Raw genomic sequence first — 143,631 nt, forward strand, 5'->3', positions numbered from 1 at the left:
CTTTGATGTATGGGTTAATGGAAAATCTGCCAATGCAAAACCTGCCAATGAACCCGAGCTCTGCACTGCTTCTGTGCCTGAAGCCTCCAGCTGGCCAGGCTGTTTCACTTCCATCACTGAAGCCCTGGCTTTTTGCTCAGTTTGAAGTCAGATTTCCATTTTCCCCGTGGATGCTGGATGTGGCTTTGCCCATGATCCTGCACCCTTCAGAGCAGCAGCCTGTGCTCAGGGTCTGAGTGTTTGCCAGAGGAGGGCACTGACAGCCAGAGTGTTCGTGAGGCTTCCTTCTAGACATTCTCTATCTGGGCTGTGAGGGTTTCAGCCACCCTTGGTGGAAGCTGTCTTTAAACACATTTCTGCATCCTCTTTTCTTGCCTCATCCTTTTCTCTGTCACCTTTTCCAGGGTGGACAGCTGAACAAATCCCATCACCTAGACCAGAGGAGGGGTCTCATGATGCCTCACACAAATTCAGGTTTCTCCCTAGTCAGAACTAAGGATTACTTGTGATAAGAAGAGCAACAACATTAACAAGCTTTTTCCTCTCTTCTGCTTTTCTTCTATCCACTGCATCCTGATCTAGAGGGATTAGTTATTGTGAGACCAAATGTATGATGTTCCCCTCTGTATCAGACACAACCTTCTCACAAACAGGATTCTTAACCAACACTAAGTTATGAGTGATGGCTTCCTGACAGCAGCTGCTCAAATTGAAACTTCAGCAAATGTCAGACATGAGGTAAGAATCTGTTCCCAAGGAAAAGGAGCTGCACTTACAAGGGAAGAGCCTGTTTGCTTCAGAGATGTGCTTGTAGTCCCTGTGCATGTGGGTGTGCATGTTCTATTGTGCCTTTTATATGCATTTTATTGCCTTCACAAATTGTGCATTAATTCCAGCCACAGTATCTTTGGCATGTCAGTTCTAATACACAAAGCCATAGAGCAGTTAGGGCTGGAAGAGCCTAAGGGATCATCCAGTTCCAACCCTCTGCCATGGGCAGGGACACCCTCCACTGTCCCAGGCTGCTCTGAGCCTCTTCCAGGCTGGCCTTGAACTCTCCCAGGGATGGGGCAGCCACAGCTGCTCTGGGCAGCCTCTGCCAGGGCCTCAGCACCCTCACAGGGAAGAGTTCCTTCTGTAAATCTAATCTAATTCTCCCCATTTGAGTCTGAACCCATTCCCCCTTTTCCCACCACTACAGTTCCTGATGAAAGTCCCTCTTCAGCTTCCTTTTCAGCCTTTTCAGACACAGCAAGGCTGCCATGAGGTCTTCATGCAACCTTCCCTTCTCCAGGCTGAACAGAACTTAATTGGTGCTACCCCAGCAAGTCCCCTACCCCTTTGAGCAGCTGTTTTTGTGAGTAAGCCCACTAACTGCAGCACAGCTCATAGAGCTGCACAGGCAGGAATTTCACCCAGAATCTCCAGGTACTTGCTTATCTTCACCTTGCTGCTGCTCCTGCCCACCCACCTCTTACATGGGCATTTTCACATGCATTAAATATGCTAAAGAGGCATCCTGAAGCCAGTGCTGTAGAACAGAAGTCTGGTTTTTAGGCATTAAAACACACTAAAGAGGCATCCTGAAGCCAGTGCTGTAGAACAGAAGTCTGGTTTTTAGGCATTAAAACACACTAAAGAGGCATCCTGAAGCAAGTGCTGTAGAACAGAAGTCTGGTTTTTATGCCTTACTTCAATAATGTACAGCAGCAATGGTAAGGTGGTACAAATTGCCTGTGTAGGAACACATAAAATTCCATTTTATGAGAAAACCTTCTTTCCATGCAGAACCAAAAAGCAAAGTACCTGTGGCTAATGCTTTGACACATTCCTTGTCAATTACTCCTGCATGTTTTCACTCATTCTTGTTCCACCTTTTTACCAGCCAACACCACTGTTAGCAGAAAAAGATGTTTTGAAAGTCCTTTCAACACTGCTCGTAGAAGAGGTTCTCCGCTTTAGAGAATGAGCTCTGTCTCTCACCAGTAAGTCATTCTCCCCCATTTTATGCTTCACTCTGTGCACTCTGACTCCTCTGTGCAGCTGGAGGGATGAGTGCAGATGTTGTCACAGTAATGGTACTATTACAGCATGACAGCTGAGGGGAAAACGTGGCAAAACCGTCTTTGCATAAAAAATAATGTTTTTTCAGAGGACTGGTGCAACTGGTACAAGCCAGGTAAAAACTGGTTAGCTTTTGGACACCAGGACTTTGCAGGAATTAATCTGATATTGTAGTTACAATTCTCCCCTTTAACAGGATTATATAAAACTGTCTGTCAAATTAGGGGCTTAAAATGCTTCATCAGTGAGAATGTACATTTGTGGGTGGTTTCAACAGAGCTGCAGAGTAAATTCTGATAGGGAGAGGCATAGTGGGAGTTTGCCAACAGGGCAACTGTGCCTCCATTCATACAGTTCAGTGTTTGTGCTGCTCTGAGATTCAGATGCCAGTTTTAGACGAACAGAAGGAATTCAGAGAAATCAGCTTGTTCACAGGTGACACCACACAGAAGAAATGATAGTTCAGACAGGTGATGACTGCTGAATATTTTTGTGTTGCACATTGGGTCAAAAAAACCATACCCAAGGAGCACTGGCTATTTATGGCAGTAGGGAATAAGGGCTGGGGTTCCACACGGAGTGCTTACTTTTCTTTCAGCTTCGTTTTCCCTTGAAAAATAACATCCAATTTTCATATAGACTCTACTAACACAGCATGAAATACTTGCAGAACAGAGGGCACAGCAGAGCAAGGAGGTTTAGGTAAGGGGTGCACTGGGAAGGTGGTGGATTTGCCAGGTATATGGCATGGTGACATTTCCATCCACTAAAGGGATGCCAAACCCTGAAAACTGATTCCAGGGCAACTCCTCTGCTAAATTCTGCAGAACAGAGAGTGTGTGGGATGCTGAAGTGCAGGGAAATTCCCTGTTATTTTGAAAGTGAGAGAGCTGAGAGAGTGCAAAGACGAGGTACGGGGGGATGCCTGTAGGAGTGCACGATGCTTCAGATTAAAGCAGGCAAAAGCTGGATCTTTTGGAGGATGCAGTTCTAATCCTCGCCAGTGCTTTGGGCTGGGAGCAGGGGAAAGAAAAAAGCCTGGAATCTGGCTGGGCAAGGTGTTGGCTGAGCAGTGTCAGCTCCACCCGCAGGGGCAGCGCAGGAACGCAGGGGATCCTGCTCTGCGTTTTGGGGAAACCGGGAAAACAAGCACGGCGTTTCCTTCCGATCCGTGAGCAGCACGCCGTGTCACCTGGAGTTTAAAAGGCGTTTTATTCCATGCTGTCCTTGCTTTTCCCTGTGCTGATTTTTAAAGGCACCTCTCAGAACAACTTTTTTTTCTTTCTGTAGTGGACAGACCCTGCCCAGGATTACCTGGCCCTTCTGGCTGGGATCTTGTTTGGAACCAAGTAATGGAGATGAGGTTAAACTCACCATCAGTTCTCACTAAAATGGAGTTCAAAAGAGTGGAATCATGCCCGAATACCAATTTTATGTTTCAATGTAAGGATATGGATTGTTGATCACACCATCTCTGTATCTCCTCAACAACTGCAAAGCGTCACTGAAGTGTTTCAGGCTACTTGCTCGTAAGCAAGGTTCATTTTTGGCACTTTATTCTTACTCCTGTTTATTGTCCACCCTCAGGCGTTTCTGCCAGCAGAAAGGAGCGGTGTGCTGCTCCTCGGGGCTCACTGCCAGGGGAAAGGACAGTGAGGGATGACACTGCACAGAGTGCCAGACCTGGCTCTGAGCTTCTCCTGGCGCGTCTGCAATGCCCGGCTGTGCAGGGCAGGGCAAGGCAGGCATCTCCAGCTCCAGCCCCAAGCCAGGGCAGCACGAGCAGCTCTGCCTCGCCTGTGCTGGTCTCGGGGCAGCAGGCAGGGCATGGAGCTCCTGCCCTGCACCACCCCTGTGAGCTGGACTCCCAATGGACTCACAAAATGGGGCAGGAAATGCTTAGGAGTCTCCCACAAGCCTGCCTGGGGGCTCCCTGCTGAAATGGACTCACAAAATGGGGCAGGAAATGCTTAGGAGTCTCCCACAGGACCACAAATAAAAGATATCCCAAAATCTTGTGTATATTGGGTGCACTTTAACTTAAATTATTGCAAGCAGTTGGCACATTGAAAGGAGAAGTCATTCCTGCTTTCTCTTGTTCTTTTCCACTTTCTCGTTTCCAAAGCAGTACAGAGCCTCCAGTCTGTCTCTTCTCAACCAAAGGTGAGCAAACAGCCAAGACCTAATTTGGGATACAGTTCTGTTCATCTTTTTTTCAATCACTTTCTTTGTTTTACTTTTAATGGTAAAATTTGAATTAGTCTACAGAGACTGAATGGTTCTGTTTGTTTTTAATAGATGTGACTGAACAGATTCTGGTTTATTCTGCTGTTGGTAAATAATTTTCCCACCAAAATGAAAATATTTACCTGGTTCTAAATATTTTTTCTAGAGGCCAACCAAAATGCCTTACTCAGTTTCTTTTCCCAGTTTTGTCCAGAGAGAACACCTATAACACTCCAGACAACTGCAGCATATCAAATATGAATGAAAATAATATTTCTTCTGCAATTACATGTTTCTGGCATTTTTATGTTCATTAGACATCATGAAGTAAATGTTCTGTTTGTCAGTGTATATTTCTACACAGCAACATGCTGTGAATGAGAATGTTATTCTTTCTCTCAAGCACTGAAAGCGCATTGAGATTTCCAGGTTTAGTTTTGCAATGAGAACTAAGCATATTGGGATCTCGAGCTGAAAACACTGTTGAAACACCCAGCTAGTATTTATGGCATTGTATTGCTGCCTTAGGCCCAGGAGATACCAAAGTAACTGTATCAAACTTTCTTCTCGATTCCCTTCCTTCACCCAATTACCCCTTAATTCCCTTAATTACTACTCAGCCCTGAAAGTTGCCCCAGAACAGCCAAGACTCAGTGTGCTGAAGGTCTGGGAAGCAGCTGGCTGCTCACCCAGGTTATGTGGCAGTCTGCAGTGTTTCCAGTGGGTCTGAAAGGTGTGGTTGGAGATGGATGGAACCAGCCTGGGCTGGATCTGCCTTTGTGCAGGGACTAGAGAGTGGGCTGTGAAAGGCAGATCTGCCACTGAGATGCTGAGAGAAGTGGAATGTGCCTCCCATGTTTCAGCCTGGTTATCAGAGGTGCTTTCCACTGCTGGGGTCACTCTGCTGGCATCAACGATGGCACTGGTGGTTTAGAGGCCTGAGGGCTGTGGCACCCTCAGCCTGGTGGCCGATGAATTCCCCATGGGAAGCCTGAGCTGGGCACTGCCATAGGTGTGCAAGGGTCATGCTGCTGCTCCTCGGTTTGTGGGTGGCTTCTCTGCCAGCTCTCCCTCACTGTGAGCACGGCAGCAGCAGCCCCAGAGGGCTGGAGCACCATCAGCCCCTCACTGTGCTCTCTTCACAGACCCAACCACCCCAGGGGCACGGACAATCAGGGAATATCCTGAACTGGGAGAAACCCAAAAGGATCATTGAAATCCAGCTCCTGCTTCTGCACAGGACAACCCCAAGGATCCACCGTGTGCCTGAGAGTGTTGTCCTAATGCTTCTTGAACTGTGTCAGGGTTGATACCACGAGCACTTCCCCGGGGAGCCTCTTAGAGTGCCCAGCACCATCTGGGTGAAGAACCTTTTCCTGAGATCCAGCCCAAACCTCCCCTGACACAGCTCCATGGCATTCCCTCGGGTCTCTTCAGGGTCACCACGGCGATGAGAGCAGCGCTTGTCGCTGTTTCCCCTTGCAGGGAGCTGCGATGTGTGCCCCGAGCCCCTCATCTCGGGGCTGGAGAGAGCGAGTGCCCTCCGCCGCCGCTCTCAGGAGCTGCCGCTGCTGGCAGGGCTCGCTCTGCTCTGGGGCTTGCCGTGCTCCCGGCTCGCCGCATTCTCCCGGGAGAACCCTAACGCGCAGATTTTGCCCTGTGCTTTCTGTAGGATGTCCTTCGTGCGGGGCGCGCTTTGAGCGGGCGGGGGCGGCGGCCGCGGCCCGGGGCTCTCGGGGCTCTCGGCCGGAGCCCGGGCAGGTCCGGGGCTCTCGGCTGGAGCCCGGGCGGGTCCGGGGCTCTCGGCCGGAGCCCGGGGCTCTCGGGGTTCTCGGCTGGAGCCCGGGCAGGGGTCGGTGCCGCCGGGCGCGCTGGAGCAGCTGCGGCCTCTGCCGGGAGCAGAGCCAGCGCCGGGAGGGAAGGGGAAGGAGCGGGAGAGCGGTCGGTGGGAGCCGGGGCGAGAGCGGAGCGGGACCTCCCTCCGAGCCCGCGATCCTCCCTCCGCTCGGTGCCCGCGGAGAGGGGGCCGGGCGCGGCGGCGGAGCCGAGCCCGCAGCTCTGAGGTCTCCGCTCCCTCCCTCCCTCCGGCGGGCCGGGCAGCGAGGCCGGGGCGCCCCGCGGCCGGGGCGGGGTGGAAATTTACCGGGTCGGTCCTCAGCGAGGGGCTCGGCAGGAGGCGGAGGGAGGGCGGGGAGCGGCGGAGCATCATCTGGCGGGGAACGCGAGGGACCAAATGACTGAGAGGAAGGGCGGCAGCCGCCGAGAGCAGCGAGCCGCGGCGCAGCGGCAGCAGCAGCCCCGCGCCCCCGGCGGCGATGGCGGCGGGCGGCGGGGCTGAGCGGAGCTGAGCCGGGCCGGGCCCCCGCCCGCGGCTCCGCATGGCGCGGGCCTGATGTGGGAGCGCGGCCCGGAGCCGCGGCGGCGCTGCGGGAGCAGGAGGAGGATGGCGGGGCTGCCGTGGAAGTGGCCGCGCACCCGCCTGCCCGTGGGCGCCAGCGCCCTGGGCGTCTTCGTCCTCTGCTGGCTCTACGTGTTCCCCGTGTACCGGCTGCCCGACGAGAAGGAGATCGTGCAGGGCGTGCTGCTGCAGCAGGGCAAGGCGTGGAGGAGGAACCAGACCGCGGTCGCCCTGTTCAGGTACCGCCGTGCGCGGCCCAAGGGCAGCGGGGACGGCAGCGGCACCGCCAGCCGGGCCCGGCCCGCTGCCAGCCCCAGCCACAACTTCATTCTTTCTCCCCCGACCCTTTGTTTTGTCACAGCGGGCGGCAGGCGGGCAGGGCTCCTTCTGCCCGGCAAAACTTTTTTCGGGGTGTCTCCGTTGGCTGCGGGGAGGAGAAGGGGCTCGGCGCGGGGATGGAGGCTCGTTCCCGCAGGGATGGGTTCCGAGGGGGCGGCGGCCGCCTGCACAAAGGGATGCTGCTCGCTGCCCGGGTATCAGCGGCACCGGCAGCGCCCGTGGCTGCGAACAAAGCCGGGGCTGCAGGGAGAGCGCGGCCGTGGGGCTCCGGGATGCGCAGGGATGAGCAGGGATGTGTGTGCACAGAGCCCGGCCCCTGGGCTCCGGGATGCCTGCGCTGGATGCAGGGATGTCTCCCCGGATGCGCATCCGAGCCAGAGCCCGCTCCAGCAGCCTCGGGAGGCTCTGCGCCGCTCCTTGGCTCCGTGCGGTTTATTATAGAAGCCACGTGAAAAGGCACCTTTTCTCTCCCCTTTGCTCTTGCCGTGCCTGGGAAATGGCGATAATCCTCCCTTGCCCAGCTGCACAGGAGAGGGGGAATGCCGCGACCGAGCTGCCACAGCTGCGAGCCGGGAACACCGGCCGGCTCCCTGCGCTGGGCAGGATTTTTTAATCAGTCTCTTTGAAAGCGTCTGCAGTGGAGACTTGCGTCCTCTCAAAATTTTCTCACATGTTGGGTACAGTACAGGCAATTGCGAGAAAGGCAGATTTCCCTCCCTTTCCCAGAGGGAAGCTGTTTTTTTGTCCCTGTCCTCCAAGTAGCAAATTAAAGATCAGAGTCAGTGGTAATCAAACAGCCTCCAGAAATACCCTCTTCAGTAAAATGAATCAGATCCAACATTCAAGGGACTTATTGTCCCCCTTTAAAAATATTTTTGTTTGTTTTTAAGTGGCATACAGTTTTATTTTAAACTCTTCAGTATTTTCTGAATTTGTTTGCCTTTGTCATGAAGTGGAGCTGATGTTAATATCAAGCTTAACATCTTGTCTGCTGAGATAACAGGAACCTTACAGTTCTTGGAATGCACGTTTGTTGGTTAGCCCCCAAAGCCTGGAGGAAATCTGAGCAGTGATGGGTGATGAGCAGCAATGTGCTGATGCTCTCTCATTAGGCAGGCCTGGAAGAAGTCCTGCCTTTCATACAGAACTGGCTATAAGGTCCAAGGCAGGATCCCTTTCCTAAAGCAACTAACACTAGAAGCTACGTTGATCTTCTTGACTATTAGTTAATCTTGATCCTGTGCACCAAATTCCCCCAGTTTTGGGGGTAGATGAATCCAGCTTTTTTTTTTTTTTTAATTGCCCCCCAGGTTATGTAGGAAAGAGTTTGGTCTATTAGTTGTCAAGTTAGTAAACCAAATGTTGTTTGAAGATTGGTAGTGCTGCTACAGTTTCAGTTTACAAAACAGTTTTAGACCATTTCCACCACATGGTTTAGTAACAAAAACTCTGCGTGGCTTATCAGCTATTCCACTTGCCCATATGTTTTTCCACTCTCTAAACATAGTGATTATCTCAGAGATGCTATTGAAGAGAGTCTCATGCAATAAAAGGAGCTGTTGTTTCTTTTCTGAGCCTCTTGATGAGTTGGTACAGCACTAAATACAATGAACTTTAAATCAATCTGCTTTAAAAGTAGTTTTTAAGAGAAATTGTATGCTGGAGATATGTAGTGAGTATAGTAAACTGTATTATTTCAGCACTTGTGAAGTAGAACTCTATTTTTGCTGCTTTAATTTGCTTCTCTTCCTGAAAGAAGATTTTGAAGCTGAAGTCCATGTCAGGCAAGCTGCTGTATATTTGAGGTTAACAGAAACTCTTTGCTCTGGTCCTGATGTCCCTAAGCAAGCCAGCTGTAAAAACTCCAAATTTAACTTTCTGCTGGAAAATTCCAGAGAATGTCAGTCTCTGTTGGAATGGGAAAGGAGGGATAGAGCTTCACAGAAAACCTGCATCTGAACTTTCAAATAATATGGCTTTCCATAATAGTTTAATATTAAGCGTGCTTTAATGTATTATTAATAAAATATTATGTAAGGACAGTGTTAATTGCTGTTCTCCCTAGCCCTCCTGCCAGGTTCTGGTTAACAGACAATGTTGGTTTCACTCAGTTTAAAGCATAAATTGGAATTAATCTGGGCTAAAAATCCAGTGCTGCTTTGTGTAATAGACTGGCATTTTTGGTATTGCATCACCAGGTTCTTGCTACACAGAGCAAACACCTGCTAGGTTTGGAACTTTCTCCTCCCATGCACTCACGAGACTCCTATTGCTGAAGGGGATGTTGGGTAATTAATTGATGAAATCATATCTTTCAAACCTCAGAAAGACTATTCCCCCTTTGCCTTCTGTACGTGGACCAAGGACAACTTCACTGAGTGACTTAGCAAGCTCAGCACCAGCATCGGGGTAGTTTGGGGTAGTTTGGGTTGAACCCTGGCAACCAAGTGCTGGTGGGCCCTCAGTCTCCAGTGCTGCTTCCTTCTCCTCTCAGTACAGCCACAAACCTTGTGGAAAGATCTGACCCCTGTTCTTCCTTACGCAAGAACCAGACTGGCCTGGTTCTTGTGGAATGATTCAATGGGGGTTTTGTGTTTGAATGGATTTCCAGAACAGCTTTTCAGATATAAATACCTGCATAATTAGCAATGGATGCCTTTACATTTCAAGACACCAGAGGTTCAGGGTAGTCATACAGTGAAAACATCTCCTGTCTGACAAATGCTGAATGTTCTGTCAGTCAGATGGTAAAACTGCTCAATTTTGAGCTGCAAAGTGGTCAAAATAGGAGTAAGACCATCATTAGAGCCACTAATAGCTAATGTGTCTAATCTGCCTACAGTATAATGGCTTGTCATCCTCTGAGGTGGTTAATGTTATTGAGCCCTAATTGTTTTTCCAGATTCATTAGGGGTTTTTTTAGGGCCTAGTGCTGCTGAGATTATTTAGGCAAAAATGTTTTTACTTGTTTTCTGTTATTTGCTGAATAAATTGCATACAGTAATACCTTTAGGATGATTTTGTTTAAAATGCTGCAATTCATTAAAGGCAGAACTTGATCTTTTTATCTGCCTTACAAGCTCCATACACCACAAATCCCAAGCACTGCGTGTTATGTGACCATTCTTTCATTTGTTTGTGGAGGGTGGAGCTTTAGGGAGTGGGGTGCTGTGGGGACAGTGGGTTTTGGACTGCCAGGAGTCCCTGGAGGGGCTGGATGATGGTGAGAGCCTTAGAGGCTCTTCAGGAGGAGATGGGACAGTCCCTGTAAGAAAGGCTTCACTGAGATTTAGCTGTGTTCCTGCTTCTGCTGCTTCAGTTTTGGGTGATGCTGAAAGGTCAGCAGGGATGGTTCTGGGGGTGCCTTGATCAAACTGGTGGCAGATGTCCCCTGTGAACTCACTGCTCATGACCTGACTCCAGCCCAGAGCATCTGCTGCAGCTTGTCTTTACTCTCCAGTGATGTCCCCTCTGGCACTGGCCGTGCTCACCTTGGCTGGTGCCTTCTCCCCTCCTTCCCAGCAGGTTTGTCCATTTTCCATGGCAGAGCAGAGAGGCTGCTGCCCTGGACTCACACAGGCTCAGTGCTGGGCTGACAGAGAAGCCAGGCTCTGTGCTGGCAGTGGGGACGTGCACAGGGTGCTGCTGCCCTGCAGAACCCTGCTCTGCTCCCGGGTGCCAGAGGGCTTTCCCCCCTGGAAGTGCCCCTTGCCAGCTGCTCTCTGCCCACTGCTCCTGTGTGCCCCTGGAGTGCAGGCACAGGAGAGCAGCCCCTGAGCAGCACTGCTCATCCTGGCCTGCCTGGGCACAGAGCTGCAGTGCCAGGGCACTTCCCCAGCTGGGTATGGCAGATGCCATTGCAGAGGCAGCAAGGTTCTCCTTAGTTCAGATGACTTTTTTTCCTTCTCTTTTTATGGCAGCACTGCAAATTACCTGAGTCTTGGGATCCTCGTTGGGCTATTTCAAGGCAAATCTGAGATTAAACTTTGTATTGCTCAGGTTGACTTTAGGTAAGAGTTCAGCCCTTCTTAAACAGCTTCATCAGGTACAGAATTATCCCTGCTTTCCCTAGATGCTTATGAAGGACAGAGCTAGGAGTAGACCTGGGAGATGCTGGATTAGGTCAATTCTGCCTCTATGCCCTGGGAAGCCCTGCCCTGAAACCAGTGGATATGCCCATGTGTTGAGCCAAATCCAGCTCATTTTTCTGTCCTTAGTGGGTGTTGCTACTGCCTGGCTGTTTTCATCAACATTTTACTTGTTTTGTTGTTGTTGCTGTTGTATTTGCTTCACTGGGGATAAATGGAGTATTTGCAATTTGTGGTTTCCAGCTGAGAAGTTGTTTTGGTGAAGAGGTACAATTTTGAAGAGCAGGTTAAAGGTGAGAGAAATGTTCTTATGGCAAGTTATTATTTGGAGGCTGTGAAGAAATCAATCTGTAGAGAGGCTTGGCTCCATATCTTCAAGGTGGATACCTGAATGACATGAAAACAATGAGAAATAATTGTCTGAGTTAGCTCACAGTGTTTTTGCAGGGGAGAGCTGTGCATGGCAAGACAGGAGTTGATTTCAGTTCCTGAGTTCCAGCTCCTGCTCTCCTCCTTCCTTGACCCTAAGAAGCATTTTCTTACAGACTGCCTCGCAGTCCTGATGAAACAGACTGCTGAGATCCCTGGTATCTTGCACCCTGTTGGATTGCTGCTTTCCTTTGGATTTGTAAAAACCCCAGTCTGCCAGTAGATATGGGAGCATGTAGCCAGCTGCCTGAGGCTCTTTTCCTGTTAGCTGGGAGCAGCCAAAGGCCCTCAGCCAGGCACTGGGGAACAGGAGGAGCAGAGACTTTGCTGGAATTTAGGTTACCCAGCTGGGGCCCCGAAAGTCTGGTATGTACACACCAGACACTGCTGGATGTATGGATTTTCCCACTTAGATTTTCCTTTTCTTTGCCGTGCAGTGGGCACTGAATCATCCAGACAATGGAACAATGAGCGATTTATTCCTCTCGTTGTAATTTTCATCTTCAGCCAGAGCAAGATTGTTGCTCCCGTTTGATGTGTGTTCAGTGACATATATGAAAATTCCTATTTTTGAGGCTAGTAGGTTGCTAGTAGGTAAATGCATGGAAAATGAATTGTCTTTCACCCTTTAGAATTTGTCTTTCCCCAGTGTGGATAAACCTCACTGAAATGAAGAAGCTGTTTGGACTGCAGTCTTCTGTTGTTCCAGTTTTCTGAGCACCAAAAAATACTTACATTTTAAATCCCTGGATATACGTTAATCTTTTTCTGAATGCTGCGTGGGGTTCTCAAAATGCAAGGAAATTGCTCCTGATGCTAAATCATTTTAACACAGCTGCACACAGTTCAATTCAGACTGAAGCACATTACTCCAAGCTAAGTAGTGTTTGTAAACCTCAGTGTAGATTCAGCTTTTGTCACTTCACAATTTTTACAAACAGAAGACCAGAGGTTCTTCTCCCAGGTCTTGGAATTTAACCTAATTAGATAAACAACAGATGGGGTGGGACAAGGCACTGGTAAGTCCCTGGACCCTGGCAAAGAGTTTTTTCCTGTGAAGTGTTTGCTACAGAAGCTCTGAGCTTCATGAAGAAGCTGTGCCCGTTGCCTTGACCTTAGTGGTATTGGAAATTTTTAACAAGGTGAATTATATTGTGGAGAACTAAATCCCAGCTTTCACCAGGATTCTGGAGGTCACTTTCCCACTGCTCCATTTAGGATAAAGGTGAAAGTTATGAAATTAGATTGTTCTACAATATTTTATGGATAGCAGAATGGTGTGGGGTTTTTGTTGTTATTGCATTACATCAACACTTTTGTTTTGACTTCTGTTCCATTTGTTGGAAAAGGCCCTCCTTAATTTCTTGGTTTAGAGATGCTCTTGTCAAATGGAGATGTGGCTACAGTGAGGCTTTTAAAGCTGCTGGGAACAGCTGAATAGAAATGGTTAACATTTTTAATGTCTTTCATGTTTGCTGAGAGCATCCCGAACATTTCCTGAACAACCATTGTGTTTATAATTTTTCCTTCTTTTTTCCTCTCCACCTCTTCTTCAGTCTTTTCCCATTCTTCAGCTGCTTGAGGCCCTCCTCTGCTTTAAGGGGAGCCCCAGACTATTGGAGTGGCTCCTGTTATAATTGTCCAATTAACGTTCACAGCAGTGATACAAAGAACTCGTGTGAAATTATTTACTCCTCTGTCTCCTTCCCCATCTGAACTAACTTCCAGTATGACTCCCACTGATCATCAGGGCATCTGTTGTTTTGCATCCTTGATGTTCCAGCAGCTGCTTTCCAGGCTTTCCAGGTAAATTGCAGGCTTTGCCTTCACGTACTAAAAGGATAAAGGCTTTACTTATCAGGCTGCCTCTGCTCCGAGGAAGCACCACCAGCTTTCATTTAATCGTTGCTATACAGATCTCCTGTACTTTAAGGAGTGCTGGGAAAACAGATCATCAGCTATTTTCCCTGCTTTCTTGTGGGAAACACTTGCTCTGCATATTTCTGGAATGCCAGGAGTGGCTGTTGCTGTAATAGAGAAATAACAGCTTTATATTTCCTGTCAGAGATGGAAGACAAACAAGACATAATTTTTTTCTCCAGTGAAAAGATTTTATTATTTTCCAATGTGGTCCATCTTGGCCAGATGTCAGTTCTGGGAATTCTGTTCCATCTGCCTCAGTGTTTGGGATGAAGACTATTGGGGTTACTCAGCTGGGTTTCAGAGCTCCTACTTCTAAGTGCAGGTGACCCTGGGCTTTGGCTCCCCATGTACTTCTGTACAGCAAAGGAAGCAGAGTTATAAAGGGAATTAAGGAAATTATGTACATGGCATGGTTATCTCTTATAACTGAACTTCAGGTCTAGGTCACCACTGGTGCTGGTTGGGAATTCTGTGAATAATTATCACTGTCCAGAAACTATTATTTTTACAGTGCTTTAAGCTTGCAGAGAAACATTCTGTGCTCAGAAGGATTTTCCTTCCAAGAATGTGTGTAGTGAGACCCTGGCTACACAGATTATGAATTTTGATGAATGGGGTGGGTTTCCCATGGGTTAGTGCAGTTTTTAATGCACTAAAGGAATTTTAAAGGAATGTTGTAGGCACTGAGTTAGTGGTGCCTGGGGTGGGGCTGTGGCTCATCCCTGAGTGGCTGCAGCTGTGCAGCACAGGTGAGCAGCATTGCAGGGAACGAGCCATGGAGTGCCCAGGGGCACTGACCAACCACAGAGGGCACACAGGGCACACAGGTGCAGGGCATTGACTTGGGGGTATAAAAGGCTGGGCTGAGGGACAACACGGAGCTGCAGACCCTTGAAGCTTGTGTTGGTTGTGGCTCCATTGCTGTTCCAGGAAGGGGCTGCCTGGTGAGTGATGGGCTGTGGGAGTGCTCCTGGAAGGATGCCCCAACACCTGTGCTGAGGCTCTGGTGGGTGCTGGCTCCTCCTGCTGCTGGAACCTGGGCTACCAGCTCACTCCCTGTGATGTGTGAAATGCATTTGTTTTGGTATTGTTCTTCTTTCCATGACTTCTGTTGAAGCATTTATCTATTTCTGAGGGAGTAGAAAAACTCTTTATTTCACGTATGGCATTCACTAGGGCTATGAATCCCTGTTCCTGGATAGTAGCTCACAGTTACTGTATAAAGGATGAATTGTCAGCTACTGGTGAATTTCAGATTTGCTACTGCTGCTCCAGCTGTGAGTTCTGTCACAAGTGAGCCAGCAGTAGTGAGTGTTGCAGCAGACATTCCTAATTGGAATGCAGTCTTTAGATTATCCCTGCTCATCGTGGGTGATTTACTGCCATCCACTCAGGCAATGCTGCCTTCTTTATTTGTCTGGGTGAGGTTCAGACTCTGCAGTCTCCTGTGTTGTGCTATTTAGTTCTTAATGGCAATGTAAAAAGCATGAGAATTAATTTCTCCAGGGTGTGGCTGTAACGTGGGGTAGAAAGGAGATGCAATATTTATGAGGCAGGCGCAGAGGAAGGCTGTTGGATCAGATGAGAATGGGAATGATGAAGTGAACATTCTGTCTACAGCTTGCTAAATGATTGATTTGAAAAGTAATTTTGAGATAAACACATACTGTATTTAAATTTTATTTGCTTTTAGACCTCTGTAGTTTTTATGATATAGTTAAGAAATGGTTTGAGAAACTTTGGTCTGTCTACCCAAGTCTATAGAGCAGATAGCTCACCTGTAAGTTCTCAGAAATTTTATATATCTACCACTATTCCTCAGTTATGTGGAGAGGAGTTTAAGGTTTATCACTGTGCTGGTTTTAATTTAGGATTGTGAGGCGGGCACCTTTTGCCAAGGACCAGGATTCCAGCTGTTTTCAGGCTCTGGGGCTCAGCAGGCTGGGGGATGTCCCCCTGCAGAATTTCTCCTGGCTTGGCGATGCTCACTCCTCCCTCAGGGCAAAGCAGCAAGGGATGCTGAATGATCTGTTTGGAGGCTAGGGGCACTCAGTGTAATTTGGAGCATGCCCACCCTTGTAGAGCTGTGCCAGCTCCTGCAATCAGGTGACTTTGTGACAGTCTTGCTTTCATGGGCTAGAAATGAGACTGAATGTTTCACCCCTCATAACTGCAGGGAAGAGCTGTAAATGTGAATGGTGACTTGCCCCCAGAAGGCAAGTAAAAATCCAGTGTGGGTTGTTGTAATTCAGATGCCTCATTTCTGTGCTTAATCATCATTTTGGGGGCCTGACTCACAGTTTTTAAGTGCTAGGGATTGCTATAGTGAGAATTACATATCAGCCTATAATTAGATGCATTTTTTAATTAAGGAAGCTGCAACAGTGAAGGGAATAAGAGAAACAAAGCCAATCTGGGCATTCCTTCATAGGTCACATTATTGAACATTTTGTCTTGGCAGCCAGCAAGCACCCAGCACAAACACGCTTGCTGAGCCTTATGGACAAATGCTGAACATCTCCAGGTTTATGTGTGCCCAGCTGGATGAAGCAGTGGAAATGCACATGGCATAGTTATTCTTCCTGTCCTGTTTCAGCCAGTGCCATTAAGTGTATCCAGAAGGGAGTGGCAGAGTGCTGTTGGAGCTTTCTGATCCACAAATGGTAACAACAACAAGGAACTTTATCAATAGAGAAATTGTGTGTTTTGATAGATCTGTTTAGACAACAGAACAAGTGGAAAACACTTATTTAGTGTAGTTCAGTAACTGCTAATGGGTCCAGCATCTGAGAACATGTTTATTTTTGCCTTGGCTCTTTGATGCTTTTTCTCATTTACAAACTGTTTCTCTTGCAAACAAACTGTTTTGTGTTTCACTTGTTTAACAGGCCATTGCTACTGAAAGTCTTGTACTAAGAGGGTTGAGTTTGTTGTTGTTCCCCACCTAATCTGTGGGAAAATGTTGAGTTGGTTTTACAAATTTAGTACCAATTCAGTTTTCTCATCTGCTGCAGAACAGCGGATTTGCATCACAGAGAAAAGCTGAGTCCCTGCTGCTGGGCTCTTCTCTGTGGCACAGCCAGGAGACTGTGGGCAGGGTCTGTCACCTGAAATCGGGGCTCACCTCAATGAAAATGAGCTTTCTCAGCAATTTAGAGCTTAATCAGCTCTTTCCCAGAGGACTTTCAGCTTTGAGATTTGGTTTCAGGTGGTGTCTCGTGTGGCCCTGCAGTCTGCCTGGTGAGAATCTTACTCTTTTCTATTCAAGATCAATAACTTGTTTTGCCTTAGAGAAATTAAAAATAAACCACAAAGTCTTGAGAAGTTGTTTCCATGCATGAATTGCTGCCAGTGTAGAGGTATTTCTCAAAAACCTGCATAAATGCTAAGAACAGACTAGCTTTAAACACGTCTAAGGAAGAAATAGCCAGGCATTGTCATTTCATCACCACCTTTTTGGGTCTAAAGTGAATGGGCTGAATGTATTGCAGAGGAAGATCTCCCAAAACACACTGGACAAGGGATTGAGCACATAAACATGATTTAAAAAGTGTTTTAAAACCAACTTTCAGGCAATATTCCTGCCTTAAGATGCCTTGTTGCAGGACTAAGTAGGTTGAATGATTTATTTAGTGAATTTTTACTTTTATCCTCATACTGAGTAGATATCTTGGATAAATTTCCTGAAGGATGTTTAGGATTTTTGCTTACTCTTTTTAGCAGTAGCTTTTAAATGTTAATACTGTAAAAGACCAGAAATCTTCATAAAGTTAACTCCCAGTGAAAAGCACTCTGTGTCCTCTGGGCTTTTGCATTCCCTGGTACAGCTCCTCTGGAAAGAGGAGAGGGGAGGCACCCTTGGGAGTTCTCCCTCCTTTCCTTGGTGCTGCCCTCGCATCCCTCCCTGCTGGAGGTGGTGCTGTGCCTGCTGTCCCTTGGGAATGTACAGGTGACACACAGGGGTGCCAGCTCCAGAATGATTTGTGCCCTGGTGCCTTGGAAAAGGATTGCCTTAATGCTTTGGATCATTTCCAGAACTACCTCAGCTGTCACCAGCAGCTCTTCCCATTTCAAAGAGTAATGTGTTCTATAAATAGTGGTGCAGACTGGGCTCTGGTTGTGTCCCAGATCCCTCAGCTTCTTCCATGCCCAGTGACAGGAGGGAGAGGCAGCAGGCACTGCCCAGCCTGGGCAGGGGCACAGCTCTGCCAGCTTTACCCTTCTCCTGGTGCTCTCAGGGCACAGCTCTGCCAGCTTTGGCCCTGTCCTGGCTGCTCTCCAGGTGCCTTCCTTCATATATTCTTATTTTAAGGCTGAGTTTTCTCCTGGAGAAGTGCCAGAGCCCTCCTGTCAGCTGGAAGGAAAGGATTGCAGAAAGGAGTGCTCCAGAAGAAAGGAAAATGCTCTTGGTGGGCAGGCGGGAAGGTGGTGAGATGGAGAAGCCTTCAGAGGTGGAAGATTGATAGAGGGCTTAACACAGTAGAGACAAGGAGTTTGTAGCAGGAGGGGCACTGCAGAAGAAGAAACATAAAGAGGAGAGAATAAAATCAAGAAACATTTTTGGGAAGCAGAATAGCAGAGAAAGACCATAGTTAGGAAATCTGAGAGCAAGTATTTGGCTGAATCAGAAAAGCAATCAAATAAGGGTAAAACATTCAGTGAAGTGGACAATTTAAGGACTGTTCTGTTGGTTAAGCAAGATTACCCAAGGAAGTAACAATTAATTGAAACAGCGTGAGGTAAATTATAATTTCAGTGAAGAAGCTCCAGTATCAGATGGAAGCAGGTCACTTGAGTAAATTGAGGGTCCAGTTTCAATGGCCAGAGGTATAAGAGAGCCTATGAAACCATAATAGAGTGCATTTTCATGCCACAAGAGAGGAGAATCATTTTGCTCTAGAGATGACTGCTGAAGTGGTGAGATTTGGAAGTGGAGTGATGAAATATGTGGAGTACAGCCCACTCACTGCAGCTATCTCTGGTACCTGTCCTACTTAAGAGCTGTGGTAGGGAAAATGTCCATATGGTTAGCAAAAAGACAGGAAAACAACATTTGTTGCTCTGTTTTTTCATTCTCTGATTGCTTTTTGCCAACTAGACAGTCCACAGGCTTGGCATCTAGTGAGCTTTGTTTTTGAGGGTTAGCTTGTCCTTTGGGGCACCAGCAGCTCAGGCTGAGGGATGATGAATTACAGCATCCCAAAATGGGGTTGGTTACTATGGTTTTGGGGTGAGATTTCAGAACAAAGGCATGCTTTGTTCTGTCTGGATGCATTTCTGATGAGGTGACTCCTCACTGTCTGTTCCAGTAGGATCATGCACACTGCTGGCATTAAATGGATGCATACATAACGTGCATTCAGGGAGCTCCAAGCTTCACTCCTCTGGGGATGTTCAGCTACTGCAGAGCTCCTTGGCCACGTGCACTCGGCCAGTTCTGGCTCCAAGCTTTGAGCAGCTCTGGGGAGGTGAGGGATGTGTGGGGGCAGACAGGGACGTTTCAAATGTCTGGTGTGCAATGCCAGCACCTCTCCAGGGTGGCCTGGCTGTGCAGAGCAGGGACACCTTGGGGCTGGGTGCTGTCCTTCTCTTTTCTGCAGTGCTTCCATCTTTTTACTCCTGCCCCACACATGCCTACTTCCCAATGGTTGTAGGACCCCTGTGGGATCTGCAGGAGATTGAGAGGTGTGCAGCATAAATCAGCTGATAGTGGGTTTTTATTGCAGTGCACAAAAACACAGAAATGTCTTTAGCAGCACTAATTACTGCATCAGGTCCTTTTAGTTGAGTTTCCTATCTCTGTCAAGGCTTGGCACCAAATGCTGCAGAGAAGTCATGCAATAAATGCAGTAGTAGTATGATGTCCCACATAAATCAATGTCTCAGGTTCTTAGCATTTTGAGACTTCATTTAGCCTTCATTAACTTAGTTCAACACCTCATTTCAAATTACTGTTGTTACTTACATCAACCTTCCATGTTCTTAGAGCTTACATAAACAATCAATTCCTTCATTATGCTTAATTAAGAAAGTGCAGGTATTCTTGGAATGGTTAGTTCTTAAATATGTTTCTTATTCTTATGCTGCATTATAATGTTAAAAATGTGTTTCTCCCTTGGCTTGTACACCCTTTTTTGTACTAATTTGCTTTTTTGTCTGGTTGATTTTTAGATTTTGATATTGTACCAGAAAACAAAATGTCACCATGCTGTTGAAAACTAAATAGCTCATCTTCAACCCTGTAGTAAATAGTTTAATTGCTGTGGAAACTGAATTATTGCTCTCTAAAATTGTTCAGTTGTTGCTTTTGAACTGATCTTTTTTTTTTTTAAATAATTGCATGATTTTCTTGAAATGAGTAGCATAGACCAACTGGCTGTGATTCAGTAGAGCTCTGTAACTTGTCATGCATTCTTGGGCTGCAAAGTGAATTTTCAAGATGAATTTGAGACCTGGAAAGGTGGCAGTTGGACTGCCCAGCTGGGGGATGCTTTCAAATCAGCTGTATCGGGCCTGGGAGCTGAGGCTGGGTCAAAGAAAAAAACATGTTGGATTAACTTCTGTGCAGTGCACATCCTGTAGGTGTCAACATGGGAGTGTTCTCATGCAGGTCAGGAGACTGACATTTATCTTCCTGTTAGGGCACATTTTTTATTTTTATCCAGCAGCAGGAAGGAAAACCACAGATTCAGTCAGTTCCCTGTGCCCAAGAAGCTGGGGACAAAGGGGTCAGAAAGAGAGCATGTCCTGGGTGGCCAGCTCCCGGGTCTGAGGGGTTCTTCTTCCCAACACGTAGTTTCCACAATGTTCCTGAAGGATTGAGCTTCTTCCAGTGCAAACTGACGAGTTCAAGGTCAATCAATACAGAGAATCTCCCACCTCACTCCCCTCAGGATCCTGAATGCAGTGTTTCATGGTCCAGTGCTTTTATTGATTATATATCCCCAATCAGGGCTTTCTTGTTGGTGAGTAGTGGTGCCAGCTGACCCATCAACACCTGTACCAAAAGTGATCCCTGACACACCCCAGGAATCTCCCAGGTTGCTCACATGGCTCTGTGTTGCCCTTCCTGTGGCTGTCAGGGACAGGGATACAGGTCTCCCAGGGGACCCAGAGTTTACCCAGGGATTTCCTGGAGTCTTCTACAGGAGGATTGTCCCCAGCACTGTGCCTCATTCTTTGGGACTTGTGGATGTGGATTCCTGGGTGAAAGCAAGCTCAGGCTGGATGCACTAGCCTGAGAGACTGCATGGTGTGAGTTTTATGTCTCGTTGGAAAGAGCTGGTTTATAAATTCCTCCCTCAGATCTTTTCAGAACCTAGTTCAAGTATTTTTAATATTTAGATTTCTTTGGATTACGGGTAGTCTGTGAAATCTGGAGCATGGCAGCTAATTAAACTTAGGAATTCTGCAGTACTTCAACCCAAAATAGTTTCCTGTGATGTGTGGCTGTATATGTCAAACTCTTCAGGCTTGGCTTTAATTTAGAATTTCACAGTGTTGCAATATATATAACTCTTGCAGGCATTTCAAGGTGGCGTGTTTTGCTTTGTTGTAGTATGCTTGGCAGCTCCCTGAACAGCAACAGGTCTTCTGTTTACTACCTTTACTCTAATGGATCCTGTAACTGTGTTCTCTCAGAATAAAGGAGTCTGTAAAGGATGGGAAACTCAGAAAGAGGAGGGGAAGGAGAAACTCCAGACGTAATTTCTGCCAGGAGCATTTCCTGTAGCTGTCCCAGAGCACTGGGAAGCCCAGGGATTCCCAGACCCACCCTCTGATGCCTGGGGATGCAGGGCAGATGTGATGGTATAGCTGGGGGCACATCTGGCAGAGGCAGGAGAAGTGGATGGAAAAGAAAACATCTTGGCAAGATGTGTGGGAATCAAAACATGTCATAATCTCTGTGGTTTGAGTTTGACAGGCTTTTAGGAATACTAATCTCGTGTGGAGTGTTAGGTTGTTAAGGGCCACCGGATTGGGCAGAGGGGGATGTTGGATAAATTACATTTTCTGCCAGGACTTCAGGCCTTTAAGAACTTAGTACATAAATCATGTTTATTCCCTAGGAAGCTGTTTGATTGCTCTGGGTAGTGGGGTTTTTGCATTCCTGATTTATTCACAGCAAACTGCTTAGACTGGGACAGACTCAAATGTGCTTCCTGTCTTGTGCTCCCCTCTTTTTTTTCACTGCTGGCTCTGTTTTCTACTGCTGCTGCCTCTGTGCCTGCACAGGAAACCTCCCCACCCCAGAACCACTAAACACTGGTGTGTTGTGAAACTCCCTGTTTGCAGTGAGTGCTGCCAAGTGTCATTGGCTGAATGGCAATGGCAAAGCAGCGTGCAGTGGGTTGAAAACTGTAAATATGTGATGACCTTGATGGCTGGAGCTGTTTGGATTGTATAATGTATGATATATAAGGACTGTTTCAGAGCCCTGACAAGTTGTAGTGGTGTCTTTGAACTTCTGGGTGCTTTGGAAGGGTGACTTTTGGAAACTCTGCTTTCAGCACTGTGTTAATATTTGTAGTGAAAGCCAGGTTTATGTTCCTTGCTTACACTGGAGAATTCTTTCTTGTGGGTTGGCGGAAGTTCTGCCATCTCTTTTTAGGTCTGGAATAGCTCAGATGATAAGCCTCAGCATGTCCTTTGTTAAGGAACAGAAATGTGGATGACAGGTTTATATGCAAAAGAGTGCTTAGATCCCCACTGCTTCAGTCCAGCCCAGGGAATTCCCAGTGTTTTGTGCCTCCTGGAATCCAGGAGGATGCTTGTGGTGAGCAGGGGATGTGCTGTGGCTGAACAGAGGGACTTGGCTCAGGTTGGGTGGCCAGTGAAGCAGTGGAGGACTCAGAAATGAGGAGATGTGGGAGGAAACTCAGGAAACATCTCCTGGACTTTTCCCCACCTGCTGTTGGAGGCTCCTGGGGTTTCTTTGCCATAGGGAGCACTGGACAGAGGAGGTTTGAGAATGCTGTGAGTAATCACAAGAGGCATTTTACAGAGTTGTTGGTAAGCTGGCAGAGCTGTTGAGACCAAATGGCAAAAGATTACTTCTGCACCAGCATTTTGTCCTTGCTAATGTGCTGCTAGCAGGAGTAAGGCAGTGTTTGCTACTGAGATACATTCAGAAAGAAAAAAAAACTACTTTCCTGAGTGCAGAATGGAGCTTTGACCATCTCAAATCAATGAATACAGCACACAGCTGTCACTCAGCCCTTGGGAATGGAAGTAGGAGAGTAGCAAAAAGAAACTCTGTGATCCAGCATTTGCTTCTGCTTTTGTTTCACCATAATGGAGTCCCCAGTGATCAATAAACTTGATTTTCTGGGTTTCACTGGACCTACAAGAGAGAAAGGTGTGAAGACAAACAGAGTATGTGGCCTCTTGTTCTTGGGACAGGTGATGGTCTGGAGGTGATTTGTGAAAGCATCTCAGCTGATCCTCCCTGTAAGAACAGACTCATTTCAACCCAGATCTTACCTCCTTTCAGTAAGTCTGTAAAGAGGCAAAATAATCCAACTGTGATGGTGTTTAATATGAGTGCAAGATGGCTACCATGTAACTTTTTCTGGGGCTTCACCAAAAGACTTTTAAAAGACTTGGAATTTGATTTTCTGATAAAAAGAGGTTCCAGTTTAGATATCTTTCCTTGATTTTAATCTACTTAGTGCCTTTAGCAAAGTGTTTGCATCAGTAGAGCTGACTTCACAGCACCTAGGGCTCAGGCAAGGTTTAAAACACATTAGCATAATTTCAAAATTTAAGCTGTTACCTGCAAACAGAGGAATTGCAAGTTCAAGGTGTGTTTCAGATAAATGGCTCTGTGTTTATCTGTGATAATTTCACTGTTCCTGTTTATCTGTTAGAAGCCATCTGTCAGCACTCAGAAGGAGCAGTGAACTCAGCTCAGAAACATCTCTGGGTCCCTGGCCAGCTGGTGGTCAGCTGCTGGCAGAAGTGATGTTGGAGGTTGCAGCAGCTGGGGCTGTGAGTGAAGTCCAGTGTCAGTGCTCGGTGATGCATTAAATCCTGGCTTTCATCCAAAATCAGACTATTACAGCTTAACTGGTGTATCATTCTGGGTGTGCAGAAGCAACAAAGAGCACACTGTTCTGTCAGTGTCCACTTCAAGGAAGCTAAAGCAATGCATTATTTGGCATTTGTGGATTATTTTTGTCTTTTCAGTCAGTAGGAAATGTGATAGAACTGAAATCTCAAATCGTAACCCACTCACTTGAACAAATTTCTCTCACTGGCAGATTTCATCCAAATTAAACAGAATAATAGAAGTCTTAAGGGTAGTGAGTTCCTACCAGTTTAATGAAAAACTGGATAAAACAGAGGTCAAGCCCAGGGTTTCCTATTTTGTTTGGCATCAGCTGGATGCTTCCAACCAGGCAAAACTCCTTCCAGCTCCTGAACAATTGTGGGTTAGGGGATGTGAGAAGCAGTTTCTGAGAAACAAGAGGAACAAGTTTCACTTCAAAGCTGGGCTTCCTTCAGGTTTATTCATCCGTCTTTGGTGGGTTAAAACTGTTTTCCAGATGTGCACCTTCATCTGCACCAGATGACAAAACCTTTTTCCAGATGTGCACCTTTGAAAATACATTGGTTTTTCATGCCTTTTCCTGTGGTGTTTTTACATATTCTTGTCTCTGTCACGTGTGTAGGGAATGGCTGCCAGGTCACATCCAGTTTTTGCATCAAAAACCACTTGGAGTGACAAGTGCAAGAGGATTCCTTTCCTCTGCATTTCTGTTGTCTCAGCTTTTAGGAAATCTGCGTAACAAAGGGAGTTTTTGTTTTCTTTCTGTCTAGTTCACCTTTTTTATCAAGGGGCATGACTGAACTGATCAAATTAGTGAAAAGCACTCTGTAGGCTTTTTTGGAGTGGAGCATAGGGGCACTTTTGCAAGGAGCATTACTTATAGGGCTTTTAAGTGGGTTGCAGAAGCAGGTGGAGAAGTCACTGTGGTGTGATAATTGACTGCTAGGATCCAGGTGGGACCTATCAACCCTTTAGATAGTGCAAGCTCAAATGCAAGATTAGAGCTGCTCAATTAATTTTTAGTGAATCTCTGTCTCCTGAAAGAAAACAGCCACCCTGTGCCCTTGTTGAGGCCAAATATTTCTCTGTGCTTGTGGTGGCGCAAAGCAAGCAGCAATTTCAGTGGAAGGAAGGAGGGAAGGGGTGAGAACAGTTGATGTTTCCCTCATGCAGTGTAACTTTGTCTCTGTTGATGGTTCTGCTGTTTCGCAAGACAGCTGTTCATTAATTTCCCCTCATATCTGTGAAAATGGCTCTCCTCCTGCCAGGTTTATAAGATTTAAAAAAAAATAAGATAGCACATGTAGCAATTAATCTCCTCCCCTGCCCTGCTCCTTTTGCCTCTGAATTCTCTGTGACAAAATCTCCTGTCAGTGCAGCTGCTGCAGCTCATTCTGTGAGGGATGTGTGAGCAGAGGTGACAAACCATCCGATGGGGCTGCTGGCAGGCAGGATCCTTCCATGGGTGCTGCAGTGCCTTTCTCAGAGCTCACCTTGGCTGCAGAAGCTCCCCTGACTTCCCAGGGTCTGGAGCAGCTGGCCTGGCTTCACGGGCTGGAATAAAGCACGAAGCTGTCAGATGCAGATGTGTTTATCTGAGGCAGCCCTTCGTGCTCAGCAGGGAGGAGGAAGCTGTTGGCTGAGATGAAGCCCACCTAAAGGGTGTGGTGTCTGTGGGGAGGCTTGGAGTGGCCTCAGTCTGCATTGCCAGTGCTGTGGGTGAGATGAGCCCTGTGTCTCTGTGGCACAGCTGGTTTAGAGGCTGCTGCAGGTGACACTGGCACAGCAAAGGGGCACTGCCACTGATTCCAGGAGGTTTCTGTCTCTGCCACCCAGAAACCATCACCTGAGCTCAGCTCCTCATTCCCCAGGAATGTGGCTGCTCACTGCAGCTCCCAGGTGAGATGCCAAGTCCCTGCTGCTGTCTCTCCTGGATGTGGTTGGGAACAATACAGGCAGCTCAGGGACATCCTGCATTCCAGTAGCTCTCACTGCGTGACTAACGTGGATATCTTCACTTCTGCTAGTCACAATTTGTGGTGGTTGCCTTATAATACAGCTCTTTTATACATCTGGTGTGAGAGTCTTAGAAAAACTTCATCTGACCAAGTCCTAGAATTCATAATCTACAAGTCATACCTTATTTGTATTTCAAAGCTTGCAAGCAGGCTTTGTGCATAGGAATTTGAGACAAGTTTGCACGAATCAAAATGTTTGTCTGAAAGGAAGTGAGCAGTTCTGTGTTTCAGTAGCTTTTCACATCAAAGCTGTTCCATATTTAAGTAAAAGAATTGGGAGGAGGGAAGGTAAACTAAAAGCTTGTCAGGTGATCTGGTAGGCTTTTATTGGCTCAGTTACAGAATCACAGAATGGCCTGGGTTGGAACAAACCCTGGGCAGGGACACCTTCCCCTGTCCCAGGGTGTTCAGAGCCCCATCCAGCCTGGCATTGGATATTCCCATGGATCCAGGGGCAGCCCCAGCTGCTCTGGGCACCCAGTGCCAGCCCTGCCCCACTCACAGGGAGGAATTCCTTCCCAATATCCCATCCAAACCCATTCTCTGTCAGTGAAGCCATTCCCCTTGTCTTGTCACTCCAGACCCTTGGAAAGTCCCTCTCCATCATTCCTGTAGGTTCTCTTCAGGCACCAGAAGGCCATAATTAGGTCATCTCAAAGCCTTTTTTCCTCCAGGCTGAAAAATCCCAGTTCTCTCAGCTTCATATCCTGGTTTCTTCCAGTTCACAAACACTGTTCAATCAAAAAGGTAGTTCCTGGCAAATTTTAGCCTCATCTCTATTTCTCCAACCTAAATGTGCCTAAACGTACAATCAAAGTAGAATCCTCTGTTTTATAAAACATTTTGAATGTGTCTGGAAGAAAAATGTATCACTTGTATATTTAAAAAAAATAGAGTTAAAGAAAATCAGTCAGATGAAGATGAGGTGCAGTGACTGACAGGTCAGATTTTACCTTCTAGAAGGCAGCAGGATTTTTTTGTTCAAGGCCAAGGCAGCAAGGCTAGGGTAACCATCTCATCCCACTGGATGGAAAAACAGTTTAATATTTCTTTAGCAGTCTGGGAAACAGAACTGTGAACTCTACTGTGTGTGGGTGGCACCAGATCAGTGATTTTAAAATAGGTAATGAAAACCCAAATATTCTCTGGATAAATCAAAGTAGGTAGTGAAAACTATACTATCAGGTTAAATAAAATACTTTGTTTCCCTTTTGGGCACCTTAAAAAAGCCTGGAAAAAATTCTGAAAAGATACTGATGATGCAGAAAAGGTGCAAGTTCTTGATTTCACAGTTTCCTCCCCAACTATTAATTTAGCAATTTTTAGCAAATTATTATTAATTTGTAGTTCAATTTTTACTTTTAAAAGTCACAGCAGCTCTGTTGCAAAGAAAATGAAGATGTTTTGCATCAATTGTCCTTATTCTGTGGTCTCTGCAATGCAGCCTCTTTCCTTTCATGCAGGTTGCAGTACCAGGCATGATTTACTGTCTGCAGCCTTTCTGTTGTCCTGACAAATTTCCTCTCTTGAGGAAGTTGGAGAAATATTGTATGATCCTTGTAAAGTCCAGACACCAGAAATTGCTGCAGGTGGCATTGAAACAGGCTGAAGGCTTCACACCAAGAAACAATATAATAATAAACGTGAGGAGGAATACTGTCATGACTTCAGTCTTTGTAAAATGTTACCATATTGCAGAGACCTTGCTGGGGAGTAAATCAGATTATCTCTGTTCTGCTCTGTGCTGTCCACTCTTGTCATATTTCTTTTTCATCGCATTTAGACCTATTGTTCAAACTCGGGTAACTGGGTATTTTCAGGAGTGAACCTCTGCACAGCAATGTATTTTGATTTAGATGTTGTATTTGGCAGAGCTCTTAGTTGTAGCTAGAGCTTTAACTATGCCTGTTGTCCCAAAATCCCCATTTGGTATGCTTTTGTGGATACCAGGAGCATTTGCACTGGCCATTCTCTTATTCATTTGGTGCTTGTCCAGCTGATCTTTCTTAGGGGGGAGGTTTTAGGATCACATTCCCTGACAATTGTGCTGAGGATAATTTTCAATTTCATCTTGAGTGGGGTAGGTAGCATGCCTGGAGTAGTAAGGTGCTTTAAGCACTATGAGAACCTCAGAGTCTCGGTGAATTCTTCAAGCTAATCCCCAGTTGCAATGATTAGATTGAGCTGTTTAGGAAAAGGGAATTCTAGGAAAGAGAAATTCAGTGTGTGTGACCAAACCCAGCAGTGTTTTCACAGAATATTCAGAAGCCAAATGTCAGCTGCAGTTCCAAGCTCACTGACTGCAGTAGAACCAGTGATTTTGCTGTTACTGAATGGCTTTGTAGAATTCTGTAGGGTCATAAAATTCCCAGACTGCCAGCTTGGAGCAAAAAAATGGCCAGAAAAATGGTCATTATGTGGTGTTTGAGTGGGCTCTCTTACGGCTGCAGGCATTGGCTGCTGCCTGCTCTGGGAGATGGGACATGAGCCCAGATTTTGGTCTGTTCTTGGATGGTGTGGGATGTGTGACTAATGAGAGGTCAGCTTGCCTGTAGCTAGCAGGGGGTAGCTACCCTAGAAATAATATTTCCAGGCTTTATTTAGAATGTGATATTTAGGGGTGGGTCTTGAAAAAGAGACTAGCCACAGGAATTATGGAAAGAGTAAAAAACTTTGTTCATAGCAAGAAATTCAGGAAACTCCAACCATTCTGCTCATCAGAGGGGAGGCTGAAATTTGAGCAGCTTCCTTTAAGGATCTCTTAAAGGAGGGAGGAAAAATAATTTAAAAATCAGCACCCAAAGTGCCAAAAAATCACACTCTGATCAGAGTTTCTAAAGACAATACCCTAATACATTTTTAAGCAGTGGTTTTTGGTTTCTCCCCTACCACCAAAACTTCTTGCAACAACATGGGGATGTGTTAGCCTTATGGAAACATTGCATCCAAGACATAACGAGGAGAATTCCAGATTTTGAAACTGTTAGAAGTTGTCAAGCCTGATGTGTTTCAGAGCCACTAGTGACTTTAATCCCTGAAGTATTTCCAGCAGGGGATGCACATCCTGGGAAACAGCACTGCATGAGGCCCTTGGTAGGGCTTTCTGCCTCTGCTGGGGGGGTGTGCAGATGGAAGCAATAATAAATGGCAGTGAAATGGATCTGTGCAACTCTTCCCCAGTAAACCCAAGTGAATCCTGTACTCTGGATTCCAGCAGCTCCTCAAAACCCTCTTTGTGAGTGAAGGCCTGGTGGTTGTCTTTACACCAGCCAAAACTCCAAAGCCAGGTGCTTTTTTTTTGTTTCCCTGGGCTTTCATTTGATCCCAAAGCAAACCAAGGGAAGTTGAGGCAGATGGGAGCTGTATGTAAAGGGAAGGTTTGTGTCAGGCTGTGCTGTCACCTCCTGCTCTGTTTTGCAGTCACCAGATCAAGGTTAGCATGATGCCACCTAAACCCAGGCAGCTGAGCAGAGTCTGACTAAAGCAGTTCACAAATTATTTTTATCTCAGACTTGGATGTGAGCCTCAGTTGTTATTTTAACGCTCCATTAGAGCCATAATGTAATGAAATATTAAGTCTCATGTTAACATTTTTGTGCAATGGTTGAATCCATGCCCTTGTTCAGTGAGGGCACTGCTGGCACTTGCTGGGACCTGCAGGAGCAGCACCAAGCTGTAGTCTCGCCTGTCCTTTCCCCATCCATGTGCTCTGGACCATCCTTGTTTTCTGAACACCTCCAGGCATGGTGACTCCACCACTTCCCTGCAGAATGTTTGTGAAGGTGCCTTCCTCTTGCTGCTGCCCCAGTGGCTCCCCACCAGTCTGGTTTCACGTGAATGCAGCACATCTCACTTGCATGGACTGAAAAGGGAAAAGCTGGGAGGAAGAGCTTTGCTCCCCCTGCCTTGCCCAGTGCTGGGGGTGCTTACAGGCTCTGTGCAGGACAGCATCCAAGGCAGCTGGAGAAATGGTGCCATGCTGGGGAGACAGGACCCCCCACCTGCAGAGAAGAGACAGCTCAGGAGCTGTGACCTCCTGGCTGACAGCCCATGCCATGGAGCTGTCCATTTTTAATTTTAGATACTATATTTGCTGCATTTGGGATGTTCAAAATAGCTCCTGTGTCATTATTGACTGGGACATGAGTCACACCAGGGTGCCATTGAGCATTAACTGTCTGCAAGCTGACATCAGACTGCAAAGTTTGTTAGCTTAAGGTGGAGAATTATTTGGGAGTTTTATGAAAGTTTTGTGAATGAATTCAGGTTAAGATCTCATTGCTGAGGCTGCCTTTTGCTTAATGACCTGCCTGGTGCCCAATTACAGCTGAAATCTGAGGGCTTGAAGTGAAATTTCCCCAAGGAACATTTCTCCTGCTCCTCTCAAGTAGAGATTTGCCCCCTGAGTGCTCCTGGGTCCGAGGGCCCCCAATGCCTTTTCAATCCCAATATTAAGTCCTCTCACCTACAGGTCTTCTCTGGAGAGAACTTTGAATCAAAAGCATATTGTTTTTTGTGTGAGTGGAGGAATGCTTGCAGAGAGCTGTGATTGCTGTCGGAAAGCTGCTGCAGTTCTGCCCATTCTGTAATAACATTTATGCTGTATGTCTTAATCAAGCTCAGCAAATAGCTCAGTCTCCCTGATCCTGCAAAGTATCCTGCTATAGTTTTGTATTTGAATCCATTCTGCTTTTCAATTTTCCTATGAAGCTTTTCTTGCTTTGTGATGTTGGGATTTGGATCAGAAAGAGATTTATAATAAATTATTCTTTTCTGATGGAGAGCACACATGAGTGCACAAGATTTGTGTTCCTACACACAGCTTCATTCTTGAACAAGTGGCCTGCCTATTTGTGGCCTTTCCAGGCGACCCCTGCTGCTTTTCAGAGTAGGTTTATTAATGAAGCATTCAATGGGAATTGGAAGGAGGAGTTTGAGGGGATGGGAAGGAGTAGGGATGTATATCTCGCCTAATAAATAGGGTGGGACTTGTACGAAGGGCTGCTCCTTAGCTCTTCAGTCTACCCTGGTACCCTGGCTAAGAGAGGATTTATGAATGTAAAACATTCCCTAGATAATTTTCCACTAAGTTATTTGGGGGTTTCTTTGTGCTTTTTGCTCAGACCAGACTTCCAGAGGAGGTGTGAGTTGAAGAATTTCACTGGAAAAGTTTAATTGTGTTATACAGTTTTGTAACAAATGGCTCCAGCTGATCTTGGATTAATTTACGTTTTTTTGTAAGAGTTGCTGTGGGGATAGAAAAATACTCAGAATTATTTTCTTTCCACTTGAGAGAGAAATAATTTTCCAAAATCTGCAAACTGGTTTGCATATAGCCAGAAAAATCTCCACTGAGAGATCTTGTGTTTGGGACAGTGTTCCATGCCTGTTTTACAGTTTTGCAAAGGTTGTTCAATGAGAGATTTCAAATTTGCTGTAATTTGTTTTTCACTGTTCTGTGCTGAATTCTTTATGTGGGCATCAGCAGGAGGGTGATGTGGAGCCTTTCCTTGGAGGTTGTGGATGAAGCCATTGGTGCTCTTGGAGTGGGAATTGCTCCTCTGGCTGGCACAGTGCTGAGCCCTGCTCAGAGGGACATAAACCAGCCCCAGAGCCACGCCTGCCAGGCTGGGAAGGGGCCTCTGATGGTCACCTGTTCCAGCCTTTTGGGGAATCCCACCTGGATGGGAATGTGCAGCAGCTCCTCCTCTTGAGTGTGGAGCATTGCCAGCCTTGTGGACTCTGCCACTTTCTGAGGGATGTTGTTGCTGGGGATTTGTTGTTACTCCAGTTGAAGTGTGTCTGAAAAATAATACTCGCACATTTGCAGAGGATTATGGCAAAATTAATTTGTGACAGGGAAATACAACATTTTTTCAAATATCAATTTCTAGAGTTGAAAAGTAGCTTTAAAACTTTAAATATGCTTAAATTTCAATTTTTGTGGATCACTTTATGGTTTTTAATAAAATCTCTAGTGCAGAGAACAGCTATACCAACCATTTTAGCACTAATAATTGATGTTTGTTAATTGATAATTGAGGCTTTGGAAATACAGGATATTCTGGACCTTTAGAGCTTTCCATCAGTCTGTGGTTTAGGATATTAATTGCTGAGTGTGCTGTGGTACAGAATTTTCAGGATAACCTTCAACCACTTCACCAACTCTCCAATTTCTACTCAGGCTGAGAAGTATTTTTGGGCCACGAGGGAGTGAGAGGATATGGAGTTTCAGCAGGGACACTAACGAGTACAGGCACTCTCTATATATATCCATCACACTGGGTGACTCAGGCTGCCCTCCAGCTGGGAGGCTCTAACCCTGCTGGGAATGCAGCACAAGGACAGGCAGGGACTGGAGAGAGGTGCCAACACTGCCATGCCCAGCTAAGGAACTGTGGGGCTTTAGGAGACCTGCTCCTCATAAATAATGTTTGGTACTGAACATTTATGTACCTTGGATCAAGTTTTCAAATGAGCTTATGGAACTGTGGGGCTTTAGGAGGCCTGCTCTTCATAAATGTTTGGTACTGAACATTTATGTACCTTGGATCGAGTTTTCAAATGAGCTTATCTGATTTCTGAATGTGTTGGAGACCAGTTTTTTACCCATTAAAACAGGCTGTCTAGGATGGAGTTTCTTTTGCTGAATCTTGGGGTTCTTTTGTGTGTCAGTCTGAATGAAAATTTAGATTTTTTTTTCTAAGCTTTTCTGAAATAAAATGTTTTTTTTTTTGCTTACATAAGAGCCAGAAGAGAGCCATGGTTCATCTGCTGGCTGGGAAGTGTGGCTTGGGATTACCTGCGGGCCTAAGATTTTCTGAAATAAAATGTTTTCTGGCTCTTATGTAAGCAAAAAAAAAAGAGCCATGGTTCATCTGCTGGCTGGGAAGTGTGGCTTGGGATTACCTGCGGGCAGCAGGAACACGGATGTGAGGGGTGATGATTAACAAAGGTGTGACAAGGCTCCAATAATAGCCCTTACTCTTTTGTTCCCTTCTCTAGGAAGCTGCTGGAAGAATGCTGTGACCCTGGGCAGCTCTTTGCCATGACAAAGATGAATTCCCCCATGGGAAAGAACCTCTGGTTTGATGGGGAATTTTTATATTCTGTCACAATTGACAATGCAACTTACTCTCTCTTCCCACAGGTTAGTAACCATGTTTTATTTTCATTTTAAGTATTAAAATGCTAAATGGTAATGGGATTCAAATAAGTATAAATAGGCTAAAGGGTAATCAAGGAGTTGTATCTTCACTTCTCAATACCAAACAGCATTTGCTTTTTGACTTCTGCATTCTGAAAATTTTGGTTATGTGAATGTTAATACTTCCCTGGCTGCTTTTTGGAATGTACACAAGGGGTGAAATTGGGTCACCTGTCATGATTTCTGAAGAGTTTGGCTCTGGCTGTTTCAAGAGGGTGATTTCTGCCTTTCAGTCAGGGGGTGCAGTCACTGTGAGCCTGATCCCTCACCTGCTGTGGCTTCAGTTCCGACCTGTGCAGCCAGGAGGGGACACAGCTTCGTGGGAAGGTGTCCCCAGTTACTTCCAGGTTAATGAAGTTCATTGGTGGCAAACAATGTAAGCCCAACAAGAGGAGCAAGCAGCTTAACTTTGTTGATTCTTGCTGTGATTTTGAATGTTGGAAGGGGTTGGTTATTAATGTCTATCAAAGGTGCTTTGGGTGAAGTGCAGGGTTTTGTGAGAGCTGGCAATTTGTAATACTGACCTAGGCTGCTTCTTGTATTTTTAATTAATACAGAAGCTGATATTAAATAGTGAGTTTTTTATATTGAATTTTGTATGTTGAACACAAATATTTTATGTAACTACACACTTAAAGAAAGCTGAACTTCTGGCTGTATTAATTGACTTACCGGCTACTTTAACCTGTCAAATTCAAGGTATAGGGATTTATTCAGCCTCCCAGTGTTGAGTCATTCACCCAGGGCTTCTCATTTGTTGCTCTTTCAGTTGAATGTGTAGTGGAGTCCTTACATGTTAACTTCATCCTGAAAATTAAACAAAAAATGGCCTAAAAGTAGTTTTTAGATCTCAAAACCAGGGTTACTGCTTTGAATGAGTTTAGTTTGATGGAGAAGGAGTGAGGGGTAGCTACAGTGTGGGGCAGAGGAGATGGCAGCAGCCCCTGTCTGTGCTGACACTGTCCAGAGGAGCTCTGTTCCAGCTGAGCCTTGCTCAGGGTGCCTCGATGTGGCCACCTGTCCCTGCTGCTGTGGGCTGGGAGATGGAGCTCTGCCCCCTCAGCCTGCCCCAGCTCAGCACAGAGCAGGTGCTCAAACCTGCCTGGCAGGTGGGGTGTCCCAGCTGGGAAGGGATGTCCCAGCTGGACTGGGCTCTGGGCACTGATGGGGAGTGTGACGTGTTGCAGAGCAGTGGCTGTAAGCTTTATTTATGATGATCACTGGGGTTTGTTGCTGCTCTGTTGAGAAAATCAGGATCCTTGGCAGAGCTTTGCACCACAAGGTGCTGGCAGGATGTGCTCAGAGTGTGTCCTGTCCAAGGCATCAGGAAAGCCCCACCTGGGCTGGCAGAGGGAGGGTGCTGGTTTGTGACAGATGGGGATTTCAGATTTGAGGTTATTTTGATCAAAACCAAGCACTCTGCTTGGCCACAGAGGTGTTCTGCCTCCTTTCACAGCACAGGGCATCTTGCTGGATGGGCTCCCTCACAGAGGTTGGAGAGACATGGTCTTTGCAGCTCCACTGGTCCCCAGGACCCTGAGACCTGTCCTAAAGTTCATCAGTAGAGATAAAGAGTAAAGGTCTGGGAAATCCTGGAGAGGGAAGCTCCTGGGGCCCAGCATGGGCTAAGCAGCTGGGATTTCATGTCCTGAGGCTTGTCAGGCTGAGGAGCAGGCTGCAGAGGGGGTGGCTGGGTGCTGCTGGAGAGTTGCTGTGGAAAAGGGGAATTTTCATCGTGTTCCAGCCCTAGAATGTTCCACCCAGGAATGCTGTCCCTTTGAGATGATGGGCAGCTTGTTTCTGACAAGTGCTGCTCATTACTGCTCCTTTCCTTGCAAGTACCACTGCCTCGAATTTGATGTATTGTTCCCATGCATTTTGCCCAGAGGAATTTTGTACGCCTTCATCAGACTAAATCCTGGAAGGCTTAAAAGCCAAGGAGGATTTATTTGCAGTAAATTTTTAAATGCATTTTTCTGCTTCTGTATTTGTTTCAAGAGAAGTACTTGCCTAAATTTTTCAGGCTCCTGCTTTGAAGAGTGGTGTCTATTATTAGCTTGCTCGCAAGCAATTTTCCTGAAGATTCCTTTCAAAAGTATCCAGAAGCTTAAAGCAATTCACAAAACACAGTTAGTACTCTGAAATGCCATAAGGATGTAACAGGAATGTAAAGGGCTACAGCTATGTTGATATAATCAAAAAATAATTTCCTCTGAAATAAATAAAAATTACTCCATCCTCATTGCTGGGCTTGAGCAATTTGATGATTGCAGGAGATTTCTCAGTCCTGAACCAGTGACTAACTTATAGGATAATTTAATTCAAAACTAAATAAGGAACTTGCTGTATTTCATGTTATAGAAAAATAAATAAAAAGTTAACATGTAAAATGCCAGTTATTTCTGAATGTGAGCAATACAAAATAGAAGAATTTTTCTTCTGAGCAGTCTGTAGATAAAGTTCTTACAGCTGGGTCAACATTTTTTGACAGAGTGCTTTTCCACTAGAAATGCTATTTCATGAAAATATAAATTTAGAATCACTTCATTAGTTTTTCAATTTTTCTTTGAAGTGAAAAGGTGGAAAGGTTTTGGTGCTGTTACAACATTTCATTTTAACTTTTTTTTAGTGTAATACTTCAGCTGTTGGGGTTTCTTTATCAGCTCTGTTGCTGCCTCTTTTTTCCTCAGACTTTGAGTGATTATATTACTACTTTTCTTTTTTCTAGTTTTTGAACCACCAAAGGAGAAATTTGCAAAAGAGAAAAGCTTTTATGTGGAAATAGTCATTCAGTGCTCCATTTCAGTTTATGAGGACAAAATTTGATGAGGCAGGGTTTTGTATGGAGCACGAAGTGCAGGCGCTGGAAGCAGCTCCAGGGATCCTGCAGGGGCTTTCAGCTGCTCTGGGAGCCAGGATGTAACTCCAGGAACAGCTGGGATGGGACAAGGCTCCAGGGAATCCTGCAGGGGCTTTCAGCTGCTCTGGGAACCAGGATGTAACCCCAGGAGTGGCTGGGATGCTGGGGCCAGGCTCCAGGGGTCCTGCAGGGGCTTTCAGCTGCTCTGGGAGCAGGGTGTAACCCCAGCAGCAGCTGGATGTAACTCAAAACCCTGTGAAAGATGTGTGAACCAGCACTCAGCTGCTTTGGAGTTAGGAAATGCACCAAGCACCAGTTTCAATTGGTTTTTTGTAATTATTTTTTGCTCCATGCTCTCTTTGTCCTCCTTAGTTTCAAAACCAAATTTGAGACTATCTTTATTATTGGAGAGGAAAAAACTCTTCACCCCGATAGTCAGGTTCCTGTGCAAATATTTGATTTTTGGTGTTTGTTGGCAAAAGCCTATAGCAAGGAATAACTGAGGTAAATATCTCACACCACCCTTCTCCACCTCCCAAGAGGTTAAAACCCCCAGTTAAATCAAATGTAACTTTTCACTCTGCTATGTATTGTTTTGGAGGGTAGAGGAGTGAATATACATTGTAAAAGACATCTCAAAAGTTAAACTTTATCTTTTTAATCTGGCAAAATGAAATTAATTAAAAATTCTGGCTCCATTGTATTTCACTTAAGCAGTTAGACACTTTAGGTACTAGTAAATTATTTTAAATTACTAAATTATGGTTCCTCGGCTGCTCAAATCCCTTGTTAAGTTTCACTTGGAGAAGATGTCTGTTACAAGAGTGGCTACCTGCACTGAGCTCCTCATGAACAGTCATCACAAATGGTGCTGGAGAAATGCAAAGGGAATAACTGCCAGCCACAAAAAAAACCCTGGGAGATGTGGCATCTGTTTCTGGGTACTTTGTGATCAGGAGAAAGATGACATTTTTCCAAATCACACAAGCAATACAAATATTTGTTTAAAGTTTAAATTCCCACCATTAATATAAAGGCAGAGAAAAAGTTGCTCTAATTGTAAATGGAAAATGGAGACATTCTCTGACATGTTCTGGATTTTCTGTATGGTGTGTTGGGTAACAGTGACTTACTTAAAGATTGTGCTGTGTGTGTTGTATTTTTCATTCTGGGTACCTGTTAAATTTTGGGAGCTTATTTGGTTTTTGGTTGCTCACAACATCTTTTGTTTAGCTAGAGATTTTGTGTTGCCTGCAGCAAGTAGAATAATCTGTAGTTATTTCGCGGGGGGGAAAATCAGGTGTGGAAAGGGAGTTTGGTGTAGAGTCTGCAGGCTTTTTCCCTTTTTGCATGCTGAGAACACCAGAAAAAACATCCTGAGGAAGGGAAGGACCCTTTGGTTCCAGCAGGAGGCTCCAGGTGGGCTCAGGGGAGCTGCTGGGCTGGACTGGAACTCCGGAGCTGTGTGAGGGAAGTCAGCCCCCCCAGGAGGACAGTGCTCCCTTCCTTAGGCAAACACTGATTTGAGACCCAGGTGATCCAAAAGCTGGATCAAGTGGGAAACCACCCAATTGCCTCCTGGCAATGTGCGCCAGGGTCTGATGGCTGCAGGCAGGAATTACTGCCCTGCTGTTGATTTTGGATGTGCTCTGTTAATTTTTTGCTAGCAGTGTACTCGGTTCTCAGTAATGCTCTGTAATTAAGAACTGCTTGGAGAAATACAGTGAAATATTGGCTGTCATTTGTGGTACTTTTTCTTGATGCCTTGGATATGGATATAAATTTTAGGTCTACAGACATTCTTTTAAGCAGCTTTAATTTATATTTCCCTTTATTCTGTTGCCTAAATAGTATCTCCTTGTGTACATCAGAGTTGTATTTAGTTAGGATTTGGGGAAATTTCTTGGTGTTTTCCCTTTTGATCTTTTTTTTTCTTCCTTCATCTTTTTCCTGCTCCTTATGCCTACATTAATATGCAAACTCTGTTCTTTACTGGGGCTACATATATTGACTCGAAATGAAAATGTGATAAACATTAGTTGTTGAAAATGTGGAAAACATTGTATAGTAAAAGGTGAAGAGGTATTTAGATATTGTAAAATGTAAATTGTGTTTTGGGAAAGCAACTGATACATTTTATTATTCAAGCAATTATATTAGACAGTGCTTTTTGTAAACTGGAAATATAATACTGTCTGTAGGTCTGACAAATTGTGCTCTTTTGGAGCATGAGTCCACCCTTTGGTGCCTTGAGAGGCTCCCTAGAACAGAGGCTGGACAGAGTTGAAGAATAAAGCAGGGGTTGCTGTGCTCTTTTGGAGCATGAGCCTTGAGAGGCTCCCTGGAAGAGAGGCTGGACAGAGTTAAAGAATAAAGCAGGGGTTGATTAAAAGGCCTCAAAGGATGCACCTTGGGCAGTGCAAGAGCCTGGCCAGCGCTGCACCCAAGAGAGATGATGGGTCAGGAGTTCTCACACTTTTATAGGTTTTGGTCCATTTCCATATTGGGTTAATTGTCCAATTCCAGCTCCAGGTGATGCAGTCCCACCCTCCCAGGTTGCTCCCCTCCATTCCCTGTTGTTTGCACTTTTTGGGCTGAAGCTGCAGCAGTGTCCTTGGTTCTGGGGCTGGAAAAGGATTGTTCTGTGTGACTGAGCTGTGAGGAGAACTGCTGACACTTGATATAGAGTTCAGAATTCAGAAGAGAGTCTGGATAATATGAAAGCTAAAACTTAAGGCATCACCTTCAGCCCTGGATAATCTTTAGCCATTAGCATCAGGTTTATCCAAACAAAAATGTGGCTTAATATGTAGTTAAGAGAAGCCCCTATCTTCAGTATGTTTCCATCCTTACTAATGAAGAGCTGTGTAATTGGACCAAGTTGTGTGGCATGTTAGGGTACCTGTAGTAGAGCATCCTCTGCTCTGGCTGCTCAGCTGAGCAAGAGTCAGTGTTTGTGACACTGCTCCCTAGAGACAAGGGCAGACGTACCTGATGGTGAAAATCCAATTTGTGCTGGAAAACTTGAGCTGGAACGTGTCTAATTTGAAGTAATTAAATGAAGGAAGGGCAACATGCCCTTGTGGAGGTGAGCTGAGTGCAGCAGGAGCTGCTTTCTGTGCCCTGTTGGTGTGGGCTTTGGTCATGGCTTGCTGAGTGTCTGCAGCCAGGCTGCCTCTGGTGAGCCTGGTGTTTGTGGGTTTATCTGCAGTAATGCAAGGCCAGGTCAGTGCCAACACATAAATAGAGGCTGACCTTTCCACATGTGACAGAGAAAGGGAAGCCTGGATCTGGCTGCAGTGTCAGTTTGCCCTGCAGGCAGAGAGGCTGGCTGCCCTGACTCAGCCTCTGCTTCAAACCAAGGCTGACTGAGCATCCATCACTCTTTCCTGGGTAATGCAGGAGCTCCTGTCTCTGCTCACTGGCTGCACTGCTGAAATGCTCTCCCTGGAGGGTCATTTTACAGTACCTGCTGGTCACAGCTACAGATGTTATGCTGTGGGATGGCCACGCAAAGAGGAAAAAGGCTGAACTCGAAGAGGAAGTGGGAAGTGCAGAGAGGGACAGAGAGGCCCTGGGAATTTTATGGGTTTTTTGTCAATGCTCATCTGCTTTATGAGGACATAAACTTGCTGCTTTAGAAACAGGAACTGTTGCAAGCTGCCAAGCACAGAGGAAAAAGGCTGAACTTAAAGAGGAAGTGGGAAGTGCAAACAGAGAGGGACATAGAGGCCCTGGGAATTTTATGGGTTTTTTTGTCAATGCTCATCTGCTTTATGAGGACATAAACTTGCTGCTTTAGAAACAGGAACTGTTGCAAGCAAAAGAATTAAAGCAAATGGGCACAGATGAGAAGCTGCAGGGACACCAGACTTGTGATGGCTCTAAGTGACTCCAGGGCACATTAGCTGCCTGGCTGGGGGTGTAAAATAGAAATAAGGGTGGGTTTGTGTCTGCCCAAAGGCAGCACGCTTTGCTTTGTTTTATTGTAGTTGTATATACCTGGTAAGATACTAAAAGCAGATTTTCTCCATGCAGAGGTTTTTCTGGCAGTGAACTTGTTATATACTGAGACTTCCACCTACAGGTGCAGTGTAACCTTTGCTTCTAGAGAAAGCTTTACCCTTTATATGCTGTCCACCTCTTGGCCTTTATTTTATTTATTAATTTTGTTATTACAAATCATCTTGTTCAGTTTAAAGATGTCTTACTATATATGTGCCTATATATTTGAATTATTCAGTGATCAGCACATTACATTAATTTTCTCTCTGCAGTAGTTGGCTGTTTTGGTGAGATGCTGCTTAAAATAGGCTTAATACCTGTACTGGCTTATTTGAGGCATAGGTTTGGGTCCATTTCATGCCCAGCTCTTACACCTGGCAGAATAATGAGTAGGAATTTATGGAATGTTACATAACTTTTACTTGGTGCTGTGATTTGATTTCTTGATATGGCTCATGTAAATTTTACTGACTATAGCAGGTTGTGTTCAGAAGGTCTTTATTGTGTAGCAGAGATGCAGCTCCCCCTTCTCCCACATATTCCTAAATACAGATGGAAATGTGGCTTAGTGGAGTCTGCAGGCTTGGACAAAGTTAGGGAAGGTTATGCCACTGCTGAAGCTTTAAGAAGGGGTAGCAAAGTTAAACATCTTGTAGGAAGATTATATAGTGACTTTGAAGAAATCTTTGTGTTCTTGCTTAGCAGGGAGTGTAAGCCCAGTTGTACATGTAATGAGAGCTGTGCTGCATCACAGGTCAGAAATGGACTTAATGTAGCCAGGCATTATTGCTTGAGAGTCCTCATCACCTGATATGACATGGAGGGGAAGGGCTGTGGTTCTCTCCTGGAGCTGCTTTTATCACCTGAAGGATTCCCATGCAGCAGGCACTGGCTTCCAAGTGGCATTTTGGGCACAGGAAAATAATGCACAAGTGACTTCCTTCCATCAGGGTGCACTGCATGAATCCTGCATGTGCAGTCTTTAAGGACAAATTTGGCAGTTAAATCTGTGCTGCAGATTGTCTACTGGCCAGTCGCTACCAACCTGAGGTGGCTTTGGAATGTGGTGGCCAAAGGGTTAGTCTGTAGTGTCAGGCAGAGGCAAGGAAACTGGGAGTTCTGGTGTGAACTGAGCCAACATTTGACATTTAATGGCCCAGTGAATTTGGACTTGTGTAATATAACTGTAAATCCCAAGTGCAGAAGGAAATAGTTCTTTTCAGTGCAGAAATGGTGTCGGGTTTTTTTCCCCCTATAATTTCTTTTTCAAAGACTGTCCTAGAGATTTCTGCCAGCCATGGACAATTGGGGCTGGGGGCAGTTGGCAGTGCCAGTCTGGGTACGTTGTGGAGAAGAGCAATTTTCATAAAAACATATCTGGCTTTGCAGATGGTTGAAGTCCAAGACCATGGCTTAAATTCAGCTCATGAACCCTTCATTAATTTTTCTCTTCTCTGCCCAGCTGTGGCAGGGAAGGAGTGAGTGAGTGTCTGTTGTGGGTGCCTGGTGCTTGGCCAGTGCCAAACCCCGACAACGAGGCAGGGCTGCACCAAAACACAAGGCAGACCATGTGGGATCACAGTGGAACCTGTGCCAAGCCATTGTCTGCAGGGGATGCTCAGAGGCCTCTGCCCCAAGGCTGGCAGCTCTGCCAGCACATTGGAATGCTTTGGTTGGAAGGGACCTTGACAATCCTCTCGTGCCCCATGGGCAGGGACACCTCCCACCTGCCCTGGTTGTTCAGAGCCCCATCCAGCCTGGCCTTGAGCACTGCCAGGGATGGGGCAGCCACAGCTGCTCTGGGCACCCTGTTCCAGAATCCATTTCTTTTTAACATCTAATCTAAGTCTACCATCTTTCATGTTTTTCAGAAATAATTAATAATTTTTGCAGCTTCCTCATGGAAATTCCACAACCCACTAGGCTGTCCAATCTAGTAAGTTGCTGCCCTTATGCACAGAATACATTTCCTGACATCTAGCTTGAAGTGCCCCCTGGCTATAAGTTAAGAGATGTTTTTTTTCTTCTCTTTTCCACATATGACTGCTATCAAGTCTCCCCACAGTCTTTTTCTCTAGGCTGAGCAACCACAAGTCTTTTACTCAAATAGTTGGGTTTTTTTTAAACTTCTGAATATTTTTGTTTTTCTAATGGTCTGTAAGGAAAATGTTCCAATTAACCATGTGGTGCCCTCAGAAATATATTCTCAGATTTATCCTTTGGAGCGGTACAACACATCAGTACCAAATACTAAAGCAGAGCTTAATTCTGCTTGGACAAGCTTGTATTTAGTGTTGCTGATTATTCTATGTACAGTGTAGCTTGGTACTGTGGAGCAATGCTGCAAATATAAGTGTTGGGACTGGGCTCAGTAGGAGACAGTTTAGGTGAAAGAGGACCATAAAAGCAAAGGCTACAGAGATCTGCTCTGTGATCCAGTATTATGCCAGTCAAAATGAGAAAGCCAAAGAAATAATTCTTGTATTAGTATGATGCCTTTATAACAATTCCCTCAGGCACTTCATGGTCATTCAAATTCAATGCATGGTGTTATTGCATGGGTAAATCTATGCCTGAAGATCTCTGGAGAAAATTATAATGAGGATTTCTTCAGGTAGAGTTTGTGGGGGAGAAATATTGCAAAATCCCTTTTTCCCACACAGTAAGCAGATAGAGATGTTGGACCATTATTCATTTTCCTTCACACAAAGAACAAAAAAACAAAAAAAAAAAGGAAGAGCAAGAGAGCCCCTGTGATAATCTGGCCAATATATGAATACAGAAGGAGCTGTGGTGGCAAAATGAGTAATAAAGTATGTGATAAAATAGGGGAAGTGAAGCCTGGTTACCTCTGAGTCAACAGAAGAGTGTTCCAGCTGACTTCAGCACAGCCAGGATTTAGCCCTGTAACCTTTTGCTGAGTGCAATTCTGCTAAGGACTCATAATTTTGGTATTGTGGCTTCTTGTATAACAAATAATGTTACTTACTTGGTTTTCCTTTTCCCCTGTTTCTTAGCCTTTATTAGCCATAGTTTTTATGTAGTGAATGTCTAGTGTCTCTTTGTCTAGTGTGACCGGAGGAGGATTCCTTCATGGCAAGGACATGGGCTCATTGGAGTGAGTCCAGAGTTGATTACAGGGGTGGAGCAGCTCTGCTGGGAGGAAAGCAGGAAGAATTGGGGTTGTTCAGCCTGGAGAAGGGAAGGCTTTGGGGTGACCTCATGGTAGCCTTGCAGTGCCTGAAGAGAGCCCACAAGAAAGGTGGAGAGAGACATTTTGCAAGTGCCTAGAGTGACAGGACAAGGGGGAATGGCCTCATGCTGACAGAGTGGGTTTGGATGGGATATTGGGAAAAATTCTTTACCATGAGGGAGGTGAGGTACTGAAACAGAAGTTCTGCATATCCCATCCCTGGAACTATTTAAGGATGGGGCTCTGAGCAACCTGGTCTAGTGGACAGTGTCCCTGCCCATGGCAGTGGGATTGGAACTCGATAATCTTCAAGGTCCTTCCCAACCCAAACTATTCTCCAATTCTACATTATTTTCTGCAACATTCTCATGAGATACAATCAGATACTATCATCTTCAGGTGTGCATTTACACCAGATTGCTGTCATAGAGCCAAGGTAGTCCCCATGTTTTGTGAATTTCATGTTGAATATCTGTTTGTTTGAGAGTAGACCCTCTGAGAGACAAGGGAGTTGTAGAAAAAGCCTGTCTAGTGATAATTAGCAATGTTGGTTTCCCTCTAAAGTTTGATATGTGCTCCCACTGAGCACTTGTAAGGCTGAGTACTTTTCTGAAACCTGCTGTTATGTGAAGCCTGCAAAATAAAGAACGTTTCCAAGTAGACCAGAAACTTGCTTTTTGTGCTTTCAAAGGGTCTTTGTTCATCAGAGGTAAAAAATGTCAAGGCAAAGTTAGAAAGTGTTCAGCATGGGTCTACTCCAATGTAAATTAGATCCTTCTTGCTTGCTTATTAGCATTTTGATCCTGCAAGGAACTCCTCATTCACAGTAATTAGCTATGCAAGATATAGTACCTGGTTTTATTCTTTTAAATATAAGCTTTTGGCCCTTCTTTCCATTTTTCCTGTACTCTGAAGTTTGATATGCCAGTTACCTCCATGCAATATTACTCTTGCTAACCATGTAAACTTGATTTTCACACTCATTTGGTTTGTAAAATGCATGTTAATAACTCTGTCCCTGCTATATTTTCTCTTTTCTTTCCCCTTCCTGTGGGCACTGCTGGCTCTCTCTTTATGGAACACTGCACTTGATTCTCTCTGCCAGCTCTAGTTGAGGGTGATGTTTGCCCAGGGTAAGGTGACCTGAACTGCCACCTCGACCTGGCAGGGACCTCAGTGTGGTGGCTGGTGCCCACTCTGCACTGGTGGCTGTGAGGGGAGCTGCAGTGCCAGGGATCTGGTGGAGCACCTCTGCCAAGTCATTTCAGGCACAGATGTTTACAGATAGGTGAGTTTGCAAAAGTGCAGCCCTTTTTATTCAGCAGAGCTTCTTTCATATCCCACTTAGTTTTGTCTTCCCAGTGATGAGCTGCATTTTCATTCCTTCAGAGCATCTCCAGCTGCAGAAACGCAGGTTGGGCTGTAAGTTGCCCTGCTCCTAAATAGTGTTACCAGCTTAATTGGGTTTTTGTCATACATTTGTCAAGAGCTAATGTTCTACATGACTGTGCTACCCTTAATTTCTCCATGGAGATGACAATGTAAAAGAGATCAAAATCAAACCTGATTTGCCAAGACACCTCGCAGAGAGGTCTTGATTACAGAAGTTCTCATGAGAGACACTTTGTCTTTAAATCTGCAAGAGCAAAACTCTGGCCTGTCAGATGGGACAAGATCTTTCCATGCCTGAGCTGAACTTGGAGCTGGTGTCTGACTGAGAGGGGGAAAATTGTAAAACAACAGCAAATACCCCTTTTGTTGACAGCAGCAGGGACTTTGGTAATATAGAAGTAAGGTGAACTAGCATGTACATTCTCCTAAAGGTGTATTTGTGGTTAATTCTGTTACAGGTAAAAGAGTGAGAGGAAATCAGTATTTTTTCAAAAGTCTCTCATTCCAGTGTACTTTTGTGCTGGCTTTTGTCAAGGACATCTGATACCCTCAGAATTCCTTTACATCAGTGTCCCCTTCTCTGGTGCAGAATGATGATGGCTCCCTGCTCTGCTGCTTCAGTTCTTTATCCTGCTTTTCTCACCATACTTTTGTCTCTGTGTTCCCTCCTAGGCAGCCCCCAGGTCTCCCCACCTGCTGCTGCTGTTCTTCAGTGTTTATCAGGATCTCTTTCTGGCTGGCCTTTTGCTCACAGTGAGGGGACCAGGTGACTCCCAGCAGTGCTTTCTGGGCTGCTGCCACGCTGTGTGCAGTCCCTGCACAGACCTCAGGGACAGAGTCCATGCAGGGATGCAGGCAAGGAGCACAGATCCCATTTTGCTCCCGTTTCCCACAGTGTTGTGCTTTTGGCACTTCTGCTTTGTGCTGCTGTGGGCACAGGAATCCTGCACAAAGACAGGCAGCCCCCTTCCATGGGAGTATTACTCCATTGGTCCAATACCAGAGGAATCTGCACACCTGGAGTGAAATTCAAAGGGTTCTAGAAAATAACTGTTCCAGAAACGAGCTGTTCATGGTCAGTTTCTGAACTGTAAAGTGATTTGCTCATTGTTGGTGTCAGGCAGGAGCTGCAGTTGCTTTGCTGCTGCCTATTCTTTTGTTGTCTAGATGGCTTTTTTCTCCCTGTAGTAACACAGTGAAATAATGTTCTCATGTTATTCTGATTGCTCTGTTGTGGCTTTGAAGGTATAGGAACGCAGATACAACAAACTTTGTCAGGAGAGGTAGCATTTTTTTTATAAAAGCCAAGTGCTTTTATTAAAAAACATGGTTTTTATATACTTGGCTCTTGCAGGGCACTCCTTCTCTGCAGATCCCACGAGGCAGGTTTCACTTCTCTTCTGTGGTTGGGGTAGCAGGCAGTTACGTCAGGGGTGAGCAGAATCTGAGTTTGCTTACTCTGAAGGTTCACTGGTGACACAAAGCTGGGAGGAGATGGCCAGCCCTTCAGAAGGACCTTGACAGGCTGGAGGGATGGGCAGGGAACAACAGTACAAAATTCAAAGGCAAATGCAGGGTCCTGCACCTGGGGAGGAGCAGCTCCAGCACAGGGTGGGGATGGCCTGCTGGAAAGTAGCTCTGCAGGGAAGGACCTGGGGGTCCTGGTGGACCAAAGGCTGTGCAGGAGCCAGCAGTGCCCTGGAGGAGAAGAAAAGCAGTGGTGTCCTGGGGTGCAGTGGAAGAGCAGTGCCAGCAGGTCAGGGGGTGATGCTGCCCCTCTGCTCAGCCCTGGTGAGGGTCACCTGCAGTGCTGTGTCCAGTTCTGGGCTCCTCTGGACAGGAGGGACATGGACAGGAGTTCCTGGAGGGCAACCAAGATGGTTTGAGGACTGGAGCATCTCTCTGAGGAAAGGCTGAGGGAGATAAGTTGTGCAGGATTCCTGATTTGGCAGCAGTCCAAGTCAGTCGCTTCATAGCCCTTTTCCCTGTACATTTAGGAAGTTTCTTCCATCTTCTGGCAAATATATTGATACCCTGTTGAGCTTTCAAAGAAGCTAAATACAGTACAACTTGTAAAAAATGTGAAAGATATGCAGTTGGCTTTGAGTAGCCTTTCCACCAGAACTGATAGTCTTTCAAAGAGCATTTCCTCTGGAGTGATGCTTTCAGAATCTTCTTCCTTTCACTAACATATGCCTAACTACCACTTAACTTGCAGTGCACTCCAAATTCCTGTCAGAGTAAATTTAAAAACCACGGGTTTTACTTTAAAATTTGTCTTTTGATTGCCATGTCTTTGTTTTGCCTTCAGTGGATGTCTAGCTACTTGTTCGAGGGATAAAAAAAGCTCTCTGCAAAAATGATGAGCTGAGTGAAAATTATTTTTGTCTTTGCTGGTGTGTTAAGAGCAATTTACGTTGTACTTTTTATATTCTTCCCACTCTTTTGGGACTTGCAGTAGCTTGGTTTGGATGGAGGAGAGAAACTTTGATTTGAGGGAAGGAACAGAAAACAAAGCAGATGCAGTTGAGGCTGTATTGCAGCCTGTAGGTTCTCTGGGTTTTGGAATTCTGTGCTTAGAGTGCCATGGAAAGGCTGCTGGGAGATCAGATCCCAGGCCAAATCCTGGAAAGCTGTGAACAATTCAAACGGAAATTACACATACCACACATCCGGATTGCAATCAGAATGCTGAGAAATGCTAGCCTAAATTATCATCTATTTGGAATTCATACAGAGATTATCTCAAATTTAAAATTCACTGTAGAAATTACAGATTTTTATGGAGGAAATTATTTTAATTTCTATCCTCGCAGCTGCTTGGGCTGTTAATTGAATGACTGAGCTTTACTCTTGTGCTTTAGGTTCTTTAAGGCTGTGGCTGTGAAAATGGATATAAATTACAGCAGTGTTTAGAGAAAATGAATTCAGGCTTATCCAATCAGCTGTGTGGGCTATTACCTCATCTGCTCGGTCAGCACTGAGCACTTGCTCTTCTCATATATTTATTACAATATCATGGCAGTATTTTTTTCATTAGTGTTTGGAGTTTGTTGTCTTCTCTGTTTATTGCTTATTCCCAGATGTTATGGTCTCTAATTGCATTTTTATTGCTGTAGCCTCTCTTTGTAGATGTGTGTGATACATAGGAATATACAATTACATCATTCAGCACTTTGGAAGTAACTGACAATGTTGTATCTACCAAGGAAATCTCTGGTGAAAACTCTCCATGTTAGAGCTTTAGATGTCTTCATATGAACACATACTTTGTTAGGAATTAGAGGGGGGTTTTGTCTGACTGCAGTGTGAGCTTTTGCCTTAGAGGTCTGTCCTTCACAGCAACCTCTGCCACAAGCACACAGACAAAAAACCCCTTTCTTTTGTCTGCCTGCCTGTGTGCCTTCATCTTTGGAGCAGGTTGTTGTGTGTGGCAGCTGGGAGAAAGGGAGAAGTGCTGAGTGCTGGCTGCCTGGAACCTTGCATCCTCCTATGCAATGCTCTTGGAAAGGGGATTTTTTCACCTTTTACTCACCCAATACCCCAAACTGTGAGGAGCTGTTCCCTAGACCATGCCCTGGGATGAGTGGCATTCAGAGTGTTTGAGACTGCAGAGGGAAATTCCTGAGGGAATGTTTAATTTCCACCCCTGGCTGACTGACAGAGTAGAGGTCCTGCTCTGAAACACGTGGGGTTTTGTTCTTGTTCTGTGTGGAGTCCTGGTACATATGAATTATTGTGAGTTCAGTGGAGCTTTTGCATTTCTTTGCTGTATTGAGTTTGGATGTCTGAATTTTAAGTAGGAGTGGGAGAAGTGATTTAAACAAAACAGTGTAGCCTGTGACCCACCACATTGCCAAAATCACTGTGAAAGACTTGCCCATTTTGAATTCTGATGTAGAATCATTGCTAATTTATCTTTAGCAAAGTGCTGTAAAACAGCCTCCTCTTCACTGGAATATTTGGAGTGCAGAGTCTGCCAGTCAGTTGTATCTACAAGTATCCTCTTCAGGCTTAATGAAACCTTGAAAATTCTCACTGCTTAAGTTGGAGCTTTGCCACTAAACTATTTCATGAATGAAAAATGCAGGACATTAATTTATTAATAATCCATAAACTTTTCAATTGAATCTTGATTTGATTTATGAAAGACTACAAACTTCATAGGCCAAGATTTTCATACAAAAGCTCAGTGAAACTCAGTAATTCTGGGAAGGTTTCTCTTTGAGATTTAACCCTGACATGAGACACCCAAATGTGCCATTGCTTTGCTGACAAAGGGGAGAAGCTGAATGAAAAATAAGAGGATATGTAGGCTCTGGCAGTCCAAGACAGTCCTATGTGTTTGTGGTGAGAAGAGTACAGATCTATGTTGAAAGGTAGGAAAATGTAAGTAACACTACAAGGGGTCTGCTTTTAAAAGGAATCTGTTTAATCTACTTGGTCTCTGCATATTCTAGAGTCACTAAAATCTTGCTTGCTGGGGGAAAAAGCACAGTATTGTTGCTAACTTGGTTGTTAGCAGTGGGATGGTCTATTATCTGCTGGTTCTAAGCATTGTGAGTGACATTGTCAGAGGACCAAGACAAAAAATGGAAGGACTAGGTGGTCCACTTGTGTAGAATATTTACTAGTGATACAAAAAAGAGAAAAGGACCTGAACTGACTTTCTGATTACAGGTCATATTATAAGAGATTCTATGCCTAGGGGAAAAAAACCCAGTTTCTGCAAGTGGGACGTTTTTGGCTGGACATAACTGAGAATATACTGTACAACAGTCAAAGTCATTTTGCAATCATTTTTGTCTGCCCTTTAAAGGCTATCTAAGCATGTGTGGAGAGCAACAACTCTTCAATATCTCTCTTTAATTGACTTAGAGAGCTCTAAAAAAATTAGAGATCCTTTGGGAAGATGTAACCTGAGGGCAGAGTTACATGTAGTGACAGGCCAGGAGGGAATGGCTTCCAGCTAACAGAGAGTAGGTTTACATTGGCTATTAGGAAGAAAGTTTTCACTCTGAGGGTGGTGAGACCCTGGCACAGGGTGCCCAGAGCAGCTGTGGCTGCCCCATCCCTGGAAGTGTCCAAGGCCAGGCTGGGTGGGGCTCTGAGCAACCTGGGCTAGTGAAAGGTGTCAAAAAAATGACCTTTAAGGTCTCTTCCAGCCCAGGCCATTCTGTGGTTTTATATATATCTTATCAAAAGCCAACGACTAACCTGTGCTGTCTTCCATGAGGCCCATCATGTGAATAAAGAAAGCTAAGGGAAAATGTAGAAGCTTAATTCTGGGGGAGAATCAAAATCAGACAACTCAGGTTTCAAAAGGTGAAAGATCATGACATTTCTTTTATGACATATCTCAGTAAAAGGATGAAAACTAAAGCAGCAGAGTGAGTATAAGAGGCAGAATGGAGTAATTTTCTCAGCCAGAGAAACAAGTCTGGCCTAAGGATGTCCTGGGAAATGCTGCATGGAAAGTGCAGCCATCATGTTAGTGTTACTGTTGTATGTTGGCAAGTACTGACAGTGGGTTCAGCATGAGCCTAATTAACAACCTCTCATCCCTGCTGGGACTCAGATACTCCCTGCTGCCACACTCCAAGCTGTTTGCTCCTTTACCCCATCTTCTTCCAGGTCACCAGGCTCAAATGTTTGCTGATAGGAAGCTGTCCCTCCTCAGCCTAACCATTAAACTGAGGCTGAAGTAGGTCCCAAAAACAAAGTGGAGGGAGAGGCTCTAGGCTCAAGTAGCTTGCTGTTGTGTAGTGCTTATTACTCAGGGAGTATTCAATCCATTCCCATTGTGCGAACAGCATCCTGCTGCTCTGGATGTTCATTAGTTTACCCTGGATTTGCAGCAGGTTTGGGAATTGCTTTAAGTGAAAAACAAAATTTGTTTTAGCTTGATAGGAAGCTCAAAACCTACCTTAAAAATAACAAAATATGATGTCCTAGCAGCTAGGACTATGTTCTGTGATTTCCCAGAACCATAGAATCATTAAGGTTGGAAAAAGACTTTCAAGATCATCAAGTCTCACCTTTGACCAATGACCAGCTTGTCAATTAAAGCTTAGCACTGAGTCGTGTCCTGAACTCCTCTGGGGATGGTGACTCCACGCCTCCCTGGGCAGTCCCTTCCCATGCTTAACCTCCTTTCCGTGGGGAAATCCAGTCTGGAGCTTTATTTCCAGGGCTGTTTGTTCAGCTGGCAGAAGAGAGTTGCAGTTTATTGAGACTTCTGGTGGTGTTCTCCAGTTTGAGCCTGGAGCAGGGGTAGTTCCAGGCTCTGCTGGGGATGCAGTCACCCCGGCTGAGGGAGGCCGGGCCGGGATCCCGGCGCTGTCCAGGGTCCTGACACCAACAAACCGCACCAGAGAGCCCGGCTGGAGCGGGAGAACGTGTGAGTTCTCTGGTGCTAAAAGCAAGGGAAGCACCGAGTCAGCGAGGAGAGGCCTTTGTGCGAGGTCAGATTTCAGATCCGAAAGCAAATTGTGCAGTCTTGGCTTGGGTTGGGTCCCTCAGGCCTGGCCCCCGTTTGGCTGCCCTCTCAGTAAGGGATTAGCCCCAAAAATACTTTCACAGAATCACAGGATTGTTTAGGTTGGAAAGGACCTCCAGGAGCATCAATTCCAATCTTTGAATGGTTTCCACCTTGTCAGCTAGAGCAGAGCAGTGAGTGCCACAGCTGGGTGTTTCTTGAAGGCTCCTAGGGATGGTGATTCCCCCACCTCCTGGGCAGCCCACTCCAGAGCCTGGCGAACCCTTCTGTGAAGAAATTCATCCTGATGCCCAACCTGAACCTTCCCTGGCACAGCTTGAGGCCACTTCCTCTTTGCTGTAGCTCATTACGTGGGAGCAGAGTCCAACCCCACCTGGCTGCATCCTGCTCTCAGGTACTTGTGGAGAGTGAGAAGGTTCCTCCAAGCCTCCTTTTCTCCAGGCTAAACACCCCCAGCTCCCTCAGCTGCTCCTCACAGGACTTGTGCTCCAGACCCTTCCCCAGCTCTGTTGCTCTTCTCTGGATAAGGCTTTGTGTAAGCTTGCTAAAAAATGACATTTTCTGATTACTTTTTAGGGAAGCTATACCCTTATATAATGAAATGACACTTCTCCCCATTTAATCTTATGTTGCTGAGTGTTTTATTATTGATGTAGAAGTGACTGCTGTTCATTCAAATCAGTCATGATAAGTTATTCATTAATTATTCTCGTGCCCCTATGTGATAATGTTTTAAGGTGTTCTGTTTTCATTACTAGAAAATGAAGTAGCTAATGGAAACTTCATTGGTTCTGTAATTGCAGTAGTTATTCCCCTTTACCTCCTTGGCCTTCTAAACTTCTGTTTTCGTAACCTTTAGACATGACATTACATAGCACTGCACTTCCCTCTAATTGCTTCCTTATTTGGTAAACATGGCTTTTTAAACAAGTCGGTAGTCACTCGTTATGTGTAAATCCTTTGCTGCTGCTGACCTCCTTTCTGGCTTTCCAGCAAGGGCTTTTAACCTTGCCCCTGCTTCTCTGCAGAAAGACTGCCCTGAAGAAAGTGTTCTAAATGCAGACCTGTACCATTGCCTGATGTGCAGTCCTTCAAGGTCTGTGTTGTTCTCTTGGTGTGCTGTTATTTGCTTTTCAAGCCTTGTGTGTCAGCTTTTCATGTCCTGTTAGTTACATCAGCCAGATCATGTGCCGTATGGTTTTCTGTGTGGATAGACTAAAGATGTAAGATGCAGGTTGATACGTTGTTAAATAACCTCCATATCTGTTGTAAAACTTAGAGTTTTTGATGTCTGAAATTTGTCTTAAAAGTTATGTTTTGCCTCCTTATTGATAAGGTAAGTGGAACTTTAAGAGGCTTAATTTTTATCATTAATAGAGGAGAAAAAAATGGAAGTGTGCAAGTATTAACATAAGCAGTCTTTTCACACTGCTGAGAAACCAATCTCAGTGTTTAAACTCTAATTCCAAATTTCCTGGACAGCTCAATCATTGCTACTTGTCTTTGATGTCTTTTTTAACCAAATATGTCAGTGATTCATCTGAACTGTTCAGAGGTAAGGGAAAGGCAAGGATCACTTGTTGATGAGAGGATCTTTTCCTTGTAGAGGTTCATTGTCTGATGAGCTGTCAAAATGAAGTGTGTTGCTACTTTGATACCTACCATGATAACTAAATCCATATTTTGATGCCTCTAGGAGCTGATTAATTACCTTTGCTGTATCTGCTTATTCATATGAATGGGATCAAGAATTCAGAGATCCATTCCTTTCTATAAGTGTTATTGTCCTTTCTGCAATTAGGATTGGAAGCCCTTTTTATTTTTTATAAGCTGAAACAAGCCTTATTTGTTGCATACACTGTGTCTTGCTAATAAGATTTTGAGGAACATGAAGTTGTTGATAAACCTTTTGTAAAACTGGGAAAAGTAAACAGTACCCCTTACTGAGCAATAATTGCTCTTGCAAAATCTGCACATATTTTCCTTGCTGACTGTGTTGTCCCCTCCTGCCACAAGAGAACAGTTCAACATTCTTTACCTTCCTTACACCAGACATTAGTAAGCAGATACCTTGCAGTTTTCCCTGTTCTCTTCTGGTTTCTGCTTGCTACTCAAACTGTGCACCTTGAAATCACTGGGGAGAACGTACAGGCAAGAGTTGGAGGACTTTGTCATTCGGTAGTCATATATTTTGGGTTGATCTTAGTTTCTCTGCCTGGAATGTAACAGTTGTTCACTTTAGCTAAAGCTTTTGTGCGTGAGAGTTAGTGTGTGCCTGCAGAGAGTAACTTCCTCAGCCAGGATATTGTGCACTGTAAGGCAGGAGATGAACTGCCTTGAAGTTTATATTGCATTTTCCCAGACCTGCAGGAAAACTCATTAAACTATCATAAGATAACTGCTTGTGTTGTTTAATAGATTTGCATGACATTAAAAAAGTAGCTTTCCTCCCAGAAGTGGAAATCATCCTTGTTTCCATGCAACACAGTCACAACTTGAAAAGGTTTTGGTGCACATTTTTTGGCTTAGGCTTAGAGCACTTTATTAATGCAGCCCTGGTGTTTACAGGTTGATACACAGCTTTTCTGCTCAGGCTTGGAGCAGATTGAGAAACAGAAAAATTGCTGGAATACCTGCTGTTCCTCTGTGTCTTTCTGCCACCTGGTGCCAGCGTTCTGGGAGGCAGTGCCTGGCCGGGTAAAGCCTGGGCAGTGCCTGTGTTTAACCTGAGCCAGCTGCAGTGGGAGGGAGGCTCCTGTGCCCCTGCCTCCAGAGGGGCTGGCAGGGCAGAGCAGCGCTGGCAGTCCCACCCAGGGGATGCTGCTGCCCTCCCCGTGGCATCTGGGGTTGTCAGGAGCTCAGGGAAAAGGAAAGGTTTGCTGAGTGTTGCTGTGGGTGTTGGAAGGGTTCAGTGCTTTGCCCTGTGACTCCAGGTTTAGCCTTATCACCCAGGATTTAAACAGAAGAAATCAAAGGAAGCACCCAGGAAAATGAGAAGGGGGTAAGGGAAGCCAACAGAGACAGTTGTTTGTAGGTTCTGGTCGTGCTAATTCTCAAGGAATTTGTACACTGTTTTTCCTTTTTCTACCATTTCCATGGGCCTGGGGCACTCCACAGAGCATTTAAATGCAGCTGTTTAGGAGGCAATGCAAGTTGTTCTTGAGACTTCCCAATTGTGGAAATGTTGGAAACTGTAACATCTCCTGGAATAAGAGAAACCCTCCCCACCCCCACAATATCACCAAATGATGTTTTCTTTTTATAATTTTAAATCAATTTTTGGGATCATAATGCATTGCAGGTTGTAAAGTTTGGATCCAGAAATCTTGCAGATCTTTGGAATTTCTCACCTATTTATCCTTTTTGTCTTGTCAGGGAGGATACCCTTGCCATTGCCAGAGCATTCATTGTTTAAACTGTCTATGAAATACAGTCAATAGTCTGTTCCAATCTACAAATGTGCTTTTTTTGGTTTACTTTTTCCATAATCCCCACACTGTGCTGTCCTGGCGATATGGAGGCTGACTCTATTGAATTAAAGGTCACATCAGCAATTTGAAATGTTCTCTTAATTCCAAGCAAGTGCTCCCTTGCAGTGACATCATGCTGGGTAGAAAGCTGTTAAAGATCACACCATTTTGAAGTTCCTACTTAAAGTACAGCTGGAGCTAAAAGTGACTGCCAGCTTAGTCACTGCTGCTCCATGCTTTATGTGAATAATGTTGCAAAGCGTTCTCTCTTTAGCGTGCTCTGCAGTTCATGGATCCTTTTGGGTAGCAGAGCTTTTCCTGCAGCAGCACAGCACTGCATTTAGTCTTCCAAGTGGTCTTTTGTAGCCCCTGTCCCTGTGTAAATGGTTCCTGAGGTTCCAATCTTGTGAAAACAGTACTGCCTGAAGCACATATTTGTGGAGAGCACAAAGCTTGTGTAAGCTTGAATGAAAATTGCACCTCAGGGCTGCATAAAGACACTGCTGTCATGGCTGAGACATGGGGACCTGCAGAGGACCTTGTCCCACCTGGACAACTTTTCTTTGGTACAGCACCGAGCTGCAGGTTTCAGCATGTACCAGCTGGCAGTGCCAAAATCAGCTGAAGAAGGTAGCTGGAGGTCCAGTGTGGGATCTCTTTCTCTTCTTTCATGGTAACTGCCACCATCTCTTTGTGCAATAATCACATTTTAATCAGAGTCCTGTTCACAGGAGAGAGCGAGTGAGAGACAGTAGGTTTAGGCTAGATAAATGGAATTTGAGATTTATTTCTGTGAGGGTGGTGAGGCAGTGGAACAGGCTGCCCAGAGAAGTTGTGGGTGCCCCATCCCTGGAAGCATTCAAGGCCAGGGAGGTTTGGTTGGGTCTGGTGGAAGGTGTCCCTGCCCAGAGGTGTTGGAACAGGATGGTCTCAAAGGTCCCTCTGAGTCAAACCAGTCTGTGGTTGTGTGCCTGTTCCCCTGCTGCCCCTGGGTCCCTCCTTACTCTGGGCTCCTGCACCTGGTCAGGATGGAATTGGCAGCTGGCTGGAGAGAAGGAATGGGAGAACCAGAGCCCCCCATTTCCCTTGGGACACACCTCCCCTGGCACTAATGGATTTTTGTGGCCAAGCTGTCGTGGCTCAGAGCTCTGTGGGTGGCACAAAGGGGCCAAACCTGACCTGTGCCATGGGGCAGGAGCTGCTGCCACCCTGCAGTGCCTGGCAGCTGACAAGGCACTGGGACTCTCAGGGGTCAGCTGGCTCCTTAGGGAATTCACTACACCCTCACCCTTCCCATCAGGATACTGCCTGCTCAAAAGGGACAGCAAAATCACAGCATCTCTTTCCAATTCAAAAGGCTTATTAAAAGATAAATTATTCTAATTTATGTTCTCAGCGCTTTCAATGATTTTTGTATCTTCAGCATTAAAGCAGAGGCTGAATACTGTAGTTCTTCCTGTAAGAAGCTGGTTTCTGATTAAAGTCTTTGTCAGTGAGTGGGCAAAAAATTAGTGCATTAACAATCTAACAATGAAATCAAAGTGATTTAGAGTAGCATTATCTAAAATTATTTTTTGTTAGTATGTGTAATGTTCTTTTAACTGATGACAATGATTTATTTCTACTTAGATGGATGATGAAACTAATCAGTGCATTGCTTGAGAGATGCTTTGTTAAATTACTCCCATATTCAATTGGGAGTCTTTAATCTATTGCTCCGTGTGCTTATTTGTCATTGAATTTGCAGGGGGATGTGCAGGTTCTTTTGTTTACATGAATATTGACTAGAATGCCTTCACTGAGTAGAGTTTCCTTGTTTAAAAAGGGGAAACTGAGACAATGGGGCCTTCCTGTCTCTGGTTTTGTTGGGAGATAACTTTTTTAAAAATGCTTCATGTAATTTGTTTAATAAATTACTTGACCTATGTTTACAAGGGAATTCATCCTGCTTATTTCCAATACACAAGGTGTTACTATTTAAAAGTATTTGTAAATTCTATGGTAATTCTTGCTTAATAATGGGAATAAGTTTGTGGTTTTCTGGTACATTTTCTCTGTCAGACGAAATAAACTGAGGCTGTTTTTTTCCAGTCCACCCACAAGACTCTGGCCATTCATAAAAATTTTATGAATGAGGAAAATAACATGTGTTGACAATGAAAATAACAGTTTCAGGAAGATAATATTAGTGGAAATGCTTTTGTTACAGCTCTGCTGCCTAAAGCCAGCATTTGTTAGGCTAGCTTAGAATTCTAAGGAGAAACAGCTGAGCTTTTTGTGACCATTTAGCATAAATGACAGCTGGGTCCCTTTAATGTGAGACTTTACACACTGTCAACTATGAACTGATAATTTGCCTAGCAAAGTGTTGTGATGTGGAAGGTAAAGAAGGAAAGCATTAGAAGGCTTTGTGGAGAGGAAGAAACCCCCATATTTCATGGTTGCTTATGGGCAACACTTGAGTCTAGGACTTGTATCAGTTTTGTGTGACCAGTTTTGTGTTTGTTTGGACAAAGAGCTGCTGGAATGCCCCTGCAGTCTCAGCAATAACACAGATCTGTGATCAATAGTCATGTGCAGGGTTCTCCCTGGTCACCCTGAGTAATTGCTCTTCTTTGAGCCCAGAGCACCTGAAATGCCACCAAGCAACACAGACAGTTGCTCCTTTGGACTTTGCACCCCTGCACGCTGGTAATGGCACTGGAATGATGCCTTTTGCTCAATGTAGGAAGTTTAAAGGTGCTATCTTGTGGAAGAAAGGCCATTGAACATTTTAAGCTAATGTCTTGAGTCTTCAGTACTTTGCTGGGGGAGGCAAAAGTGTCTGTGGGCATGGTGGCTTTCCACCAAGAGCTGTGTCCAGCCTGGTTTTCCTTCTGTGTGCACAGAGCAAGTGGATCTTCACAGCTTAGGCGGAGGGACAGCCACCATGATGGTGGAATCTGCCCCTTCTGCTTTCCTTTGGCTTCTTCAGATCACCCTGTCAGTCCTGACCTTGTTCTTTGGCTTCTTAGACTCTCTCAAGTGTTGGCTAGTCCAAGATGTGATCCAAACTTGGGGATTATTTTGTTGTTAATCAGTAGCTATACCTTGGCAGGTGTGATTAAGTAGTTGCATTGTGAAACGAAACTTTTGGAAATTTATAGGCTAATCCTTTGTTTCAAGGGGAAGGGAGTGCTATTCTGAAACTAATAGGCTGTTTGGACAAAAGCCACTAGGAGTGAAGTTAACAGGACTAAGCAGTAAATGGGGGGAAGAAGAATTAGAAAGATAAAAAGCAGCAAATAAGGATTTGATTAATGAAAAATGAGTGTAAGCTGGAACCAATGTGTGTTGATGCCATTGTCTTTAGAATGTAGAAATTGTGTCTATTTTCACAGTGTGGGTTCCCACCAAGCTCCCTACTTTGTACAAAGTAAAATAAAAAATAGAACTACCTCATCTTGGTGTGGGAATCTTTTGTACACACCGGGTAGCAAGGCTGTGTTCAGGATAATAGAAGGACAAGAGCTTCAAAATTTCATCAGCTTGTGGATACCAAAGTATGTATGCAAGTGAGAACTGGTACTATAATCTCTGAGCAGAACAGGAAATAAGCTTCCCTTGAAGGATAGCAAATCATCTCAAGAATATTAAAGGCTATTTGCAACTCAGAATTTGGAATCAATTAACCACTGTTTGTTTGGGGGGATCTAAAGGCACAGAATTTGTGACAGTGACCACTACTCTTAAAAGCAAGAGTTAATGTCTGCTGCCTTTGTGGTCTGGCACAGCCTTTGTATAATCAGCTGTTTTGAAGGGAGCTTTGATGTATCTTTAGGCTAGGTACTTCTATTTATAGAACACATCTAGTCTACCTTTCCTCTGCTTCCCACCCCCATGCCTTTACAGAGAATGTGAGTTCTCATTTGATCAGGGTCACCTCAGGGGTGAGATGTCCTTTGAATCTCAAGATATGCTCCTGATCAGTAACTGTAAGTTAACTCCTCTTGAGAAGGCAGATGCAGGACAAGAATGCAGCTACATATTCAGTATTGCTCTGCTGTGCTATCAGTACATTCCTAACCATGGCTGACCCTCAGATGCTAAAACTTTTCTGCCTAAGCATATCTTAATCCAGAGTTAGTTTTTGCATTAAAAAGCAGGTTGTGACTGTATGAAAGCTGAACAGTCTAGTTTGCAGAGAAAGGTAGACAAAACAAGTAAATGCAGGAAGAAGAGAAATAAGACAGAAGGAATAAGTTCTAAAAAATGCAGAGTCTGTGCTGTAATCCTGGCTGTGCTTTCTGGACCATGTCCTGTCTTGCAGTGCCTGGTGAATGTATGATGCAATGGCAGAGGTTGCTCTGTACATGCAAGTGAGGCCACCCAGAGAGAATTGTTCTGTGCTACTGCATCCTCTCTCCTTGGCATCTGTGCTCTCTGAGGCCTGTGCAGTAACTCCTGTCTCTGCTGCAAAGTCAGGCTTTGACAGGTTTGATAAATAAAAATCCCTGCACATTTTTTTTTGCTTGAGGAGAATATTAACTCTTGTATTGCAGACAAATCACATTCTGTGACTGAATCACACTGCTTTAAATTCACATGTCTCTTCACCACCTTTTTTTTCATGTGCTGTGTGACGCTTACATGGGTGCCCCAAGCTCACAAGAGGCTTGGGGCTGACAGGAACTTGTCCCATCCATAGTTTGGGATCCTCTGGAATGAGGACTATGCAGATCTAGTATATTATGTGTATGGTGCATGGGATCCCATGACCATTTGACTTTGCAATTTCATGCCCTGTTGAGCAGCTACAAGAGCTCCTCAGATAAAATGGTCCCATTCTAATTTTAATTTATGCTGATACTAATTGTAACGTGTCTGGGCAGTTGGCTGCTTAAGGAGCTGCTGTCAAGCTCCAGATATCTTTGCCTAAGGCTCTGGACTGACCTGTCCCAGCAACAGAGCCATGGAGAGAGCAGGGTGACTCTAGATTCCCAGTACACTTCTGTCATCACAGCCTTCTGTGTTCCTTCCTTCCTTCCTCAGAGGTGTCTTTTGTATATCAGCTCAGGAAGATCACTCTCATGGATTGTTTTTCCTGGTTGCCTTGTTTCCGCTGTGTCCTTGCAGCTTGCCTGGAAGGCTTGTGAGCTGCCTGACTTTGACCAGCTCTGCATCAGGAACAGGCAGTTTTGGTTTTGCAGAAAATAATCTTCTGCGTAGGGTTTGTTGCATCCTGGTTTGGGGAGTGGGGATCAGACTGGTTCTACATGTACTTACCAGCTCATTTCTGTACTTTTTTTTTTCCTTCACTCCTAATTCTCCTTTTTACTTTGTCACTTTGAGCTCTAACACCTCCCTGGGTTCTCCAGGAATGGCTGCTACAAAGATGTTTGTGTTCTCCTCTGTAACACTGGTCTTGTTTTGTGTTGCTAGGCTACTCCCTTCCAGCTGCCACTGAAGAAATGTTCCGTGGTGGGAAACGGTGGGATCCTGAAGAAGAGTGGCTGTGGCAAACAAATAGATCAAGCAGATTTTGTCATGCGGTAAGACAGAAATCTCAATGACACATTATCCCCCTTCCACCTGCTCAGCCTCAGCCTTTTCAGAGCTGTTCAGCTGGCATTAATCAATGAGCATTTGCCTTGTTGCCCTGCCTTTGCAGGATGCTTTGCACAAGCAATTTGGGTCAGAGTGTGAGGAGAGGCAAAAAAGGAGTTTGGGCTTGGTTCTGTGAGGGGATATGGGGTGAGGGGACAGTGTGCTGGCCAGTGAAGTTGGGAGGGCTTGTGCAGTGTCTCAGGGAGGTGCTGAGGAGCTGCTTTTCTCATCATTTATGCAGTGGTAGCCAGGGTGCTTCATCCTGCTCTGTGCTCTGTCCTCTGAAAGTAAATGTAATCTGTGCAACCCTCAGAATGAGTAGGGGCTGACTTATGGGGCAAGGCTTCAGCTGCTGCAAGCCAAAATCTTCCTTTGTCTTCCCTCAAGACTGAACTGTGGCTGTCTGAGGAAATGCCAAACTTCCCTTGATGTGAGGTTTTTGTGATTCTTCACATTTCCTTTCCCTCCAACTTTCCTTAATTTACAAGAACCTGTCAGGAGGGATGTTGAACCAGCTACTGCTTTTGTGATTAACTTTGGCACTTTCTAGCTCTGTGATCCTTAAGGAAGAAAGACAGAAATTAGTTCCTCCCTGATAAACATGAACAAGAGAAACACTGTGGGAGAGAAACTGGAGGACTGCTCCAAAAGAGATGAGAAATGGAGTTTCTTTGGGTTTCTGAGGGATGCATAATGAACACCCACTATAACAAATCTCCTTATTAGATCCTGATAACTCATTATAAAACTATACAAATTTGTTCTAAACCATTCCTGTAATTTCTGGTTTGCCTCTCAAAGACCAAAAATGCCTTCATTATTAAATGCCTGTTAACACAAAGAAACAGAACAAATTAAAGGCATAGGGAAACATTTCCTTGGAGCACTTAGAGAAGAGAAGATGTAAAGCACAGGGGAGAGCAGCACTCTGATTGTAATTACTGCAAAACTCCTTAGGTGTTTCATAGACTAAATACCAGAAACTGCAGCAGGTATGCAGTTTCTTGTATTCTATATTTTCTAGAAATTAAAATGCTGTAGGAGCGACCAGTTACAAAAACAGAAGTTTGAAAAAAAAATTAAAAAATCAAGAAACCAACAAAACAGCAGATATTTTAGCTTGATCATAAAACCCTATTTCTCTGCAGGGAGACTAAAGCAACCATTATATGTACAGAGCTTGTTTTGTTTTAGAAATAAGTGATAGGGAGAACCTGCTCAAATCCCAGTCACTGTCTGCAGGCTCTATTATATTAGTGATATGAAGTCATTTTTATGGAAAATTTAGTTGATCTTTTCTAAATCGCATAACACTTCTCATTTTTAAAAAAGAAATATGTATAATATCTTCAAAGTATTTCTGCAGTGTGAAATGTCCTGCCAGGTTTTGCCCTTGTTTGTTAATTCCCTTCACATAGTTTTCATTTCACTTATGTATATTTCCATAAGCTTTGTCATGTGAGAGAAGATGGCTGCAGTCATATGTTGTAATTGCTAAGGTTATTTAATGAGTTTAGACTCATCTGGTTGCTGAGCATCTTCTACAAACAGTTGTTCCAAGACAGATATGGAAAGAGCAGCAGTTTTCAGCCCCTAAGGCATAGCAAGCTGCATATGCAATGAGAAAGCTGCAGATGGTCTCCATGTTTAGGTGTTGTGGTTGCAAAGGGCTCTTCTTCTGATTTTCAAGTTTCTAATTCTTATTTCTAAGGAAAAAAAGTTTTCCCCACTCCCTACCTGCTAATGCTTATTTTAAGAGAGAAGTGTTGGGTAGTAGTCCTAAGCCATGTCTCTAACTCTATTTTTCATGTACTTATTTCTCAGTACCAGGTATAGCAGTAAGAGAATTAAAAATTAAGTTTCTTAGTATGAGTCTTGTGCTTCAGTGTGTTCCTCACCTGCAGAACACTCAGCTCTCTGCTGACCAATCCAAGAAAATTATTGGGAAGGTCAAGTGACAGATTTCCTGCAGTTTCCTGTGGATACTCAGGCCATTACTTAATGTTTCCTGCACTGTAAAGTGGGAATCAGACTTACTGATGATGTGTTTAAATAATGCATCTGTGACTGGCTTATGAAAGAATTGTCATTAACTTGATGCTGAGATGACAAAAACTAGGGTGAGGTCTTAGCCCTTCATAGTGCTTTTAAATGAACTTGAACCAAAAATGATTTTTTAAAAGCGTGCCCTAAGAGCTTGTGTTTATTCAAAGCAGAGAGCATAAAATTGTGATCTGCCAGAGATATGCCACCTCTCTACCCTAGAGCAAATCAGCTATAAGTCTTCCTTCACAAATATTTGTTTGACTTTTATTTTACTTTATTTTAAGGAACTTTTTCTTGTTAAGATTTTGAAATTTATGTCTGAGAATTAAAATTTCCCTATGCTTCTGGCCTTTCCCTTTCCTATTCCTCTACTCATCAATGATTGCAGGTTCTAAAACCTCTGATTTTGATTATTTTTTTGTCTTCCTTTGAATTTCTCTAGCTTCTCTTAATTTGTGTAGAGTGAACTACAAGCTGTTTCCTGACTGAATTTCAATACATTGTATACATCTTAACAAATCCAGTCATGAAAAGGAGAAAATGTTCCTGGAAATTTTGTATTTCTTGGTGAATTATGTTTCATGTAGTTAGGACTTTGCTGTCCTTTTCCTTGGCATTTTTTGATGAGTGATTTAATTCATTATGTTTCATGTAGTTAGGACATTGCTGTCCTTTTCCTTGGCATTTTTTGATGATAATTTAATGTTTTGAGAGCTGGTATTTGTATGCAGATAGAGGCTGATATAGCACCACTGTGGTTTTGGTTGGGGTTGTTTTGTTCTTGTTGTTGGTTGATTGGGTTTTTTTTACTTAAAAATTGCAGAGAGAAAACCCCAATAACATAAACATCTAAAAGCCTTTCTCTGAAAGAAAATCCAAATTATGTTTGTCTTTGGGAATCATTATTTCATTTTTGCCTTTTAAGCATTCCAAACACTCTTCATGTCTTTGTTTTAAAGGAGAAATTTTAAATTAATAGTGTTTGGAAACTAGTTTAGTGTAATTTTTATGTATTGTGTAGATTTCTCCTGTCTGATTTTTGGGGCAGTGCACAGGGTTGGATGTTGTTTGAATGTAAATTCATCTCTATCTCCTGCACCTTCCTCCTTCTCCTAGGTCGTTAAAAAAAGAGCTTTTAGGACTGTTCACTGTGTGCATGTTTCCCTCTACTTCTGGTTTGAGTTTTGATTCTCTGCTTCCCAAAGTAAATTTGGTCAATTGCTTTGGCTTTATCCCATCACTACCCTGCCCACCAGAACAAGCTTGTGAGCAGAACTGAGACACACATGTCTAAAAAGCCACCTGATTTCTTTTTTTTTCGTTTTCTCAGTAAAATCTATAAGATGATGGTACCCCACAGTGTAATATTAAAAATGCCAGTTGTAATGCCTGTAATAGAGTGCCTGAATATTATCAGTCTGAAGCCTGATACTGGTAACAAGGCAAAGCAGAGTGAAAACCAGAACTTTTAAAGAGTTTGGATTTTTTAAAAATGTTCTTCTGTAGGTACTAACAGCCTCTCCACAGCCTGTCAGAGATGTCAAGTGCATGCCTTTGGTTTTCCTCAGCAGCTACACAGATCTCATCTCTGGAAAAGGTTATAGTTCTCTATTTCCCCACAATCTGGTACAAAAATGCTCACAGGTGTGGTACAGTAGGAGCAATTGTAGCCTGGTCCAGTAATACACCACTGAAGCCTATCAGTCCTGAATGTCATCTAAAATCTTGACTGTCTTTGTGTGCAGGTGCAACCTTCCTCCTCTGTCCAGTGAATACAGCAAGGACGTTGGATCCAAAACCCAACTGGTGACTGCAAATCCCAGTATAATTCAAAAAAGGTAGAGAGCAGATTTTTTTTTTTTTCTGGTTGGGGGTAGACAAAAAGAAAAGTGCTTCATCAGTGTTATAGAAATTGGTGCATCAGAGTTGTGTTCCTGATAATCTGATCCTGGAAGGGGATCTGGAAAAGGTGCAGTAGGCAATGGTTTGGTGTTAGGTAAAATAATTGAAGGCTAAGCCTCTGATGCTTTCAGTGTAGGCAGGGAGCTAAGGGAGGGGTGTGCTGGTGGGTGCCCCAAGCTGCTCTGCTGGCCAGGCCAGCTGGCTGCTGCATCCCACAGTTCATGAGGGTGCTGATTTGGGCTGCTCTTTGTTTCAGCACACAGAACCTCTGAGTCTCACTGCCTTTGCATTATGTTTGATACTGACTTACAGAGTATAAAAGAGGTTAGGGCAGAACTGCTTGGCAGGGTGTGATCATACAAGCTTTGCTTTCATAGGGAACTGGGACAAATTTGCGTTGTTTATTAGAGTTGGTTGAAATTTTCCAAATGTCAGTTGCTGATGAGAGTGGGGAAGAGGGAGTGGGGAAAAAAATGTCAGTGCTATCTCTGAGTTTGTCTTCCTGAATTTTAATTGCCATGTTCTTTGTTTATCCTCTGGAATGAGGTAGGTTGTTCTCAGGCAGAACAAGATCTGGTAGTAACCTGCCATGTTCACTGAAAAACACAAGAGGAAAAAATATGAACCAAGGGGATGAGCAGGAAATGACTAGGCATAAAGAAATGTATAATGTGAGTACTGGCAGGTGAAGGCTTGTGAAAGGAAGCAAAGCAGGGAAAATAAATGCATGGTAGAAAGCCAGGTGTTTTATAAAGAAAGGCACTGGCTTGGAAATGGATGTTTGATGGTATTTAAATGTGATATTTTTCCTCTCTTTGAGGCATTGAAGGGTTCTGTAGTTTAGTGTGTGGCAGAGATGACAGTCTTTGACAGAGTAGAACAGAGAGGACAAGCAAGAGGGAAATGGAATAATAATAATAACAATGAGCCTCAAGAGCTGATTACAGGCAGAGAGTGCTTGAGTAGGGGCAGGCACAGAAATGCTTGTGGGATGAGATCAAACCAAACCAAGCAGAACTGGCAGGGGATGGCACCAGGTGCCAGGCAAAACCAGGGAGTAACCCAGGGCAGTGGATCTGCAGACAGGGAGTCTGAAAATGCTGTGCTATGTAGATGGCTAATTGATTTAAGAAGTGGAATGGAATGGCCAGAGCATCCCATCAAGGGAAGATCAGTTTGGGTGTGACATTTGGGATGAAATGACGAGGAGCAATGTGAAACACCACCTTTCAGAGGGTTTTGCAGTTTGCAAGACAGAGGATTATTTAACTCAGGCATGTTTGTTTTGCACCCTCCCCTCTATCAAGGCCTGGAGTAGAAAGCTGACTGTAGCTACTATTTTTGAACAGAAAAGGGAAAGAGTTTTAGTGATGCTTGGAAGAGACTGTGGAGCCACACTGGAGAGTCCATGGAGTGTTCCAGAAAGAGGGGAGGGATGGAATGAGGAGATGGTCAAAGAAGCAGATGGAGAGAGCAAGGTGCTACTTTGTGAGGGGTGGATATCTCAAGGAGGAGTGGAGGGGGGTGGGAAATGGGGAAAAAGAGAGAAAGGAAACAAGATGGTGATTAATGTCAGGTGAAAGTGAGTGGACAGTTCCTGTGATGCGAGACCTTGGATGAGAGTATTGTGGAATGTATGTGCATGTGTATTGATTTGGGAGGGATACACAGCCAGTAACTGAGAATGACACAGGGAACAAATTCACAGCACTGAAAATTGGCAGAAGCCTCCTTTGAGGCTTTGCTTCCTCTGCCTGGTCAGGAAGAAACATTTTAATTTTTTTAAAAAAAATAATTGACTGATGTTTCCTGTGTGCTGCCCAAAGTAATTGTTTTATCTCCTGTGTGTTATGTTAGAGTGGGGAAATAAAGGTTATATCATGGAAGTTAAAATAGAAAAGAAAAATACTACAATTCTGTCATCACTTCTATGGAAAGAAGTTTTTTTAGGAATTAAGGTTACTTACACTTTTGATGCAATTCAAAGACTTTCATATTTGTGACTGATGTATCTGTTTCTAAGCTGTGAGTTATCTAGCATCACATAATGGGATTATTCATTGCCATTCTTCCCCTCTCCTCTTGTCCTTACTTGAAGTATGTTGATGTTGATGAGACTTGACATCTCAATTATCTCTCAAGTGTCTTATGGCGGGTTTAGTGAATTGGTGCTGCAATGCCATTAATGGTTTCTAAAAGGTTTACCCTTACCAGATAATTTATGGGGATGTTGATGTAGGGCAAAGTTTTCATACCAGGGATGTGAAAGCAATTTTCTGTGTGGTTCTAAAACCAGAATCAGTGCCTTTAAAAAACAGAATTGTTGGCAGTAGTTATTGCAGAGATACCATTTCCCTCTCTATTTAGCACCTTATTATGGAAGAGTCACAATTTAAATCTAGGAATACCTTGACTTTGAAGATAACTTCTAAACATTGCTGTTGCAGAACTTAGAGATCAAGTTCCTTCTCTGTTTTCAGCAGGAAATGAGGCTCTGCAGGTGGTGTAGGCACAGAGTCAGTGGTGCTTGGGGTGGGGCTGTGGCTCATCCCTGAGTGGCTGCAGCTGTGCAGCACAGGTGAGCAGCATTGCAGGGAACGAGCCATGGAGTGCCCAGGGGCACTGACCAACCACAGAGGGCACACAGGTGCAGGGCATTGACTTGGGGGTATAAAAGGCTGGGCTGAAGGACAGCACAGATCTGGTGCCTGAAGCCTTCTCGAGTGTTGGTTGTGGCTCCACCATTGTTCTGACAGGCAGTACAGTTTTCACTTGTGAAATATTTTGCTCTGTTCTCATTTGGGTTTGAATGTCCTACTCATTTGGGTTTTGGGAATGTCCTTCCCTAACTTGAATTAGTGTAATACAGGAGAACTGACAACAGATGTACTGTGGTAGAAATTTTCCAGAGTAAGAGGATGTGTGTTGACTGTCCCAGTTTCTTTTTTTGTCTAAAACTTTTCACAGTTGTCTCTCTTCAGTTAATATTGGAACTCACAGTCCTTCACTCCTGTGTGAAACTCCTTTTTCCACTTTGCATTCAAAGCATAACTTTTCTGTCAAAGCCTGTGTCAAGGTTGCAGTTGAGATTGAAATGTTGCATAAAGGTGCTCCTGGAGCCAAGGTGACCTCTCCCACCCTCTAGCCCTGAGTATTGTTGTGGGACTGCAATCCCCCATCTTTGATGTTTCCAGTTCATTCCCCTACCATCCTACTCAGTTTGGCTTCATCTGCAGGGAACTGCTTTGTAGGCAGAGGATTATTTTGTATTTGTCCTGGATTTTATTTTCTTTCCAAGCCTAGCTGCTGTAAGTCCTTCCTAGCAAAGAGGCAGTGCAGTAGCAGTACCTGTGATGTGCCTACAGCCATTCTTAGGACTCTGGGAAAAATCAGCAAGGTTATGTCACTTACAGAGGTGGTTTCCATATTCTGAACCCTTGTCTACAGCTATGGAGAGGGACAAGTCCGTGATCATAAAAATGCTTAAGAGGCAGTGCTGATTTTTGACCAATGGCATAAGATTTTTAACTAGGAAATACAAAGTTTTTGGATGTGGATTATTACCCATTTCTAAAATCACTGGATCTGGGCTGTTTAGGAGAAGCCAATTTTATGAATTTCTTATCTCCAGCAACTTTTGCAAATGTCATACAATAATAATTTGTCTGAGCTTCTAATTAAATCTGCAGTCAGATGCTGTTTGCAGCACGGTTCCTTTCTAGTTCCATGTCGGTTTATCTAACCTAGGCACACTTATATCATCAATTACATGGATATAATACTCCAAATAGATGTTTCCCAGCATACAGGGAGTTTTAGACCAGCTGATGTTTTCTGGGGAGTATTTTATCCATGAGCTGTGTGTCCATGGCCTGTGTGGAAGTATGAACTTCCATCACTGAATGGGAACATTTTCCTTTGAGTGAATTAATTCACCTTTCAGTAAAATAATTTTGAGCTGTGGTATTTGAAAACTTTTTGCTGTATCCAGTGTTTTGCACTAAACCTCGATGAAGGAATGAGACTGAAAACTAACAAATGCAATGATTCTGCCTCTCAGCTTGGAAATGCCAGTTAAATATCACTGCTGTTTATTAGGTTCCCATGGATTTTGAGTGGGCTTAAATTTGCTTTCCAGTGTCCCCTACATTTTAGAGGCAGCTAATAATCTTTCCTGGATTCAGTCCTGAAGACATTTCTGAATCCAGCTGATGTAGACTATTAGGAATAAAAAGCTGGAATTGAAGCAAAAATTTAATTTGATAAAAGCTTCCTTCATTTTTGATCAAACGAATGTACAGTTTTATGCCTGTTGCTTAAATGTTTCATGACAATTCCTCTTCAGCATGTCTCCATGTAAAAACAACCTATTCTGCTCCTAGGTAGTTACATTCTTTTTTGATAATTGCAAAAGATCAGAAAAAAAGAAAGGTAGAAACCACCCATAAAATATGTTCTTGAAGGAAATCCCTTTGTGCTTATTTTGTGCTTTCTATACAAGTCAAGTGATGGGAAGATCTTTCCCTGTGAAGTCAGTTAGTCACCAGATTTTTAAACACTTCATATTGAGGTCCTTTTTTCCATTCCTGGTATCTAAATATATCTCAGATTACTTAGTTGATAAGAAGTCCAAAGTGATAAGAACAATTATTTTAATTCATATTCCATGTTCTTCTACAAAAGTCTCTGAACATCTGTGCCAACAGCAAGGGGATGATATTTCTGGGAAGTACTTCTTAAGAGGCAAGACTGTGATGAACTCTTCTGTATTTGGAGGTTGCTTGAAGCCCCATTTCTTGGTAATCAATTTTTTCCCTCCTCTAATACGAAGTTTGTTTAAAAACATTTACATTTATAAATTTTGCCTTACTTTCTCTTTGTGTGGGGCATCTATTTTTGTCCTTGTTTGAACAGAAAAGGAAGCAAAACTCTGGGGCTGGAGGGGACTGGCCCAGTGCTATCACCAGGCCAAAGGCAGAGCCAGGAAAGAAAATTCCAGAATTTCTGGTTTGCTTTTGTGTTTTCTTAGCTGATGAGCAGAAATACCTGGAGTTGGAAAAAAGTCCTGTGATGGGAACAGTTTGCTGCTATTTCAGCCATGCTTTGACCCTATTTTAAATCAGGGGCTTTTCCTCTCTTAACCAGGAGATACAGCAATGAGCAGGAGGGAGCTCCAGGAACCCTCAGCCCTAGGAAAAGGACTGATGGGTTTAGAGCTGTCTCAGAATGCACCTTTGGCTCCAAAGAGAAAGGCCAGGTGCTGTTGCAAAGGGGTGAAATTTTGGCTTAGGGAAATGGGAACTTGGAGGGAAAGTTATTTAATCTGGGAGAAGGAAAGACTGGGAGAATAGGGAGAGTTTTCTGAGGGCACACTTAGGGATGGTAGCTCATCAGCAAAAGCAAGTGCTGGATGTTAGGAAGAACTTCGCAGAAAACCTACAGAAGACTCCATCTTCCAGTAATTTAAAGGGCAAATTGATGTGGAGATGAAATGGAAAATTATAAATGAGATCTCATGAAATCATGGTTTGATGTTTTTTCTTGAAAATAAATGTTTTATTAGTAGTTGTCATAAAGTAGAGATAGAAGATACGAGGATTAAAAGAATAATCCATTTGGATTTGTGATTGAAATAGCCCCACATTACAATTCTACTGTGTATTTATTGCAGGATTTGAGAGGAATAGGATGTGTTACTTCGCACATGCATTTCTAGGTTTCTTGTCTGGGATTTTGGTGATAATGATCATTATCTCCATTGTGAATGACATTTTACTTGCAAAATCTTTGCATTACCAAAATCGCCAGTGCTTGCTTATCTGTGGGGATATTCATTAACACATTGTCTCACACATTTTCATTTTCTTGGCAAGCTATGGCAGGAAGGCTGTTCCTTTTCATTCCTCCCCCCTCTCCCACCTCCTGGTGTCTTCTTAAGACCACTGTATCCAAGAGCCTGCCAGCCTACCAAACAGAGACAGCCAGCTGTCTGATTTCCATTATTAGGTCTGTGAAAAGGGAAAGCTATCCATGTCCCTGAGCAAATCATGCTTTTAATTAACATGAGGTTTTTTCCATCCTTCTATTCCGGCAGTAGGACTTGATATGAGAGTTTCTAAATCCTACTACCAATATGTGGCATAGCTAATCAAGTGCCTTATGTTTGAGTGTGTGACTAGTATCTTCAAAATCACTGCAATACTTTAATGTCTTGTATGGACAGCCCAGGTTTTTTCAGAGTAACTTCTACAAAGATTAAGTGCTTAATCCATGTTTAGGTAATGAGTCTTTCTTTACAGTCTTAATACTAAACCTAGATTTTTTTTAGCAGTATTGCATTTCTTGGATATTTTCAAATACTGATTGGAAAGCAAATGTGTGTATATATACATTTCTTTTAAATAGAGATACAAGGCATCCTGAAATCTGAATAACTGTAGATAATGAGAACACAGAAGATGACTACTTCTCTGTAACCTGCTGGGTTGTGACATTCCCACTTTTTTTGTTCCTGTCTCTAAATAATTTCCACAGTTTGCAGCATGTGCAGCCATGTGATCCCATAAACTCCCAAGAAAACCTGCAAATGCAGGAGATGGGCATGGGAGTGTAGAAGTTATCCTTATGGAGAGCAGGCCAAAAGCTTTAGGTTAAAGCATAGATGTCAGAGTCAGAGGGATTAATTAGGGTCTGTTTTCTCATTAAACAGCTGGGGATGGCTGAGAATGAGATAAGCACCTGAGAAGGCTGAATTAATTTTAAGTAGCACTAGGAATAGATGCTGAAGGAAAAGATGAATGGAGAGAGAAACACTGGTGTGGAGTCCTGTAGGGGAATGGACTCTGCAGTGTAAATCACTGTAGTGCTTCACAGACTTGTGGGATTTTTCAGTAAACCAGAAAGTAGATGGATCTTGAGAAATGTTTTTTTCAGGAGTTTATAAATAAATAGAGCAATATCAGAACCACTAAGGAAGAAATTTTGGGACTTTGTCCCACATGTTCTTAGGAGATGACAAAAAAAAACAAAGTAGTGCCTTAGAGGCTTAGCTTAGATACTAGGAAAGATTTATTTTTTTTTTCACTGAAAGGGTTTTTAAACATTGGAATAGATAGCTGTGGGGAGCCACCATCCCTGAAAGTGTTAAAAAAATGTGGCTATGGCACTTAAAGGACATGGTTTAATAGTGAAAATGGTGGTGGTTGATGGCTGGATTTGATTATCTGGGAGATCTGTCCAAATTTTTGGGACTTTTTCCCACATGTTCTTAGGAGATAACAAAAAAAAGCAAAGTAGTGCCTTAGAGTCTTAGCTTAGATACTAGGAAAGATTTTATTTTTTTTTTCACTGAAAGGGTTTTTAAACATTGGAATAGATAGCTGTGGGGAGCCACCATCCCTGAAAGTGTTAAAAAAATGTGGCTATGGCACTTAAAGGACATGGTTTAATAGTGAAAATGGTGGTGGTTGATGGCTGGATTTGATTATCTGGGAGATCTGTCCAAACCTTAAGGATTCTATGATTGTCAGGGCGTGGGGTGGAGGAAATCAAGGGCAGAAGAAATCATTATTCTAACTTAGTTTAGTCCACAGAAAGAGAGTGGAAGTGGTTAAACATGGAAGAAATATCTCCATTCTCACAGGCCCTTTGTAGGAGGTGACAAAGAAGTTAAATGGCACCATCATTGAGGAGAAGTATTGTCAGGGATTAAAACCTATTTTCAAAGCCAAAGTCTGCAAGATATGAAAACCAAATTTCCAAGTCTGTCTCAAACTTGTGAGTTGCTGATCCTGATTGATTTTTGTTCCATAAGAATCCTTGTAAACAGCTTAGTTCTGACCATTCTAGAATGTGCTTTTAAGCTTAGAGGCAGGCAAGTGGGAGAAGAAAGTGTTGAGCAGCTCTGCCCACAGGCTCATTACTGCTCATTAAGAGGTCTCTGGAGGAATTGTTCTGGTTTTATTGTCTAGATGTCTGTTTCACTTGTATGCAGGCTGACAGAATGAACAATTAGGTAGCTGTGTAAATGCAAAATGGGTAGAATATTTATGGGAGCCAACATTTCAAAATGGCATGACAGGGAGAAAAAGACATGTTTTGGAGGTTTTTTTACCCAAAATCTCTGCTTTTCTCTCCTGAGTTAGTTGAATTTCTGAAGGTGGTCTCTGAGCAGCCAAGACAGTGAGTTGTGATTGCAGGCTGTTGCTCTACTGGATTTCCTTGGGCTCAGATGGGATTTTGTGGTGTAGAGAGATTGAAATAAACGTGCAGTGCGTGGCCTAAAGGGGCATCAGCTCATCTGCATCTTCCTCCAGAGAGCCTAAAGCAGGAATTCCTCTGCCAGAGGGCAGGAGGACTCAGAAGGTGGGTGGTGGTGGCAGGGGAGGCAGATTAGTGAAGAAAGAAGTCCTGCTGTCTGTGGTGCTCTGGGGGTGTTTTGGTTCTCCCAAATGTACATGGAGAAAACACACAGCAGAGATGTGTCTGCATTTTGGGGTGGGATGTGGGAGGCTGTTGGGATTATTTGTAAACAAGGAAGACTCTTATTTCAATTTCTGGTTCTGTTTTCTGACTAAGAATAACCACAGAGGCTTCTCATGAATTCCACACGGACATTTCAAGGGATGGTGTGTAGATTTGAGCTTTACTTCCTGTCAGTTTTGTCATCCCTGTGAGACTGAAAGTTTTCAGTGCATTTACTTGTGTTAATTAAAGCCTGAATATCTGGGGAATAATAATAAAATAAGCTCAGGTTTCCATGAGTTTAAATTTGAAAAATTAGAATACAAAGCCAGGTCAGAGTGTGTAGACAGCTTGTAATGTTGAAGTGTGTTATTAACAGCTAATAAAAGATGGACCTGTAAAGTGGGACTGGAAAGATCCAATAGTGTAATTTTAACACTCCCTTGGGCGTGTGCGGACACAGTTGTAAGATTTGGCATTGCTGGTTTTGGCAGCTGTCTGTGCATTTGGATCACTTGTGCACTTCTCCCTGAGGCAGGATGGGTGCTAAAATCAGACCCTTAAGGTTCTGACTCTTTAAGTCAAATTGCACACTAAAATTAAAGATCTATGTCACATGAGTTTTGAAACAATACACAAGAGATTTCTCGAGTAACTTAAAATAAGAAATTTTAGCTACTTTGAAATTTTTGTTCAGGAAATCTTACTATTGTTTTTAACTTCATTTGTGCCAGCCCCCATACCTAAGGGGGTATGGATACTTTGTATTTAGAAGGAAAAAGGAATTCATTTTTCAGAATAGAATGTTCCACTGTGACTATCCTACCTTTTTTCTACAAGAATAGAAAACAATGTCCAAAATGTCAGCCTGGTCTAGTGGAAGGTGCCCCTGCCCATTGCAGTGGGGTTGGAAACAGATGACCTTCAAGGCCCCTTCCAACTCAAACCATTCTATGAGTCTCTAAAAAATGTGTATTATTACATTTCTAATTAATTTATTCTGTTATGTTGTGGGAGGGTGTTGATGCTTGTGTGGAAATTATTACTTCTGCTACTATTGGCAAGCCTTCCTTACAAACAAGAGAGTATTTCTGCCTGGGTTTATGCCCAGAGCAGCATTTCTAATTAGTAGCAGTGCTGAATTTGTACTCGGAATACTCTGAGCTGAATTTTTCAGTGCCCTGCCTGTTTCATACAGCAGATTGGCACTGAGTAACACTGGTATGAGGCACAGTGTTAGAACAGAGAGCTGAGCCTGTCACTGTTTCCATGGCAAAAGTTCATCCTGTGGTTTAAAAGACTGTAGCTCATTAAAACTTCAGTCAAGATTTCCTTTCTCATTCTGATCTCTTATCAGCTTCAGTCTCTGTTCTCCTGTACTATCTAGTAGTGAAGTACTGTAAATCAGTAGTGTAGACTTACACCAGATGGTTGTATCTACTGTCCAGCTAAGAGGGACTCATCTAATGCTGCTTTTTCCAGCCCCATTCCAGGCAGAGACTGGCTAAACACTGTAGGTAGACTTTTAGATCCTCACATCTAAGCACATAATTTGTAAAATTCATCTTAGTTTCTGGAAATCTGCATTGCTGAGATGACTTGCCCAAGTCTTGACAGTGCTGCAGATACACCATGAAAGCAGCTGCCACCTCAGCAGGTTTGGGTTGAAATCTTTTTGTAAAGCTAAGCTTGAGGAGGAGTCACGTAATCATGGAATGGCATAAATTGTGAGGGACACCTGGAGATGAGCCTCTGCTCAGCCAAGGCCACCAGTCCTGGCAGCCCATGTATTGTTTCAGCAGTTTTTAGAAAAATTGAAATTTGGTAGGTAGACATACCCATAGCACTTTACTGTTGTCATTGGGTGTGAATAGAAAAGACTTTCAACAAGAAAAAAAAGACAAAATAGAGTAATTGGATAAAATTATGAAATGTGACTCAGTTATCTTTTTAAAAAGGTCAGCTCAGTAACAGAAAAGTCTGCTCACACTCTGAGGTAAAAGGGTATGATTCTTAGATTCATTAGGCTAAATAAACTTGCTCTTGATATGGTAGAGAGTTGCTTTTCAGGTATTTCTGACCAATCTGTCCTACCTTCCATTATGGTGATGCCACACTAGTGTTTGGGCAAGAGGGCAGTACAAGAAGTAGCCAGATATGTATCCTGACAGTGGGCTTGTTGAGCAGCAGCAATGGGAAGAAAACAGTAAGAGTTAAGCTTCATTTTTTTAAGAAAGCAAGTGACTTATAAAACGAAGTTTTAAAAAGCCCTGCAACTAAACACACCATTCTTTTATAGCAGTGGCAGTGATCAATTTTGTGAGACCTGGGCTTTGCAACATAAGACACAAACTTACTCAGATATATATCAGAGGTTGTCAGTTAAATACAGCGAAGACCTGGCATCAGTGCTCCCATTATTTGTGGCAGATAGGAAGGATGAATAGCCAGGGGAAAGCCTTGTAAATCTGAGTCAGAGGTGGAGCTTCTGTGCTGGTCTGAGTGTGAACATGCTGCATGTACAGACCCAAGTGCTTTCGTGGATTAAAGCGCAGCTGTGTTGGCCAGCAGAGCTCTGAAGGGTCTCTGAAGGGCTCATTCCAGGAGAGGAGCTGCTTATCCTCTGCTCAGGCTCTTCCCAGCAATCCTACAAGGATCAGGCAAGCTCGGTTTACTCTGGGCTGGCCCAGAGGGAGCTTTAGCAGATGATATCCCAGGAGTCCCAGCTGTGTTCTGTTCTCAGGTCATCCCCCTGTGCAATGCAGGCATGGACCAGCGGGTGCTTGGAGGCAGAACAGCTCTAAATCCAGGGGTTCACACTGGCAGAAAGGGGCCTGGCTACTGCTGAGGAAAATAGAGGCATTTCAGAAACGCAGCTCCTTCCCAGCTGTCTCTGGCTGGACTCCACTCCGGTCCTGTCCCAGCCACCCTCCCAGGGAACGACAACTGAATCTCGCCCTTCTGTGTCAGGCAGCAAGGAACCTTCAGAAACGCTATGAGCTTTTGGGATGAAGGCATGTGTGACAGCAAGGGACAAGGTTTGAGTTGGCCTTTGGGAAGGGCTCTGGCTACTGGTTCTGTAATGGAGAGCAGGGACCAAAGGGTTTGTTGGTAGGGTGTAATTTAAAAGATTTGCTTCCACTTTAGAAGGTGCATTTTTTGTAAGTTGTAAGTCAAGCTGCTGTTTACAGACTGGTGCAGAGACACATTTAGGAAGGTGGATGAAATACTCCTGTCCCTCATTTTCAGACAGGATAACAAACATTAGGGACCTGTCACAGCCCAGCAGTGAGCCAGCAAAGCCCAGAGCAGTGTATCACTGGGTTTTTGCCCAGTCTTTGATCAGAGGTGTTTGCTGAGTTACCTTGTGTGAAGACTTCATGTTCTCGGCCACTCACACAGTTTCTTTCATGAGTATTAAATCTGCATAACGAGATTAATGAGATCTGCCAGAAAAATCTGTTTCTGTCCACAGAGTTGCTAATTGCTGTTCACACAGTGTCAGGATATTGCAGAGTTTGGCTCTCATCTCTGATGCTTCTTCCTCAGGTGCAGAAGTGCACATCAAGTGACAAACTTACTGTCCAGACATTTTCCTCTGGCATGGGGTGGCAGGACCCTGAGCATCCTGCTTTGCTAGGATCCAATGATGGCTCACATCCCATCAGGGATGTGTCTCTTTGTTAGTTTTCTACAATCACTGAGGAGCCACAGCAGACAAGGACCTTCAACATCCTCCTTTTGTTCGTCAGTGTTCCTGTGTGTTGCTGGGTCAGCTAAGTTCCACAGCACTGTTTGCCCTTCCTCTCATTTTGCCCTTTGCTATCTTGCATGAAAATAGGTCTCTGTGATGTGAAGCCTCACATAACCACCATCAGCAACAATCCTGGGATCCCAAGGGAAAAAACCCAAAAAAGTAAATTAATAGTGATTGATTATTTAAAATTATTTATGTGGAATAAAGTGGGTGTGAGATATCAATGGGGTTTTTTCCCTGTGTGTGCTCAGCAGTTGCAAAGGAAGGTTTTTGTCCTGTAGAGTGAAGTACCTTTTAAAGGACTTCTTCACACAAAGGAAATTCATGTTTGACAGCTTCCAAATTGTGTTTTGCTGTCTTCAGGTGGCTCTGCTGAGGCTCTGCTGGCAATGTTTAGATAACAAAGGTATGAGAGCTGAAGCCCTGAACCAGAATTGGCCATATAAATTTTATTTACCTTGCAGTACTCATAAAGGCTTCTCATTCCCTGAAGGATGTAGTAGCAGAAGCAGCATTCCAGTGTTTGTAGTGGCAGCAGCATTCAAGAGCAGAAACTGGGAAGCAAGGTTTATGTTGTGTGCTAACTTTCAGATGTCAGTAAAGATCTTTTGCTTTAGATTATTTGTTTGAGAAATTGGCTGTAATGATACTGGCAAAGAAGGGGGTGGCTCTTAGAGTAGGTGTGCAGTTCCTGATGACCTTGATTAGAGCTCAAATCACATCCTCTGGTTAGAATTGAAGTGAGACTGGTTTTGACTCTGTAAACAGGGTGAGTTCCTAAGTTGAACTGGGATATTAGGTACTCTATCTCCCATTTTCTGGTTTATGAATGGTTATTCAACCATTTATTCTGGCTTTCAGTGTGAAGTAGCATTGTCTGACTGAGGCTGTGTATGGGGGCTGAATCCAGCCTTTGCAAACCTTCTGTCCAGCCTCACTTTCAGTGGAGGAGATGGGGCATAGCTGGTCCATCAGCAGTCTGAGATAGCCAAGTGACTCCTTCCCAGCCCAAGGCAGTGAAAATTACTTCTGCTGAAACCAGGGAGGAGTGGGGTGCACTGGCAGACACACAAGGTGCAGGAAGGGGATGGGGCTGTTGGCAGATCAAGATTTAAACCCCAGATCTGCTTCTCCTCTTTCTTGCATTGCTTTCCCCTTTCCTCACTGAAGATGCAGCACCAGATCTGTGTGGAAGGCAGCCAAACTCTGTCAGTGCTGCAGGATAGCTGGCCAGGATAATGTGTGGGGCTGATGTGTGCCCTTAGGAAGGCACCTGCTCCCTCTGTGCTCAGACAGACCTTGGACACCCTCGGCAGAGATGTCTGGGAATGGCTCACAGGGTACTTTGCCTTTTCCTCTCGTGCAGTCTGCCAGGAGTTGTGAGCCATGCAAAGTGACACAGCAGCTGCATGTATAGGCTGTGTAAGTGCAAGCTGCTCTGGCAGCAGCAGCAGTCTCAAGAAAGAGGACAGGATGAAGGGACAGCTTTCAGAAGGGTGGCTCACTGGCAGAGCCAGGTGTATGGAGTCACTGGTTTTCTGTGCATGTCCTTCCACTTGGTGAGAAAAGCTGGTTCTGACCTAGATTTTCACTCCTTTTGTACACTCGCTCACAAGAAATTAGATTTCTTTTTAAAATATTTGCTGTGAATTTGCCCTAAATTTTAGGGTAAAGGAGGGGGGGAGGGGGAAAGAGTGGCTGAATAAAGTATTTTAAGAGTAATTTGTTTGTAAAGGTAGAAATTCATCAACTATCTCCCATCTTGCAGCAGCTGTGGACTTGGAATGAGAACAGCTTGAATATGGGGTGTTCAGTGCTCATAACAAACTGCTTTCAAAATGCACAACATGGGTCATTTCAACAATCAAATTATTCCAATGACTTTTTGATGTGCACATGGATCACTCAGTGGGGTTTGGATCACTTAGTAGCCCTCCTAATAACTCTGATCTTGATTTATTTGCTCTGCCATATTCACTTAGCTCTGAGTCGTGAGCTGATGTATAAATTATCTACGAGTCTCTTCTTGATAAATGATATTAAGCAGCATGCTTTGTGCCATGTAAGCCTTGACTCAAAGATCTGGCTGGATTAGCCATGCTGGCACAGCTGGAGTTACAGATGATGGATAACATCCTCAGCTGCTGCACTGTAGCCATATCATTGTAGGGAAGCCAGGGGAGCTGCACTGATTCTCACCATCTGAACAGCTACAGTTCCTGCTATTGCTCTTGCTCTCAGCTGCCAAAGCTCAGTTTGTGCCTTTGTGTTTCCCCAGCAGAACTCCATGGTATCCCTTGTGCCTGAGTGGGGCAGAGTGCCCTACAAACAGCAGGCTTTGTTTGGAATGATGAGTGTTAGTGTTGGGAGCTGCCTTTGCTCTTCCTCAAAGCTGAGGAATGTGTGCAGATTTACCTTACTTGGGAGGTTTTTGTACTTTTTACTGCACCCTTCATTTGTGATGGAGGTAGCACTGAACTAAGGCTGGTTATTTAAATTAACAATTCATAAGCCCATTTCATACCAGAGCCCTTAATTAGAGACAGATTCCCCATTTGCTTTACCATTTAAATTATCTGTACTTGTGTCTGCTTTCCAGCTGTCCACAGTCAAATATAGCCAAATACAAATTATTACAGAAATCTATTACATAAACAAGCCTGTACTTCTAGAAAAAATGCAGGTCAATAATTTGAGTATTTTTCAGAAAAATAGGTGTCACTGGGAAAATGTTCTTTACAAAAATCCTGCACTCCAGCATTATTTATGGTTTTGACCAAATTTATTTAAAAGAAATTGTTTGACCTGTCTTAGCCCTCCTGTGAAACCAATCCTCTCCAGTCTCTCAAAGACAGGAGAAGCTGCTTTACCTGGTGAACAATGTCTGCAGCTCCTGTATTGTGCTTCAGAGAGCACCTTTGCTGACTATATATGCATCTCAAGATTTGGAATGGAAGAGCCCATGGAAAATGTTGCCTAATTCCCATCAGTTATGGTCAGCAAGCAGAAAAATGCTGAATCAAACTCTTAGTAGCCTTTATTCTCATTGCAGTGTTCTATCTCCCAAATCAGTTACTCTGGATTTGCAATTCTGTAATTAAAAGCAGAATTTGGCTTTGTTTTGTAGGAAAACTGAACTTATTAGGAACCAGAATCTACTGGTTACTACCTGAAATTGTAATTTCTTGTTTTTATTCAATTATGAACTACAGAATTACTAAGATGGCCCTTCTGGCAATGATTAACATTGATAGAAACCTTAGTGTTTCCAAAAGCCTCTCACTTGTTTTGTGTTTTCTAATGCCTCTAATGCCTACGCCTTAAATTTTGTAACTCTCCTATAAGAGAGTGTGATGGGATATTTTTTTGGTGGATAGCAGGGAAGGCTGCCTCATTTTGTAACCTGACATTATCATGACTCCCCATAAACCACCAATGTGCTTTTGGCCACCAAAACACCAGCATTCCTTTCTTGAGGAATCAGCCAGTCAGCAATGTGTGTGGCTGCACAGTGTGGTATAAAAAAGGGACTCTGTTATCCCATTTTTAATTTCCTGCTGATTCATTTTGCCCTTGCCAGGGGACACTTGGAGCAGTCTGAGTATGAGGAAAAGCTCCTTTACCTTTCCTTGGATGTAAATGCCCAGCATGGTGCAGTTTCACAGCTTCACTGATAGTGAGAACAGTTGAACCTGGTCAAAGTGTGAGGGGAGAAATACAAATCTTCCAGCTGAGCACTGAGAACTGAAAGCAGCACCTGGCAATTGTAGGCTCATACAGAGCAAATGTGTGAAGCCCAAGAGCTGGTGGCTGAGCTGGACAGACAGACAGCTCATGTGTGGCAGCAGTGCCTGCCTCCTCTTTCACCCTGATCTAGCAGAAGTGAAACAGGAATTTATATCCTCCCTGTAGGACATTAGGAGATCCTAATCTCCACCAGCTGGTCACTCAGTTCTGCTCTGAAATGAGAAAATACTTTTTCCTCTTTATGTACTGTTCTAATGAATTAAAATTGAGATAATGAGTTTTAAATCTTTAACTTTGGATGCTTAAAAAATTCTGATTAAGAGATAACCAGCTAATTTAGGAGTGACTAATAATTTTCTCAGAAAAAGTATTTTTACACTAGTTCATTAAATCTCTCAGAATAATCATTCTTCAGGCACCCTTTGAATTTTTGGCCCCTTTCCACAGAGACACTAGGGCCTTATGCCTTACATGTGTATTTATTTACCCAGTGCTGTACAGGGATTGAAGTGCCTCATTGCTAGCTGCTTGCTACTGATCCAAGATGGAATTTGTGGAGTTTGGTGCATGTTCCATACCTCAATTCATCTCCAAGTGTGGCTTTGGCAAAGTTGCAGAGCTTTGGGTTGAACCAGCCTTCACAAGCTTCATTTTCCAAATTTTCCTTGGAGTTTGTAACCCCTAGCATGAGGTGAGAACAAATCCTTGTGAGAGCAGGTCATTACATTTTGAATCATCTTAGAATGAATGTGAGTCAGAGCCTCTAGCAGTTCTGAAAGTCCCTCCAGCTGTTTCTGTTTAGCTTTCCACTGTGAACTGTAACCTCTTTTAAAGGGACATCTTTGGGCTTGTCCTTGCAGTCATACATCAGACCTGGGAGGGTTGTTCCTGTCACGTCAAAACCCCTGGGTTTTGAAAGGAATCACCCCTGAAGTGCATTTAAAAGTGAGAAGTCAGAGGTGATTTGAGGAGAAAACCGCACAGGTGCAGGGAATTTGGGGTTGTTCAGGGAGAGATGAAAGGACAGATGGATTGGGCCAGGCTGTGATACCTGGAGGGAACATTACAGTCCAGAGTTTGGAATGCTCCACAGAGAGGAGAAGTTTTTCAGTCAAGTGGCACCAGTCTGTTTGCCTCAGCACTGCAAAAGCTTAGATGATGGCTCTAAGAGTTCCCTGGCATGGAATGAGAGGGAGAGCTTACAGTAAAGCTTTTTTTTAAATCAGCAAAAGGGGGAAGTTGATCCCTGAATTACACAACAGCCATGCCAGCTAAAAATGAACCGGAAAAAGCTGTTTTCAATATCAAGAGCTTTCTTTCCAGATAACCACAAATGTTCTCTCATTCACAAAAAAAGAAAATGTAGGGGGTTTTTTTATTGCCCTGATAAGCTGGGACAGACACCTGGTTCAGTGTGCTCCGGACTTTAAACAGGGCTCAAGGTCCTTGTTTATCTCCCCCTCTCTTACAAGGAGCCCTTTCTTCCCCTAGCCCCAGGCCAGAGTAAGAAGTCTGGTACATTTAGCAGAGTCACAGAGAAAGGGATGGTAGGGATGGTGTGTCTGCCTTGTTTTTGGTGTAGATCTACATTCAGGAAAGAAATATTTTATGTGACATTTCAACTATGAGGGTGAAAAGCATTAGAACTGCTTGGCCTTTACATGCTGTTCTGCACTCACTTCTCCTTGGTCTCAGTGAAAATTAAATGAAAGAAGGTCAATAAATGAGTGCTCAAGAGATCTGAGAGTGAAAGCTATGGTTTGAAATCCCAAAGATGCTCAAAGCTCATTTCCTTACGGAGTTTGGACTGTTCCAACAGCAGGTTTTAGTTCCTGCCAGGCATGGCTTCCTGGGAAGCAAAGGTAGGAATGCCCTTGGCTCCGCAGGGAATGAGGCAGCTCCTTGTTGTTCATTGAGGTCTTGTTTCCAGCCAGGCAGCAAAATCACTTGATGCAAACACTGTGTATGTTGCTGTGCATCATTTTTTTGGTAAAAGCCACCTGTGTATTAGTCTGCTGTGGATGATGTTAAAAAAGAAAAAAAGGAAGTCTTGGAAAGTGGTCTTGTGACATCTGAGAGTTCATGTGACTTGGGAAGTGAGAAAAGGCAACAGGAGATCAGAAGGGAGGGAGAAATGCAGTGTAGGTGCTTGTGTTGTGGTTTGGCACTGCCCAAGGCCAGGCACCCACAGAAGCTGCTGGCTCACCCTCCCCTGCCATGGCTGGCCAGAGCAGAGACAAATTTAATGAAGGGTTCATGAGTTAAGGACCTGGAGGAAACACTCCAAGGGAAGAACAGGCTCAACTTAGAAATACAAAGTGACTGTATTTCTGACAAAGAGGATAATGAGAAGTAAAATCAGCCCCTAAAAATACCTTCTCTTCCCCCCAACTCCTCCCTCCTTGTCCTTGAGAGCACAAGGGACAGAGCCTGGGCGTTTGGTCAGTTCATCACCCAAGTTCTTCTTTCACTGCTCAGGGAGAGGAAGAGGAGTCCTTTCCCTGTGGGGCCGTGGGTCCCTTCCCATGGAGACAGTTCTGCCTGAACTTCTCCAGCATGGCTCCCAAAACTGCTGCAAGGTGAGTCCCCCCATGGGCACACAGCCCTCCCAAAGCTGCTGTGGTGTGGATCAGTCTTCCACAGGGTGGATTCCTCCAAGGACAGGCTGCTCCAGCCTGGCAGCAGGGTCTCCTCTCTCCAACAGGTCTCCCACTGGAGCACAGCCTCCCCCAGGTATCCACCTGCCCCATTGTGGGCACCTTTGCCACGGGCTGGGGGTGGATCTCTGCATCCCCCATGGATCCCACAGGCTGCAGGGGCACAGCTGTCTCACCCTGGTCTCACATGGCTGCAGAGAAATCTCAGCTCTGCAGCACCTCCTGCTCCTCCTTCTGCACTGACCCTGGTGTCTCTAGGTTGTTTCCCTCACATGTTCTCACCTCCTCCTCTTCTTTGGTGAGAAAAAAAACAGTGCCCCACTTTGATTTTCTTTTAAATCTGTTACCACAGAGGCATTACCATCATCCCTAACTGGCCCTACCAGCAGCAGGTCTGTCCTCAGAGCCATCAGGGACTGGCTCTGCTGGATGTGGAAGCTTCCAGCAGCTTCTCACGGGAGCCACCTCCATGGCCCCCCTGCTACCAAAAACCAGGCCCTGCAAAACCACCACAGCTTCCTACAAAATTATTTATCAGGAAATGTTATGAGATTTTATTTTTTGCTGTAAGTCAATTGACAAGGGTGCTTTGGAGAGGTTTGTGGGGAAGGAAGCATGGTACTGAGCTGCCTCAGTTTAATTACTACTTTGCTAGTGTTCCCATAAGCAAAATAAATGCTCTTGCTGTCATGGTTTCAACTTCCATTTATCACTGAATGAAATGTGAGAAATTAAATCAGAGTATGCATTTATGTATTTATAAATCCATGTCTTGCAGAATTAGGCATCTGAGGTAATGGCTAGGCTTGCTTTTTCTTCCCCAGAGCTTTCCTCTGGAATGGATGTTCCAGAATTTTCAACCTCCATGAGCCCCATCATCTGTTTGAACATGGATGCAGGTGTGAGTTTCAGCACTCTGCAGATTAATCTACAAGATCTGAAATGGGAAATGGGAGCAGCCTGTGTGGGTTCACTGCTGTTCACTCATCAGAACCTGAAAATTCTAGCAAACCACAGAAATGACTATGTCCTTTCAGCCTGGCTGCAAAGATGACGTTCTCATCAGCCTAATGCCAGAGGATGTCCTAGCCTGCCTGGCCTTTGCTGGGGGAAGCCCTTGTAGTCGGTCACAGTGAAGGTATTGTGAGGCTTTGTGCTGTGGGCAGAGTGGCTGGACGAATTATTATTATCCTGTTAAAACTGTTCAGGAAAGCTCTGCAGGACAAGCCTGATGGGAGATTCTCTCTCAAGTTTTGGTTTGCCTGGTTTCCCTCCAGCGTGAGGGGGCAGGTCAGGCAGGTACTCTGCACTTGGAGCTGTAGCTGCTCCCACTGATGGGGCAAAGGGACTTCAGGTCCTCCAAAGGACATTTTCACTCCTTGCTAAGCTCTGCTCTTAGCAGGACCCACATGGTTCCATGGAAAACAGTGTGGATGTTGGATGACAGTGTGTGTTTAAATGGCAGTGAGTCCCACTCATTGCCTATAAGGAACAGACTGATGTTTTTTTATTCCTTGTTTCTGCTCTTCAGATGATTTAACAACAATGCAATGAGCCTGCGAGCTCTGCTGCGCCTTTTGTTTGCTGTTCCAATTGCCTTGTTCTTGTCTTTAGACAAGCTCTGGTATGAAAAGTTCTTTGCATAATCTCCTAAAAATGTGTTTTTTCACATCTCTACAGTTGCAGTAGTTTAGAGTGTAGCCACTCCCTTGGCTTTTGTTTTTTCTGGGTCATAAAAGAGCATGACACCTGAGCTACCTCATATTCTCTGAGGCTGTAGTTACAGTGTATGGGGTATGTTTCTTTGTTATTATTTGGTGTCTTAACAGTGTTTATCAGTTTGCTTTGTTTTCCTTCCTGAACTGTAACCTTTTCTTGTGGAGCCTGTACTGGGGCCATACCATGCCAACCATTTCTAACACCTTTATTGAGCATGGTAATAGTGATAAAACTAGAAAACAAGGAATGTCATCCTTTGCCATGAACAATTTTATAGAAATGTAGGCACCAGCAGATCTTTCTCTTAATGAAGCTCTGAGCTGAGTGGCCCTGGGATCCTGGAAATAGGAGGCAGGTGGATGGATGATGGAGGTGACTGTGCCATGTTGGGCCAGCAGGTGGCTGGTAGGGACAGTGGTGACCTCTGGGGTCTAGATTAATGTTCATTAACCAAGAGGGAAGATTTTGCTAAAAAATTGTTAGCAAAGCATGAAAACCCTGTTCCTTTGGGGAGGAATCACAGCCTGGAGAAGGAGCAGAGATTTTTGAAAGGTGTTTATATTTCCATATAAACCTGTGTCACTTTAGGTCACCTTAGTCTTTTTCACCCTCTCATAAAGTAAACTCAGTCTATGACTCAATGTGGTTTGCACATTGCTAGCTTTAAACACTTCTTTCCACATTGTCTTTAAATGTTTTATTGGGAGTTTTCTCCCTCTGTTTTCAGGCTGCAACTCTAAAAGCATCCCTCTGTGGCTTTGACCTCAGGCTGTTCCTGGGTGATCTATATAGCCTTTGCATAATTTTTGACTCTGCCTTTTGTCTTATTTTGCAATCCCAGCTTTGCAGGGAGGGCATGACAGTGTGAATAGTTGGCATCTGCTGGCTGATGTAAGTCCATGCAGCCACCTCATTTCAGAACTTTCTCTAAGTACTCCAAGGTAAAAATGATTTTGCACAGTGCAATTTTCTTGTAGAGCGAGGGAAGTTAAAGAGCTCAAGAAATGTGTTAACTATGAAAAGGCAAAAGGCTGGGCCATCTGCTAGGCAAGACATTGCCTTGGGGAGTTAAAAAATGGTCAGACACTCTGGTCTTTGGCCACCTGCACTTGTGCTGTACACACAGACTTTCAGGCTGTGCTGATGGGGCTTTGTTTTTATTCACAATTGCAGCTGCAGTGTTTTCCCTGAACTGTGGGGAAATTGTTTTCATCATTCCATTTTCTTCTTGCATGACAGACATCTCCACACATGTCCTTTCATTATTTGTTTATGGGCCTCAGCATTTAAAGGCCAAGGAAATTTTTTGAGTGGCCATCCTTCAGGGATTGTGGCTCGTTTCTTGCACAGGATTTAGCTGAGGCTGCTGGACTGTTGTTGGCTCCAAAAGGCTTGAAAAAAGTCCCTCTTAGTTTCCTTTACTCCTTCCCCTGAGATGCACGTTTCAAAATGCTGCTGCTGGGGTAATTGTGCCCTAATTGAATGAAGTCCTGGAGTGACTGTACTGAAGTCAGACATGACATCAGCAGCGTTGCCCAGGCAGCAGTTCCCGTCCATTGTTCTGTGCACACACTTCCCCAGACTGGGTGTGTGACCACATCCAATGATCACTGTCCTGCAGCAGAGCTGCAGCCTCAGCACTTGGGGCACAGCACAGGGATTGGGATTGTGTTCTGTGGTCAGTGTTTGCGCTTGCAGAAACAAAGCAGATTTCTTTGTAATCAATGATTTTCTTGTCTAAGCAGCACATCCAGTGTAAGATCCTGCCATTAGAGAAGGGATTGTTCCTTGCTTGTAAGCAGATTACTTGTCATAACATGTTCAGGGTGTGCTGCTGGTGCCTAATAGCCCCATCTGTCATCCCTTGAGTTTACAAGGATAAATGCAGTGCCTCAGGTGATATATATCCTCTCAAAAGTGCATCTGGGATCTATATCAGAGTGATACTGAATTAATCTTTGTTAGATTTAGATAACTTCATCCCAGTGAGTTTCTTGCTATGATAATGATGCAGCTGGATTGTAAGTCCTCTTTCATCAAATAACAGCTTCCCTTGCAGAAAATTTGTATCCTGTTTGATTTGTGCTGTGTGTTCCTGTATGCTGAAGTCAACAGGAGTTTCTTTTGGGGCTCTGTGTGGGATCAGACCCTTTTGTTGAAAGAAACCTCTTTTCTTTGATGGCATCTGTTTCTAGACTACTTAGGCATTTTCCGTGTTTCACCATCTCCGAGCTGTTTATTTCTACTTGCATCTTAATGACTGCTTCTGGCTGTTTTCCCTTGCTCTCATTAGAGCTTTTTTGGATCTCCAGTTGAGCTGATGAAACATGGAGTTTATGCAGTGTTTTTCACTCGGTCTCATTGAAAATACACCATACCTGGGAGGATGTGTGTGCCCTGTCAGAGTCAGCACGGGTGGGCTTCCATCTGGGTTCAGCAGCTCAAGGGTTACCAGGACGCTTTGCTCATTAACATTCCCTGTTTATACACTGATCATCACAGATGTGCATGTGATTTGCCCCAGTATTAATACATCAAAATCCACTTCTAAAAGGTGTTTTGAGTTTTGGGGTATATTTTTCAAAAGAATAATTTATTCATTGAAAAAAACATTTACAATTTTGGTTTTCAAAAGCAGTTCACAAGTTCTTCTCAGGATAGTATTTTTTTTTTTTCAATTGAGGAAATTAGTTGATTTTTACTTTTTCTAAATGGTCTACAGTGGTGATAACAAAGTCTGGAAGCAAATATAATATAGGTCCAAGTATAAACACAAAAATATGTTGGTCAGATCCCAGGTCAGCAAGTGATTTTATTTTTTGTTGCAGAACATAAGAGCCCTCTCTGAAATGTATTTTTGTGAATGTGAAAAGTTGAATGACTGAAATTAGTTCTGGCTGGTTTATTTGGGTCTCACAGTAAAGGCACAGACAGCTTTCCTATTAATTTCAGCCACTCTCTTTTTGAGGAAGTTTGTTTTAATCAGTTGTTCATGGCAGTTTTCTGCCATCAGGTCCAGAATGTAATACAGGCAAGAACTTCTACAGAATTAATTAATTAAATGACAAATATGCCACTTTAATACTTAATTTCTACTCCCTGTATTTTTTTTTTTTGGGGGGGGGGGGGGGGTTTGCCTCTGGCACTGATGCTTTTTCAATTCCTGATTTGAAAGAGTAAGTGGTGAAAGGACAGTGGTTTTCAGGATATGAGGAGCAATTTGGTAGGTTAAAGCTCATCCACTGGAATTCTTCATCTTAGTTTAATCCTTTTCCCACAATAGCTTGTTTGTTAGACAAGGAACAGAAATCTGCCAAAAGCTGTCATTGTGCTGAGAGAGAACCAAATGGTGCTGCTGAAAGATAAAGCAGGATGGGGCAAACCAAGCTGTCAGGGTGTGCAGTGCAATTCAGCAGGGCAGAGAATAACGTGGGTCTCATGGCATAAGAACTGCCCCAGAATGACTAAAAAGTAGGACCTCAATATCTGCATCTTCTTTTAGTAGCAATTTAAAAGTTAGAACTGTTTCAAGGAACTTTGAGAGTAGATGAAGATGGAAAAACAGATTGGAGAGATTTTATTCACTTCTGTAGCCAATTCCTGACATGTGGGTCACACTGAGAATTTTCTAGTAGAAAAACCCTTAGCAAAATTCTCTTCAGCTTTCATTGATTTTTTTAGTTAACATGTACTTCACTAAGGACAGTCACTAATTTTTCATTAAACATGCAAACAGCAGTGCAGATGCTTGAAAGTTTCATGGTACTGAAATTGGAGGATTTGTGGAAGGAAAATAAGGAAGTAACTTCTATTGTGGGTGTAATAAGCTATTCTTACATGCTGGATTTCTTGTTAAGTTACAGCTTAGCTGTGAATGCTCAGGGATAATGCTAAAGAAATGTAAATAGGGAGCTTTTTATTGCAAATTGGTTTTTAAGTTTTTTGGGAGCTTTTTAAAAAATATTGCTGTATATTTAGAAATGTTGAACTGGTAACAACTTTTGAATGTGGTTTTGAATATTGTGATTCTGGGATTTTATTTTTTATCATCATTGGTTTTCAAACATGGCAATGATGGTTTTTAATGGGGTATTTCTGTGGAGGCAATGGGCTGCTAATTATATCTGAAAATATAACCTGCTGTCAATTGTCAGCATGTGCAGAAGAAAGTTGAGGGCTTTTTTCCCAATTCAGGACAGTAAATCAGAAGGTGTCTACTTGAATCCTGGAGCTTTCCCAAAGGAAATACAACCCGGGAGGATGACAAGCAGGATATTTTAAGTGGGACCTTGTATGCGTGTGGAAGTTGAAATCATGTGAAAGCCTATAGCACTGTGGTCAGCATAAATGTAAAAATAAAGTAGAAAACTGTGGACAGTGCACAGATTGTGCTGTAAGAAGTATTATACAAGACTCCATTCCCTCCTGTGAGCATGAGGAATACATTACTGTGACCCTTCAAAGGGAAGCACTGAGCTCCTGTCCTTCCTTGGTCCTCCCTCCCTGAGCTGGCAGCTGAGCCCTGCCCTGCCCGTCCCCACCCTGGGCTGGCCTCGCCCTGGCTCTTTTCCTGCAGGCAGGAGCTGGGGCATTGGGAATCCAGTTTTTCTGCTGGCTTCGAGGCCCTTCTGAATGGAAAGGGGGCACAGTTTCTCACAGTGTCACAGCACTGCGTCCCGAGCTGTTATACAGGAAGGCTGTACAAAACCATTGTCCTGAAAATGGGAACTTGCACAAGTTCTCGCTGTTCTCGCAGGAACAATTTTTAGAACAAGATTTAGAGTAGAGATGGTGTGGCTGCACTCAGTTGTCCGTACATTTGACTTTGAAAGAAAAATGCTCTCTGCCTCTGGGCTGAGCAAGAAGTTTTTCTCCATGTCAGGAGTGTGAATTATGAGTCTGCTCATAGATTTTGCAGTACAGTCAGAGATAGCTGCTGAAGATAATCTGTGAGCTTTTTATATAGCAAATATCATCATTGTTCAGAGGCAGGAGGACACTGGTGATATCCCCGATTTCTTCTGCTCATTTTATTTTATTTTTTTCAGCATCTGACAGTCTAGCGTTTGAATTTTTTATCCCAGATTTTGGGGTAGTTACAGGACATTGCGAAGCATTTCGGGACTGCTCATTAAGAGCCTTCTGAAGTCAGCATCTCTTACAGTGCTGACACTGCAGGATTTCCAAGGAGCTTTTTGCATCTTCTCTGTTCCTCCTTCAGTCCACTTGCAGCACCTCAGCTCTGCCAGAGCATCTGTCCCTGACCCAGCCCTAGCAGAGCCCCTACACCCAGGTGATCCTTTGTTCCCTGACTGGTGGGGCCATCTGTAGGTGATGCTACCTGCAAGTGAGCTGTTCCCAAACAACAGGAGTCAGATTGTGCTGGAAAAGGCCCAGCTGCTGGGCTGGCCCAGGGACCTCGGGTTTGTGCAGCTGAACTAGGTCACCACTGCCCCTGCCTGGTGCTCCAGCGCCTGGGAGTGCAGAGGTGGCTTTGGGCAAATCCAGCCAGGAAGGAGATGGTGTGTATTGGCTGAAGAGCTTCTGCAGGCTGGCTTTGGGAAAGGAAATCCCTTAGGCACACCAGCATGCTCTCCTGCGAATTGTTTTGCTTTTCACTGCATGCTCCTAGGCCCATTAAGCTGGAAATGGGACTGGCAACGGCTTCTGGAAGCAGCACCCAGCACTGATTTGCCACAGCATCAGTGCTCTGTTTATTTTCCTCACTTCATGCTCCAGCATAGTCGCTGCCATCCCTCATTTTCCCTGGTACATTAAACCTGGTTCAGGAATGCAAATGATTGTGCTGGATGAATCATCTCCATAGCCTTGTGCATCCAGATGATGTCATTGTCTTTGCTTGTATGTTCAGTGTGCTTCTTGAATAATGCAGTGTGCTGGTGGTCCCTGAAACTTTCAGTATCGGGCGTATGAGATCATCAAGACTGAGCTACATCCTAATTTGATGGAAGTTGGTGTAAATCGACAGATACCAGGGGAATTGTGTCAATTTAAAGATGCCAGACAGGATCCTCATGATTGCATTTTTACTCCATGTCAAAGTATATTCAAAGTAAAGGATTTGTCATATTTGACAGTGCTCCTTAGGTTGGTAATTTTTGACATAAAAATGCAGATGTGGGGGAAAGTAGAAAAAATGGTCAGATTTTTAGAACAAGACTAGTTACTACTAGTGACTAGTTACTATTAGTAACTAGTTGTGACTAGTTACTACTACTAAAGAGTAGTTGGTATTGCAGGCAAAGTGCTGGATTTACTGGAGCGTGTGAGGTTACTGCTGAGCCTGGTGAAGCAGAGCAGCGCTGTGCACTGGGGCTTAATCTGCTGGAGTGGCAGATTAAGAAAGAGAAATTCTGGCCCTGAGACAAATTCAGATAAAGATATGTCACTTGTTAAAAACTATATTTGTTTTCCAAATCATTATCTGGGTAAACCTCAGCAAGAGCTTCCCAGTGTTGCACATCACCAGACAAATTATTCTGGCCATGGTCTGTGGAAACATGGAGCTGGATTTCACCCCTTGTGCTATTTGAGTTGCTGCTGTGGGAATATGTGTGCTGAGCTGTTGGGATATAAAGGTCTGTCAGGCATCATCCCTGAATGATCATTCCAGTGTCTGGAAATCTTCTGGGAGTGTGACTGATTCCTCAAGGAGGAGTTTATGGTTGTGACTGTTCTGGTGATTCATGGCCCACCTCAGGTTCTTGGGAGCTGCTGACAGACAGCTGCTGATATTTATAGCTAGTTTGAAACCTACAGTTTGGAGTTCTCTGAAGAATACTTTGGCCTTCTCTAACAGGTGCCCTTAAGGTATTCTCTTTTCCTGTGTCTGAGTTACGCTGTGGACCCCAGGCCATACCTCCCTCCTCCCTCAAAACACCCTTAGCCTGGCTTTTAGGTCGACATCCATATTTTTTTAAGGTAATATGTCACTGCTGCTTCAGGGAGCCAAGGCACTAATGGTAGCTTTTGTTCTTGTTGGATTAGTCAGTAATACTTCAAAATGGCTTACTCTGTTTGTATCTTTGGTGTTTATTGTAATCACATAAAGCATGTGGAACTTATTAAATATTAATATGATTGCCTGAAGTCCTTTGACAGAATCTCTGCTGTAATTCAGGATTAAATGCCCTGAGCATTAAAAAAAAGGAACTTATTTTTGTGCTGTCTGAATCGGAAAGAAGTGCCAACGGTGTCTTCTGGAGTCAAGCTCCATCCAGTCTGACAATTCAATCCCAATTCCTTGTGATTGGCCATTCCCTGAGGTAGAGAGCAAAAGGGAGAAAGGTCTTGTTGCATGGTATTTCAGATTGTGAGGAGGTGGGGCCACATCTGAGTTATGGCACATTATATAAAAAAGAAGAGCCATAGCATCTTTAGATGTGTGATAGGGGAAACCACCAACCACAATTATCAAGTTGATCCTAAATTATGTAAATATCTCTGCCATTGAATCTTTACTGGCATTTGGAAACTAAGAAATAGGGAATTAAATTTTCTGCTCCACTTTCCTCAGGCGATGCATAGAGGGCTCTAAAGTACTCCCTGGCTTTCAAAAGCATCATTTTGTCCTAGCAAAAAGCAGTTCTCTCCTGCTACCTTAGGAAAAAAGTTTGCTTTTTACTTCTTTTACACTATCTCCTTTAAGTGAAGTTAGTGAAGGGTAAAAAGGTGTAGGAACTAAAACTTGCACAGATCTCAAAATAGTTGAAGATATTGGAAAAAGCTCCAGCATATTTCAGCTATCTGTGCTTTGATTGTTCTATTATTTTGGTCAAGATTGTTGTAGCTACAGCAATTTAAATTGAGTACAGGCTGCAGTACACAGAGCTGAGGGGAAACCTTGGCCATTTGATTGTGCTGAAAAGAAGTTTAAGTAGCATTCTCAGTCTTGAGCACCAAGAAGCATCTTAGAAAAATCATCTGGATGATCTACCCAAAATAATGGACTCTCCTAAGGCTGTCATACTGGACAAAGTTCCAGAAGCATCTGTTAAGGCTTAAGAAAAGGTAACAGGAAGTTACTAAAGACCTCACTAAAAGACAAAGGAGATTAATGGAAACAGAGAAACATCCTACCAAACGCTGGAGTTGTTTCCAAAGCACATTGAATCTATAATAAGCTCTGGCTGATTAAATATTTTATCTATGTAGCAGGTAGAAAAGGTTTCCAAGAACAACTAATCAGAGGGATGAAAGCCTAGTGCTACAACCTCTTTCCAGCAACCACACAAGCCAGAAAGAAGCAGGGAACGCCCACCCACTGTGTGTGTATGGTTAGTTGTTGGCCAGCTATAAAAAACAGATATAAAAGGGAGGCTGTATGAATTGTTTGCACCTTTTCTCACTGTGGAAGACACCGAGATCATCCCCTGTGCCCATGGGGAGGCTCATCAGGCTGAGACTGAGATAATTTTATCTGAATTTAAGGTATAGATGCAGGGTGGATGTGAATTTGTAAGCAGAACTGGGCTCACCCATGAAAGAAGAGCAGTGTGTGTATTTCCTGACTGAAAGCTGCCTTGGTACTTGAAGACTGGAGGGTGTTAGAAATGGTATCAGTGTTTAAAAACAGTCCTAATGAAAAATGGCTCAAGTGTATCTGCAAGCCTGACATCTCTTCCAGCTGATTTGGTGGAGACTACAGTAAAAGGTAGTATTAGTGAACACCTGGATAAATGTTTGTGCACTTGCAAACCTTGGGAGGTTCTTTGAATAGGTGCCTGTGGATATCCAGTAGATAGAGAATGTATTGGTAAAGTAATTGGTTAGGAGGATGCAGAGGAAAACAGATTAGGCAAATATTTGGAAGTAAGATTTCCTGGGGTACTACACTGACAAACTACACCAGTATCAGGAAATGTGAGCTGAAAATACTTGGATGTGCAGCTGAAATATACTGGTTTTGTTTCTAGCCTTCCTTAAGGCTCTGTGTGTGAGTTGCGGAAAGGAAAGAAGGCTCTTTCAAAGATCCAATGTTCAGCAATCAACGCACCTTGGACCCTGCTGGAAGCCTTAGGAGCACCTAATGCTTCCAGGCATGGCTGAACAGCACCAGGATGGATGTAAATTGGTATTAGATGGCAGGAAAGCCTTTTTGTTCTGAAGGTCTAGAGCTGCAGTCCTTGGGCTGGTTTGAGTTCCCCTGGCTTATTTCCAGGAATTTTACAAATGGCCTGAGCTTTTGTGTGCCAAGGACTGGAAGGGACTTCCTTGTCTGTCAGACAGTTGTTTGTTTCTCTCTTTTTTTTCCTGTAATTTCAGCCTCGTGTTTGGATCCAGAGCAATTTGTCGCCCCCTCTGTTCATACTCCGGTGGCCACTAGTTCATTGCTGAGCTGCAGTGCTCATCCCCTCAGGAGTGCAGGGGAGGTTGCCCAGTGGGAGCAGCTAACTGAAAAAATACAGATATTTCTTTTATGTATTCTAGAGTTGTGTGAATTTATTTTACCCCATTTCAAGTATTTTAGATTCACCACGTATTCCTATGGGTCTGAACTTCTGATTTTCTTACCAAGCTTCTAGTTGACAGTTTTTGAGAGGGATTTGTGCTGTAGCCGTGGCATGGTCTCAGAGAGCACCAGTGATTCCTGTACTAAAGTTTTAAAAGGGTACTTACATACTCAAAAGAGAGCACATCCTAGTTACAGTTATTGCTATAATTCCTGTTGAAACATTTACTGTTTTAAGTAATTTCCTTCAGTTTATAATTTTTGTAGCATAGAGCACCTTTAAAAAGAATACTCATTAAAGCATTGCTGTTTTCCTCTCTCTTTCCAGTTTTTTTGGAGAGAGCTCCAAGAGTCTGAAGAGAGGATGTAGTTGAATGTCACCTTCACTGATATTTGCAAATTATTAATGTTTGAAGGATGTCATGATGTTAAAGAAAGAACTCAAAGACTCAGCAAAAGTGTTCTCAGCTATGAATAGGTCTTTCATAACTGCAGTCACTTGGTAGATTTTATGTTTGGGTGACAAAGCACAGGAGGCCAGCACAATCAGGAAGGTGTAATGCTATTAGCCTTGTGTTTCTGCAGTGCTCCTGTGGGCAGTGATCTACAGGGACCTGTCTCTGCAATGTGTTTGAGTGAAAGATCCAGGAGATGATTCTCTGTTTGGTTGCTGTCCCAAAGACACAGCAGTCTTAGGGACACTGTCTTAATCCAAAGCAAATCTCCTAAAGTGTCTGGGCTTTGTTGTGATTCTTTTTCCATTAAAACCGGAGGAAATGTGTGATCTGGTTATGTTTCTGCTCAGCTCTCTGGTGTGCAGTCCAGTGAAATTCAATGCCAAATATATCAGACCTAGCTCTGTGCTGTTTGGTAGTAGTAGCACCAGGTTTGGCAGTACCAGGTTTTTCTTAGCTGATTTCATTGCTTCTCCTGCTTTCCCATCTTCCTTTCAGCTGCAATAGTTTGGAAGTATTCAGAAGACTTAGGAATACCAGGCAGCAATTTTAACAATACAAGTAATTTACATCCATGTTGTTCTGTCTGTCCTTTTTTGATTATTTCCACTTGTGTGAGACTACAGCAGCCACAATTTTCAAAGAGTCAGACTAAGATGAGCAGCTCATCTTCTGAAAGCGAAGATGCAGGCTGTCAGATAACAGAAAGGGTTGATGTTTACCTCTGCTGGTTTTGGAAAGAGTAGCTATTTAAAACACATCTTAATTTGAGTTGGCAGAATAAGGATCACACACAGTCCCAAAATACCAGTGAAGACTGGTTGTAATGTTTCATTGTTTTGCTGTACAGGATAGCTGGCTCTGTGCTCCATTGGGAAAGTCAGCTTTCCCTTGGCACTATATCCAGTATTTCCAGGGCCACAGAGGAATGGGTGGAGGTGTTTAAAAAGCTCCAATTAATGCTTAATTCAGTCAGAAAAGAAGCCTACTTCTTCATGAGGATTAAAATATACCCCTGCCATGTCTCACTGGACCTTGTGAATGCATCACATTATTCTGAAGGTCACATGCTAAGGACAGTGCATCATAAAGAAACAGATTAGCCCAGAAAGTCACTGGAAAGAGTGTTTTCCCCTGCTTTTGGCTATTTAAAGATGATGGTGGAAGTGCCCAGAATCTGTGCATTGGAAAACACCATTCAAAAGGTTTATGAGAAGGAGAGTGAGGCAAATTTGTCTTTAGTTATTGGTGTCAGAGAAGAGCAGGCTCTTGGAGGCTGGAAGCCCTGGCCATAAGAAGCAGCAGTGTGGGGTCTCAGCAGGCTGCAGGGAAGGGATGAGCTGGAGTGAGTCTGGGAGTCAGTCACCCCTGAGAGCAGCGAGCATCTGCTCCATAAAGAGCCAGCAGGGAAGAAGGGTAAAGGGGAAGGAAAATATGGGAATAGCATCAGCCCACTCATGCCATGAGCTCTCAGCTGGGTGACTGTGGTGCCTGTGGAGGGACCCAGAGTGAGAACAGGAGAGAATCCCTCCTGCTGAAGGTGTTTGAAATGAGGTCACACAGAACACTGGGGATCCAAGCTCATTTTGCCATTGACTTGAGTAGATTGTAATTGATCCTGAATTCAGGTAGCAGTTCTTAAGGTGAATAAACAGTGGCTTGTGTAGCTGGGAAAGCTGGATAAAATAAGAAACGGGTTTAGAGTGCTTTAAGTGCTCAATTCTGGCTCCCTGTGTGGACAAGTAGAAAGTCTGCACCTAAAGCGTGCTGGAAGTGCCCACACGTGGAATGAGCACACAGAAACAATTTGTTAATTGGGACATAGCCTGTGTGTCAGTAAGGTTGTCTGCACAAGCCCCAGCGGGGCACATCATCAAGGACTGCTGGATATGAGTGAGAGCACAGGGCATAAAGGAGGGCACTGCTGTTTGAATGGCACTCTGAGGAATGAGTGCAGTACCACCCCTCTGTCACAGCAGAGGAGGCTCAGATCTGTGTTTGCAAGCTGACTTCTTGTGACCCCAGCTGTAAGCAGAGTCCAACAGCTGCAGCAAACTGCTAAACCATTCTTGGCTAATGCTGACATCAATTAGCTAAATAGTTTTTGTGAGGTTACTCTTTATCATAGGACATAACAAATAAAAGTCTTTATGCCTTCTGCTCTATTCCCTTGAGCTGTATTTGTCATAATTTTAAAATAATACACTATTTCTTTGTCATCTGAGTGGTTCCCCTCATTATGTAATTTTATTTTTTCCCCTCTGGTAAGTCAACTCCCAGTTAATCCAGAATGCTGAACCTGTGACTTTGCAGATGCCAACAGAGTCAATGCCTGAGATATCGTCACAGGCATGAGATAGAGGCTCTCTGGGGAGATCAAAAAGAAACCAAGATGCAAGGGAATGCTGCCATAATTATCTGCAAGAAGGTTAGCTCAATGTCACTGCAGCAAATTCCTTGTGGTTGCTGAGAACTGTCTCTCAGTACCAGAGAGCAGCACAGTGCCCGAGTATCTGCTAAAGAACATCAATAAGAACATTAAAAACAGATTAAAAACAAAACCCCCAAAAAAATGTTCTTAAGTCTGCAGTTGTTCTCCTATGACAGTGTGCCACAGCAGTTTTCTCTTGGATGAATATTTCTCTCTGGAAAAGTAGAGCAGAGCATTTGAGGGAATTCTCCAGCTGCAAACACGGAAACTATTTCTCTGCTATCTGTGCAGCTCTGCCTCCACATGCTGCTGAAAGTTGCTGGGTTTAAGTTGATCTTTCCTAGGAAGCTGAGAGAAAAATATGGTGCTGGTGATCTGAGTTGTTCACTGTCCACTGAGGAGTGCAGTGGAGCTAGAAGTGCCTGGGCTGGACCTGCTGTGATCTGTTTTCGCCAGGGCTCACAGTCGCTCGTGCCTCTCTGGGGGCTGCTGGAACATATGGCAAATTCCCCAGCTGCTTGTGGTGTCTCCAGGTGCTGCTCAGGGCTTGGAAGATTCCAGCTCCAGTTTTGCCCAGGTGCTAGCAACTCATCACATGTTTGTGTGAGCTTGACTGCAGAAGGTCAGGGCAGGACCCTGACAGCAGCTCAGCCGTTCCTTGCTCCAAGCTGCCCTGGGAGATAACGTCGCCTGAGATGCAGTCTTGTGCAAAGTTCTGGATCGTTTGATGCATTTCTTTGGAAGCTGTGTGTGTCTGGTGGAGCTGCACAGCTCCTGGGCTGTGCCACTGAGAGGACTGAACGCTCAGAAGAGGCCAGGACTAACCAGGAACCAGCAGCTCCTCGTTCTGGGTGAGGACTGGCACAGGGGAAGGCATTTGTGCCCATGTGGATGCAGGGGCTGCACCAGGCTGGCGGTGCCTGTGCCAGGACATGCGGGAGACAAACACCTTCGTGCTCCTGTGGGTACTACAGAGCCTCAAGGGAAAAGCCTTCCTGGTGTCTCTGTCAAGCGTGGAGTGGCCTTCTCGCTGCCTGCTGGCATGGGTGTGCTGTGGTACCTAAAGCCTGCAGGGCTCCCTGTCTGGATTGGGAGTTAAAGGAAAACACACTTGAGCTTCCAGCACCAGCTCTAGAAACTTGCTTATGCACAGCATTTATCCCAGATTTCTCAGCTTCTATCCAGCCGGTGAAGTGTCAGAATGCTGGAGAGCGCTCCCATTTTTACAGATAGGTAATAGAAATTTTCATTTGTTTCTAATATGTTCCCTTGTGAGGTGCTCAAGATGAGCAGCATCTTTTTGGCTGTCAGACCATCAGCCCAGCCATAATCAGCATGTTTTATGTTTCTCCATGGGCTCTTGGCCACCTGTATAGTGTCCACCTGCTGAACTGGGCAGGATGCCTGCAGCACTGCCATCCAGACCATTGGAATGAGGCACGGGTTTCCAGGAGGTGATGATGTTCCTAAAGGACTGTTTGCAGCAGGGTGACAAATGCTGCTGTCCCTTCTGCATGGAGTCCCTCCCATGCACTGGTCTCATGGCACTGCTGTTTACCTCCTGTTACTTTAAAGCTTTTGGGGGGATTTATTCAGAAGAATTGCAAATGTTGTGGCAATAATAGCAAATGAATATCAGTCTCTGGCCATCTGAGACTGAGTTTTAATGTGTTCATCCTGAGCTGTGTGGGGCTTTTCTAAGAATGGTAAATTTGCTAGAAAATGCAAGTTTAGAATAACCACAACTGTTTGCCCTCTGCAGTAAAATTTGTGGACTAGTTCTAACTGGGAAAGGACGTGGTGCTTCAGGGGTGACAGTGAATGTGCCTCTGGCCCCTCCTCAGCCCAGCTGCAAGGACCCACAGCATCAAGGTGTTTGCTCAACACCCCTTTGCTGTGGAAGGAAGTTTGAGCCTGCAGTGCCCAGTGACTGTGCAGGGACTGAAAGCTTGCTGTTGGCCTTAGGACCTTTCCAAAATAATTATGGATATTAGAACAGTTTGGGTGCTGGGGGTCTAGGCACTTAGGGGAATAATGAAGGTATTAAGCTTGAAGTTGCTTTTCTAATTTGTTTTTTTCCCCTTCAGTGAGAGCGTCCTGATGGAAACAAAATAAGTTTGGTAGGATGGAGCCAACTAATGCACCTGGCAATTTGCAGATTGTCCTGCTACTCCTTGGGAAGAGAGGCTGTTAAAGCTAATTTTGGGGAACAGTCATAGGTCTGATAGTGATGGAGGGAGAGGCCCAAGTGAAGAGGCAGACAGTGAATTTCTGCCAAGACACCTTGGTCTTGGCTGGCCTTCTACACTAAGCTGTGTCTTGGCTGGCTCTATAGAAAAGAGTGCCAAATGCAATAAGTTATGAAATTATTGGGGGTATTTTTGTAGGTTGGGGTTGAATTGACATCTTGCTTGGAAGCCAGTGGCTTTGTCTCCATTAGCAAATAGCACCATGCAGGAAGAGCAGATCTGCAGAGCAGAGAACCAGTGAAGAGCCAGACAGACTTCAGATTTCAAACCAGCTTCATTCTAATACCACGTGCAGGAAGTTTTGCAAGAACCTGTAGCAAAAGAGACCAAATATTTAATATTAAAAATGTCAACAAAGCCTTTCAATTTATCAAGAATATTTCAAGGGGATTTTTGTTTGTTTGTTTTTTGCCAAAACAAAGACTACACAAAGACCTGTCATATTATGAGACATTCCAGTCCTGTTGAAGCTGTTGGAGTTTGTTTTTTTTTTCCAATCATTTCAGCTGAAATTTTGTTTAGTACTTCTTGAGGTCATTTGGCATTCTATTTAAACCTCTGTGTCATTCTCATTATAGTTTCAAAGAGGTTTATGCATAAAATTGATCTCTTTATAACCATTTTACAACATATTATACCTATTTCTGCCTGCACAACAGAAAGGAAAAAAAAATCCAGTGCTGCTGACTTAATTTTCTTGTTTTGACTCTGCTGGTGTGTGGCTAGGGAATTAGTCATGACACATCTGCCTTGGCCGCAGGAAACAGGGAGAGGAGGCAGCAACAAGGGCATTTGGGAGCTGAGGAAAAAATGGGGATCACATGCAGGGGAGCACCCTACCTGCAATGAAAGGAGTGTGTGAGGCTTGGGCAGAAGTGGTTCTTCGTGTAGTAAGATTCTCACTCTGAAGACTTTGGACATTGTCAAGTGATAAAGGTGGGGAGGAAACCCCACCTTGTAATCCATGATACTGGCTGTGGAGCAGTTTGTCAGTCAAACATAAGCAATAAAACAGCCATCAGCAAATAGCTATTGACAATTAAACAAATTGTAATGTGCTGTTTTGATATCAAAGAAATAATCTGTACATATACCTTGCTCTCCTAATCTAATTTTAGGAGAGCAAGGTATATGTACAGATTAATTTAGTCTGCCTTTAAGAACAAGAACAAGACAGATCTGAAAATTTATTTTATAGATTCCCATACCTGAAAAATCTAAGTTGGTTTTTGGACAGTTGATGCTGAAAAGGATTAAGTCTGATGGAATGTTGTCAGTGTTCATTTTTTTTTTTTAAGGAAGATGAAATCAGAAAGGTTTTGGAGTTAGCAGGGTACCAGATAGTTTTCAACTCTCTGTTTGGGTGTCTGTTTTCAAAAGAGAGGCAGTGTCAGACAGCCAGAAGTTTGTCTGGACTTTCTCTGGGCTTGGAAAAGGTGTGCAGTGAGTTGTAAATATGGGTATGAGGAGCAGCCCTTCGGTGGATTGTGAAATATCTGAGAAAACCCATGTGTGACCAGCCCATTTTCCCTTGTGATTTTCCAGGTTCCAGAATCTGCTGTGGTCCCGAAAAGCCTTTGTGGACAGTGTGAAGGTCTACAACCACAGCTACATCTACATGCCAGCCTTCTCCATGAAAACGGGGACAGGGCCCTCCCTGCGTGTCTACTACACCCTGGAGGATTTCGGTGCCAAGCAGGCCGTCCTGTTTGCCAACCCCAACTTCCTGCGGGACATCGGCAAGTTCTGGAAGAGCAAAGGCATTCACGCCAAGCGCCTTTCCACGGGACTCTTCCTGGTCAGCGCTGCGCTGGGGCTGTGCGAGGAGGTGACAATCTACGGCTTCTGGCCCTTCTCGGTGGACCTGCACGGGAAGTTTATCAGCCATCATTACTATGACAATGTCCTGCCCGACTCCGGGTTCCACGCCATGCCCGAGGAGTTCCTACAGCTTTGGTTCCTTCATAAAAGCGGTGTGCTGAGAATGCAGCTGGAACCTTGCGAGGACGCTCTAACCCAGCCTTCACCCTGAGGATCGTCACAGTTCAGGAGATCAGTAGTTTTTAATTTCCGTGCTCTCCGACAGAGTTCTGTTTTATGTTGGTTGTTTCTAAAGGGATCTGCATGGACCATAAAAATGCTACTTGAAGGCTAAATGGAATATGTCCTTATTGTTTAGTGCTTTTTGGAACTGGGAGAGGATGAAATGTATCTCTCCATCAAGTCCATTCAGCAGTGGTGGGAAAAAAACCTCAGAAGCAGCACAGCTGAACTTTCCAGGGACGTTTTTAAGTGACAAGTGTAAAAAGGGCATTAAGGCTCAGAGAGTCACCGGGCCACTCATAAGCTTTTGCTGACAGTGCCAAATATGACTATCTCTTCCAAATTCCATTTCATTCCAGATCAGCACCCTGTAGAACTTTCCTTTTTCCGTGCTTTTTTTCCTCTGTTTGGGGGTGTGTGTGTAGGACAGCACGTGTGTGTCATTGACTCCTTTGTTTCTTTTCCTTTTATTCCTTTTATTTTTGATGTGTCATCCCCTCCCCCGAGGAAGGAAAAGGAAGGGCTTAAAAGCCCAAGGAGCTGAGTACCATCAGCTTCTCTGAAGACTCTTGGGAGAGTGAAGGTGCTCTGAATCTGGTTAGAATGTCATAGGAATGCCTTGCTACTGAGGATGGCTAGACCTATGTATTGTAGGTACTATCAGGATGGTTCAGGTCACTGCACTTACAGCTATGCCAGTGCTGTACTGTGGGCAAGAGCTGGTTAAGGCAAATTGGTCTGAAAAGAGAGCATGTTACAAAACCAGCAGTGAAGTGCAGCCTGATTTCAGTGACCTGCTGCAAGATTTCCGCAGTGACTTTCATAGCAGGGATGGTTCCTGACCTGTTTTTCTGTCCAGCCTTAGGGATTAATTCCGTGTTCATTTGGACTCCAGATGTTCATGGACTGTTGAGGGTATTTGAGGGGTTCAATGGAATGTAGAATGAGGTTCTTCATGTGCTTACAGCAGGAAAAATTGCAGAAATGAATGTGTCATTTAAAATTAGTCGAAGCTTTGAAAATCGTTTCTCTGCGTGTGACTTGCTCTTCTGCTTGGATTGTAATGTTAGCCTTAAAGACTTGTACTTCTCACACGAGATTGTCTCTGCTTAAAGAGAGTCTGGGAAATAAAACAGCCTTTGGGAGCACCAAAAAGCTGCACAGCCAGCAAGAAAAACGAAAAAAGGAAGGGCATGCCTGATGCAAGGCAGCCCTGCTCACAGTGGTGAATCCTGTCAGTGTGCACAGTGCCTGAAGGACTGTTTTATTTTGGGTTATTACTTGGGCAGCAGATGGTCCTCTCACTGTGGAAATGAGAAATCATTTTGTTTGTTAGCTTTGGTTTAACACTGGAGGATAAGAGGAGAATCCCCGCTCAGTCTGCAGCGCAATTTAAGCTGCAAGATGTTACCACCATTAACTTGAAAAATCCAGATCAGTGTTCTTTTTCTTATTATCTTGTCAGAGAAAATCTAGTCAATGTGTTGGAACAACAAAACTGTCATCAACTTTCCATGACAACTTCCTGTTCTATTCTAGCTCCAAAGTTCTAGTATTTTGGGGGATGTGTCTTCTCAAGTGTTGATAAGGTCTCTCTTTGTAGAGTGCCAGCTGCAAGTTCTATAGATACAAATAATTTTTTTAAAAAAGTTAAATCCATGGCTCTTCTTTAAATATGAGTAGTTCAACTCTGTGTAGGAAACTGGGGAAAAATAATCATGTTTTTATTTTTAAACCTATGTTTCATAATAAAAATTTTCTTTTGGAATAAGGATATTACAAGCATGAAGTGGGCACTGTTTTGTAGAATTACAGGACAATGCTGAAGGGTAATGTGGAGATTTTGGAGTGTTCTAGCTACTGTTCTGATAGTACCTCAGTATTGTTCTGAATGTACCTCATAGCCCATGTTATCTTTGTCCATGTTTTCATTAAAAGTACAGTCAGCACATTGATGGAACCTCACCTGATAATTCATTCTGTTTCATTAGTGCATTACCTATGGTGTAGGGACTCGATGAAAAAGGATTTGAAAGTAAAATATTTTCCTTGCTGCTTGTTATGGTAGAATTTGACTGAGCCTTTGTAGGTCCCTTCTGGTGTCTGCAGTCCTGATGTTTGCCAGGAGATAGCTTCCAAGGAATTATGGGGCAGGAGGCGCCCAGGCTGTGTGATGTGCGGCTGATACTGGAGAAGTCTCTGGTTCTGGCCCTGTTCACATCTAGGTACAGTGAGTATAACTGGTACACACAGTACAAAGGCAACCACATTTGGTGAGGAAGTAATGGCTTCAAGGGTAAACATTTTTCTATAACTTGAAAACTGGCAGTTGAGAAAAGGAGAGAAAGACAAATGCCACTTTTTGGAGGCAAAATCTGGTTTAGCTGACTTGTCAGTCCATGGAAACGCTGGCCAGCAATCAGCCTTTTGCCCAGCAGGTGAAAAGGGATGCAGGAGAGCACTGCAAGTCTTCTGTGGCAAGAACAGTCAGAAAGACAAAACCAAGCAGCTGGGAACATAAGAGTGGCTGTTACCTGAGGAAATGTTGGAGTGAAGGCTCTCCATTCCTGTGGAGTCTGGAGCCTGTCTTGGGGATGTCTTGGAGGAGGGCAATCCATGTGCAGGAACACTGATATCAAACACGGCGTGGCATGGAAGGGCCTGAGAATTTATCCATCTTCAGGAGGGAGGTCATTGCTTGTGTTGCTGTATTTTTAGTGAAGTCTTTTGAAATCTTAATTTTTTTTAGTGAAATTCCCTCCTGCAGCACCTCTGTTTCTGCTGTCAGTCCCTGGGTTTCTCTGATAGTGTAGCTAAAGCTGCACAAATCTGCCATGTGGAAAGCCACTGTAGTTCATCCTCAATAAAATCTGGTTCAGGCTGGTCAAATAATTTGTTAATAGTCATAGTTTTTAATTTTATCATAGAGCTGCCAAGGGACAGAAGTGCTGGAATATTGCTCTGCCTGTGGAGCAATCATTGTCCCATGTTTGTAAGGAGAATAAATTAAATACCTTTACAAGAAAGGTATGCACTGAAATCCCTCTTCTTACAATCTTTTTGGGGCTGTATATGTTTTGAGGAAATCGAGACCAATTTTTGAACTTGTGACAAAACTATGTGAAACTTTCCCTCCTTGTTGATTAGGAAGCAAAACAGAAACCAGCAAAGCAAAATCCTAGAGAAGGGAGTGGGAGGTGTGCTCATGAGAATAAAAACATCTCTAATTTTGGCACAGACTTTGTTACAGTGCTAAGAACTCTTGCTCATGAATGCTGTATTTTTATTTTTTTGCTGGAATGAAGATAACAAGTTTGGTGTGAGGCAGCTACTAAAGTCAAAGGTCTAAGCCTCTGTTACAGCTAAAGTTTTACAGAACATGGAAATATTGGCCTTTTTTTTACTTGACTACTTTCATCTTTTTGGGTTTTTTCTTCAAAATTCATGTTGTTTTCTAGGCAGCTGAGTAGCACCTCTGTGAGAGCTGAAACTAAGCAAAGTATCTGCTTTTTGAAACTTAGTGTCCTGAAACGTGGTAGTTTTAGAAAACCACTCCTGGAAACAGCTTCATGGATACTAACCTAGTATCAGGCTCACCCTTGCCTGTAATTAAGGTGTAAGGGAACTTTTTATCTAGAAGTGAGGAAAATTAAGGAGGTGACAGGAATGTCACCTTTTTGCTGCCTCTCTGACTCTTTTTCAGCTTAATAGATTAGTAAGTATTGGAAGTCCACGTTATAGGAAGGACAAGCTGATTTTTCCTGCCAGTCCCATCAAAACACAGATATAAAATGGACTAACCAGGTGCTGTCTTGAGTCATGGCCTCCTTCAAAAGCTCACATGGTGGAGTTTCCATTAGCTGATTCTTCCAGGTAAGCAAAGTTCATCAGGCTTTGTCCAGAAATGCCTGTTCCCCATCTCCATGGTGGTTTGAGGGGTATTCTGGGTACTGTAGCTGTCCTAGTGTGCAGTCACCTCCTCTTAATGTGGACTTCTATTTCTGCCCCACACCACCATCCTAAAGGATCTCTCTTCCCTGTCCTTCCAGACAACCATTCCCTTAGGGGATGGAAGTGTGATTTTAAAAATCCCTGCCATAAGGCAGGTAAATGTTTTGTAGTTTGAACAAGCTTTGCTTTCAAACTGTTGACATATCCACCAAGAACTCAAAATAGCTCCAAATAAAAAAAATAGGGCTTCATCCACGTGTTGGTAATTCCCTCACTGGAGAAGAGAAAGAGGATAGAAGGATGTGTTTTTCAAGGCAATGGTTGTAAAATAATACCTGTTCCCTTGAATTCCCGTATTTTATCTCTTGGAATCCATCATGTTTGACTTTTTTGTAGTTTCTCAACAGAACAATTAGTAAAAGACTTAGAGTTCTTTTTGTTAAATATTAACAAACTTGTTTCCCTAAGTGGAATGCAAAGAGCCAACAGGAGGCTTAACCTATCCTCCCCAGCTAATATTTTTTGGCAGCAGTGAGAACTTAAGCAGCTACTCATTCCTCTCTCATGATTCATTTTCATCAGCTTTTATTGCAGCAGGCTGAGCCCTGGTGTATTCAGCCTCTTCAGCTTAATGCATGTGCTTTAGAATGAATTTCACTCTGCACTTCATCTGTTATGATGGGGGAAGAAATGTGTTGCTAATTGAAAAAGCTTGGTGTGGTGCAGCCAGGAGAGAGGCACTGCCAGATTCAGGCTCCTTCTGGCCATTCTGAGCTCCCTGCAGGACTGTGAAAATGCTCCAGCTGTGGCTGTGGGGCCCAGCTGTGCAGGACAGAGCGGGAGCTGGAGCTCTTCCCCTGCTGGAAAAGGCTGATTGTTCCTCGTAGCCCCTGCTGTGGCTGTGCCCAGTGCCCAGCAATGCCCCCCTGCCTGGGCTCAGCACCAGGGCGTGCAGCTCATGGCCAGCTCATCACCCCAGGTAATGACCCATGGCATGATAAGCCCTGTCCTGCTTCACAGCCAGGAGGGCTGGGCTTGCTGGAAATGGTGGTAGCTCATCCCTTTGGAGACCAGCCTGCCTCTAGCAGCACTTGAAATGCCTGGCAGATCTCAGGAAGGCCCATTAAAGCTGCATCTTTAATTATTGACTGTGCACTCCTTCTGCTGTGGGGGTCAGCTTTCTGCTGAGCTGACTATTTATCCTTTCTGAGACCCTCTAAAGCAAGGGAGCCTTTAGCATTTGGACCATGTGGAATTTACTGTGTTATCTGAGGCCTTCATCTTCCAAGTTAAACTCTTTTTTTCCCCCTTTATCCTGGATTTAACTCCTGTGAGTGAATCCAGAGTGAGTTCAAGAAAGCAGTTTATTGTGATTGTTTTCTGGGCTTATGAAAAAGATGGTGTTCAGTAAAACACTGGAGCACCTTTTGGACAGTTCCTTCTGTCCAGATTTCTAATTGTATATTCAATGAATTGTTTCAGTCAGGTGGGACCCATAGCAGAGATGAGTTGCATCATTTTCTGTTAATTGGAAGGAAATAATTATAGAACTGTGTTACATTTCAAGCTGAATTCTTATCAACAACTTAAGGAATCTTCCTTCTGCAGGAAACTTTGTTGTTGGGTGATTCTCTTGATAGTAAATTAAAATTCTTCACTGAAAATAAATGCATAATCTGCAGTACTGAGACACCAATTTGAGTCTCTACTCAGATATCCCCAACAAAGATTTTGGTGTTCTGCAAAAGTGCCGTAATCACAACTTATTTTTTTCTTCTGTGCATGCATTCTTATAGGAAATGCTTGAAATTTTTTTTTGTAAGCCCTCCATGTGCTGAAAATAAACACTTCTTCATCAGGAACACAAGTTTCCTTTTGGGTACCCATCATATGCAGGGTAAAACTGCCAGGAGATGTCCAGTTCTCAGGAAAATGCTGGTTTGGAGTAGTCTGGCAGGACGCCTTTGAGCACGTGAGTTGATTCCTGCCTCTTGAGTTGTAGAGTTTGGGCAGATGATACAGAGTGTGCTGCACTGACGGGAAAAAAAAAATATTATATATATTTTAGCCACAGCTCTGCCTGCGTGATGTCTCCCTCTGTGGAGTGATATTTCTTCAGTCTGTGAGGGCCCTTGAAGGACTCTGATCCTACAGATCAATCATGTGTTGACTGATTTTAAAGGCCTGAGCTTTGTACTGAAAGCCACAAGGAGCATGGAAATGTCTGGGAATTATGTCCTTTAGTGTATTATCGTTTGGTCACTGCAGGGTTTGGCCTGTTACAAAAACATATACATAAAAATCATTTTATCTGAGTATCCAAAAGCCATCTTAGCTGAGTATGAGACTTGCATGTAGGAGGAGGTCACTGGAAGGTGACTCCCTGATGCTGCAGAGTGCAGAAAGCACTGTGGTTTGATTTCTATCAATAATGAAATTCCCTTTGAGGTAATATTGGATTAGGTCAGCTTTCAGTGCTCTTGAAGCTCCCACTCCATAAGCATTTCCAGTAATTGTTCCATGCAGAGGCAGACACAGGAGATTTTTTTCCTTGTTCACACATGTCACCTTGCATTGAAAATGGAACAAAAAGTAAATGAGAGCTCTTACCCTTTTCAGAGGTCTCTGGAGACTCCCTAAATAATAGATAGGCACACAGTTATATAAATGTAAACAAAATAGCCTGAAGTTTATAGCTCAGATGCTGGTTACTATGTTGAATAATTACTTTCAAATCATTTAGAGGGAAAAAAAAAAGCAAAAATTTTACATGTGAAAAATAGCCTCTTTTTTTTTTCTCCTAAAATGTACTAATAACTAAAGAAATGATGTTAAAGGATATGGGAATTTTCCCTGGTTTCCAGCTTATTGTGCACTTCAACCTTTGTATTCAAGTCCATATTTCTGCAAAGCTTCCAATTCTAGATTGTCCCATGTGGTGTCCTTAGACTAAGAAAAATTAAACAAACAAACACACACACAAAAAAAAAAAAAAAAAATTATCCTCCAAAGTCCATATTTCTGCAAAGCTTCCAATTCTAGATTGTCCCATGTGGTGTCCTTAGACTACGAAAAATTAAACAAACACACACACAAAAAAAAAAAATTATACTCCAAATGTAGTCAAAAAAAGGAAAACCACCAAGCCCAGGACAGAGGTTCAGCTCTTCTGAAATCTGTGATTGTCTATGTGCTGCCATTCAGTAGTGGTGGCTAAAGAAGTAGGCAAAGATCAGAAAGGAGATGAATGCCAAAAAGACACAATATTTCTGGTAAAGGTAAAGGGATGGAAGCATAGGTTTGGATGCTTGGAACCCAAAGTTATTTGATGTTAGGTCTTAATTATTTTGCTTCTCTTTCCCTCAGTTCTTGTTGTGCAGGGGTGAAACTTGCTCTGTTCACAAGTTGCTTAAAATCTTCTCTGTACTACACTGAACTTTCCTCTGGCCCTAAACCTAAAAAATTACCAGAGAGGCAAAAACCACTTCAGGTTTATCAATATTTGTATGCAGCATTTTACATCTTCCAAGTACTAATTACTCTATTAACTCATAATTAAATGAAGTAGTGGAAACTGCTCCTTATCCCAGAGTTTTGAAGTCTTTCTTCCCATGGTGATTTCTCTGTTAGGTGAATGGAGATTACTTTTAGCTCAGATGTTGTGAGAATTAATTAACTCATGCTTGGGAATTAAAGTGAAGAAAAAAAATTATTAAGGTTATCTGTTTTGAACAATGACAACAGGCAAATGCATTACTGTTTTTATCTGAGTGAATTTATGCTTTTGTGTTAAAATCCTCCACCATTGTTAGGAAGTACAGTGGGAACATTGTGTTCAGGGAACACCTGGATTGCAGGAAAGGGAAAAGCTGTGCATTTATAAAGAGAAGGTTTTTCTCCTCTCAGCCACACCCTTCAATTTATAAACCAGATTCTCTGCTCTCTTTCACTGCTCTGACTCAGAATGTCCAACAGAGTGTTCAATAGAATTGCCTGGATTTTAACTAGTTGACTGTTCCCAAACCTGAGGGAATTCATCTTATGAAAATTTGAAATAATTTTAAAGCACGGTCAGATTATGATACTTAGTCAAAGTATCATTCTGTAATCTACCAATTCTTTTTTCCCCACAAGTATAGGCCTTGAGCAGTTTATGCTGTTTGTTGGTTGCCTTTGTAAGGTGAACATCTCACTGCATTTCAAACTTCTGCCTCACAAAGGCATCACAAGTTGAAATCCAGTCAGGATCTGTGTCACATCCTTGTTTCATGGAAGTGATCCATGAGCTGCTGCATTTGTCAGGTGCATTGGATGAGCCAAGTGCAAATGAAAAAAGGATTTTTCAGCACTGGCAAGCTTCACCATTCACTGGCTGTAACTGGGAATTGGATATCCTCAATTTATTACTCTTGATGGATCTGATGTATGTGAGTGCTTCCACTCATCAAATAATTTTATTAGATTTTATTGATGGAATGGGATGATCTTTTCCCCCTGCTTTTCAACTGCAGTTCTTCTTTTCTGATAGTGTTTGCAAGGAAGAAATACTTCTTTCTTCTCTGTTGTGCTTTAAAATGACACTTTATATCTAAGGCATTATTCTAATCTCAAATGCTGCTTTCTTAAAGTTGGTCTTAACCTTGTTTTCTGTGTTGGGCACAATATTCTCTTTTTGTAACAGTACTTATGTTTTCAGTGATGAAATCTCAACAAATAATCTTCCTCTTTAAAAACTGAAAGATTTTCTGGCTTTCATAAACCCCAATTTATGAAACTGTCAAGTGTCTTTGGGTTTTATCCTAAATTGAACATAGTTATATTTTGAATCTTTTTTCTATCTTCGTACACTCATACTCAATCAGGTGTCAATAAAATAGAAATTGATTTCCAAAATAACTTTCAACTTCAGTTAAAAACAAGGAGTTTTCTCCTTTGAAGGGAGCGGGGGGGAGGCTTTAACAAGGGCCTGTAACTGCCTTGGTGATACTGATGCCTTAAAGAACCTAGAAAGAAAACAACAAACTTTGGAGACCATGTCAGTATAGGCATTATAAAGGCTGGTCTTTATTGGAGACTTCCAGGGGCAGATATGGAAAATATCCACAGAACACCCACACCTGCCCCACAGACTGAATACAGTTTTATAAGTTGAGAAAATTAGCATAATTGACAAAAATCACCAATTAGAGACATAAGTGGTGAGACAATTTCCCCCAGTTCAACCCTCTCTGAACCCTGCCCCCCCTCCCCTTAGATGGGAGCTAAACTTTGTTTATAAAAGTACATCTCAAAGAGCTGGTCTCAGGCTTGGTTCCTAGGGAGAACCAAGATAGGATAGGGGGCTTGGAATGTCATTTGTCCTTCTGCCCATCAGGGCAGGGAAATGTACTGGGGAAATGAGCTAGAATACAATAATAGGCTGCAGAACTACAAATGGATGTGTAAAGAATACAGAAAATATATACAAAAGGAAAAAGGCAAAAATCAATTTGGCACTATCCCCCTCCCCCCTTTTTTAGAGACTAACAAGACTCTACCTTGTCTAGTCTCTACTCCATATTTAAGCAGACCCTGTATCATACAGCCAGCTATTATTTAAAGAATAACTACAGATCTAAGTAGTATGATAAGTTTCTTTTATCCAGGCCCAGTTCCATAACCATGAGGTAAGAATGTCAAATATATATTAAAAGTTCAGTGGGCTTTTTGAAAGCTACCTGATGTAGAATTTGAGTTTGCTTTTGAATTTCAACCAAATCCTTAATAATTATTTCACTCTGATTTACATAAAACAACAACCAGTGTTAATGATTTTCCAGCTAGTAGGAAATATAGTCATTTTCTGTTTTGTAAAACTATACCAGACAAATCATGGACTTCTTCTTGTAAGGCCAAAATTGCATCTGAAATTTGCTTTTCAATGTGTTCAATAGTCCTTAGTATGATCAAATGTTATGTTTGGATTTACATCCCCATGGGCACAGGACCAGTCTTCATGTAGGGGCAAAACTTACCAGACCAAATTTTCACATATTCAGTATCACCCTGGCAATTTCTTCTTATGAAGAGCTTTTGGATACATTTTGGACTAAAGCCACAGGCAAATTTTGAGACCAAATCTGCACCATGGTTGCCAACTGTGCATATAACGTGCACAGGAGAACCATTTAAATAATCCGGATTTGTATCAGTCTCTGTTTTCCAGCTGTTTCAGGAGAGAGGTCTCTTAACTTTGGAGCAATGAATTCAAGGTCCCCTGCCAGCACCCCCAGCTTGAGTGAGAGCCAGGACTTGGAAAGGTCCCCTCCACTGGGCTTGCCAGGGTGACTGTCCCACCATTTCACACAGACCCAGTCTCCAGACTGGAGCAGGGCAGAGGCGTCCAGTCCTGTTCGCTGGGTAACATGATGAATCTCTGGACCTTCTGCAAAGTGGAACTTAAAACTAACTCTAACCCCAAATAATAAAAACATTTGGCACCAATGCAAGCATTTTTTATTTTAATTTTATGTCTCATGGACTTACAAGGACTTCTAAACTTCTTTGTTTTACACGTACCAGACACTTTGCTTCAACCTGTGTTAATGCTGTTTCCATGTGGCTGTTTCTGAAAGCTCCAGAGAAAAGCAAGCAAACAAAGACACCAAGGAAATGAAAGGTGCCTTGCTGTGATGTTTTTCTAGAGCGGTACATTGCTCTGATAATGAACTGTGAAATGTAGCATGTGGATGATGATGAATGTAAAAACTTGCATGTCTTTATGTGAATGTTGTCTCCCTTAGATGGATTATTAGTAGGAGCTCTGTAGTGTAAAAATACTGAAAAGAGAAGGGAAGTGGAAAGAAGATATTGCTAGCGGGTTTTGCAGTGAACCACATCCCCTTTTGGCTGCTTTTCCTTCTCAGACCCAGATTTGGTAACATGGCCCTTACCATTAGGATAGTAATAAACAAACTGCTCTGTTCCTAAAGTTAAATCTTCTTCTTTCCAGTACTGGGAGGGACAATCTGTTTGTATTTCCATCTGATTTATTCCCAGGCATGGGCTCAGGGGGCTGCACTGGCTGGGAGATCAGTCAGGCTCACTGGTGATGCCACAGCTGCGTTACCTGCCCTCAACCCACATCCTGCATCCACTAGTCTGTGCCTGTGCCAGGAGATAAGTGACTGTGGTTTGTTACATTTTGCTGCTTACGGCTAGAAGTGGAAGTGCAAACTAAAACCCTGAGAATTCCCTTCCATTTCTTGTAGGCACAGCCACTTGAAAGGAACTTGGGGAAGTATTGTGCTTGGCCAGAACAGAAGTAGGCCAAGCAAAGGTTTCTCAAAATTATGAATTTTGTATTTACCTCATGGAGGTATTTAGGAGAAGTCAGTGGTTTCACAGGGCACCAGTATTTGTTGAAGTTGCAGTCATCCTGTATATCTGCCTAGCCAGAGGCCCAGGGAATATCACTGGGTTATCCCAAGTCCCTGGCGCTGTACCTTGGGAGCAGACTATGTCATCTGAAGGCAAGCAGCCCAGGAGCACTGCTTGAAACCTCCTGTTGGCTTCTCCCTGTAGCTGGAGGGTGCTGGCTGTCACCTCCCCGAGCTTCCACCTGCACATCTGGGACCTCCTGCTCTGCAGCTGCTCTGGCTGCCAGGAGGGGCAGTGCTCAGGGAAGTGTGCTTGGATCAGCGGTGCTACCAGAACTTCAGTGAGAGGTGGCAAGGAGCCCAGTGTTTGCATAAAACAAGCTGATTTGGGATCAGTCTGTGGTTTACACAACTGCTGGCATGCAAAGCTTTGGCAGGACAGACAGGAAGGTTTCTCCGGGCTCTTTAGGGATGGGGCAGAATTGCCATTTTTGCTCTCTCACACAATATTCCCAAGGGAGCCATGTGATGTCAGTGTTAGCTGTTAAATTCTCATATTTTATTTGCATTCCTTCTTCTCTTGCCCAGTTTATTGAAAAAATGTGATGGTAATGTGGTAGTTCGATGTCTTGAGGTGATTTTAAAGTAGATAAGCAAACCGTTATGCCCCTGAGATTGCATAATTCCACGAATTTGTTTTACCTCCAGTGCCCAGCATGTAATATTTATTGTCTCATTTCTGATGTGGGTAAGCTTTACAGGCTGGATAGCATGTCCAAATGACAGGAGCACATGGGTGAACATCTCAAATCATTGGTTTTTTGGCATGCTCAGGGGCAAAGGTACTTGTGTGGAGTGTGTTAAACATCCCAAAGTGTGGTATTGTTCTGAGTCTTGTGATTAGGGCTTCGATCTAATTCACTCTCCAATGTAGCAAATGTTTGCTGTTCAGCCAACACTATTCAAGGACTGAGGGAATCTTTCTTTGCCCGGCAATAACGTATTTTCTATGATTATGTCAGTAGAATTTGTTCATTTTTCAAGTACTGTGCAGTGCTTCTTTGAAGAATGTCCCTTTTTCAGGTGGTTTCATGGTGACTGTACTCCACAATGTCTAGATGTCTCTTAATAGCAAAAATTGCTTTGTTATTGAATGTATTATTTATTAACAGTATCTTGTCTTTTTCTAGTTGCATTTTACAAAATGTGCCACAAGCATCTTCTGTGATTTTTTTATAAGGAAAGTCTTATTTATAATGTTTGTGCAAGTGGATGGAAACAATGATTTTATAGTAGCCCATACCTTTTTTCATAGCTGCGGAGTCTTAATGAGCATGATCAGAAGAGACAGGCTCATTGTTTCATTTAATTTTGATGAAGTTTTTCAGAGTTAACTATTATGTTATTCATTATTTGAAATTCATTATCTTAACAAATAAATATCGCCATTTTAAGAAATGAAGAGTATTTGCGGTGCTTTTTTCCTCTCTTTTCCTCAGTCTCTAACCCCGTGTGTCCAATCAATCAAGGCAATTTCCTGTTCCTCTTTACATTTTAAACCTCCCCACCTCAGCCCCCTTTGGAAACAATGAGGATAAAGGGGCAGATGGTCCTGGCCACTGCAGGGACAGCTGGAGCAGGATTCCTCAGCCTGGTAGGTACCCAAGAGAAACATCTCTGCTTTCATTTTATTGGAAGGATTATCCTTAGCAAAGGTGGTCTCTTCTGAGGCAAGAGGGGAAGACAGACAGCTTTCCTTTAGCTGTGATGGTTCTTTTTCAAAAAGCTGTGTTTCAAGATGAGTTAGAGTCCATCTAAATTCCATTTTACTCAGGTGTGGGCAGATATAAATTGCTGAAGCCAGTCAAGGATAATATCCCAGTGATTATGTTTATGCTAGAAATCCTCAGATTATGCCTTAGCTTTCCTTGGCTCTGTCACACGTTAATTTCCTTTCTCTAAATGCATGTTCCTACACAGTAATTAGATGAGAGTTCCTCATTGTTCTTGGTTAATATTTCTTTTTTTTTTTCTTTTTCTTTAATATACTATCTCTATCAAGGTGACTCTCTAGATTACTTCCTGTTGCAAGGGGGGTCAGATGTCAGTGAGGGCTCAGAAAATGAGAACTCCCTGCCTCTGACAACTCCTGCCATGGGAGCTCTCCCTGGGTGGAACCTTCTGTGCAGGATCCATTTGTGGGTGCTTCCTTGTGGAGGCAAAATTGCCTTGGAATGTGGGAAACCCAGTCAAAAATCTAAGTCCTTGAAGGTACATTGCACCTAGAGGTGCTGAACTGCTACTTCAGAGTGATGTCTTGAAGTTTTTCCTTCTGGAAAGGAATCCCTCCTTACACCACTGATCCCAGGTACTTTTGTTTAGCCATGTGCCTCTTCTTCCTAACCCTTTAACCTTGGTACATTGATATTCATTCCTTATAGGAAAATATTCTGTGGAAAGGCAAAATGTAGTCACTCTCAGGGCCTTAGAATTCCTTCTGCTTGAATGTCATAGGGAATGACAAGAGAAGCACATCCAATGCAGAAAATTCTCTTGGTATCTCATTTTAAATGTTCTTCCATCCAGATTTCCAGCACACAGTGACATACCCTGCTTGAACAGTCTGGTGTGGCTGTTACTTTTTGGCTTCTAAGTATCTGATGTGCTTTTCCAGTTCATCCCTTCATGGCATTTTAGCAGAAGTGCTGCACATCTTCTATTGTTTGATCTGGGTGTCTGGTAGAAAATTTTCTCCTAAATGCAAAGGTCATCTGGCAGAGAGAGCTGCAGTGGTGTTGATGAGGATGAGCTAATGGAGATATCCCCATCTGGTGCAATTTTGCCTGACTCTGAGAGGTTTTGTGGAGTTGATACATCAGGCACACCAGGATCTATTAGCTGGCTGTGGCATTTTGCTTGAGCCTGTTCAGAAACAATGAGATTTCAGGCTCCATCAGGCAGCATGTGCTGTCTTCCCAACGAGCACAGAAATCGTATGTAGCATGAGTAACAACTTCAAGAAGGTTTTCCAGAGAAGACATGTGAGATTTGGGACATAAACCTTAATTTGTGATTTTCTGCTGCAGATTTCCTCCTTACCCCCTCAAATTGATTGACCGCTTCATGTCAAGTTGCTGCTGCTTGTCTGCAAGGACCAATTCTTTGCAGTCTCTCCAATATTAAGGTAAAATATTCTTAACATACTCCAAAAATTTTGTCAGAGAGAACTGGAGACTTGAAAGAAACAAGCTGCTCTGCCCAGAAGTTCCTCCAGTTGGTCCCAGGTCACTGTGACATTTTGTGTTGCCATATCTGCTTAGAGAATGTTTCATGTGTGCCACAGCCATGAGGTACTGCATATGTCCATCTGCTACTTCATAAAATATCCTCCTGTATTGTCTAGTCAGGTGGATAATTACACTTCCCAACATGTAGTGTGGCTTTTCCTCAGTCTGTCAATGCAAAGGCCTCAATCAAACAATGCATCTCCTCCAGACAGGACTCCCCATTTATTACTGCTTTTGCTGAAAACCATCCAGCAGCTGTGGTTATTATCCCTGTTGCTCTTCCCTGCAGTCTTTTCTGGTCCTTCCTCTTTCTTTTTGAGATAAAAGGCTTAGAATTTCATGGAATCTCAATTACAAGGTTTCTTTTCACTGTTTTCAGTGGTTGTCAGATCAGGCCTTACTCCTCTCCAGCTTTTAGCCTTTTCTCTGAGAACCTCAAGATCTGCAAATCTGGTGGGCTAAGGAGCTGAAATGAAAATTTAAAAGGAGAACATTTTTGTGTTTTCTTTAATTGTTCTATTGTTCTATTTAATTTCTGTATACATGTGTGTGTGTGTATATACGTACACATATATATCCTGGGGTTTGGTGAGAAGGCTTCAGGTATCTGAAGCCAGGCTTCTTATTAAAGAGGGATTGAAATGCAACCCCTTTGGACATCTGGATATTTTTAAGAAAGAATGTTAGGACTCAACTACTTTCCATGAAAAGGTCTGCATGGGCCCCTTTTGTAAAGAATAAAAAGAACTCATTTAATTACCTCAAAAGGTAATGGGAGGTGGAATCATTTCCTCTGGTCCACTCTGCTACAGACTCCTTTTATTTTGTAGGCATTTAACAGGGGTAAGATTGTAATGTGGTTTAGACCCTGTCCTCGTCTCAAAAATTTTGATCTAGTTTTCAAAAAGATCACTGTAGTATTTTCAATATTTAGGTTTTGGTTCATCCCCTTTGTATTTTTCCTATATTATGTACGCATAATTGAGAAAAAAACAGGGTTTTTTAACCAGTACCAGCAATGCATAGATCCTACAGAATGGATAAAAAAACCAAGTACCTGTATGCACTGCCAAAGAAAAAGTTAATACCATTAGAAGAAAAAAAATATATTCTAGGTAATTTTCAGGCAGGATTTATGCGTCAATTTCTTGGAGCTTTGTATTCACTCTTTAGGATTACAAGTCATGATACTTACAGATCTACCAGTTGAAATTAATCTGTACCCATCTTATTCTGCAAAAATATTTCATAAGAAATAGAGTACTTTACCAAAAAGGAAATGGTTGTTTTGGGTTTTTTTTACTGTGTTATGCAGGCTTACTACCAAAAAACATTATAGATGATGAGGAAAAGCTATTCAGAATCCCTGTTATAAAAATTATCTGCCATGACACTAAAAATAAAATACAACTGTGTATGCTGAATTACCATCAGGCTCTGTGTGGTGTTTAAATTTAAAAAGTATTCTAAAATAAAACTAAGTACTTGAAAATCAGGCGAGTGTGAGATTTTCCAGTAAGGAGACAACTGAAAATATGCGTGTGAGAGGGAAGACAAAGTTCAAAATAGTTCAGTTGCATTCTCTTGTAACAACCCTGTCCAATAATGGAGCATTTTTGTCTTGACTTAATATGTTTTTCAGAGTCCCTTTTAGAAAAGTCTCTTAGAAGTTGTTTCGCTCAAGTTATTAAAATGAAGATTTCATTTGAAGGCTTCAGCAGTTCAGAAAAGCAATTAAACAAACTTTATAACTCATCCATGTAGATCATGTGCTTTGCCCTCCTCACACTGCCCATCTCCAAGTCCACCACTTTGGGACCCCAGCTGGCTGCTAGCAAATGCAAAGTGAGAGAAACCAGCTTTGGTGGCACACCAGACATGTCTGGGGATGGGGAAAGTGTGACAAAAACATGACAACAAAAGGAAATTGCGAGTGACAGCACCGTGGCCTTAGGTCTATTAGAGGACACTTGGGGCTTAGATTGCACGTGGCCTGTCAGTTGTGGTTTGGCTCTTGGAGTTATCAGCTGTTGGGATGGATAATTGTTAGAGTTATCAGGTGTCCTCAGAGCTCAGTCTAACAGGAAAATGGCAAGGGCAGTGGTGTTTATGAGGGACAGTGCCTGTGGCAAGAGGGAGGGCAGCAAACTGGGTGTCAAGTCAATAATGCAGACTTGCCGTGGCCAGTGACCCTGTGGTGAGGCCAGGAGGCTGAGACAGGGAATTTTCCCGTTGAATCAGTGTCGGGAATGCTACATCTGTGTAGGCACAGAGTGAGTGGTGCTTGGGGTGGGGCTGTGGCTCATCCCTGAGTGGCTGCAGCTGTGCAGCCCAGGTGAGCAGCATTGCGGGGAACGAGCCATGGAGTGCCCAGGGGCACTGACCAACCACAGAGGGCACAGAGGTGCAGGGCAGCAACAGCAGGGCATGAAAGGCTGGGTTGGGGGACAATACAGAGCTGGTGCCTGAAGCCTTCTTGGGTGTCAGTGATACCTCTGCTGTCAGTATCTGATGTTGGGGTTGGGGCAAATGGCATCCAAAGGTCCTTTCAACTGAAATGATGATTCTTCAAACTGTGAGTACTTCCCTTGGTCCCATTGCCCTGCCAGCTTGGCAGCAAGCTATGTGGTGACACTGCTGCTGTTTCTTCACTGGGGCTGTCCAATAGCCCAAGGACCTCCTGGGCTCCTTGGGCTCCTCCTCCTGTTGGCTTTTCCAAGTACAAATGTGCTGACTGACATGGAGGACAACCAGGCAGCGTTGAGGGTGTGTGTGTCCTCAGCTGGTGGGACAGTGGGAAGGTGGCTGAAAATGGGAAGCTGGAGCATCTCCCTTCATGTTTCTGTGGGACTGGGTCATGGTGGGTCAGGGCTGGTGTCCCTTTGCCTTCCAGATCCCTTCCTGCTCCCACTCACTCTGGCCAAGCCCTCTCAGAACTATTACCTTTCCTAATTTTTTGAATACTTCACATTTCTTCTTCTGTTCTTCCATTTTGCCTTCTACCTTTTTCTCCTTTCCTAGTCCCCAGACTTCTACTTCCCTTTAGGGCCCTGCTGTTTGTGGTGTTCCCTGCCCACTCCACCACTCTGAGAGATCCTGTAAGCCCTAAACTTTTTCCCACTCAGATCCTTAGAGGCATTGCTAAAGCCACTGCTCTACGTTAAAGACCTTTGATAGACTGAGGCAGATGCTGTAGGAAAAAATTCCACAAAAGTAGCCTGGAGGAAGCAAATGCTTTTTCATCTGTGCATATTTTGATGGTCTGAACTCCAGAAAGCTCATGACAACCATACTGAATATAAAAGAAGTATAAATAACTATTTGTTCAGTGTAAGAAGAGATTCCTGTCTGGCAAAAAAAAAAAAAAAAGTTTAAAAGAGGAAAAGGAGTACAGAAAACCAATACTACTGAAAAGGTGCCTTTGAAGAGGATGCCAACATCATCCTTCTGACAAATACTGGTATCCATCCATAACTCAGATGGGTATTACCTACTTCCTGCAATTCTGAGTTCATAGATCCCCATGGCTTAATTCTGCAAACCCTGCTGGCACCAGGCAGGGCTCAGAACAGATGTACCTAGAAAAGGAAACAAATATTATGCAAGCTCTTCCACAAATATCTGGCACAGGCTGGCCATGTTGAGGGTTTACTGATAGCAACACAAACCTGTGCAACAGGCTGGGACTGCTGATCTAAAATGTCTGTGCAGAAAAAGAAGCCTTGTAAATTAAAATTACTGTTGTTTGGTGTCACAGGCAATGTCTGTGACCTGTCAAAGATCATCTGGTCCAGTCTTTTTGGTAAAAGCACAGCCTAGACAAGATAGCCCAGCCCCTTGTCCTGGTGAATCCTGTACATGTTCAGTGCTGATGAATCCATCACATCCCTGGGCTCATAACTCCAATGGCTGATTGACCTAACTGTGAAAAAGTTTCTTCCTGTGACTGGTAGGAATCTCCATACATGTAACTTGTCCTCATTGCCCCTCATCTTTTCCATGTAACTCCTTGTAAAAAGGGAGTCTCCACATTCTTTGTAGCCACCCCTTAAATACTGAAATGCGGTCCTGAGATTTCCCCAAGCATTCTTCTCTCAAGTCTGTAGAAATCCATTTCTCTCAGCCTTTCCTCATACAGCAGCTTCAGAGCCCTTTGATCATTATTGTGCCCTGCTCTGGACCCTCTCCAGACTCTCCACATAATTTTTGTGCGGAGGGAACCAAAACTGGGCACGGTATTCCAGGTATGGCCTGACACATGCTGAGTGGGACAATGACTTCTGTATCTCTGCTGGTCACATCCTTGTTGATGCAACTTAGCATCCTGTTAGCTTTTTTTGCTTGTTTTCCACCAGGATGCAGTGCAAAATTGCTAGTGGGATATATTTACTTAATTGATAAAGTTTGGGAAGGTATCTGCACTACAGGGAATTGAGTCAGAGGGGGTGTAAATAGAAAAGAGTTCTGCAAGTTCAGTAACTAAAGCTGGTTGACTTTTTGGGGTTTGGTTTTTTTGTGGGGTGGTTTGTTTTTTTTTGGTTGTTTGGCTGGTTTTTGGGTTTTTTTGTTGGTTTTTTGTTGTTGTTTTGTTTGGTTTTGTCTTAGCTGGATGGTTTTCTGGATTATAGAATACTCTGTGTTTTGTTCAAGTTCAAGCTAGGTAATAGTTTCTTTTTCATTGTTGAGTAACTGAGTAAGCAGTGATGGGACTTGCTTGGACAGGTTTGTGTCACTGGTCCATTTCACAGAGCAAGAGCCTTGTGTGGACATTGCATCAGCAGTGCTCTGCCAGGAGGGAAAAAATTCAGGCATGGTCTTTAGACCATGTTTCTTTTCTTTTTTGGTGTTTTTTTTTTTTTAATCTTCTTTTAAAAAATATCTTATCAAACCTGCCTGCTATATGTGGACATGCACACATATTTTTACTTAATAATGGACTAATATAGGACCAACTATGTTGGTGGAAATGTTCCTGACATGACAGAAGAGGTTCCACTTTCTCCAGTTTGATTACAGAGCAGAGTGTTTACTATTTCATAATTTGCCAGAAAATATTTTCTCTTCCCTTCTGCTTCTCATTAAGAAATGATTGTTGAAGTCTGTCTCAAGATAAAATGTCATTACAAGGAATGTGTTCATGTTTTAATCCATTTTCAATAGTTCATAAGTCTTTGCCATGCAATTAATGAAATAGAATATAAACCAGACTTTTTTGATTTCAGATGGATGTGTAAGGGGAAAAGTTCAATTCCGTGTTAAAAAAACTTGTGGGCAGATGATCTGAATTTAAAGGGAAGAGTAGCAGGATTTCCAGAAAAATTACATAGGATTAATAAAAATGTAAGATGAGTTCAAGCTCAGTTCACTAAAAATCTCAAGGAAGAAGGAATTGGAAACTCTGTTTCAGTTTGGGTTGAGAAGAGCAGGAATAAAACTGCCCAGAAGTAAATGTCGAAAAGTTTTGCTAGTGGTATACATTTCTGTTAAAATTGTTGGGAATTATCAACATCCCTACAAGTCTTTAAAATTTCTGTAAGACTCAGATCATTGTTCATAAAGGGTTAATATATATTCACCCATGCAAAGACAAACTTCCAGAGGAAGATTAAATGGTAGCCAAGTGCTACCAGAGCAGCATCAGAGAAGCACATCTGAAATAGAAATCCTTGGGATAGTTTACAGCTGGAAGTTACTGATATTCTCTAGACATCTGTTTCAGATGTGAGAATCTGAATGCTAAGTATCTAATCTTGACTTTTTGTTATGACAACCAAAGATTACAGTCTGGATGTTCAAATGCAACCAGGGGTAGTTTAGCTAAATTCTGGGAAATCCTCAAATTCAGCCTGTGGCATTTCTGGGTCCTGGTTTTCAGCAGTTGTCTGCTTTACACTTTTTAAGAAAAGAGCCACTCTCAGACAGGCTCTTAAACTTGCAAAAATTGATCCTTGCAAACTTACCAAAAATTACAGCTGTCTCTGGAGATGACTTGTTTTGATTTCCTGAAAGAAGTAAATATCGCTTGCAGAGGGCACCTGTTGTTCTGTGGGAGATGGGTAAACCAGCAAACACGGGGGCCTGGGAGGGCAAATCCCCTGGAAGCGTTTAATGGAACCATCATTCCAGCTATTGACACTGGTGGACATCTGAACACTGCTAGGAAGGAGTTTGTGTAGCGCTCAGAGGGCCATGCACAAAGCTTTTTGTCTGATCACCTGTGAGGCTGTTCTGTGTCTCATAATGACCTGAGGGTAGCAGCAAGAGCATTCACTTCAGCAGGAGGAGATGGTCTGAGTGCAGTGCGGCACTCCTGGTGGTTTGGGCTGTCCTCTGTGGATTCCCATGCTGGAGAAGTGAGGATCAGTTATGATCCACGATTTGTCACTGCCAGAGACTTTATGGCTGCATCCCTTCCAGTAAACTCCTCAGTGCCTGGGCTGGCTCCCAGGCACAGGAACACAACCACTTACACGGGGAAGCTGTCAGCATGCTTCCCATGCCTGTGTCAGCTGGGCTCTCCCAAGCATTTCCCAGGCACAATTTAGAAGTTAGGATAATGCAGGGACCATTCCCAAAAGCATGCTGTGTGCCAGGCTCTTCTTCTGGACAAAAGTTTATATTAATTACAGATGTGGGCTAGACTGGCTCAAGGGAATCACTGGGCATGATTTATTGGTATAGGTGTAGTCTCTGGGTCCATCTGTTGAAAGAAGGTTTTGGAAATGGAAAATACATTTCGCTTTGCTCAAGAAACTTGTTGTCACTAGCTACGGTAAACAAAAGTGAACCAAAAGCATCTGCAAAGCTCTCATAATCTGGATCTGGACTTGGGAACAGGGCCATTTATAAAATGAGGTGAACTAGTTTTGGGTCTCGGTGGGAGGAAGAAGCAGTAAATTGGTTGGAGTTTTCTTATTTTTAGTTTCTAACATCCCCATGATAAGATGTGGAGCATCACAATTATCAGCCGCGAGGGCTGACTCAGGATTAGCACAGGTGGAAACCCAGACTCCCAAGCATGGGCTTCTCATGGCTTGGGAGCTTCCTCTTTATAGAAGATGAAGATTATCTCTTTATATCTTCTACCTCAAATCAAAACATCCATTGGTACTATGGTATATTGTATATCATAGGATCATAGAATGGGTTGGGTTGGAAGGGACATAAAAGATCATCTTGTTCCAAACCACTGCCATGGCAGGGACACCTTCCACTGTCCCAGGTAGCTCAGAATCCCAACCAGCCTGGCCTTGAACTCTTCCAGGGATGGAAGAGGGAGCAGCCTGTGCCAGGGCCTCCCCACCCTCACAAGGAACAATTTCCTCCTAATATCCAGTCTAAAGCTCCTCTCATTTTGAAGCCACTCCCCTTGTCCTGTCACTCCAGACCCTGGAACTAGTCTCTCTCCATGTTTCCTGTAGGCTCCCCTCAGGCACTGGAAAGCCACAATTAGGTCACCCTGATTTTGGCAGGTGTCTCAATAGCAGAGTTAGAGCTGACAAAAAGCAGAAAGACACCTTGCTGAGACCTGGGTGCACTGCAGCAGGCTCAGCCCCCCATTGGAAAGCCACAATTAGGTCACCCCGATTTTGGCAGGTGTCTCAATAGCAGAGTTAGAGCTGACAAAAAGCAGAAAGACACCTTGCTGAGACCTGGGTGCACTGCAGCAGGCTCAGCCCCCTTGCCTCTGTGCGCATCAGCCCACTGGTAGCTCCAGGGGAATTAGAGACACAGAGGAGAGATCCTTCAGTGCTTCCTGATCTTCCCCCTCAGACACCCGAGAGTGGGAATGGAGAACAGCACCCGGATTCACTCAGTTTGAGGTGAGTCAGTCAGAGCTTATCCACATCCCCCTGCCTTACCCATGTGAGAAAACAAGATATTTTAACAGCTTTTAAAGGTCCTGCTCCAGGACAGGATAGGACAGGAACTGCAGCTTGGGACTGGCTCAAAGACAGAGAAGATCTTGTGCCGGGAATTGTTTCCTAGTGACTGGCTTGGAATTGTCAAACTGTTGAAAACAACACATAAATTTGAGTTCCTCTGAAATATGGTTTTCTCAAAACAGAGTAAAATATGTAGCAGAATGTTCTATTTCCATGAGAAGATCAGGGGGAAATCCATCAAAGTGAATTATTTTGCTTGATTTAAACAAACTTTCAAGGAAGTAAAAGAAAACCCGAAAACTCTGCATACATTTTCTCTCTCAAAGTCACACTGCTGTGTAGCTAAGATGATCTGGTTTTATCTATATTTGATTTAGTTTGACACTTTGCAGCTGACCTTTTATGTAGATACTGCACTTTAATTTTTGGTTTACTATTTTTTCCTCTTTTTATCTACTTCAGATGTAGCTCATACTTGTAACTTTTCTTCCCTCTCTTCTGTTAAAGTGTCAGGATAGCAGCCCTGGAGTGCTGGTCCAAAGGCAGCCAAGAAGCTGAGTCTGCCCACTGCTGTTCTGTCCACAACATTCATGTCATGACTGTCCAGCTGTGGACACTACTGGGGTGATTTATTTTGTGACCAAAATTACAATTTGCCTCCTTCCTAAATTAGTTGCCACATTTAATGAAGTTAAATGGTTCCTAGCATAAAAATAAAATATCTCCACATGTCTTCAGGTTCTCTGCAACTGAATTTCCCCTCAGCCACGATGCTCCCAAGGAAACACTGCCCTCCCATGTTGCAAATGGGATGAGTTTTGCTGATCTGAAGCCAAACACGGCTGTTGTGCCTGGCCAGGTACTTTTATTTATTTTCAGCTGTTTAGACTGGGTGCCAAGTGTCCAGATTTCGTTCCAAGCTGGCAATCCCTGTCACGGCTCTCAGGATGTGCCAGCTACTCTGCTCCCACATCAGAGCAGTGGAGGTCTTTGCCAGGGTGAACAGAGCTTTGAAGGGAGCATTTGCCACATCAGCATCTTCTGCCAGTGAAAATCACCTCACATGGGACTGTGGTATGCACAGAAAAGGGTCAATTGCAGCAACATGCCTTTGTGTGAGTGGCAGGGCTTCCTTCTTCTAAAGGGCAATTAAGCCTTTGTGATTTCTCCTTGGTTCTTGGTTATGTTGGGCTGGCAGAAGGGGAGAAAACAATAGTACAAACTTTGTTTTGGTATAGCCTCAAGCAGAAAAGCACCTAGTTCTTAGTTCCTAACAAACAGGGATTGATGTTGCAGGTTATACACCCTACCTCTGCATGCTCTGTTCTGTAGCAAAGACACAACTTTCAAGAGGATAAATTTTTACAGCTCCTTCCCTAGAGTCTTGACATTCATCTCTTTTCTCCCTGCTCCCCCTCCACCCATGCCCCCCTTATTCCTCACTTCTTCTGCCTCAAGACCTAAGATGGAGAGGACTGGGTTTCATTTCCAGACCCATTTGACACATGCATTTTATCTTGTATGATAAGACAACCTCCCACACAGGTGCTTGAATCTCTTCTTTTTCATTGTGTGCTGTTTGGAAAGAAGGCTGAGGGAAAGTAAGGCAGTCCCCTGATTGTCATCCTGAAATGCAGGTGTGAGTATGGAGGATTTTCTCCAGCAGACCTACATACACCATTTCCACTGTCAGTGTTTTGCTGAGATGTATGAAGTCTGGACACCCTTTTTGCTCCTTAAAGCAATTAATAAGTAGTTACCATAGTTATGCCAAGTGACATTTTTCCACCCTCACAATTTGTTTCACAGGGAAGTGGTGTCTCCCCTTTTCCCACTGCTGGTGCCAAAATCTCAGCCTGCACACTCCTGTGTGGCTACACCATTGGGTCCCTTTGTGGTCCCAGTCTTCCTGACTCCTTCTGCACTCCCTGCACAGAGGGAATTTTGGATTTAGTCAAGTATTACATTATTCCGTCTCAGAAATCTGCAAAGAAAATTTTACAGTTCATTTTATAGTTCTTGGGTTTCTTTGCTGTATGTGTAAATAGCAGAAGAGATGGATTTGTCTTCTCTGGGGATTTCTGAATGCTCAAATGATTGGGTTGTAAATCCTGCCTGTGTCATCAGGTAATACTGAAAAATAAATTAATACATTTCAATTAAATCAGAAATCTAATAAGCAGGGGGCTGTTTACAAAATATTGGACTGTAGATCAATAAGGAAGCTTACAGAAATGTTTCTTTTTTATAACTGTAGTGGCAGGGTGACTTGGAAATTGTTTACTTGTAAAAAATATCTTAGAGATGCTCTGTCTCAGAAACTATGATTCAACTAGTGTATCCATCTAACCTATTTTTCAGAATTAACTGACGAGTTAAGAACTTAGGCACTTTACTCTCTTTAAATTTTATATACTATGTACTCTCCCTTAATATTTTAAGAGGGCTTGAGCATTTTCCCAAGGGTAAGACTGAATTCTTTGGAATAGTTCCACAGACTTTATTAAAATGATTCTTACTAATGTCTTCCTAAAGAGACAATTACCCAGTGGAGGAAAATTATGTTCTTACTTTGTCTAAGCCATTGGTCAGTGCTGGGATAAAATGCATGAGTGGTTTACACGGCACCTTCCCCAGTGTTGAGCTGGCTGTGATGCCTCAGCAGCTGAAAGCAAAATGATCACCTGGTTGTGGGGTGTTACTGCTGCTCTGCAAAGCCCATGTCAGTAATTTCACTCAGTAAGAATTCTAGGGTCACAGAAATGGTCTCACACCTCATTGTGGGAAGCTGTGATTCTGAGGACAAATGTTTTTAGTGGTGTCACCTGAGGTGGAGGGGGTGTGCTCTGCTTGAGGGGAAAGATCAATTAATTTTTCTCACTGGCAGGCCAGACTCTTTGTAGAGGCTTCACAGAACAGGTCAGCATTCTCTTTCCCTCAGCAGCACAGTTCACACTCTCCTTGAGTTCTGGATTTGCTGCCTACCAGAGAGCTAAATTAATTCAGTGATTTTTTAACACCTACATTGTAGCCTCCTCAGTGTGGTTCCCAGCCTCTCCAGGACTGAAACATCTGGGACCTCTACCAGAGAAACTCTTCTAATGACCACTGGACAGTCCTGTTTCATGGGGCTTGTAATATCCACTATCATGTGGAGCTTTTCCCCCATCTTCCCTGGAACCATCAAAAATAAGATGTTCTCCCAGCAGAACTAAAACTTCCCCAGTTTGGGTCAGCAGAACTGTGTGGCCATGATCACACTTACTGAGAAAACTGGGTTTGAGTTGTCATAAAGAGTAGGCTAAAGGTAAGGCTAAATAGGCTAAAGCCATTCATGAAAAGAAGAGATGGAGTAAAATTGTTGTATTTTTAATATTAGCAGCTACAGGATTCCAAAGAGGACTACTGTGTGCACCTCATTTCTATTCTGAAGCCATCTGAGTTCCTAGAAAGGTCCCTGGATCTTCTTGTGCCTCCCTGCTAGGTTGAAGAAAGCTGTATTTGCACTTCTTTTCCTTCCCAGAAGTATCTGTAGACCTACAATCATTGTACCCTTGTTGCCTCACTGTATTTAAATGCAGGCTCCTCAAGACTATCTGCAAAATGTTTGCAATACTTTAACAACTCCTAGATTGTTCTTCTCAGTTTTCTACTTTTTCACTTTCTTGAAATGTGGGCAGCAAAGCAGCTTGTAATATTCCCAAAGCATTTGTACCAGTATTAATGCAGAATTAATAGAGTAGGAAAAAAATCACTGTTGGCATTTTATCCTGACAGAAGGCTAGAATTTAGTTACATCAATTCAGGAAGAAGTTTTGGGGTTTTTTCCCCTTCTTCATATGGTTTATAATTATTTTTTATATGGTGATAGCCTAATAGTCTTATAGATTTCACACATCAAATCAGTTGTAATGGGTATGTTTGGAGTGCAGATTAAGCCTAGACTTAAAACTTCATCAAGATAATAAGCAAAAATATAGATCATTGCTCTGAGCAGGTTTATTTTTCAATTTAAATTTAGATTTGGTTTGTGAAGCCACAGTATTTGCACATTCCAAAGCAGAACAAGCAGTTCTGTATGCTTTTAGTATCCATTGGACATTCTGCCCCAGATTTTCTATGTTCACACACACAGAGTCAAGGTATATTTGTATAATCAGTGATGAAACAAAGAGACACATTTTGACTTAGTTCATTTGATTGTCCCCAAGGGGAACACTTGGCTATTACCTTTTGGCTAATCAAGCTCTATTCAGTGCTCCCTCGTTTCCATGCAGTGTGAACCTTCATGGAAAACCCATAATTTATGGAGCAATTAGTCAGCTGGGCAAGACTGACTACAGGGATAATTAAAAACAGGGAACTTTTTCAGCTGTCAAACCATTGACAGCAATCGTATAAATGGGTAAATTACAATTCTTTTGGTAATTCATATTAGTTTGGCCTAGAGCATTGCAGATGTTTTGCTGTTGTGCAAAGCAAACACTCAGAGATGTGAACAACAGGCACAAATTAATTGTCTTTTCAAGTGAAAAACATTCTTGGGAAACATATCAAACATTTAACTAATACCACTCAACAAGCTTGAAATTCCCCATGCTGGTGTTTTTCCCGCTGCATATACACTAATTCTAATAAAATGTTGTTTTTCTGAATCACATTTTCCAGATCAGAAAAATGCTTATGAAAGCTCTATAACATCAGCATTTCATAAATTCACATGTCAGGGGAAAACATACAGGACTGAAGGAAAACAGACCTGTTGGTTCAGATGACTTTAACTTGGCTGATTCAGGAGACAACCTCCAGCCAATCTGTCTCTGTTTCCATGGACAAATATGAATTCATCAAGAATTAACCACTTGTGATTTTGCTATTACAAACAAAACTGAAGGTCTATGATCAAGGGGAAAATTACAGTTGACTGCCAGAAGTCTTCACATCTCTGGTAGCTGAATATTTTGGGCAGATGAAATGTACACCTGCTGTAGTGCTGTAAGACAGAGATATGCAAGAGTGGGCTGGCATGGATCATAAGGAATCCAGGATGCTTCAATGGCAAATAACAGGGGACCCAAGCCAGGGGACAGAAATATAATCTGCTGATGTTATTTTCAGTTTAAAAAAATTAAGAAAAAAACCTACCTATGACTATTTCCCCATTCTTTTTTCTCTTTTCTCTGTGTGGTGAGATCTTGCACCATCTCTTTAGTACTTCCCTCCAAAAACCTCGTGAAGGAGTTCCCTCAGACACCCTCCCCTTCAAAGACACATTCGATATTCTTTGGTATCACTTCTCCTGAGGTTTTGTGCTCCTAAAAGATAATTTCAGTGCAATAGTGCTTCTTCCTATTAATGTTATTCCATTTGTACGGAGCCTTGCTCTCTTGGGGATGGCTGAACCCCTGCCTGCCCAAGGGAAGTAGTGAATTAATTCCTTATTTTACTTTGCTCCTGTGCACAGCTTTTGCTTAACCCATTAAACTGCCTTCAGCTGAACACGTAGGTTTTCTCACTTTTACTCTTCCAACTCTCTCCCTGACCCCAGTGATGGGGGAATGAGCACGTAGCTCTGTGGGGTGTAGTTGCCAGTTGGGATGAAATCTAAACCACAACACAAGAGCTAATTTTCTCTTTCTTTAGAAACTAGAGGGAATTTACTGTTATAGAAATATGACTGATGGATTTTTCCCTCCCTCATCTCCTGTTCCTGTCTATATGGACCTCCTTTAGAGTCCCAGCAAGCTTTTCTGGTGGAATAGCTCCACATGGCTCCCATATCCCCACACTGATTTCTTTTGGAAGCTTCATTGTTCACTTGGCCACAGCTGAAACCGGTGTGGTAGGGCTGGTGTGCCAAATTCATTTTTACTGGGAGACCTGGTGCATTTTCAGTACTGCTGGGACTTCTTGGTGCCCAAAAGAGAAGGAATAGGTGAGGTGACACGTGATGAAGTGCAGATGAAATAGAGTAGGTGGGATCTGTGTGTTGCTGATGTGTCCTGGGTGTAAAGGCACAACTGCACTGGGATATGGAATTAGCAAGTAAAAATAACCCCCTGGATAGACACTGTGCCACCCTTATGATCAGTGTGTTCCTTTGCAAGAACTGGCTTTTTCTAAAATAGAAGTAATGATTCAATTACTCTGACACCAAAATATGAGTTGTCTCCTAAACCAAATTAAAGCAAGGCAAGAGAGATATCTAATTATTAAGCATATAAATCTTGCTTTCAACAGCCCAGATTTGCCTCACAGTGCATTACAGGCTCTAAGCTGTAGGTCTAATTTAGTGATAGAACAAACTACTAGAAAGAAAAAAAAAATACAGAACAGATGAATCATTCTCACTGCAGGAAAGTATATCTAAAGTTACAGTGAAATTATTGCTTTATCATAATTTTAATTACTTTTATTTAACTTTTAAAAAGGAATCTTTTATGTTGTATTATGCAAGTTTAAGCAATAGGGATTTGAGCTGCAGAAATGTGAGAAACTTATTCTTATTTTTTAAACTTTCCTAAGACTTAGAACAGGTGGAATGTAATGACTGTGTCAGGTTATTTTAAAATTTGATCATAGAATCCTAGAATGGGCTTGGTTGTGGAAAGGAATGAGAAGGAGGTGTCTTTACAAACAAACTGTGGGTCTACTGGTTGATAAAGCCAGACACTGAGAGGTGAGAGAAGCAATGAAGGGAACCATAAGTTCCATAGGAATCCCACTGATTGACACAGACTGTTTCTCACCCAAGGCCGTGCTAAATCCCAGGATTTAGAGAAAAAGAGCAGAGACACAAGGAAAATGAAAAGGTGGGGGAGAGCATTTGCTGCAGTTATAAGCACACCATGGATGGTGTTAGGGCAGGGCAGAGAGGCTGCAGTGACTCTGCCAGCTTTAGGGCATGCTCTGACGTGAGCCAGAAACCTCTTCAAGTGGTGGTGGGAGCTCAAGCAAAAAGAAAGACAGGAGTAACTTGAAGAAAATCACTTAACAGTGTAACCTGTTAAGAAAGCATTAATTTATTCAGTATTGGAAGCCTGCTGGAAGTGTCCCTTTCCATAAGCATGCTTGTTTAGTCATTGCTCCCTCAGGTTTATATACATTATAATATTTAAAGAATTCCCCAAATCACACCCGAAGTCCCTTTCCCTTGGTATGTAATCAGTACATAAATCCTGGGGTTTTTTTGATTTTTGGTCCTTTATGTTTTCATGATGCAAGATTGTCACCTGCCTTTCACTGTTCAGAACTGCAGTATTTGTTTGGGGGTTTTGGAGTGTTTTATATCTCAGGAAAATCCACAAATATCAGAGGTTTATGCTCAAAAAGGAGACAGAGGAGTACCGCAACTTTACTTGAAAGGGAGAGGCCAGGGAGCATTTCCCACGGGGTCTCTCAAATTTTTAGGGGATGTAGTTCCTTTTCATTCCAGTTTCCTGGCCACATTTCCCTCTCTCTTTCCACACTGGCTGAGGTACTTGAGAGTTACAGACTTCCTGGAACACCTAAGACCCTTGTAATGTATAACCACCTCCCTCCTTTTTTCTTTTCCTTTGTGTCTCTGTTCTTTTTCTCTAAATCCAGAAGTTTAGCTTGGTCTTCAGTGAGCAACAACCTCTATGGAATTTATGGTTTCCCCCATTGTTTCTTTCACCTTGCCATATCTGGCTTTTCATACCATCAGGCCCACAGTTTGTTGGTAAAGACAATTCCTTCTCATTCCTTTCATTCTAGTATCTAAGTAAAACAAAGCTACCAAAGTCAGTTACACAGGAAAGCAAAACTGCAGACGGAAAGTTACAAAGTTTAAAGCAAAGTTTTATTTAGTAAAGCTAAATTATAAAATGAAAGTTACAACGTTTAGGCAAACTACAAAAGCGAGTAAAAACAAACTACCAAAAATAGGGGGAAATAAACAATTCTTTGTTTAACACAGAGCGGCGGGGCCAGCGCTCTCTGGCGGGCCCGGCCCCGGGGCACCCGCAGCCATGTGCGGCCCTCGGCTCCAATTCCACACAGCGCGGAATGCCTCCCACAGCCGGGCTAGTTCAGTCTGCTTTGACAGTGCCCAGTGCCTCCTGCAAACTGCCGTCAGGAACCTGCGCTGCTCAGTTTTGTTTCCCAGGGAAAAGGGCCGGCGTTGGTGTTCTGGGGCCTGTGGCCGGGGATGGCCGGCTGCCGGCTGAAATTCCGAACGGATCAGAATGCCTCCCAGACACAAGGTGCCAGCACAGGCAAGTGTGGCTGGTTTGACAGTGCCAAGTGCCTCCTGCAAACTGACATCAGGAACCTGGGCTGGTGAGTTTTGTTTCCCAGGAAAAAGGGCCGGCATTGGTGTTCAGGGCCCTGTGGCCCGGAGAGCCCGGCTGCCTGCTCTAACACCCCCCCCTCTTTAGTAGAAATTAGAAACCATGGCAGTTTGGCAGTGAACCAAGTATACCATGATTTCAAAACCTAAGTGGTGCTGGCAAAGCAAGGAAAGAGGCTATAAGTTTAAAATATTGTTTTATCTTCAGTAAGCACTAAGTATTCCTTGCATACAGTTTAATCAAATATCATGAAAATAAATTCTAAGTCATAAGAGACATACCAATAATAATGTTTCAGGTGCTAACTCCTAATGAAATGAACTGTCTTTCTGGAAAAAAAACCTGTTAAGCTTCTTTTTTGGATTTGCAGTCAGTTTATATGTCTGTATGCAGTACCCTGGAATACAGAAGGAAAAATTGCCTGCCTGAATGTTCATTTCTCTTTGGAAAAGCTGATAATGCTTCCTGTTCAATGCTATTCAATAGCAATTCACTGTTTCAACTAAATGCAAATGCTACACCAGGAATAGGCTGGTAAAACCTATCAGGAGCTGAAGTCCATAAGCTGTCACCTTCTGTGAGTGCACTTTTCTTCAAAGGGCAACAAAAAAGTCATGAAGGTGCCTATACAGCTGAAAGGAAAGTGGTGTAGGAGCTGAATTTGCTGGCAACATATTTAACCTCCTACTGTGCTGGAAAATTATTTGTCAAGTGAAGACCACTTGTCAAACAGAAGTTCCTCTGTAATGTACAGGAGGTTCATTAATTGCTGCAGCTCTTCAACCCCTCAGGCAGAGGTGACTGGAACCTATAATCAAGGCCCTAAATATTATTGCGTGTACTCTGGTGACTGAATACAGCCTTTGTCAGCACAGGGGTGTGTTAGCATTTAACACTAGTGTTCACCTTGAACCTGCACTTCAGTACAAAATGATTGCTTGTTCTGACTACAGCTGCCCAGGTGGTCTGAGATTGGGGATTCCCTCAGGCAGTCAGAACTCCTTTGGAATAGTGCATACATGGTTAAAGCCAAGCACTGGTGTCAGTGATGGGAAGGTGGGAGCAGAAGCAAAGGGGGCCTAATGACTAAATAGAAAACGTCAGTATCTTTGGATCTTGGGAGTTAAACTTTTCCAGACACTGCCTCCTTTTCCAGACTTGCCAGGGGGAATTTCTACCTAACACAAAACATGGGAAAATGTAGCCTTTGGTACACTTTCAGGAATGTTGCCTTACACTGTTGCCACCAAGAGGCTGCAGCAGAGAAGAATGTTAATTCCTGCCTTAGAGCAATGTGTAAATCAGAGCTGGGGCTTCAAAATCCATACACTAGGATTTTCCACGTCATCCATGTCCTAGGAGAGAAATACAAGATTGGTGCAAAGGGATTTCTAAATGTCACAATTATACACTAGATGCAGCTATTATTTTATTCAATAAGAAAACAAAACTGAAACGTCAACATGTTTGAGTGCAGGCTTCCACACTGGTCCTTTCAGGAATGCCAAGAGGAAGACACAATTAGGAGAACTGCTCAGCAGATGCTAGTGGTAACAGCAACTAAGTACCAGTTACTTACTTTCCCAACACTGATTTGATGGGGTAAGGTGAGAAAAAGAAAAGAAAAAGGAAAAAAAAAGCAAAATTAAGAACAGTTTAATAGCTGGAACAAAGTAAAATATGAAAATAATTATTATATTAAGGAAAAGAAGAGAAAGAAAGGAATAAAACCTAAGAGAGGAATAAACACCACTCCTCACTGAGTGATGCCCAGCCCATTCTCAAGCAGCTCATGGCCAACTTCTTCCAGCTTATATGCTGCTATGGAATATTCCTTTGGCCAGTTTGGTTCATCTGTCCCAGTTTTTTTGTACACCTGCTCACTGACACACCATGGGAAACCAGGAAATCCTTGTTTTAGGGTAAGCACTACCTAGCAAGAACCAAAGCATCAGTGTGTTATCAATGTTGTTCCCATTCTAAATCTAAACCCCAGCACTGTCCCAACTCCTGGGAAGAAAACTCACTGCATCCCAGCTGAAACTGGGACACAGATCCCTCTTGGAGTTGCTCCGTAATAGTAGGACATGCTGCAGTGTCCCAAGATATTTTTGGAGGTTAGTGAGCTAGACTACATACTGGAGTTTGAGCTATTTTAAGGGCCATACTGAGCAACATTATTATGCCTCCTCAGTATCCATTCTCCAGCATGGCTCAGCATCTTGTTTAAATCCCTACAAAATAAATTTTCTCTCCTTGAACCCTTTAGTTAAAATGATGAGCAAAAGCATTAAACACACTGATAAAAAGCTGGCTTTTGGACAAAAATGTGGCTGAGAGTTGTCAGAGCAATAAATGTTTATTTAAACCTTCTTTTTTCTCAAGCATTTGCTAGCAAGGAATGCTGGAGTAGCCTTGCAAAGAGAAGCTTTGGGGTGACCTAATAATGGCCTTCCAGTACCTGAAGATATCCTACAGGATAAACGAAGACAGACTATTTACAAGGGCCTGGAGTGGCAGGACAAGGGAGAATTACTTCAAACTGACAGAAAGTGAGTTTAGATTGGATATTGGGATTAAATTCTTCCCTGTGAGGTTGTCCAGAGCAGCTGTGGCTGCCCCATCCCTTGGAAATGTTGAAGGCTAGGCTGGATGGGGACTCTGAGCAACCTGGTCTAGTGGAACGAGGTGATCTTTAAGGTGCTTTCTAACCCAAACCATTCTATGGTTCTCTGAAGTCTGTGGATTTCTTTCATATCTGTCTCATTTATGCAAAATTTTACAGGTTGTTTTTCAATGGGTATATTTCCCACAACTCTCCACTCACCACATCATGTTTGGAAAACAGTGTTTGAGATCAGGCATAGCATTTAGACAACACGGATTCTCCCTAGGGATCAATCAGAAAGCTAAAAGAGGATGTTCAATTTATTGAAGAGAAAGGAATTTTGTAATGCCTTTCCAAGTCATAAAGCTAACAGGGAGAAAGCTTTTTTTCACTCACTTTTGCAGGGGTCTCAGACTTTACAGCCCCCAGTGTTTGTATTAGGAATTGTTTGGAACCTGTGACTGTTCTTTTGGATTTGTGAGGAGAACAAGGAGGCTGGGATTTTGCTGGATCTCAGCTGCACAGGTCAAGAATATGTATTTGGTGATGTTCTGAAGGATTATTTTTCCAGCTTGTGGACTGCTTTACTGATGTGGTGGATGCAGTGTGAGACTAGTGGATGAGAGAACGTGAGAGAGCTGCCAACAGTCTCTTCTGAAGCATTTGGGTAGTTTGGGAGCTGCTACAATGACTGATGGACTTGCAGTCCTCAGCTGGAAACACACAGCTTAAGCAGTGGACTCTGCCAGCGTGAGAGAAGGGAATGGTGCTCTCTGTATAGCTGAGAAGAAAAGTGCGGATCACTGTGTTTGGTCTAGTTTACAGCCTGCAAGGGGAGAATGAACACCAGCACTGGCTTTTTGTTGTTGGACTTTTTCTTTGCAGGGAACAAATAAAGTCTGTGGATGTTTTGAAGGGGTTCAAGATCAGCTGAGTGTGACTGTGGAGCGGTACATGGAGCTTGAGGGAAAGGATGCAGGTGTGAGTTACCTGTTGAGCTGCTGCTCCCACAGAAAAGGTTCTAAAAGAAAGAGGCCGTGCTGGAAGTTGCTTTTTCTTTTGCAGCCTATAAGCTGCACAGCCAGCAAGGCAACGATTCCTCTTCCTTCCCGCTGCATGCAGGATCCCACGCTGTCAGTCTCCAAGAGGCAGGAAGCACAGCGGAGCTCTGCCCCTGTCAGAGCTCCTCAATACAACCACACGACGGCGATGTCTGCTCGCAGAAGAAGGGAACGCACCCAGCCCAGCTCCGAAACACCCCACGTGCTGCAGAGCCGAGCCGAAAATGTCACTGCTCTCCAATCCTCTGTGTCAGGACAAAACGATTTCGCTGATCTTCCCCTTCCAGGGACTAACTCCTGTTTGCACCACACTCAAACGGCAACACGAACTGCTTTGTCTAGGAAATCTTCTCACTCTCACAGAGTCTGGCTACAAACTTGAAAACATCAGGCACAAATAGAGCTCACAAAAGTGCCAGCTGAGAAAGCTCTTGCTGCTTATAACTTCAGCTGCACCCAAAGAGCTAGCAGCACACCCCCTGGCATCTGCACTTTCCTTCTCAGCTCAGTGTATCTCATCACAATCCTTTAGTCTCACAGAGTGAGGATCTAAACTGAACAGCACCTGGGGCTGCTCCGACTGTAAAGGTACCAGGACAAAAAGCTCAACAGCTTGGCTTTTGCCTTCCCACTGCAACAGCTCTAGCTGATAGAACTGCCTATCAGGAAAAGTCATGAAACCCACCAAGACCGCATACTGTGCACAACCAAAGTTGGTTTCTTTGGCAAAGAGAGGAACTATAAGAAATCTCTTGCTGTATTTTACCTCCCCATGGTACCTCATCATTAAATGACTCTGAGTGAGCACCTTGCCTTCAGTACCATTGCCTGGTTTTTCCTTGCTGCCTTGCTTTGCCTTCCCTTGTCTCCCTTGCCCTGCCTGCAGCTGCTTTGCTTTGCTTTGCCCACTGGCCCTTGCCATAGTTACTGCCCTTTACCTTGCCTTGCCTTTTGCCTTTGCAGGCGAAGCAATGCAATCCAAGTACAGGCAAGTCCAGGGAGAGGTAGAGAAGGCACAACCAGTGGGGAAAGCAAGAGGGGTGGTAGGTGGAGAAGGCCCAGAAACTGTAGGCGAGGCTGGGCATAGGCAGGTAAGTGCAGTGAGGGACAGGAAGGGCTAGGCAAAGCAAGGCCAAGCAAAGAGGCAGGCCAGTCAAGGCAGGGAATGGGTACACAAGGTAAAGCAAGGCAAGGGAGGGGTAGGAAAGACAAAGCAAGTCAAAGGGAAGGAAGGCAAAGCATGGCAAAGCCTGGGAAGAAAGGAGGAGACAGGTCAAGGCAGGGGATGTGTAGGAAAGGCAAGGCAAGGGAGGGCTAGGCAAGTCAAGGGGTGGGTTTGCAGAAAATGACATCATCATTCTGTGGGATGGAGGCAGGCTGCCCATTCAGAAATAATCTGAATTTCAGCCAAGGCAGTAAACTGGAATTATTCATGAATGCCTGTTACAAGACTTGCTTTTTGCTTGCCTTTTTTTTTTTAACAAAAGTAGATAAAATCCCTCTGCTTTCTTCAGCACTCTAACTTTGGACAACTGGAAATCTCCAGTGCAAATCAGCAATGATGAATGCAAGTAACAGACTAAATAATAATGTGGCATTTATCAGGTACATATGGGTGTCTATTGTCAGGGTGCCTTTGTGCTTTATATGGGAGTTTTCAGAATGTGCCTGGTCAGCAATAATGAACAGAAAAATCAGTCTGAAAAGAAAAAGGCATTTCTAGAGAGTTGGGGTTTTTAAATAAAAGAAAAAACTGCATTTATTGCGTGCAGGTCACTCATAAAACAGATGTAGCAGTTTACTTTTAATACAACTCTTCTGAAATGCACTGGACCCATAATTATATATTTCTATTTATAAATTAATAACACAGGAATTTATCATCAATAATATGGATTAGTTATAACCATTATTTCTGTGACCCAAATCATGGTATTTAATATTTTATTATAAGTTACAGTCTCTATTAGTGTATTTTCTAAGTGTGTTGGAGCTCAGAGTGGCAGCCAAAAGAATACAGTCTGCAGCTGAAAAACCTTCAGAATATGTGTATTGGTGAGTATATGCATAAAGGCATCCCTATTCACCCTGCCCAACTAAGGGCTGTCAGAGTTTTCCTCAGCCATTATATATTACTGTGAAAATTTGATCTGTTCAATCATTTCAATTTCATAGTGTGTTAAAGCTCCTCCCTTTTCAAACACATTGGCATTTTACATGGGATACATGCTTGTCTTTGAGTTGTCCCTGACAACCTAGCTACAGTTATTTCTTTATTTCTTTGTGATTACAGTTGTTATTCCAGTTTTCACTCTTTACTCATTGCTTTAATTTCATGCTCATCATTTAGGTATTGTTGATACCTAATAGCATGATGACTGCTCTGTTGTAAATAGGGCAAGGAATATGAGACGTGTTAAGGAATTTATAATTGAAAATAGGTTGACAATCACAGTCACTGCATTGCATTCCAAAGTAATCCTCCCTGTGTCTGTGGTTTGTTTTGTTTTGGGTTTTTTTCCCCTTATGGCTTCCAAATTTTTCACAAACTGAATTCAATTTAGAGCACTGGTTCTGTGGTTCATAACTGCTCACCAAATCCCTTCTGCAGCTTTTGCAGTCTTGTCTTTACTAGGTGTTGATACAAAGATTTGTACTTGGGTTTTACATTGTTGAGTTGCTCCTAAGTCCTTGAATAGGAGACTAGAATATGGAAAAAAGAATTAATAACAAGTGAGTAATGCAATTATTTACTTACTTGTATTAAAGTTTTCCAGAATGCAACTTCACATCAAAGATAGAAGTAGACAATAAAAGGAAAGATGGTGTAAAGTGTATGCCATTTCTTTTGGAGAGCTCATTATATGAAACATGTATCTTTCATAGTTTTAATTTCAAACAGGGAACATAAGACTTTCTTCATTTTCTAAAAAGTAATCCTTTCTTTTGTAATTTTTGAAGGTTTTGTATCAGCCAGTATTTTTATTGCTATCTAGATCTCATTTATCTCAAACTTGCCTCTCTTCAGGTAAGGAGGGATGTCCTCAGGTCACATCTGCATCCCAAGGCATGAACAGTTCAATTCTGCAAGCAGGTCAATACCAGTATTCCCATTCATGATCACATATCTTCTTTGCTTTTCTCAGTCTGGGTTGTTTGGTGTTTTTTTGCATAATCTAATGATAAACAGCTTAGATGAAGAATGTGTTGACTTAGGAGAGTTTGTAGGACTCTTGCATTAAGTGATGTAGGTCTCTTAAAAATATATATCCTGTTTCTTTCATCTGCAAATCTGTCTGAAAGAGGGCTGCCTCAGAGAATGTCTGTGAATAGAGGGAAAAGCAAAACCTGGCACATGTAAAGGACTAGTAAGTGTGGCAGAGATTTAGGATTGTCACTTGCCATATGGGCATGCCAAGTAAAGAAATGCAGCAAAGTGTTTCTGCCTTCTTTGCTGTGGGGGAGGCTTAGGACAAATGCCTAAATTGCTTTCTCTTTTGTTGCATTTGAGTTTTCAAGCATGAAGATTTATTTATGTATTTATCTATTTTTGTTAGAAAATTATTTCTGAAGCCCACTACCTTTACTGTTTACTTGTTTCCGTCTTTAAGAGAGAAAAAAGCAGGTAAATATGGAGCAAATTATTATTTCATTGTGATATCATTAGAGTTTCCACCCTGGCTGCAGATGGTTTAAGGTCTTCTAACCTAATTTTTGGCAGCAAGAGGCCTATTTTTACACATCCACAGCTAATACTTCGATAATCTAAGCAGCTTGTCCCATGTAAATTTTTTTTTCAGTTTGGGATGAGCATCATATCCTCAGACTAGCAGAAGGAAAAAAAGCTAGCAAACTACCCTGTACTTTCTACACAACTCTTTCTGAGGCCAAATGTAAAGATTAGTCATATGTTAGGAATCCCAGTCAGGAAACTGTCTTCATCTTTTGCTCAGAATTGCCTGAGAAGAAATTAAATACAACACCATAGCTGTTCTCTTCAACTTCTTCTTTATTTAGAATTGTAAAGGCAAGCAAATATTTTGCATTTCTAGTATTTTTGTAGGGACTTGTGTAGATTCCTGAGGAGGGAGAGGGTTTGATGAAGTAAGAGGAAAAGCCCCGCAGAATTTGAGGTGAGGGTTAAGGAATTGCAAGTGATGGGACAAGGTGAGATCTCAGTTAATGCTACAGTACATGGAGGAAGCTCCAGGAGAGCTGCACCCCTCAGTGCAGCATTTTACTCCCCAGAAGGGGAAAGGCTCATGCTTATCAAATGAATAGTGTTCACCACCATCCCCTTGGGCCCTGGACAAACACTGTTTGGCTTACAGGCATATTAGTATTCATTGTAGTTACATTAATCTTGGAACAGAGTTTGTGTTTTTTATGCTAAGGTTTAATGAGTGGTTTATATTGGTATGATGTTCTTGCTTGTGTGTTTTACAGGGCTAAGGTGCAAAGTCAGCAGGAGGTGACTAACATTAGGTGAACTAGCTGACAGGAGCAAGGTGTGGAATGTGTAATAGATTTATGTTCAGGTTGCTACAATGCCCACCCTTAGAAAGATTAAAAGGTCTCTAGTATTTGTACTCTTTCCCCTCAAATTATTGATCTCAATTAATGATCAGGAATTAGTGTCAATAGACAATAAATTGAACTAAGTAAAAATTCCCTGGGTTGAGGCTTTTGCCACTGATCTTGCTAGAGGACCTGAATACTCAGGTATTCAGGGAAAGGGAAAAACAAAGGGTGAAAAGAAACCACTTGAATAGGAGATCCCTGGTCCCAACTAAAGAACGAAAGCAAGGAAATGGTTACGGGGTTTATTACTTTGTGTAGACCGTGTATTTCTTGGCTAGAGCTAGGAAAAGCAGTAGTCTTGCAAGGCTCATGTGGCATTTTTGGATATGTACCTATATGACTGCACACATGTGTTTACACCTATAAAGCATCCAAAAAGGTAACTAAGCCAAACATAACAGCTGTGTGTCTGGGGCTGGAGTGTGTTTAGGTCACTGCAGAGTGGACCTGGGAAGTGATGCTAGTGTACTAGTTCACTCATTGGTCCCATTTTAATGGTGTGATACCTCAAAAAAAGAGATGTCTTTCATCTAGCTATGAACTTTTCCAACTTCCAATCAATGCATTTTGTAGAGCTATTTGCTACTAGGTTAATTACCCATTTAGTATCATGGGTCTCCTCTGTTGGAGATTGTTAGATCACTATCAAGTATGCTCAAGTGCTTGACTTTTGACATGGAATGAGGATAGGCTTTACAGTCCTCAAGTCACACATTTCATCTTTATACCTTATTTTGGCTTCTTTGAAATGTGGTCACAGGCAGATAAACTACTGGCTTGTAAATGGGAAAGGGGAAAGTTGAGAGACCGTGATCTTTGAGTCTTTTCAGTTTTGCTATTGAATTTGTCTTTTCCTGAAGTCTGTGTATTTGGAAAATACCAGACTTAGACTAGAAATATCCATGGTTCTTAGACTTGTGTGATACAGTGCAGGTATGTTTTTCTAATAAAATTTTTAGAAATTGGTAGGTTTCTCCTACAAGAATGAGGAGCTGTCTGGGTCTGTTTAGTGCCTTAAAATTTCCCAGTCCTTCACAGCACTTAAGCTGAGCATTTTTAGGAAAGTTTAATCAAATTGGCTGGTTTTGGCCAACTTTTGACGAAAAGTCAGTTTTTTGAATCATCCCTTCTCCACTGGAAAATGCAGCCTCTGTTACTTATGAGCTGCATAGGCAGCATAAGCATTACTCCAAACAGGGAAGCAGCTTAAGCTGTGAATGCTTGAGGAAGCTGGTGTGAATTTTCCTTTCTGGATCGGCTGCATGGAATGGTGCAGTGCTGTGTACAGATATTCTTATTCCAATGCAGAGTCCCACTGAAGTCAGTAGATTTGTATTTACAGACTGTTTGAAACATCAGGTCCACAGCTTTGGCTGTTAAAAACAGCCAATGGATATTCACTATAGTCTAGGTTGAAGCAAGATTAATATTTTTTGTATGTGCACAATAATGCAGCCAGACTTCATTCCTCTGCATTCTTCTATATGTACACATTTCTCTGTCAATATGCACTACAACAGAAACCCACTGGAGCAATTGCAGAGCATGAAAATATTAGAAGTACATCAAACAATACATTTCTATCCAAAAGCTTTAATACTTTGTGTGGTGTGTATTTAGAAAATGAGGTGTTGTGATTTAAGGCCTATCCTGCTTAAGTTAATTTGCTGTGAGAAAGAATAAAAGAACTGAAAATGAAGAATTAAAATTGGCTTTTCTGAAGCTCTTCTGACCTGGAAGGAGTATCAGCAATATGATACCTGAGAAGGGAACTGCCAGGATCTGCCTTATTGGAGTAGAGGAACGTCACAAAAAATCTCTCATGAATGTCACAAAAGTTGCATTTACTATTCTGGTATATTGTCATGATTGTGTCTTAGATGCAAAAATCTTATTTGTTCTCTCCATTTCCTCTGCAGAGCCACTGTGGGGAGAGTATGATCAGGCATTCATTAAATATTTTGTTCTGTGCTGTCAGTCTGCACCTCCCTCTCTCATGCTCCCTTTCATCTTTCTAAGCAATTTTCTCTCTTCTTGCTGGGGTGACTGAAAAGATCCTTTGAAGCAACCAGCTTTGACGTTTGGAAAAAAGAATTAAAAAACAAAAGAATGCTCTAATTAAGGAAATCATCAGTTAAAGCTCAAGAAAAAAATCTAAGATTTTGATCAGTTCTTTCATGTATGCCTGACAACTGCACAGCATGAGCAGAGGGGCTCATTAGAGGGTGCTCACCCCAAGTCCAGCTGAAGGAGCAGAAACACCCGTGAGTGATATGCAAGACTGCTGTTGGAGGCAAATTAAATTTGTGCTGTTTCTGCTAAATTAAATACCTATCTGCTATTCTTCACATAACACAGGCTGTGATCTACTGCCCAAGCAGTTCAGGAAAAGAGAACTTTTGCTTACAGTGGGGCTATTTAACACTGTTTCCGAAGTGAAAGTGGCCTCTAAAGGGTGTGTATGTTCTCCACTGTTGGTTTCTCTGAGAGTCAAATTCTCTGGGTCTATGTGCTTGCCCAGAGGTGTGCTTAATTGTACTTGCGTGACTTAATGAATACATAGCAAGATTAAGAGAAAGGTTTTTCAAGGCCATCCTCTTCTTTATTCCAGTGTTTTGTTCTTCCCCAGTGTTATCCCTGTCGCAGGGGCTAATACTGATACCTTGATGCTCACAGTGTGGTAGGCTGAGGAAGTTCTGAGAGTACAAACTTCACCTTGTGTCTCCATGTTTTGTGCCCACCTGCTACAAAATGCTGAATTTGGATGTTGTGAGAGCTGAGTCAGTGCTTTTCCACACAAGATTCCCCCAGCTCATTGTTCCAGCTGTGATGCCATTGTGGATAAGCAATTTCTTTTATTACTAAAGTTATACACTTGTTAATGAGATTTTGTGAAGGGTCTCTGCAGGGAGGATATCAGGAGCCAGCAGTGCCTCAGCCAGACAGTTCACAGAATCTGTAACAGTAGTGAGATACAGTTAAAAATGAATAATTGTAGCTCACACAGCCCTTTGAAAAGCAAGTGGAATGATATGAATCACTTGCATTGTTTTAGTCACTTTCTTTTTTTTGCTGAGTGAGGAATAATTTTCTGCAGTGAGGCTGTGTGCTGCTGAGGCTTTTTGCCTTACTTTCTAAGTAATTTAGTGCTTTTGAGGGAAAAAGCTAGCAAGACAGGTGGAACTCACAGAAGCCCCTGGTTTCAGCCAATTTTCTGTGTGTCCACTTCCTGGAATGAATGGTCTTCATTTAGTTATGGGGTTTCTTTCTGTGGGCCTGTAGACAGCTGCATCTTTAAAAATACAGCCACAAGCCCTCCTGCTGGAAAGCTGCACACCCACAGTGAGTTAAATGAGCCCAGAGGCAGAAGGTGACAGAACTTTGGTAGTCCCAGGAGCTTATTGCTTGCATTAATAATGTGCCTGTGTAGGAGAAATAAATTTTGACAAGAGACGGCTTGTGGAGGTAGTGCTATGATGTGAAGACTTTCCCTGCAAGAATCCATAGGCTTTATCCTTCAATGTCTCCTTGTCACCAAACACCATCCTAGGGAACTGGGCAGCTTTTGCCTGGCTGCTTCAGTGGCTTCTCTTCAAATGTTGCTGACCTTGCCTGGCTGACACACGGTTGTAACACGCTCTCTGCAGAAGGAGCCTCCTCAGTGTGGAAAGACTCTCAATTCCTAGGGGAGCATTGATGGGTTCTGGTGTCTTCCTGCTCCTTCAAGGGCACCTTGAAGAAATTGCACTGCTGGGGCTGAGCAAGAACCTTTTCCCCTGGGCAGAAAGATCTTTCATGGGCAATGGCGTTTTTTCTTATGGGGACAACAGGCGAGACAATTGCTGAATACTCTGGTCATCAGACAACACTTGCTCATGCAAATGGAACAGCTTCCACC

General features: G+C 43.4%; 1 protein-coding gene across 1 annotated transcript; it reads left to right on the top strand.

Moving 5' to 3' along the window:
• Positions 1-6,429: 6,429 nt before the first annotated feature.
• On the top strand, positions 6,430-107,386 carry ST8SIA1 (ST8 alpha-N-acetyl-neuraminide alpha-2,8-sialyltransferase 1). The gene is made up of 5 exons (XM_039698250.1): positions 6,430-6,927; positions 32,542-32,686; positions 59,584-59,693; positions 63,540-63,632; positions 100,192-107,386. The coding sequence occupies exons 1-5, from the start codon at positions 6,683-6,685 to the stop codon at positions 100,676-100,678; spliced, it is 1,080 nt and encodes a 359-aa protein (XP_039554184.1). The 5' UTR covers positions 6,430-6,682; the 3' UTR covers positions 100,679-107,386.
• Positions 107,387-143,631: the final 36,245 nt, after the last annotated feature.

The sequence above is a fragment of the Passer montanus genome, unplaced genomic scaffold, assembly GCF_014805655.1.
Source record: "Passer montanus isolate IOZ18808 unplaced genomic scaffold, ASM1480565v1 scaffold122, whole genome shotgun sequence".
NCBI classification, from domain to species: Eukaryota; Metazoa; Chordata; class Aves; order Passeriformes; family Passeridae; genus Passer; species Passer montanus.

What these genes read in the sequence shown, in the direction of transcription:
- ST8SIA1 (XM_039698250.1), top strand. Translation starts at nt 6,683, where the DNA reads ATGTGGGAGCGCGGCCCGGAGCCGCGGCGGCGCTGCGGGAGCAGGAGG. An exon ending in ACCGCGGTCGCCCTGTTCAG is followed by an intron (nt 6,928 to 32,541) that starts GTACCGCCGTGC and finishes TCCCTTCTCTAG; the next exon opens with GAAGCTGCTGGAAGAATGCT. An exon ending in CAAGCAGATTTTGTCATGCG is followed by an intron (nt 59,694 to 63,539) that starts GTAAGACAGAAA and finishes CTTTGTGTGCAG; the next exon opens with GTGCAACCTTCCTCCTCTGT.